Source organism: Nesoenas mayeri, assembly GCF_963082525.1.
Source record: "Nesoenas mayeri genome assembly, chromosome: 10".
NCBI lineage: Eukaryota > Metazoa > Chordata > Aves > Columbiformes > Columbidae > Nesoenas > Nesoenas mayeri.
Genome location: NC_137560.1, coordinates 22,697,577 through 22,827,057, shown reverse-complemented (window position 1 = coordinate 22,827,057; position 129,481 = coordinate 22,697,577). Strand labels below are relative to the sequence as shown.

Here is a 129,481-nt window from a genome sequence, read left to right as displayed (position 1 = left end):
CTGATTAACAAAGAAATAAGATCTCAAAGTGGGAACCTATGGAAGCTCTTTCATTTATGAACGTAGGAGGTTGTTTAAGATACTAGGAAAAAAAATCCATTGGTGTTGTTTGCTCAGATTTCATTGTTCTATTCTTATAATTTCTGGGTTTTACCCTTTATGAAAAATGATATGGAAACCTCAGGCTGGCGATAGAGCGTGCACGCCGGCAGACCCAATGCGTGCCGATGGCATCTCTCTGCAGATGGGAACAACCCTCTGGAGCTCCTGTCCCCCCTGCCAATGCCATCAAGGGCAGGGAACCATAAGGAAGAAGTGATATAATGTGCTTGGACTCAGTGTAGCCTGAGCTGGGTCCAAATGAGCTGGAATGCAGGTCCGTGTCCGGCCCCCAGGTGCCGCAGGATGGAAGGTTGATGTCAGTGTGAGCTGGAATGTTTGTGATGTGACGCTGGGACGGGTCCTGATTCACTATTCATCTCCTATTGTAATTTATCACCTTATAGTAATGTAAATATAACAGCGGATTTAAGCACCGTAGTGGCAGAACCCAGTGAGGACCGACAAGGGTCGTTTTGGTACAAGCTGAGAAGCCTGTAAATGAAATAAAAAGAAGTTTCAGCTTTCTGTGAAAGTGAAGCTTTCTGAGTTCAAGCAATTACACAACCAAACCATCCCGGCTTAGCAAACATTACCTAAAGGTAAGGACGTTTAGCAGCGTATTTTCTTTCAGGCCGTGGAAAGTGGGAACATGAGCCGCGTGTCTGATGCGATCTCTGCACCGACGGTTTGAAGCGCTGGCTCCGCTCTGAAACATCATTCCTTTTACCGTGGGCTTTTTTAAAAAAGTATATTATTGCTGCTAATATTATGTGTATGTATTTTAAAAGTAATTTCCCCGGACTCCAATAAAACGTTCCAACAGAGTTTTGTTCTCTAAACAATTTTAACCTGCGTTTCGCCTTTTGGGGGGTACTTTTGGCCCCCAGGCAATGCAGAAGAAAAATTGCTGGCTAAGTAACACCAGATGCAGGAGAGACTGCGGCCGCTAGAGAGCTCCCAGATGAGAAGGCCTTTCAGACTGAAATACAAATATGTTTTGTAATGAAAGCAGAAACCCCCTTTTGCTCTAAGACACAGGGGCCAGCCGTGAAACACAGAGGTTTCTTGCTCGTGCTTCAGCAAGAGATGTCATTATCCGTGATTACATTTTTCATACTTCATTTCAAAAGCCCCAAAGCCGCCTGCCCTCCAGAGCAAGGTTTGATAAATTATCCCAAACGTCGGCCTTGAAGTCAAGTCACAGAGCGGGGCTGGTCGGGTGGGCGAGGAGCCGCCGCAGCCCCGGGGACACGTCACCTGGAATTACAGCTCTGCGGTCAATCGGAGGCTCCTGCGCTGGGGAAAAAGGGCAGGGGGCACCTCTCCCCTCCCCCCACCATGCTCGGGCTCCTCTTTCACTGAGGCTGCTGCTTTTGGGGACAAAAAGTCACTTTTTGCATCACTGGGGTGTCGCTGGAGGGAACTGGCCAAGGCACGTGGGACGGTGCTTTGGGCATCACCTGGGCAGGAGGAGATGCTGATGCCGCCCCAGTGGGGCTGGCTGGGCTTTGTGTTGTTTGTGTGGGACTCAGAAGCCCTGGATTCATTCGAGGCTCTCGCAGAGCTCGCAAGGGAAGCCCCGACACGGGGTGCGGGGTGGGATGTATTGGCGTTGGAGCATGACTTGCAGGAGCCTCATGTTCGAGGTTGCCCTGAGCACTCTGTCACCAGTGATGGGGACCCATTCGGACTCCAGTGGGTGCACTGGGAAGGATGCGGGGGTTAAGTTGGGGTTAAGCGGGGACTAAGTGGGGCTGGGCAGTGGCTGGGCTCAGCACAGCGAGTGCTGGTGTGCCCAGGGCACCGCGATGCTCTGGGACGTGCCTCACGTTGTGCCAGGGAACGTTCAGACTGGATATTAGGAAAAAATTACTCACAGAAAGGGCTGTGGGGCATTGGAACAGGCTGCCCAGGGCAGTGCTGGAGTCACCATCTCTAGAGGGCTGGACAGACGGACATGAGGTTCTCACGGACATGGGGCAGTGCCAGGGCTGGGGGAACAGTTGGACTTGATGATCTTGAGGATTTCTTCCAACCACAATGATTCTGTGATTCTATGCTGGGTCTATGAGCAAACCCCCGCTGCAGCCTGGCCCTGCTACCTTCCCGCCAGCCCTGTGACACGCTCCTGTCCCTTATGTGTGGCCTGTCCTCCTGTGCACCCGTCCCTGTCCTCTACTGCCACCTCAGCCAGGCGAGAGGGCGCGTGTGACAGCAGCTCCGACCGACGGGTTTCATACCAAGCTGTGATTTCACGCCTAACAAGTGGTGTTTGAAGAAGGCTTTGCCAAATCCAGACCTATCTTAGTTTCCTGGGGGTCAGGAGCCCAAAATTTCCCATCTGCCACATCTGAACAGTCTACACGGGGCATGTGTGGTGAGTAAACGGGACAGCGAGCCCACAGCAGGGGACAGGGGACAGAAAGCAGCGCCTTGAAATGCTGAAAGCGTTTCCATCGCTCCGCAGTTGTGCAGCAGAGAAGAGGAACACGGAGCTCAGGGTGGACATCATCACGTAACTGTTTTACGCATCTTGCTGGAAATAGCAGCGTTTTGAGCTGCTCCCACCCTGTCCTGTGCATTGTGGTGGGGGGCTGGCACTGGCGCACAATGAGCTGGACACCCAGTAGGCTGCGAGGAGCACGCAGAGGCGCTTCTTCCCTCTGCTCTTGCACGAGCAAATGCCCTTTCATCTTGAGCTGGGCCACCAAGCCCTGTCCCCATCCCCAGGAACACCCTCTGGTCAGAGCAAGGAGAGGTGGGTGCCCAGGGACCGGCACGGCCAGGCAGGGCTGCCTGGGGGCTCCTGGCAGCGGCTCCAGGAGGTTTTAGGGCAGCTCTTGGTTTGTCCTCTTGCAGAAGCCATTTCCACCCCTGCAGTTTCCCAAGGGTTTGGTGAGAAAGGGAAAAACAAAAAAATGCTGTCAAAGGTTTTCCCCTTCCCAGGCATAAGCCCCAGGGTCTCCAGCGGGGATTTGGCAGCCACAGGAATGTGTGGGAATGCGGGAGGTTTCGGGACAGGGCTCGGGGGGTGTAAGTTGTTCAGAAGGAGAACTCACCCCCAAGTCTTGGAGCAAAACCACCCACACCGACCCCCTCCACGTCCCGGTTTGGCTCAGGTGCGTGTCCTCACCTTCGGCAGCCTGGCACAAGCGTGTGCCACCGTCCCCAGCCTGGCACAAGGGTTTGCCAATGTCCCCATCCTGGCACAAGGCTGTGCCAACATCCCCGGCCAGGTCCGAGCACCACGGCACAGCTGCCGATGCTTCACCTTCCAGGGCGTGAAGGAGTTAAAGTTTTCAGATGGAAAACGCACTGAAGATCAAACCAGCAGCCTGGTGACCTCCCGCTGCTGGGACATTGCAGCTCCCCAGCCCAGCCCGGCACTTCCATCCATCGGGCGGTCGGGGCGGCAGGAGCAGCAGCCGGTAGGTGCGAGGGGCGGCAGGGCTGGGGGCCCCGCGGGACCCCGGGGTGGCAGGGGCGATGGGGCGATGGTCGGGGGGATGGAGGTTGGGGAGGGTTGGCCCTGATCGGCTTTCGGAAAAGCGGTTGCTCAAACCAGCTGGTCCTGGTAACGCCGGGGAAGGGCGATTTCTCGCTTTGTGGGACGCGCAGCTCAGGGGTCCTGAGGCTTCGGGAGCAACATGGGTTAGTAACCAAACTCCTTGCACCCCACAAGGGATGATTTGTGGGTTTATTTCTCCCATATGATGCCCGTATTCTTTAATCCTGTCCCCTGATGACGGACAGATATTTACCAAAAAGTGCATAAACTTTTTGGTATGTCACTTTACAGTTTTGAAAGAACAAAAGGTCTTCTCGGTGTAAGTGGAAATTGGTGTGGGTTTTGTTTCTTTTTCTTCTTATTTCTTTTTCTTCTTTTTTTTTAATTGAGCTGAAATCATCATAGTCTGATTCTAAGCAATATCAGGTATAGGCTGCTGTGCTAAATCTGTGTTGTCTCCCTGGCTCTTTGGTTTATTGAGTGATAGCAACCACTCTCTGGTTCAAAGACACTGCGTCAGGGATTCGGGTGTTTATTTTGCAGTAATAAAGTGGTGTAGTCCTACCTAAGGATTTGCATAAACATTTACTTTATCATTTACGTTGTAAAATGTAATCATTTTACACGATATTAATAATTCCTCTGGTTCAGAAATCGAGGCTGAATCACAAGTTGTGATCATTTCTGGCAAGGAAACGAGGATTACAGTTAGTTCAAAGAAAAACAAGGAGAATCGCTTCCCTATAAAATTAAAGCTGAAGCAGCATATTGCTCCACTTGCCCCATGAATACCCTCAACCCTACATGATTTTCCTTAGAAAGAAACTAGAAAACATGTTTCCTTAAGATGTGGGACTCTTTTTTGAGTGGGGATGCCTGGGGCCGGTGTGCGCAGGAGGCAGTTCCTGACCCGCTGGATGGATTTGCAATCACCGTGTTTCTGAGTCGGAAAAGCTCAAATTGCTCTTTACTGGCCTTGCAGTCGCTACAACCTGATTCCCACAAGGTACTTTCTGGCCAGAGATGTGGCTCTTGATTGCAGAAATGCAGGTCTGCTAACTGCGCTTGATTTATTCTTCCTATTGCGGAGAACAAGTCAGTGTTATTCTTCGGAAGCGTGAACGCCTCCAAATGCTGATGTGTGTGGAGAAAGAAAACAGCGATTTTTACCGTGTTCTTAACAAGTCCCGCAGGAATGTGCTTTGCAGCGAGCGCAGCCTGCGAGTGCCTCTGCCCTGGCGCCCTCCCCAGGGGCTGCGCCACCGCCGGGGACCCCCCAGCACCCGAAAACCAGGCAGGAGAAGCAACAACAAGTGGGGCGAGAGGAGGCTGGGGGTGCGTTAAGAGAGGGGCTCCAAAAAGCCATTAGTGGGAATGCAGCGGGGAGCCCTGCTCATGGGCAGCCAGAGCCAGGCTGCTGCGGCTCGGCGAGGTGATGGGGACTTTGGGGACACCTCCTGGGGCCAGGGAGCATCTGATGGAGGTGACATCGATGGGTTGCTGGTGTTTCATCTCTTAGGACAGCTGGGAAGGGATGCTGGATGGCTTTTGCCGTGCGGCTGGTTGGCTCAACACCCGCATGTGACAGTGGGTTTGTCCCCGTCTGTCTGTCCCTCCTTGTCCATGACCAAGGTCGCAGGGAAAACACCCGTAGGCAGACGGTGACACATCCACAGAACCTGCCTGGGCTGGTGGCGTTTATTGAGCAGGGACTCAGTGCTACTCCCTTTCAAGTGGATAATTAAACTCCCACTGATGTTTCTCATTTACTTATGACTGTCTGTGGACTCTGGACGGCGGGTGCGGGGGGACACGGTGCAGAGGACTCTGCTGTATCCTGTTTTTGTCAAGGGCTTTTCCTCTTAGTGCTTGTAGTGAAAACAAACATGTGGGAGAACAATGGGACTGGTTTTTTCTGTTTTCCTCTACATTCTTCAATACAATAAAAAAGCCTATTAAAGAAAGCACGTTAACAAAAAAGGGATCCTTACATGTTAACGAGGAAAATCAGGGTAGCTATGCGAACATGCAATCAGAAAGGTCATTCACCTTCCTGATGTCAGCCCATATTTTTGCGGTTGAAAGGCTGTTCATCAAATCCCTTGTGGAAACAGGGCACTGGCGAAGCAGAACAATGCCCGTGCCATAAAGCTGTTATCGGCGCAACAGGAGGGGCAGCTTCACACCCAGAGGAGCTGCAGCCGCTGAGCCAGGGAGCGCAGGGCAGCCCGCAGGGTTTCCTTCCTTCACATAAACCTGGAGGTATTTCGTTTGTTGTGTCTAAAATACGTTGAAATAATAATTCCAGTTGCTGTAGAAAATGAAAGTAAGACGTTGATTCTTTTTAGGAGTAAAGCTTGGGATCTCTGTTCATAGGACAAATTGCCCCGGAGGGAAATGTGAGATCAGGGATGAGGTACGATGTGGTAGGTGGGACAGCCACCTTAAATTGCTCCTGTTTAAATTAGGGGTGTTGTAGAGAGACACTTGTTGATTTTTCCATGTGAGAGGCGGAGGATTTACCGCAGCGGGTGGGTGATCTGCCCAGGGGGTTGTGGAGTCTCCTTCTGTGCAGACATTCCAACCCGCCTGGACACCTTCCTGTGTAACCTCATCTGGGTGTTCCTGCTCCATGGGGGGATTGCACTGGATGAGCTTCCCAGGTCCCTTCCAACCCCTGACATTCTGTGATTCTATGATCCTACCTGCCGCAGCAGATGGATAAGGCCACAATGAGTTGTTCGCGGGGTCAAGTTGCTCCTGTCAGAAGGTCCATTTCCCCGCTCGCCGCCGCACGTGGTGCCAGCGGGTCCTGGTCCCCAGGGCGGGCGGACCCGTCGGTGCTGACCCGGCTCATCCCCGCGGGTGCTGCGGCCGGGACCACGTCTGGCCGGGACCTTCCCAGCAGGCTCCAAAGCACCAGGTGGGTTTCCCATCCTCCTCCCCCTGTTCTCATCGTGTTCCCTGAGCAATGCAGGGTTCCAACAGGTTTGCTGCTGGGGGGTGAAACTATTCGTGCCGCTCACACCGTCCAATATTCTTCTGATAGAGAAACTTGCACTATAACCAGAAAAATATAAACCAAAGTTCTCTTTTAAAATGCATCGCACCCATGGCTCTCCAGATATTACAGACTTAGCTTTGCTTTCTGATTATTTTGTTTCTGTTGAGATCAAAGTGCTTTGTGAAACCAATATGAATTTGAAGGGGTTATTTGAAGGGTGGGAGGAAAGAAATAAGGTGCAACAATGTCAAAATACTGCATCCAGCATTATTTGAGGTGTAACATTTCAGACTGATTTTGAAACAACATGTGCTTTCAAGAATTGGTTTTGCTTTTATTCTGTTCTAACACATAACACAAGTTGAAAGGAAAAGTTTTGAAGTGCCTGGAACTGAGGGGAGCAGCTTTTTACCATCCCGAGAACTGTACGCATTGGGATTTGGGCTCTGACTCAAAACGATGCTAAAGGTAAAAATCCTTTCAAAACAGGGCTCAACCTCTCCCCCAGCTCTCTTCATAAAAAGCTGAATGCTGAAGTGATAATATTCGGAACAAAGAACACTTAGTAAAAACATTTAATTTCTACTAAATAAATTACATTTAGTCTTCCAGTCCCGTTATTGGTGACAGCTCATGCGGCCTGAACCCTGCCCCTGTAATGCACCAGAACGAAGCAAATATACATTGTTGGGAAAAATGCCTTGTCTTTTGTCAAAGAGCCCAACTGCTGTCAGCAAACATATTGTGGGAATATGAAACTGGAAACAAACAGATCATTAGAGGGTGAGTTAAGGTTTTGTGATTTAATTCTAAACATGTTGAGTGAGGGAATCAGAGATGTGCGATGCCAGGAAAACTCTGCACCAGAAGGGGTTTTTGTTCTAATGTAAGTCGGTATTTTTATTGAAGACAAAGTGCTTTGGGTGACAAAGATGGTTACATATGGAAAATATGAAGTTCCGTTTGTTCTGAAGGATTATGAAGATCCCTTGATTAGAAGTAATGTTGGGCCAATGCAAGTTTTACGTTCTTTCCTTTCTGGAAATTAGTCATCCATTTACAGGGCTTTATTAACAAGGTACAATAATTTTCCACTGTCGAGAGCGTACACGGAGACCTCTCCTTGCACAGAACACGGTACTTGGGCTTGTGCGGTCATGTCTCTGGCTGGATTCATCTGTGCTTTGCCCTGTTGCAACTATAACGGGGTTGAGAAAACACAATGACTTTGTTGTTTAGAGCATCCTTGGTGGGAAGAGCCTGTGCTCCCGCTGGGGCTGAGGAGCATCGGGAAGCTAGAGGAGCTCTTTGGAGGGCTCCTGAGAGGACTTGGAAATCGTGTGTGGAGTCCTGAGAGGGCCGGGCCATTCCCAGCAGTGTAGAGAAACGCGGTGGGGGCAGCGCTGGGAGCCCCGGGGAGGGAGGGAGCCGGACCCTGTCCCCAACGCGAGATGCTGCATCCCCCGGGCTGGACCGAGCGCCTGCGACCGGGCTGGTGGCTCTTCTGGGCTTTCGCTCCTGTGCCGCGTCCCGCGGGTCCCTCCCCCGTGTGCATACACAGAACAGGGCACATGTCCCGGTGTGCCCCAGCCCCCGCTCTGCGGGGACAGTGACAGGGCAGGCGGGCTCCTTGTGTGTTTTGGCAGATGCTGGAGCTTTGCTCTCTCAGGGAGAAGTTGCTTTGGTCTCTCCCCTTCCTATAGCCAGGCAGCTACCGTCCTGGCCCCGTAGCTGTTCCGATGGCAGCCTGAGCTGCCCCGTTGTGCTGAAGAGCAGGTGAGGGAGCTGCAGGACATCTCCACCTCAGAGGGCGCCACCCAGCCCGCGGGGACATGGAGGTCTTGCAAGGCTGCTCCGCCGTCCATGGCCTCTCCTCAGAGGGCTTTGTTCAGGAAACAGCAGCTCTGGGCACCTCCACCGTTAGCGGTTTCCTGCGCAGTGCCACGTAACGAAAACTGAAAATCCCAAGATGGTCAACTGTGTCCCCTGCTGCCTCCCCTCCACCACAGCGCCAGCATGTCCTGCATTTCCCTAAAATCCAAGGATCTGCTTCCTGCGATGCTCTGAGCATCCCTCCTGCACCATTAACCCAAACACTAATAGGATATGAGAAGAGAGGGGAGAAAAACATTCATTTTCCAAAATCTTTGACAAGATAGCAGAACACTTCTCTTCCTCAGGAGCAAGAAGATGCTTTTATTGCAGCAAATGCCCCTGCAAAGCTGGTCCCAGCCCCACGAGCTGCCTGTGGCCGGGGAGACCCTCCCTGGGGAGACCACGGAGCTCAAACCTGGAGGGGGCTTCAGCCGCCCCGCTGCTCGTGGTCCCCTCGCTGCTACACGCCGGAGTCTTTCCCTGTGCCAAGAGCGCATCTTCCCTCACCCACCCTCCGCGGTGCCTTCGTGCTTCCACTTATTTCAATAGCGAGTTTTATATGCTGTTAATTTTACAGCGAGGCGGAGGTTGATCAACGCTTTCTGCTATTTTCTGCCTTCTCTCACAACCCTGGTTCAAATTGTTCTCAACAAACCCAGCCCCTCTCCCGACAGCCCAGCCCAGCGAGTCCAGCCCGACGCTTGGGGTGCTGGTGACAGGGGATGCACCGATGCTCAGCTCGGGGACACGGAGCAGCTTTTCCTGCCCTTCCTTTCTGCCCAGGGGAGGGCAGCAAGGCAGGAGGGGGCTGCGAGAGCACGGCAGCACCGTGTTGGGCTGTGGCGAGGAGACAGCAGGTGAGAGCATCAGAAAATCTGCCCGTCGGGATGCGAGGCTGCGTTCAGAAGTGGTAATGGCCGGGATAATGTGTTGTTTATTGCAAACAGGCATCTGCAGCGGCCTCGAAGGTCTGGATGTCCGACCGCCCTGCTACACACATCAAAACCCCTGTTATGAGTTTCGGCCCCAAATTCAGCCTCCGAAGCCAAACGGTGATGGTATCACATTCGCTTTTCATTTCTGCGTGGGCACCGTGCCCGTGCAGTTATAACACAGCTGATTCTGATTTTCATATAGTTCATTGTTTACTTATGACTTACTATAAAGTTGAGCATGTCTTATTTATGAGCAGCCATGTAGCTATGGGATTTCATCCACTGGGTGATGACTCATTCATTGGGTTGGACAGTTTAGCTCCTAATACGTGATGTATTTTGGACTATTGGATGAACAGTATTTCTGCGTGAGCCCAAATTAAACGCGGTGAATGGAAATAATTAGTTATTTGTTTTTAAAATCATGTTTATAGCTGGGTTTGTGCTGGTTCAGCTCCCGGGTCGCTCCGCCGATGTGCGTTAGGGCAGGACGCGTGGCCGTCCAGCGGCGGTGCAGAGGTGATGAGCAGCGTTTCAGGGTCAGATGTCTAAACACGTCAGGGGTGATTCTGCTTCGTTTCTCTTGCACAAGGAAAAGCTTTGCAGTGCTGGAGCATTCAATACTTTCTATGAACTTTAATGACTGCAACATTTCGCGTGCCTCTGCAAACAATTTGAGAAACTAATTTGTAAAATCACTCATAAAAATCTCATGTTCTTTTTGTAATAATAAAGCTCCTTGGCTGGAAAATGAAATGCAGATCTTCAGAGGGAGCAGCTCAGCAGGGGAGTGCTTTAGCTGCTCTTGTCTCAGGCATCGCTCCCCTCCCCGGGTGCGTCATGCCCAGTGAGTTCAGCAGGCAGGATTCATGCACAGTCAGAACTATCGCCCCGGGTAACGCTCAAATACATAATGAAAAGGTTTTGAACACCTTTCCCCCCTCAGCTCTCGCGGATGGGACAGGTACCCCGGGAAACATCGGAGTGACCGTCGCAGCGAGCGGTTGTTGAGTATTACAAGCTTTTAGCAGGCAGGACCCCCTCCAGCAGAAATTTCTGCCTCCATTTCACGGGGAGCGATGCTTCCCAGGGCTGGCGGCTGCTGGGAGGCAGTGGCAGGGCGCGGGGGGGACTCGCCATGACATAACCGCATTCCTGCGGCATTAGGAGATATTCCCAGGCCGCGGCAGGGGCAGCACATCCCCTTCCCTGTGAACTATGATCCCCTTTCCACGAACTGTTATTGCCTTCCCTACGAGCGACCATTCCCTTCGCTTCCCTGCCTCCCACCCAGCGCAGCTCTTGGGGCTTGGGGACTGTGAGCGAACCCTTTGCGTGCACCAGATTTACGTGATTTCCCTGCTGTGGCTTTGCGGGGTTCTTTTGTTCTTTCTTTTTACCAAAACATGTATTTTTATCAAGAGATGTTTTTATGAAGTTAAACGAACACCTCGTGTTGCCGGTGCCGCGCTGGCCGGGCGGTACCGCGGTGTCCCCGGCCGGGCGGGTGGCGGTAGGTGGCAGCATCGGCAAGTGTTTAACAGCGGGGGGGACGGGACCCTTCCCTGCCCCAGCCAGGCCCGGCTCACCCGGGGCCACCAAAGTGATCGGGGATGGAGCAGCTCTGCTATGGAAACAGGCTGAGAGAGTTGGGGTGTTCAGCTGGGGAAGAGAAGCTCCGGGGAGACCTTATTGCACCTTTCAGTGCTTAAAAGGGGCCAATAAGAAAGATGGGGACAGACCTTTTAGCAGGTCCTGTTGTGATAGGAGAAGGGGTGATGGTTTTAAACTAAAAGGGGAGATTCAGGCTGGACATAAGGAAGAAATTGTTGCCCTGAGGGTGGTGAGAGCCTGGCCCAGGTTGGCCAGAGAGGTGGTGGATGAACCATCCCTGGAGACATCCCAGGCCAGGCTGGACGAGGCTCTGAGCAACCTGAGCTGGTGAAGATGTCCCTGCTCATGGCAGGGGGGCACTGGGGGAGCTGGGAAGGTCCCTTCAACCCAACCTATTCCATGATTCTATGATATAGATACAGCAGCCTCAGGTAAGTGGCTTTATCTGTACAGCTGTGCTGATAACGTGGGTCGCAGCAGGTTGGAGGTGATCCAGCTGGGGCTGGATGCTACGTGGGAGCCCCAGGGGGCCTGGCAGTGGGAGCTCACCGGTGCTGGGCAGGGCTGCAGGAGCCTTGCAAAGCGCTGGTTGTCACCGCTGCCCTCCAGAGGCACTGGCTGCTGGAGGGGGCACAGCAGGGTGGCCTCCCCAGCACCTCCCATGGCCCTTGTTTGCTTTTGGCCTCTCTGAGGCTCGAGCCTGGGGAGGGAGGCGGCAGCAGCTCCTCTGGGCACCAGAAACCTGGTTTGCAACACACACCAGCAGGGCCAGGCGTCCCCACAAGGAGCCCCTTCTCCGGCTGTCCTCATGGCAATCGTCTTCTCTTTTTTGTCGAACTTTGTATGTAAAAGTTTTCCTCTGTTCTGCATGGACTTTGATCCTTTTGGCAGCAGCCATGGCTGGCTGGCAAGTTCCTGGTATGACTGTGTCTTAAAGCATCGAGCTAATTGGGGTGTGCGCCAGCACACCTGCGTTATCTCTGTCAATGGGAGCAGGAGCTGGGAAGAATCCACAGCAAGAGCCCTCGCTCCGGTGAGAAAAGCGCAAATCTGGCTGTTAACACACTGGTGCTACTGGGCTGGCACGGGTACGGTGATACTGGGAGCTCTGGCAGGCACAATAAGGTCTCTCTGGAGCTTCTCCAGCAGAACACCCCAACTCTCTCAGCCTGTCCCCACAGCAGAGCTGTTCCAGCCTCGGATCGTTTCTGTGGCCCTATATCTCAGTCTTCCTCTCCCTTCTCTAACAGCACCGTTGCAGCAATGGGGCAGCTGGGACTAAGGCATGGTGACCACCTTCAAGAAGGGTCTCAAGCCGTTCCTCAGCCCTGTTGTCCCATTACGTTTGGCTCTTGCTCACTCTGATTAGCAGAACTGGGCTTCATGGGGCTCCCTTTTTCCCCCTCTGTCAGACCAGCCTCTGTGCTGGTGTTTTACCTGCGGGAGCCACAACCTGTTGACAAAGACGAGGTTCCTTGCTGGGAGCTTTGCACCAGGTGGCTGACGCGAAGTACAGTGCCAGCTCTTGCACTGTGGCTGAATCGCCCTTTGAAATGCACTCTTCTTTGATTGAAAAGGATCTATTTTTACTTTTCAGTCCTTTTCAATCAGCCAGCGTGTGGCCGGGTTCATTCTTGATATTATCTGCCTTTTCGTGTCTCTGTCAGGCACACAAGCAGCAAATGGCACCAGCTGCCCAGGTGTCTCACCAGGAACACCCTTCCGATGCCATCTTCTCCCAGTAGCATACTGGTTATTGCTATTGTTTTTAAGCTGGTGATTTCGGAGCTGCTTCTCAAAATCCAGGAATCACTGCTGCGAGACAAGCAGGAACACGGGAATTACAAGTTTGGCCCTACAAGACAAGGGCAGAGCCAGAGCAGAGCAGGGGTCCCCATGAGCAAATCTCAGTTTTTAGGAAAAGTTCACACCCAGAAAAGCCCCTGGGAATAGGTGAGGCGCAGATGGTGCCGTGGCGATGGATGACCTGCTCAGCTTTCTTCCTGCCCTGTTTTCTCCCATCTAGGGGCTCCAGTTTCTCCTGTCAAACCCCGTGGAGATGTCCCTGGACACGCAGACTCCGTTGCTGCTGCCGGGACACACGGCCCAGGGTTTCCCGAGCTGCCACCCTGGGGTGGCGTCTCCCATTACTTTCTGGGACAGCAGTAACACCCTGTCCTTTACCCCGGCGGGTGCTTCTCGCACCCGCCTCTGCCTTTCCTCCCGGCGCGGTGTTGCTGGGCAGAGCTCAGCCGCGGGACATTGTTTATGTGGCAATATATTACCAGCAGAACTGACAACTGCGCGGGGGGGACGGTGCCTCGAGGCTGGTGACTGTTGGCCAGGTCCAAGTGCCTTTTTTCCACCCTTTATTATTCCTCATTCTCACTCAAATCAATGCGACGCTGCCCGCAGAGGCCTCTGCCATTCCTTCTGGCTCTGCAGCATGTTTGGAGGGTTAGCTCACTTTCCAGCAGAGAAATGCCCCCAAATATATGGCCTCACATATACAAGCTTTTATGGAGGAAGTTAAATGCTCCGATTGCTTGGCTGGATCAGGCCCAGGCTGCCAGCACCGGGCTGAGCAGCACAACAATGCACGGCCCTTGTCTCCTGTGCGCCAGCCAAGGCTTATCAGCCCGCAGAGGGGCTAATGACATTGATTGCAAAATGAGTCAGTGAAGGCTTCTTATGCAAGATTTCTGTCTGGGAATATTTTTGTGAGAAATGTTTAAAAAAAAAAAGAAAGGGGAGTGACTTCAGCCTTTTGCAGAAATCAAACCCATTTAAAGTGTTGGGGTGTTGGTTTTGGTGGATTATTCACCATCATGAGAATGCCGCAATGGGGACAGTGGGTGCGAGCGCTGCGCAGCATCGTGCTTTTCTCCTGAACTGGTGGGATGTGCGTGTTGTGACTTTGTGTGTGTTGTGACTCTGTGCATGTTGTTACTTTGTGTGTGTTGTCACTCTGTGCGTGTTGTCACTCTGTGTGTTGTCTCTCTGTGCCTGTTGTCCCTCTGTGCCTGTTGTCACTTGTGCATCAGCATTCACGTCCGCGCGGTCCAGCGACCTCCCCCTTTGGCTGCACGTAGGTCAACAGTTCTGTTTATGTCACGCAAAAGGGTTTTGGTTTGTTTGGAAAATACACTCTGGAAAGCGTTCCTTCCCATGGTTCGTGCAGCTGTCCCGAGGAGGAGCTTGGCCACCCCTCTGTGGTCAAACATGACTATTCATCTGCACCCCAGGTTAAAACAACCCCCAAGGAGTAACCAGGAACACCTGGGATTTCATGCAGCCCATGAGCTCTGGCAGATGTGAGATGTTTTATTCTGATTTCAGACCGCCACTCCGGCAAACCCCAACTCATGGAGTAAAAGCATAAGAAAAGAAGCTCAAACGCCGAGAAAAATGGGCACAGTGGTGTAGGAAGGGAGCCCTGGTTGCTCTGGATGCAAACACAAGCAGTAGGTAAAGCTGGAAGCGAGCAGAGCAAATGCCTCATGAGGCCCGTGCCTGCGGTATCTGATCGGGGCAGGAAGCCGCGATTAGCTGCACACTGGAGCATTGTGTGGCTTTGTGTCGGATCTGACTTCCCAGGTCGTGAAGTCAGATCCTGAGTTATTTTAAAAATGCCTTGCTATTTCAAATGATTTTTTAACTTCGCGTTTGATACGTCAAGTCATGTTTGTTCGGGCAAACCGCGTTTGGCCATCACCGCGGTGCTGGTGCCCCGTGCGGAGCGGGCGCTGCCGTGGGGGGGTCTGCACCGTTGGGCATCATCCGCACCGCCGCGCATCGTCCACAGGCACCCACACTACTTTTATGTGAATTTTGCAAAGAAAGAGGTGCCTATCCATGGTTGCGAGTGTACATTCCTCACTTAAAACCGTCTGCATGAACTAGATGTAAAATTAAACACCCCGCAGCTGTTTGTCAACCAGAAGAACACATGAACGTAGAAAAATAGGTGAACCTTGAAAAACAGATGAACTTTGCGGCATTTCCATAGGAACAAGCAGCGAGGGTATTCTGGGCAAAAAAACGAGGGGAATTCCTCGGAGTGCCCTGTCCTTGCTCCTCCAGGATGGATTCCTAAATGGGTTCCAGTTTGGTTGTCCTCCCCGATGTCAGCTGCCGCAGGACGGCAAACGGCAGGAGCAGCTTCGCTCTTGGGCCGTTTACAGCCCGTGTCAAAGCCTGAGCTTTACATTCCAGCTGCGAGTCCCTCCAGGATCCAAAGCAACAGCAGCACTGTGAGCTCTGGCGAAGCACGGTGTTTGCCAGATGGATGGCTGCTTCTGGCCCCGGTTTCGGCTTCTGGATACATACATAATACAGCAAGACATATATATACACATATATAATGCAGCAAGACCTCTATATACAGAAGAAAAATTATATTCTTCCAGACACAGACAGATGGAAAAAATGCCCCAGACACAACTGCAACTACAAGCAAATGTTGCCTAAATAGGCTTTTGAATGATAAATTTAAATACAAATTCCAGGACAGAGTCTTGTGTTTTTCAATGTATTTCAATGTATTTTTATGCCTAAAGACATCGCTCTGTCCAATTTGGACTGAGCTGCTGCTGCATGTTCTCGTATCACTGACTTCCCCAGACAACAGAGGTGGGAGGGAAAAGAAGGTGGAAAAACTCAGAACAAGTTGTATCAAACAACCTCGCCAATATTTGTGTCATGCAGAGCTCCTTTGCCTTCTATAGAGCTGCTGAATAAGGAAAACACAACCCATGACGCAATCCATTGAATTCATGCTTTGACTTGAACGACTTGTCTCGGTTTTGCTTCACTTGGTAGGGATCACGGTAGCGAAAGGAGGGGCTTAATGACTACTTGATCAAGCGAGAAGAAACGCTTCTATTGTCTTTTAAAACTCAACAAATAGTGTATCGGGAGAAGAAAATGTGCGATGTGTTTGGAAAGGTGACGTGGGAGAGCGAGTGCTGCTCCCGGCTGTGCCAGCATCGGTGCCGCCGGCTGCGCAGAAATGCCATTTATGGGCACTTAGTCATGGAATCCCAGCGAGTTACGGTGTCCGCAGCTTCTGAAAAACCAAACCTTTGCCTGCTTTGAGTCTCGGCTTCTTTGTCTGCACGTCCCCGGCTGAGTGCTGGATTAGCAGCCCAGTCTCCCCGCGGCGCTGCGGGGATTAGCATCTGCACAGTGTTTTCAATGTGCTATAATTTATTTTATGGCATTTGTTGCACACGGCTTTTGTTGCAGCGCATAATGCTGTCCTGTGTTTGGATAAGGCTATTACGTGCCAAAAACTTATAAATCTTTAAAATCTCCTGATAAATTTCTGACGCTGGCTGAGTGCTGTAGCCCATGCCCCAGTTACTCCCTTTCCAAGCCATTGCCCTGACAACTCCTCAGCTTCGATAACCCTGGGGTACGAACCCTCAGGTGCTGTGGCTTTGACAGAAGCTTTTGGGAAGGATGGAGGCATCGAGCTGGCTTTTCACCATCCATTTCTGCTGAGATATGGCGCATCTTTAAAGTCATTCGTGTGGGGTTAGTTGTAGTCTGGGAAAAAATCAGTGCTCCTCGTGTATTAGCAGCACCACTGAAATCTTTAAAGGATGACGTTTCCAGTTGTCCAGATCCTCAGAGAGGCAAGAAATGAACCACAATCTGCCAGTCGTAGAGAAACCTGTGAAGCCTCAGCCCTGAACGGCTGGTTCCTGCTCTAAGCAAACTGTGCAGATGTTGGATTAATGTTTGATATTCATGCAGATGTTGGATTAACATTTGATATTAATTCCAATTCTTCTGCATTCATGAAGAAAGAGAGCTGTTGCTGAATAACGCATCAAGCAGGGAACACGTACGGCGTCCCAAATGTCCTGGATCACTCATAAATAGCCCGTGATTCGAAGGAATCCAAGAACATATCATCACATGAGCCCCTGATAAAGCTGATTAGCCCGGACAGCCCTCAGCCTTCGTTAGTCACCGCGTCATGCGCTGCCTGGCCAGTGATGTCAGCGGGGGCCCGCGCCACCGCTCCCCACACCCGCCTGCTTTTGCAAGCCCGGCTTAACCAGACCTTTCCTGAGTGAAACGGCCGGTGGTCGGAGCTGCTCCTTCCCCTTACTGTGGGGATGCTCCAAAAAACTAATGGTGATGTCCACTGTTGCGCCGCACAGTGCGCTCCCAGGGCCACAAAAGGTGTAATAAGTAGCCTATGCTGAGGTTAAATTTCCATTAAAGATTATCACAGAGTCCGGCAAGAGCAGCAAGACCTGTAAAGACATTTACCTTTACAGTTTAAACTGTGCTCCTATTTTTTCTCCCACCTCCAAAGCAACTCCATGCAAATCCACAGAGCCTGATGCTGGTTTGAGAGACATTCTTCAATGTCTTCTTGCTAAAAACAACCCAGATGCCACTACCGTCCATTCCAGTTGTCAAATGCAAAATACTCTGAGCAGTTCTGTGATAGAACAGTAAGTATGTGGCAGGGGAAGACCTCTGCTGCTGAATAAACAGGGGCTTTTTAAGCCCAGCCTTGCAGTGAATTATCAAAAAGAGGGAGGAAGAGTATTTTTGAAACAGTGGAAGGAAAAAAATCAACGCTATTTTTGCAACTGCTCATAGAGAACCAAGAGAACATGACAGTGTTCTTCCTTCCCTATATCTGCGTCTAGTGAGCAGAGGAAGAGCTGGGATGGGAAGATCTTGGTCATACAGGACAATTCGAAAGATAAAAGTATCTGCCCCAGAGGGCAGTGCTGAAATCCCCCTCCCTCTCTGCACATATACATCCATCCACACAAACATCTACCCGTATAAATATACACATAAGGTATTTCTGGAAGGCATACATTAATTCATTTGTAATAATATACAGTACCAAGAATGTATGCCAGTGAGTACAGATCCACGAGTTAGCTTGTTTTTACTTCTCTGCCTCCCCATGAAACTTGAAACACATGTTCACTTGTGTTAAAGTGTCTTCCAACTTCAGTTCAAAGGAAAGCCAGTTTTTCAGGCCAAATGACCCCCAAAAGAATCCGGTCATGGAGCAGCACAGGGAGACTCTCTCATCGGTGGAGGAGGACAAGGTGTCAATGCCAGCGGAGCTGCCGGCACCGTGGTCACTGTCACAGCGGTAACTGTCACAGCGGTCACTGTCACAGACGGTGCCACCCTTGTGGCAGCTCCAGGGGACGAGGTCTCTCCTGATCTCAAACCCCCATGCACGAGATGGGGTGCACACAGGGGCTGACGGACAGATGGATGGATGGATAGATGGATGGATGGATGGATGAAGTGGTGCAAAACCACTCGCAGAAAGCACCGTCCTCACGCGCGCAGAGCATGTCTTTGCACAATACGTTGTTTGGATGAAAATTTTCTTGCCTGGGTCTATGGAAAAAATGACCTTTACTGAAAATTTTACCTAAATACTTGAGTTGTTAAAAACTAAGCTCCTGCCTTTTTCCTGTTTGATTTTTATTCCCTTATTTTTGCTATGGAAAAAAAAAATGTCTGAACCTTTAACTTTCAGTGTGGCAGGGGCACGAAACTATATTAAGGAGAGTGTGCGTTACTAGGTGCAGGAGTGGGAAGGGACTGAAATTAAAACGTTACAAGCCATCAGGCCAAAGTTGCCACTCCATAAGCATCTCTGCAAAGATGAAGAAGAGGACGGCGGGCTGAAGGCCCTGCGGGAAGGCTCAGCCCGTGTTTCCAGGCTGTGCCGATGCAGAGCTGCTCGCGGAGCCACAACCTGCCCACGGCACCTCCATGGCCTGGCACCGATTTGTTCTGTAAATACCATCCCTCAGTTCAAGCCAGTTTGTATTTGAATCCTTCTTGCTGCTGGGCTTAATAATTTGAGGAGAGGGCAGCGGCTGCTGTGCCATGATGCACCCCATCATTTCGGTATATTGAATCTGATCTCTGATTGCTTTGATTGTTCTAAAAAGGGACGTGACGCTGGTCGGGGAGCAATGGAAGTTTAGGCATAACTCCCACTTCACCTCACCTACATCTTTGCTTCTCTCTTATTTTCTTGTAGAGCAAATTTATCTAGTATAACTTAGATAGTCTAAGGGAAGGAGCTATTAGGTCACTGGACAGAACCCACAGTGCCACAGTTTACTAAAGTCATTAGAATAAAACCCTTGAAAGAAAATAATTTGATATCTGTATTTTAGTGGTGAGTGGCTGTGGTCATTTAATTAAATTAGACTTTATCGATTGTGTTTTAATGGATTTCTTTTCTCTGACAGACTCCCGCATCTTTCAGTGTGGCGGCATTGATGTAAATAGCTACGCAGGCGTACCCTGCAGCTGACATCGGTGGAGCAGCCCCGGGCAGCACAGCCCAGACTGTAAGTGTGCGCGGGACCAGCGCCGAGGGGAGGGCGAGCGGGTGGGCACCGGCTTCCCTCGGGACAGGGACACGCAGGGACACGCCGCTGCAGCTTTCACCGGCCTGGTAAGCATCATGAGATGTCTCGGCAACCCTCACAAAGTCGGCATGTAGCAACGGCAGCCGGGGTAGTTCTGTTGACTCTTTGCTGTCATCAAATGAGTCAGCGTCAAGTCACAGTCTAGTACATCGGCAGGGAGTGGCACGCCAGGAAATCAGTCACAGAGGTGGGGGGAGGAAAAAAGGAGAGAACCCCCCGAGAATTCACGCCTTACTTGACTGCTTTTTGAAGTTCCTATTTTTTTTGACACGGCTGATAAAATCGTGTGTTATCAGCATGGGGTGCTACCCCTTAGCGCTGTGCTGCATCTTGTACGAGCACAATCAGGCTCACGCGACTCCAGCTGTACTTTGCACAGTGCTCCTGATGGCTGCAGTATGTTACAGACGTGCAGCAATGAACCCTTCCCAGCCCAGAGAGATCAGGCTCCGCTGGGCTCTGCCGCAGCCATCTGCGCTGTGCCGGGCCCAGTGCTGGGTCACCCACCCACGGCTGCATGTACCCCCCTGCTCCCTGCCCGGGGGCGTTACCTCCACTACACACGGGTGCTGCGCTGCCCTGGGTGGGCACGAGTGCAATGGGGCCCGTGCTCCTGTTTGCACTGTGGGTTTCGGTTGTGTTGGTGGTGCAAGGGGCTGGCACCCCTGGCCCTGCACTAATGCCAGCTGAGTTGCACTAGTGCTGGGGGGTCTGCAGTGCAACGCACCCTGCGCTCCTGCCTGTGCCCTGGTGCCAGGTGAGTCATAGAACCATTGGGGTTGGAGGGACCTTCCCATCTCCCCAGTGCCCCCTCTGCCATGAGCAGGGACATCTTCACCAGCTCAGGGTGCTCAGAGCCCCGTCCAGCCTGGCCTGGGATGTCTCCAGGGATGGTTCAGCCACCACCTCTCTGGCCAACCTGGGCCAGGCTCTCACCACCCTCAGGGCAACAATTTCTTCCTGATGTCTGGCGTGAATCTCCCTCCTTTAGTTTAAACCATCACCCCTTGTCCTGTCTGTCCCCATCTTTCCTATAGGCCCCTTTCAAATGCTCCGGTGTGTGCAGCGGTGCCCCGGGGGCCGCTCCCCGGCCCCGCCCGGTGCTCCGGCCAGGTGAGGGTCGGTCCAGCGGGGCCTCCCGGGGGCACCGTCCATGCCGGGGAAGGGATCTCCGGGCGCGCTCCCAGTACAGTACAGTACAGCTCAGCCTAGCCCGGCCCAGCCCCGCAGCCCCCCCGCGGGCCGCCCCGGCGGGGCAGGGGAGGCTGATGCAGCCGAGGGCGGTGCCGCTCCCGGCGGATAAAGGCCGGGCGGCGGCGCGGGGCCGCGCACAGCCGGGAGCGCAGCAGCAGCGCGGGGCGGGCGGGCCGAGGCAGCGGGACCAGCGGCACCGGGCGCAGCAGCGGCACAACCACCGATCTCCGCGCTCCCTCCCCGCAGGCGGGCGCGGCCGGGCGGGGCGCGGGCGGAGCGGACCGCGGAGGAGGCGGCCGAGGGGGCGGAGCGGGGCCGCGCCATGAGCACGCAGGCGCGGGGCCAGGGCGGGCGCAGAGCGGCCGATGCGGACGGCGAGATGCCGGCGACCGAGAAGGACCTGGCGGAGGACGCGCCCTGGAAGCGGATCCAGCAGAACACCTTCACCCGCTGGTGCAACGAGCACCTGCGCTGCGTCAACAAGCGCATCGGCAACCTGCAGCACGACCTGAGCGATGGGCTGCGCCTCATCGCGCTCCTGGAGGTGCTCAGCCAGAAGCGCATGTACCGCAAGTACCACCAGCGGCCCACCTTCCGCCAGATGCAGCTGGAGAACGTCTCGGTAGCCCTTGAGTTCCTGGAGCGGGAGAGCATCAAGCTGGTCTCCATCGGTGAGTGCATCCCCAGAGGGTGGTTTTTGCCTTTTTTTTTCCTCTTCCTGCTCTTATTGTGCTTTTTCCCCGTGCGGGACGTTCTCTCCGCAGCGTGCGGGCGGGCTCGGGCGCTGCGCGGCCGCGCTCCCGGCGCTGCGGGCTCGGGAGCTGCGCGATTGCTGCTTTTTCTGTCTTTCAAGAGCGAGCTCTGGGGGTGCAGCACAGCACTGGTCTGGAGCTGCGTGTGTAGTGTCTGCCGTGGGGTTGTCCCGCAGCCCGGCTGTTGGGACTGGCAATGTTCTCCTACTTTCCTGAGCTTCTCCTTTAGTCAGTTTCATAGGTGAAGCTTTGCTTTCAGGTTTTTCCTGAAGACGCCCAGTGCCAGAGCACGCTCTCTCCCTGGGCAGCCCATTTCTCCAGGCACTGACCCCTCCAGCAGCCCTGGTGGGATGATGCTCACCCCAGAAGTGTCTGGCTGGGGGTACTGGGTGCTGGTGGGTGCTGGAGTCCGGCTCTCATGGGGTGAGCTGCAGGGAGATACACCCTATCATGTGTACTAGAGGAGTGTGAGCAGACTTTTCTTGCTCGTCAGAGCCCAGCAGAGGATGCCAGTGCTCGGATTAGCATGGGTGCTTGCCTAAATGCAGTTGCAGCTTTTGAACAGGATTGCACTTTCTCCTTAATCCTTCTGCTGTGGTATGTCCTGGGTAGAAAGTGTGCAAGGGTCACTGCTAACTCCAGGAGATATGTGGTTTGAGCTGGTGCCCGCCCTGGCTGGGACGAGGCTTGACTGTCCATGCTGTACCCGAGGGTGCAATTGCTGGATAACTGGTGGTCTGCTGGGGAAAGTAAAGCTGTTGGCATGCAAGTGAAATTGCAGATGATCCCTCAGGAATGCATGTGCTGACCATTTTGGGAATAGCTCAGGTGCGGCCACAATGCAGGCTGTGAAGCAATAATTTGAATGCCTGAGAGGTCTCTGGGAAGGAATGTGAATGCCTTTTCTAGCTCTTTGCCAGATAACTCTAATTACTGCCTCCTGATGACTCTGGCCTCAATGAATTGCACAGCTGAATTTGGGTGAGTGCAGCTCTGCTCGGTTGCCTCAAACTCTTGGCCAAGGTGAAAGCTGTTTTACTTTGGAGGCTTTAGCTACAATAGCAAGAAAATATAAACTTTGCAGTTTGGAGGAGACTGGGCCCTCTCTGGACACCTGTGGCTGGGTGGGGTAGGTGGATACCTCCTGTTTCTCACTACTAATGTGTAAAACCAGCTTTGGACAAGCGAGGACTGTTGAGTCCTGAGTGGCTGATTATCCTCTTGGGGGAAAACAGCTCTGCTACTTGCAGCTGAGAACGGAGCTGGTGCTAATTATTTACTCAGAGATACATTCCCTTTGCACACAGAGGGGTTGGAGTTGCAGCTGCCGACTCCTGGGCTGAGCTTGTTTTTGGGAACATCAGAGCTCACCTTTCCTCCTCAGCCACTGGAATAGCTCCTTGCCAGCCACAGCACGAACACCAGGCCGGTGCTTCCCTCCTGCTCTATTGTTTGCCATAGAAAAATGTTGCTGCTCCAGCTGCCTTCCTATTTGTTGGTGGGACTTCCCGAGGGCTGCGGGTTTGGGAGATCAAGGTTAGTCCGGTCAGGCCCGGCTTCCAGCAACTTCCTTTCTAAAAGTGCAGCAGCAGCAGCACAGCTCCCTTACGGGATTAGGCTGAGCTGCGGGGTGGCTGTAGTCATTTAAGACTTGTCTAGCTGTTGTGCAGTTTATTTGCGGTGTGTTGGCTATTAAAAAACAAACAAACCAACAACCAAACAAACCTCCAAAATGCAATTCCCCAAAAAACCAACCCTCCAAGCTCCTGTAGCTGAAGCTTTGGAGAACGCAATGGCTATGGTTCCTAGTGCCTTTGCCATTTCGCAGCCTCTGCATGAAGGGGTTTACAGCTCCAGCTGTGCTTTGCCACCAGAGCCAAGTGACAGCATAGGAGCTCTACTATACGTGCAGTCCCGGGTAAACTGAACCGCTCCTGAAAAAACATCCTGAACTCGCTTTCCAAAAATGATGTTCAAAGCAAGCCTGGCGGTTTTCTCCTGGGTTGGGCAGACACAGCATCACTGGGATCGCTGCCTTCCCCAGTGTGTTTCTCCCTGCGGGTTCTGAAGAACTTGGGGCTTGGTTTTATTTCTAGCTTTTTGTCCCTTCTCTGATGTTGCTGAACAACGCTGGGGCCAACAAGGGGTCTGGAGTATGCACCAGTAAAAGGTTTTAGGTAGAGAGCTTCTATGACTAAGTTGGTTTTTGGGGGCTGGGGTGTTTAGGGCCAGCTCTGAGCCAAATCAGCCAGGAAAAGCTGACAGCTGCAGCTGCTGGATTTCTGGCATTAGTAATGCCATCAGACCTCTGATAAGTGGATGCAGTGCCTGTTCCAGTTATTATTTAACTTCCAGGAACGTTTTAGAAGCCATGTATTATGGCTCAGCTACTGCTACTGTGCTACAACCACACTCAAATGTTTTCAGTAGCAAGCTTTTGGCATTCGGTTTTTGTCCATTTAAAATAAGTCAGCCTATACGCAGTTATAATTTATAGTGCTTGACCACAGCCCTTTCTAGATGCAGAGCTGAGTCCAACCTCTCCTGCTGCTGTTACCCCTTGTTTAGTCTCTGCTCAGAGCCTGTTGGTAGTTTCAAGATGCTTCTCTTCTGGGCATGAAGCGCCTTCAGTGCAGATGTGACCACTTGTGTGGTCTAATGTAAAAACGGGCATAAAGCACATAGGTGCTTTGCACCATGCGGCAAAGATGGGGTTGAAAGTTCTGCAAAGTAACGCTGTTAGGGCAGGTGACTTGAACACGAAGGAGTCTCCTGCTCCATGCGCGGTGGTTGCTGAGTGTTAACAAGCGTTAAGTCCAGCTTTTTTTTGGCCTGCTAGACTGAGATAATTGCAGATTCCTGGGTGCTGAGTGGCGTGCGGCGTGACAGGCGCTGCAGAGTAGGACGCCAGGAATGCGGAGCACAAGGGCTTTGCTCTTGGCTGAAGGCGCTGACCCACTCTGCAGATTACTTTGTGCCTTGGTAAAAGCCGTAGCAAGAGGCAGAGAAGGGGGGTTGAAGCTAATTTGGCACTGAGCTTGTCCCTAGAAACCCTGATACCGTGCAGCAGGAGTCAACAGATCCAGCTTGGAAACAGAGGGCTGCAGTGTCTGAAGCCTGGCAGGGCGTTTGGGGCTGTTCCCCGCCAAGCTGCTCCCAGTTTTTCTGCTGGCAGGTCCCAGGTGGGTGCTTTGGGGCTCCCTGGTGCCTGTTGGCCGTGTCCTCGTGGCCGCTGCTCGCCCAGTGTCCCCGTGTCGCCGGCAGGGGCGGGATGGGTGCCGAGCGGCCGGCCGGTTTGGTAAAACCGCAATCTTAGACTGCAGCAGTTCAGATTGATCAAACTGAAAACCATGTAGTTTCTCTTGGCCGCGTTGCACTGTGAGCAGATAAGCGGGCCGGTCTGGCGTGCCTCCCGGTGCAGGGTGTCACTGGGATCTGGTGTCACGGGGATCCAGTGCCAGCCCTGGCTGCGGGTGTGACATGGGTGTTAAGGTCTGTGGTGGTACCAAGTCCCACCGCGGTGTCTGGAGGGGGCTGAGCCGTGGCCAGAGCGGGACAGGTGAGGATGAGGTTGTAACCACGGTCTGTTGGTGCTTGTCTCGTGGAGACCTTGGCCTTGGGATGTCCCAGCTGCAGCAGCACTTGTGGGAGGGCTGTCTGTTTCTGAGTGAGCCTGACCTGTGTATCAGGTGGGGTTTTGGTTAATGACCAATTACTTAATGTGTGTGTGTGCTCCAAAGACAAAAGTATCTTGACCTGTGAATCCTCTGACTACCCCTTTGAAATCTCATTATATGAATATACTTGAAAACCAACTTCTGTCCCTAGGCTGTTGATACACTCACTGAAGGGTGACAAAGCTAATATTAAATTTTTGAAGGAAAATTCATCTTTTCTGAAATTTGGTAAATGTATTGTCTTGTAACACCTAGAGCAGGGTGCTTGAAAATTGGAAAAAAAATATAAAATAAAATGTATTTTCAGCCTGTATGCGCTTGGGGTCTCTCTGTCTCACTCCAGGTGCTATTAACACATCATAAGGAGGTAGTCAAAATACACTCGCGTTTTGTTTGCCACTTACCTGTGCCTTCCCCAGAGGCTGTTCTCTGGAAAATATCCAGTGTGTCTTGGAAGCAGCTTTTCTGCTTCTTGGAAATGCGACACTTAATCCTTCCCTTAGAAAATCATTTCTGATAGAGTGGCAGTGGGCCCCTCTGCTGGAGACTGGACGGGGCTCCAGTTCCTGAGGGTGGTTGGTCTCCTCAGGACCTTCTGTCTCAATAGCTGGACTGCTGGTCTGAAGCAAAAAACAGTGGTTTTGCGTGAGCTATTTGCTCCAAGTTACAGGAAACTTTAAGGTAGCTTACACAGACTGTTTTACATTCTTTTACATATGAGCGGAAACTTGTAAAGTGATCAAACTTCAGTAAAATTACTTGGGACCAGTTAGGCTAATGTGCTAAACAGCTTTTTCATTTAAGGCGCTGGACACTATGCCAGCTATTCAAGAAGGACTGAAGCCTTAACTGCTCCATATTCTAGCGCTATGGCCTGTATTGACTTACATGGGGATGTTTAAATCTAAATGTGTCAGGATAAGTCTTTTCCTAGCCTGCAACTGTAATCTAAGAACGTGGTTAGCCTCGTGTGTGGCCGTGCTTCTGCGCTGCCAGTATTGTTCAGTGTCTGCTCCAAGCGATGGGGCGTAAAACAATGATCTCTGAATCCCCCGAGCAGCGGAGGAGTTCTGTTTTGTCTCTGCCCCTCAGGAGCAGACTTTGTGCAGCCCATGTGGGACCTGGGCGAGGGCTGGCCAAGGCTGGACCGCTCGTGCACGCTGAGCGAGAGCCGAGCGGTGCCTTGCAGGTGATGCTGGTGTCGCCAGAGCTCTGTGGTGCTGTGACCCTCGCCAGGTCTCTGCCACCAGCACTGGGTGGACCTGCCTGTGGACCTGTCCCCTGCCTGGCGTGGTGCACAGCTCACGAGTAACAGCCCCTGACCTGTAAGTCATGACAGTAATGAACATGCAAACTCAGCGACCTGGGGTTTGGCTCTGTTAGCACCTGGTGCTGCTGCGCCTGAAGAGCCTGTCCCAGCAGCTGTTGCTTGCAGAGCATCAGCCCGTCTTTGGCTCTCAATGAGGTAGCCAGGCTTTCTGAGAGATTTTCTTGCCTTTTTTAGTTTGTGTTCTCTGTTTTGTGCTGTGGGTCCTGTTCCAGAGCACCCGCTTATGGACAGAGGGAGACATCTCCATGCAGCTGCACCGAGGTGGTGATGGGCACGCGTGGTAGGTGGAAGTAGGTGAGGATGTGTTGCTGGGATCTGCTTGGACTTGGCAATAAAACCAGAATTGGATATTCCAGGTGTGTCTCTGCCGGAAGAAGCAGAGGCTGCATAGCTAAGTGTTAACTGTTGGGAGAAGAGTCCAAACCAAAATATCTATAGTTTCTGCTAGAGCCTTCACCATATGGTGCTGCTCACAAGGCTTAGCTTGTTGCAGGCTGAATTAATGCAGACGGTGTGGGGGGAACAGATATGTGCCTTCACGTTGTGTTTGGAGAAATGCGACTAGCAGTTTCTGTGAAATTACTGTGGCTGTGAAGCCTGTGCTGTCTATTCCTGTATCTTATGGACTGCTCTGGCAGTGTGTGTGGTAGCAGGGGATACTCGCCCACCCTTCCTGCGAGCACTGCCTGGGGGGTGAGCGGGGCTGCCCTTGCTCTTCCTGGGAACTTGACCTTGGGTCCGGAGTTGAGTCAACTGAGATCCGAGGTTGTCTCTTCAATGAGATAAGCGAGTTCTGCCTGTTGATTTGAATTAATGCAACGAAGCTCGAGTGAGGGTTTTTCCATAGGTCTTGCTTCTGGGGACTTGATGGAGTTTGTTTTCTTTCCCCACAAGGCAGAAGTTTCTCTAACTGCTCCTGCCTGTTTGTTCCTCCCGAGGAGGGTCCAGTGCTCTGTAATCTAACAGGGAAAACACTTTCTTCCAAGTCATCATTAGGAGATAAACCCAACGTCCTGAACTCAAAAGCCTTGCAGTGAGTGTACATTGTAGCATGATCATATGGTTCTCTGGGCTCTGACAAGGTTTCCAACCTGTCTGTGAGCCTCGCTTGGTTTTCTGTCCCTCTTCAAACTAACCTTGAGTTTTGAAGGTGTCCACATAACATCTGGTACATCATAGTGAGGACTGAATTTGCTGTGATGGGCTTTGGCTGCAGCTAATAGATTGCAATTCCTTGTGTAAACACCGTTCTGCCATAAGCAGTGGATGTCTAACATCTGTAGCGAGATGTATGCAATGTCTGGTTCCTACTGTGCTAGTATATGGTAACCATAATATAAGCACTGCAAGAATAAACTGGCTATTTTTGCGTTTGCGAAGACAAGCTAGGCCACTTCAAACAGCAGCCAGACAAAGCTTTTGCCCAAGTTCCTGGGGAAGCAAGAGCTGCCCTGATCGTCCTCCCTTGTGCGGAGTGACAGAGCAGACACTGCCCCAGGGGTGGCAGAGGATGGAGCAGCTGGATCCCGCCTCCCCTGCTGTGTTGGGCTGGGTGCGTTTGGACCTCCTGCTTGTCCTGCCCTCGGAGGAAAGTGTCCACAGCTCCCTCATAAACCCCCTGGGAAGGGTGGCCACACATACAGCTGCACCGTCTGGTGGCCCATGTGGTGTTTCCTCTGGGTCGGGCGGTGGTCCTCTGCTGTTCCTCACGACTTGCAGAAGCAGAGAGCTAACCTAATGTGAAGGGACCGATAAATACTGAAGGCAATCTCTAAAGCATAAATTGAGTTGATAGTTTAGAGTTGTTTTCTCTGGGTCACTGAAATGCGTAGCAATTTTTAGTGATCACAGAATCCCAGAATGTCAGGGGCTGGAAGGGCCCTGGGAAGCTCATCCAGTGCAATCCCCCCATGGAGCAGGAACACCCAGATGAGGTTACACAGGAAGGTGTCCAGGCGGGTTGGAATGTCTGCACAGGAGGAGACTCCACAACCCCCTGGGCAGCCTGTAGGCTGTAGCCTTCAGGCTGTGAAGTTGTTGGTGGCAGAGCTTTGGATCCCTCTTTCAAAGGGACAAGCTGTTTTCACCCAACAGCAGCAGCACTTTGCATGAACCATCCTGCCAGTGTTACCCAGTAACAGCACAAAAATGGCTGTGGGCTGCAATGGCCCCATGGGCTGTGGCTCCTTCTCCCTCGCTGCAGGGCATGCTGTAAATCCTGACGTGTTTCTGTGTCAAAGCATTGAATTACTCCAGCATGAGCTGGCCAGGCTGCGTGAACACTGGGTCCTCTGAGGGTGAGTGTGGGCAGGGACAGACAGACTTCCATGCTAACACCCAGCCTGCTGCGAGGGCACGATTGGGCAAGGGCTGTTGCAGCAGCACGTCCTCGCGTTGCAGCCGGCGCTGCTCACGTGGTGCGGGCGCTGTGCTGAGCAACCCTCTGCTCTGGCCACGTTGCTGGGGAGGCTCTTGCTGTCTCCTGCAAGGCTGGGTGGGGTGCAGGCGTTTGCACCGCTGGCCACGGGCCGTCGCGGAGCCGCCCTTCCTGCTGGCCGCGGCTGGCGCGTTTCCACCCGCTCCTCGTGCTGAAATCTGGGGGGCACTTCAAAGCGTCCGCCTGCGAGATGAGCTCCGCGCCGAGCTGTTCGATGGTGCTCCGAAATGCCAGCTCCAGGCCGAGCAGGGGGTGGGATGCTGGTGGCCGGCTCTGCTCCACGGCTCGCAGCCCACCGTGATTTTGGGCTACTCGTGGCTGCCTGCTGGTTTTGATTAGTCTGTGGCTGCTCTTGTGAGGAGACAATGCATGTGTCTGTATTTCTGAGCCTATAGTAAAGGCCACCATCGTGGTTGGTGGGCCTAAAACCAGCTGTAGGTGGCAACTGCGTGTAAACAAGCTTTGGAAGCCTCCTTGGGAGCCCTGCAGCAGAGAGCACCGTGCACGGAGCTGCTCTGAGCAAACACACATGATAGGTGCATCTGAAGGTTATTCAAACACAGAAGAGGAAATACTGTTCCCCTTGGCTAGATACTAATGTGTGCTCTATCTGTGCTTCCTTTAATTGGTATAATTAACTGTTTTACATTCCCTTTTCTCACAACAGCCTTGCAGCAGTAGGTGTAGCAGCTTAACTGGACTTCCTGTAGGCAAATACTGGCAAGCCAGGTCTCAGAGCTAGTTTAGGGCTCAACGCTAAAACACCGAGTGCATGCCGGAGGTGACTTTTACCTTTGTGGAGATCCCCCTTTATTGTAAGGTGAGCGGCAGCAGCAGATCCCTCTGGGCTTGGACTATAGGAGTGAATGCTCAAGCTGGGAGATTTGTCCTGCAATTGTCTCTGTATTGCCCTGGCCAGGAACTGGCAGTATAGCAACTATACCTTGTATCTGTCATGGTGTGAGATACCCATCTTGAATTAATCTGCTTTTGATCCTCACTACAGAATGGGGAACATTGGCTTGCTAAACAAATTTGGTGTCTAACTGTCGTCTTGATGGTGCAAGATATGAAGCATTACTTCACCTTTGTAGCTAGATGGTGAATTTCTGGATGGTTTTCTTCTGTCTGCAAGACTCAGAGTAATTCTGCTGGTTGGTCGCCCAAACAACCCGGAGCCCAAGTGCCTTTGGAGCTGCTCCAGCACCTGGATGCTCCTGCAGAGCTGCTGTTTGCTGGTGTCACTGCCAGCCACGGTGACGCTCTGAGCAGTTGTCGCTTGCTCTGCCATGGCTTGTTATCGAATTCCCCTGTGGGGGAAGAGTTGGTGTCTGAGCAGACTTAACATAGCGGCTGTGGGAAGACTCTGGATGCTAATCGTGTTGTTTCAGCTTTGTTCCGGCTGTTGATTAACAGTGTGGCTGCATGCAAATATCTGATAGTTTATGTAACTGCTTGAACAAGATCAATGATCTAATTAAAAGTCAAATGGAAACAGCTTTAGTTGTCTCTGAGGATTATTTCTTTTGGTAACTCTTTAGGCTTGTGGTAAAAATGCATCTATGAAGAAACAGAAAAACTAGGCTGGTGACTGCCAGGAAAATTTGCGGTGGCTCTTGAGAGCGCGGTCACTTCCAGTGCCACAGCGCGGGCTCGGCAGTGCCAGATGCTGTGGCTGCCACATGTCAGGGCAAAGACATGGAGACTAAACTGGGACCACGGGACCCTCTGTAGTGGCATCACCTTGATGCTTTGTGATTTTTGTAGTCCCATGGTATCTAGTACTGGTTGAAGTGCGTTTGATACTCCTAATGGAGGATGCAGCGTGTGTGCTGGACAGCTGGACATCAAATAGGGGTGGCCAAAGCGAGGAGGGTGTCCCTTACCACAACCCAGCGCAGCTGCTATCTGAGAAGAACCCGCTGGCAGAGGTTGGCTGCACATTGATAAACCAGCTCCTGTACTGACAGCACTTCCCTGTCCTGAGCTGGATGGTGAGCAGGAGTGAGGGTTGCCAGCTCAATTGAGTCACCAAAGGCCAAGCGAGATGTCTACTTGAGGGGCCACAAAACAGGCTACTGAGGAGCATCTGCAGATCCCAGGGCTCCCCAGAGCCGTGCAGAAGCAGGCCTGGCTCACAGATAGCCAGTTATAGTTTTTGCACCAAAAAAAAATGTTGAAAAAGCCTGAGCTTGCCTTCTGGTGATTCAGATTCTCCCCCAAAATGTAGGGGCAAAGAAACTGTAATTAAAGCTCTGCATTCAGCTCGCTGCCACGGTCAAGCCGGGCGCTCATCCCTGCCCTTGGTGCTGTCACACCAGGTGATTAGTGGCTGCTAAGCGAGCATTACTGAGCACACTAATGACTTGCAGACATCTGCAGTTATAGAGATAGGATGTGGGACTCCCAGACAAGGGTATTGCAAAGACATAGTCCCAGAGAATTAATCCCATTGCTGCTGGGTTCCTCACTTGAGTATATCCCGATAAACTGCTTTCTGGGAGGGAACAGTCCGAGCTGCCCTACGGGGTTGACTCACAAGGGTGGTTTGCTTTGCTATGAGAGCACCGGGAACAGCAGGTTCCAGGGACAGGCTGCTAATCGAGCCCTGGAAACAGCAGAGACGTCTGTGGTTCTCGTAGCCTAGCTCTGAGTTCAGTGTTTAAACCTGAAGAAATAGCTTTCAGTTATTTAGCTGTATCAGAAAAGGTATGTACCTTTAAGAGGTTTTTAATTGCTAGCAGGAAGAATGAAGTGTTTCACATCAAGTGCTGCAACTATTGGTTGGAAACACTGCCTAAGGCAGAGGAAGCTTAAATATTTTAATTAACCAGCTTTATTACTTAGACATAGGCTTTAACAAGCTGCAGAATATTTCATGCTCTACCTGTAAGAAAAGTAGCTCAGGCTTCTCAAGCAGAACCTGGGCAGCAAAAGTGTTCAGGCTCAAATGTGGAAGCTAAAGTTGTCATCTAGGAGTAGGACAAACATCTTTGGCTTTTGTTCTGTCTGGATGGAGGTAATAGCATGTTACTAAGCATCTTTCATGGTGAAATGCAGGAACTGATCACAAATGAGGTGGCCTAATGCTGTACTGAACATGGGAGGGGTATGGGAGGTCGGCAGAGCTGTGTAGCTTCCAACGTGGCTGCAGCTATTCCAGCTCTAGCAAAATTGCCCCTAGAGCCAGTGCTTTTTTTTGTTTTCTGATGTGTTGTGTTAAAGATACGGAACACAATAGGCTTGCAAATGTGAACAATGTGAGACTGCAGATTAAAACTGAGATCTTGCAGCTGGTGGGGGTTTGGGTAGTTGCCTGCACCCCGCTCAGCCAGTGTATGTGCTGGAGAGCCCCTCCTGAGAGCCGTGGGCTTGGTGAGTTTGGAAAGACTGGTGGAAAGCCTTTAGATGGAAGATTCGAAGTCCAGCCTCCGGAGAGGGAAGGTGCTGTCCCCCCGAGCGCTGGCTGGCTTGGGAACGCCATTGGCAGCCAGAGCCTGGTGTGGCCCAGCAGCTCCCAACAAAGTTGGATTAGGCTGATGGTGTCAAATTAGCTAAGCTGCCCCTGCCTCTTGCTAGGCACAGCTTACAGTGGGAAGAGTCGGGGACAGCGCCCACGGGTGGCGCCGGACCCGCGATGTGGCAGAGCAGCTGGTGTGATCCAGGGTCCCACGGGATGCTCGGAGCAGTGCGGAACTCGCGCGTGCCGGGCGGCACTGTGCCGTGCGGTGAGCTTGGTGGGAGGAGCGGGCGTGCAGCCTGCACAGCATATGTCATGCAGCTGTGGCTGGTGTGTGCTCGAGCTTTACCATGAATCGCATATGCTCCCCTTTAAGGTGCCTGGAGACCACCCGTGCAGATGGTGCCTCTGCTCCGGTGGTGAAGGCTCCTCTGAAAAGACGTCTGTCCGATAGTGGCTGCCACCGTCGGATGAGTTACCTGGGCCTCAAGCCAAGTGTCTATTCCTTATGTTAGCAGCTTGTAGCTGAAGCCGTATAAACACCACACTGTCCTGTGTGGGATGTTAAACACACAGGGCTTAAATCTCAGCCATGCAGGGCCAAGCCTTGTGCTATGTCCAGATGGAAGTGTGTTTACTGCTGGGCTGCACAAGTATACAAAAATATGTTCAAACCACTTCACTGCTTCCTCCAGAAAGAGAGGAAAGCTTCTTCCTTCAAGAAGCAGCTGCACGACACTGAATATTTTATTATGTAAGGACTGATGTTCCAGGAGGAAAGTGGCCTTCTTCTTGGACAGCTGCTTTCCAGTGGAGGGGAGGATAGGTGTCTGTATGTGAAAGCTCAGGAAGAATTAACATCTCTCTGGCTTACACACAAAATCGTTAAGATGTCTTCATAGCGGCCATGGGAAAACAATGGTGTGTGCTGGGACTGCGGGGATGCACGTGTTTGTAGTGACTGTGCAACTGCCGTGAGCATCCTCGCTGCCTGTGCAGATGTGTCACCCCTTCTCAATGGGCACTTGTGTGACGTTGCTGTGGCGGTGACCGGAGCTCGGAGGCAGGACGACAACCGATTCCGGGTGTTTCGCACCATCACGGCGGTGCTGAACGGCCGTGGCCTGGTCGGACGCACTCTGGTGGCAGCGTGTGGGCGTAGGGCGGCTCTTGGTGCTGTGTGTTTATATTCGATGCCGTGTGTTTATATCGAGAGTGCGTACTTAAGTCTGAATGTCAAAATGATCTGCTGAAATGGCTCAGATGTTGGAGGGAGGTTTCCAAAGCAGCTGTTCCTATCTACAGCCTGGGTGCAATTGCGTGTTAGGGATTAATTACCTTTCCTATTGCTTCTCTGGGAAATGGTAGGGCAGAGATAGCTGAACTGCTGATAAATTCTTGAGTAACTTTGTCACTAAGCTACAGAGCATCTGTAACAGGATATCTGTGCTGTTAGGTGCTCAGAATCGGAGACTATCAAAACTGAGACAAACCACAAATCTTTTGCTTAGTTTAAGTGATGGGCAGGGTGTTTTTCTGATGTGTCACCGACCTTGGACCACAAAGGATGCTCCAGTCGAGCTCTGTGGTGCTGCAGCGCGGGCTGGAGATGGGCTGAGCCATGCAGAGCTGCATGAATGGGGATTTCCTTCGAGCCGCCCTGTGCGCAGTGAATCACAGTCAGTCCGGCGATTCTGGTTTCAGATGGAAAAATTGAATCTCGGTGTATGTTGTGGCCAAGGATTTCCCCAAAGAGTAATCACTTCTGATAATTTCCGATGTGTTGGTTTTGGCTTCAGAAACTCCATGCATTGCAGCTTTCGTGCCTGGCGTCTGCTGCACAGAAGATGTTAGACAGCCCTATCTGAATGGGCTCATTTATCTCGGCAGGATTTTACATGCTGTTTCTTATAACTCTCTTGACCTACCCCCAGTGTGAGTAAACACGCTCTCCAGTAATGCAGAGGTCACTCTGGTGCCTGGAAACCTCTGGATTACTTGTTGCTGTTCGACATTTAAGAAACCGCTTTTTTAAAAATTTATTTTCAGCCACATGTCTTGCACCTTTTCTACCTTCAGTGCATGTGGGTGCCTGAGCGTGGACCTTCCTGTTGGTCCCTGGAACTGAAGCCTGATAACCGTCCCCCAGTAATGCCGGATACAACAGTGCTAATGACTTGGCACCTAATGCCTCTGCCAGCCCCTGGGGGCTCTCTGCAGAACCCAGCCAGGTTTTTAACCTTGATGCAAGCCAAAGTGACCTGCTGAGATTTAGGATTACCTTAATCCTGCGGAGATGGTTACACCGCTCTCACGCTTCAGAGACAATTTGTAGTTTTGTTGTGTTACACTTGGAGAATTGTGACTCTACAGGCATTTTTATCAGTTCAGCCTTGCTGATCCAGGCCTGGCATTGGAGTTAAGCACATGATGTGTTGTGAGGGGACGCTTTTTTGTTTGCATGCATGAAAGAACAACCTCAGTCTTATCAGACTCATAGACAAGTGTTTTGTGCTAAGGTTAGACAACGTTGTGTTTGACTAAAACATTAATGCCCGTCTTAAAGTGAAACTTGTTTCCTGTGGGTTGGGTAGTGGTGTTACAGGCTTGGGCTTGGCTGCCCGCTGTGGTGGGAAGGCAAAGCGTTGCTGTGCTGTGGCAATAAGTGTGTTGACCCCTGGGGAGCAGGGACCTGGCAGAGGATCGTTCCCCTTTCGCTCCCTTGCTCAGAGGAGGGAGGGAGGTGCCGTTTGTGTTGTCACTGGGCTTCAAAAGCTGAGCCAAGCGTTTCCCAGCAGAGCGTGGCAAAGGCAGGAGGATGCCTTTCTTCCCTGCTCCATCATTTAACAGAAACCCACTTTCCAGCATACTCACTCCCCGCTGCAGGGACTTTCCTTCACTACTCATTCCCTAATGACTAATCAGCACTCGGCAGCGTGTGTTGCCCCATCCCCATGGCTTCCTGGTGCTTCCCAGTGCTGGCGTTTGACCCCGGGGCGGCGGGGGTGCGGTGCTGCCCACAGCCTCAGCCCGCACCGCTGGTTCCAGGGGCTTTGCCCTGCAGCCTGTGTCTGGAGCCGATGCAGCAGGTCCCTGGGGTGCTGCCAGCTGAGCCAGCCCTGAGCATGGCGGGGCTGCAGTGTCACCCCAAACTGGTGGAGAGCAGCAATGTCCTGAGTGGATTTGGGCTTCTTTTGCACAGCGACGCATAGAATCATTTAGGTTGGAAGAGACCCTCAAGATCATAGAGTCCAACCGTTACCCCACCCCTGGAACTGCCCCATGTCCCTGAGAACCTCATGTCCATCTGTCCAGCCCTCCAGGGATGGTGACTCCAGCACTGCCCTGGGCAGCCTGTTCCAATGCCCCACAGCCCTTTGGGGAAGAAATTGTTCCCATATCCAACCTCAACCTCCCCTGGCGCAACTTGAGGCCGTTTCCTCTCATCCTGTCGCTTGTTCCTTGGGAGAACAGACCAACACAAAGGGGTTGCAAGCCCATTCCTGCCCCTGCCACCCCACTTCCACTCGTTTCTCCCCCGAAACGCAGTCATTTGTAATGAGCTCTGACGGCAGCGTCGCGGGGCGCTTCATGGTCCCAGCAGAGGCGAGCGGAGCTGCCGTGTCCCGCACCGGAGGGGCGGTGGGATGAGCTCAGCAGCGGGGAATGCGCTTTGCTGGGCGCGAGGGGGCCGCGCTCACAGGGCCCATTGTCGGGCGGTTTTGGCAGCGATGTGGGGCCCGTGTGGCGGCAGGGCCCGCTCCTCCGTGGGCAGCGCATGGGGAGCGGCAGGTGGGGTTTACGGGAGCGGGGGGCGTCACGGCGCCTCCGCCCCACGGCTGCGGGGCCGGGCCGCGCCGGTTCCCCGGCGGCGCGGGTGTCGGGGTCAGCGCGGCGGTATCGGGCTGGCAGGCTGCCCCGCGGAGCTGCCGAGGGGCTCGCTCGCTGCGAACAAAGCCACACTCATGGAAAATCGCTGCTGCGCGGAGGCTGAGCATTCAGACCCCTTTGTGAGTGCTGGGTTTTGTGTGGTGGTTTTTTTTCTTTCTTTCCCGAAAGGGGTCTTGGATAATGAGCGTGGCGTTCCTGTGTGCGGCTCGGCTGGGGGTCTGCGCCGGGGACCGGCTGGGTCTGGAGCAGCTGCTGTGATGGCCAATGTCGCTCTGCGCTGCCCGTCCCGTCCCGCAGCCCGTGGGTGACGTGGGGCCCTCCTTGGAGACGCCCAGGCTGCCGCGGTCCATTGTGCTCCAACACCTCCTGCCTGGGGCTTTGCTTCAACACCACATCCAAACCTCCTCATACCCGTAACGTGGTATATGGCTCTTAAGGCAACAGAACCCCTAGGTGTGTTCAGACTGAAAGTATTAAGGAATTTGATCCTAAGCCATCTGCAGTTTTGACTTATTTTCCCTCACCCACCTGAACAGTTCCTGACTTTGAAATTCATGCCTTTTCCTTCCAGCCCCCTTGGGTTTCCACTTGCTCTTAGACGAGCTGGGTTGGTTGCTTTTGTTGTTGTACTGCTGATTTAAACTTGCTTCATGTTTCGGCTTTCTCTTCTGGATGTGAGACCTCAGTGGGCTCCAGATACCCATTAAGAAGTTGTGCAGAGCTATTTTAATATGTATTTTGCTCCTGTGAGCTCTACTAGTTTGATTCTTTTCACTCTTTGTATTAAAAGTCTGTATGATTCTTTTTTCTTGCCAAACCTACATGGAAAGGGCTGGATTTGACCTTATTTTTACAGTTTCTGTTCCACCTCATGACACATGCTTTCCAGAGGCTTAACGTGAACCAAGCAGACAGTACAAGGCAATGGGCACGATAGTGGCCTGAGGTTTTCTCACCGATCCGGATGGTTTCAAATGCATTTAAAGCAAAAACTCTTGAAAACCTTTGAATTGTGGTGTTCGATATCTCGAATCCCGAGACGAGTCGCCTAACGGAAGCTTTTGTTTGTTTGTTTGATAACCAGACACCCTGGTCAGCATAAAGGGAAATGGTTTCCATCCCCCTTGCAAAAACAAACAAAAAAACCCCAACAACCAAAGAAATCCCCAAACCTAACACGTTTTTGATCTGTGCTCAGCTCAGCCCTCTGTTCTTAGAACCTCGCAGGAGAAGCTGCAGGGTGGACCCGGGCTTAAGGGTCACTGGAGGGAATGGTTGCAGTATGTTCTCAAAGCACACAGGAGCCCGTGTAATTGATTTAAAGACATATTATCCCTCCAGAGGATGTCAGTAATGCCTTTAGCAGGCGCGGTAAGCCTGTGAACACATACTGTATGCTTCAGCAAAGCATTTCCTTAGCTTGCTCAGCCCCATCTCATCTGCATACTTGTGCTTGGCATGCTCGCCGTGCCGAGCTGGGCTTTGGAAGAGCTCCATTCTGTGTGGAGTTTGCACTGTTGCAGAAGATTAAGCCTTGATGAGCACTTGGTTTTTGTGTTCCCCAATTGCTATAGCTGTTTAATAATAGGTGAGAATAATTAGAGGGGGGAAAGTACTTGGAAACATCAAGATACCAGGATTTGAAATTCCTACAGTCTCTACATAGCAACCCGTATGATCCATAACTGAGTTGAACTTTGTTCGCTGGACAAAGTTCCTTCCATGTCTGAAATAGGGACTGAGGGCTTGTTAAGGCTCCTCCTTTGTTTTATATTAAGGAGCATGTATTTTGGGTTCTTCCATATAATGCATGAAACAATATTGTAAATGGGAAGACATCAAGACTGGAGAGGGTGACCACTCTTTAGAGAAGCTGGATGCCAAGACCAGTGCTAGTTGTGGCAGAACTTCAATGTGTGAAGACCAGCAGCAAAACTGAGATGCCTTTGCCCAGGCTGTGAACAAGTCATGTTCACTGCAGCCTCAGCCATGAAACTGGTTTGTGTTTTGTAAAAAATAATTTCACTGCTCAAAAGCTACTTTTTCAGTCCCTCATTTGCTTCCCAAGACTTCGCACAGTCTATATTACTCGCTCGGTGTGGTGAGGAAGCCGTCTGCTGCCCGTGCTTATCTTGTTTCCACTAATTGTCCCACAGAAAATGACTTGCAGCTCTGCTGCGGGGCAGAGTTCAGGGAGCGCTGCTGCAGTCCGGGTAGGATTTGTGCTTGATCCGATCGCAGAGCAGGCTTGCACATGAGCAGAAGACAAACTAGTTACAAACTTGTTTGTAACACTGGGGTTTTTTTTTAATTGTAGAATAATTTGGTTTTGAAGAGACTTAATGAAGGTCATGTAGTTCAAGCCATGTACTCATCAGGCCCGACTTGAGGTTGCTCAAGGCTGTGTCCAGTTGAATTTGAGTGTCTCAGGGGATGGAGACCTTATGGACTCTGGGCGTCTGTTCCGGTATGTGACAGCCATCAGGGAGAGGAGTTTTTCTCTTTTTCTCAAAAATCTGCTTGGAATTTTCCATGTTGCAACTCGAAAAGCCTTTTGAGCAGAGAAGCGAGGGCACTCCCAGGCTGCGAGGTCTTATTTTGAGTTCTTTTTTATTCCTTTGGAAACAGTGCTTGTTCCAGTATAGAGCTGACTGAAATAAAGGATGTTCCTGGGCTGGGAAGAAGCCCAAGAAGGACAAGTGAAGCTGTTCTGAAAGATGCATGAAGTCACAGGAATTTCTCTTGCAGCACTAGCTCTTGAAATCCGGTGATGATGGATTGTATGTCTAATAAATACTCCTGTAGCTTTGAAGATGCCCAGAATTAAATTGTGACATGCCCTAAATGCTTAGCTTAAAAGCAGATGATGCTGAGTTCACTTAGTTGTGGATATTGTGACTTAAAAGCTCTATTTAAAGAGCCAACAGCCAAGTGAGAGATGTTGGCATCCTGCTGGCGATGGCACAACACTCCAGGTGCGGTTTAGGATCTTTTGTGGACTAGATGGATTTGCAAGTCTCAGGTCAATGCCAGGTTTAGCTCTGGCGCTTGCTCCCAGTGCAGCTGCAAACACAAATACAGGGACCAAGCTCTGCAGCGCTGGCGCTTTTTCCACTCGGTAGGCTGGGTTTGGTTTTTCATGGCCCAAGCTGTAGAAGTGACACAGGCTTGTCTTGAGATGGTGGCGTTGCTGGCTCAGGCTGGGCGCTGTAATGTCCTGCTTTGTGCTTTAGGGAGTGTGGTATTACCAGTCCAAGCGTAACATATCGTATTAATATTTAGCATAGAGCAACAATTATAAATCAGCTTGAGCAGTTAAAACTTGGTTCCTTTTCAAGATTGAGACTGATGGTGAATACTGACGGCCTATGGAGTAGCCATAATCCATTTTTTGGGCTGGTTGCCACTTGGTTAATGGGATAATAAAAGGGTAAGAATTACAATCTAGACTCAGAGGTGTGATGGGGGAAGCACACGAGCTCTGGTTCAGACTGTTTTCCTCTTCACCCTACCAGTCAGCCACTTAAATCCTAATAGCTGGCTAAGGAGCAGGATACTCCTACATAAAATTTAATGTTGTAGGCTATATATAGCTCTTTATTTTTACCGAGGAGTGAGTGCTCGCTTGTTCGATGCTGGTGTTGATTCTGCAGAACAGCTTAAGTCCCGCTGGCAGGTTTTCCCCAGCCGTCCGTCTGCAGGTCCTGTCGAGCTGCGTCCCGATGCCGCAGATACAGCTGCTCTCTAGACATTGTATTGCCAGCCGGTACTTTGAGAGGAGGAAAACAACTTAGGGTTGGGGTAGCTGAAGTTAAAAATGCACATTGAATAGGGTAGGTGGAAATGAAGATTCCTGTTACAGCCAAACTCGAGTGTTTGTGCTTCTTGCTGGTTCAGGACCATGTGTTTCCCCATGATAACTTGCAGGCTGTCTAAAAATGGCTATTTGACAGCATTCACAAGCCTGGAGTCTGCAGCTGAGTGTCAGCGGGACTGGCAAAAATGGAGTTCTAATGGAAAAAAACAACAAACACAAACCCCAAACCCTCACCTTTGGGCTGTTCGAGATAGCAGCTCTGAAGGTGATTTTCTGTGTTTCCAGATGGACCAAAGTCCTTCTCAGTGCTGGTCTGAGACGGACAAGGTCCTGTGGGTTTCCAGCAGTGGATTCCTGCTTGGGGCCTGGGCCCTCCATAAAAATATGTCATTTTAAAGTACAAGTCCACTGGCCATCGGCGGGTACCCTGCTCTGCTCTGCTGTGTGTTACTCACCTCTGCAGGAGCTTTGATCTCCACAGCACGCATCTCCTACCGGGTCCACTGAACCGGTGTGCGAATGTGCTCTGGCATTACGTGCACCTTGCAGATGTTAATGTGGGCATTGTAACATGAATAAAGCAAATTATGCAGATGACCACACTTTCTCCAAAAATGGCTCCATTAACGCTGTCTGCAATGGTGCTGTCAAGAATTTCTTCAGCCCTGCTCTATTATCTTGGCGGATGGGATGCGGCAGCTCGTTTCCTCCACGCGTCGGGGCCCGGTGGCTGTCGCCTGCGTGGAGAGGGCTCCTTTAATCTGCGGAAACTCGCCTGGTGCCATGGAGTAAACACACACTTTCCATTTCAGCTAAAAGCAGACGATTTGTTCCCATCTACCTAATTCATCAACGCTGCATGCCAAACGCTGCGGCTCGCGCTGCCGGTGCTGGAGACGCATCCGCGAGGGACCGGGTGCTGTCCTTCTGGAGCGCCGACCACAAGTGTCGGCATCTCGGTGCTGTAAATTTGCTATAAGCATCGCAGGGGTGATAAAGGCACGCAGCTTGGAAGGCTCTGTAAAGCTTCAAAGCATAGATTGTGCGAGTAATAAGTATGCCTAAAATTAATGTTTGTAGTAGGAAAGCAATGCTGCAAGATCTGCTGTTCTTATAATCCATTTTCCAGCCTGGGAGGGCCAGAAAATGTCTTGAAGCAGAGCAGGGAATGGGGCGAATCCAGTGGAAAGGCGGCTGGGCTGGGGTACATGGCAGTGCCTGCGGTAATGATTACTAGTACTCATGTGTCATTGGAAACACTTTTAATGGTTCCAAAATGTTGACTGTGACACTGGCAGTGTGTACTTGGAACTGGTGGGGGATGCCTGCAAATTTGGTTGTACTAAGAGGGTTTTCAGGGTTTTCTGACCAACTGTGTGCTGCTTGTGCAGGACCTGTTAGCAGATACTTGTATGTTAATGCCCAGTAGACCTCATGGAGAATACGCTGAGTGTTTTCAGTCGGTTAAGTAAGAAGGCAGCACCAAAGTGGAGTCTCTTCTGGAGAGGCTGAATGCTCGGCTTGAGCTGAGCTTTACACCGACGCTTGGAAGCCAAGCCTGCTTTGAGCTGGACTCTGGTCTCTTCTTGAACCTGGAGGTTTCATATGGTGGTAGGTGATGAACTCAGGCTGGCCAGGGGCTGGTGGGACCCCCGGTGTCTGTGTGAAGGGTGCATGGGTGGCTCTGCTGGGTGCCAACAAGGTCTCCTGCCCCGCTGAGGAGTTCTCCCTCCCTCCTCCCGCCCCAAATGGAAGCAGACAAGCTCTCCTACAAGCAGGCTTGGAAAAAATGACATCACGAGGTGCCTGTGGCTGTCAGGAAGCCGGGAGGCTGTAAGAGCGCGCTGACTTTGCGAGCGAACGTGCAGTTGCAGGGATGGCACCAGCTCCGGCGGGAAAGAGCCATCCTGTTCCTGTGGTGACCTTTTCCTGTCACCGGGGCAGCGGCCCCCTGCCCGGCCTCTGGATGAGGCCGATAAGATGGGATATTCTTGCTCTCGATGTGAAGCTTTCTTGTGCACGGGTGCTTTTTCCCTGGGCCAAGGGCCACCACAAGCTGTGCCCTTGGAGATAGTGATGGGGCACTGGAAGAAGCTCTGAACACACAGCCTATTGCTGCACTAACCGCAGTGCATCCACATATAGACATTATTTATGTGCTATAAATATGAAACGGGCTGTTCTTTATCTCCAGTAACGTGTGCGTAGCAGCGTGCTCGAGGTGCCTCTGTCCCGCTGGCTTTCCTCCCCGGGAATGCTGGATGGCTTTCTGAAGCGAGTTTACTCGTAGCACACTAAATCATCGCTGTGCTCGCTCTAGTAAAAATGCCGATGTCAGTACAAATCCGGCACTGAAGCTCGGAGGCGTTCCTGGCGCGGGATGCGAGGGCCGGCGGCGCAGCGAGCGGGTGGTCCTGCCGCGGGGGACGGGACGGAGGTGCCGCAGGCACGGGGGGCTTGGACCGGCTGTTTGGTTTTCATGTGCCGCAGCCCTCCGTTCTGGCTTGCAGAGCTCAGGCACCGCGATGAATCAGGGCTCCGGGTCTCTCTTGTGTAAAACGCAGCTTTTGCATGTGCTCCGGTACGATTTCTTTCAAGAAAGCTTTGCCCAACAGATTGTCGGAGAGCATCTTCCCTCCACTGACCGGTTTGCAGCTCGAGGGGTGGAAATGTGTAACAGCTGGGACTGTTTAGTTGTTGCTAGGAGATGTGCTGCTTACGTGATACAGACTTTCACCTTGGAACCTGTAATTAAAACGCAGCGGGCCCTCAATCACCTCCTAGCTATCGGCTCAATCACCTCCTAGCTATCTATTGTATAATACATCTCAGCCTGGATGCGCGATCGGCAGTGAGCAGTCCAGCGGCAGACACTTATAATGCTGTGAGATTAGTCAAAACAGATGTTAATAAAGTCCAGTACAAATAAAATGTGGGTAGAAACCTGACATTAACTACCCAGAAAGCCCAAATGCCATTCAAGGTCTGAAGTCACAGCGTTATCTGTTCAGGACATACCGCCCTATTGTGAAACCATGTAAATATTAACCACTTTGCCTGAACATTAGGTTAAAGGGAACACCCCGGTGCTCACTGTTCTTGGTTGCTATTCTGTATAATCACTTTTTTGAAAGTCAGGAGATCTTTTTATGCTAATGAGATGACATGAGGTTGCTGCTGCGGTCTCTGCAGCTGAAGGGGAACACGTAAGGCCGGTGGACGTTGGGCATGGTGAGGCTTGGCTTGGAGGACTCTGCCTGTAGACACTAAATGGGAACTGGAGAAGGGCATCCAAGTACTGAACACTTTTCCTTGGCTAGCTGGGACTCATTAAGAGCCCTGTACAGTAATTTCAGCGGCACAGAAGTGAGTTTATAGTGCTGTAGTTGTCTTTGCTCCAGCATCTGCTCTGGGAGCTGGAGAGCAGATGGAACCTTCCTGGTTACTTATGACTTATGTTGACTAAAAAGGGATATTTTTTTTTTTGGTAGTTTTCATTGTGGTGGAGGAAAGAACAGAAAACTGCTCTGCTCTGATGCGTTACTGTGGATGAAAGGATCAGTCAGACTGAGAGCATCTTGGAACATTGCGGAACAACCCTGGCTTGGTTGAGCTCAGACGAACCGGAGCTGTTTCAAGTATAATGTGACCTGAGCAGCAACTACAAGCTCAAAGGAAGCTAAAACTTAAGTAGAGTTGCAAGAGCATTCACAAAATTGTAGAGGTCACTTCATAAGGCCAAACCGATGCAGGAAAACATCCTGCTCCTTGAGACAGCTTCTTACGACCATCCGATCTTAATTCCCAGCAGCCTTAAACTCAGCTGTATGGTGTGTCTTAAAGCAGACCTGCGCTGCCCGCTGCGGTGATAAACCTTTCCTAGGAGTGTGACATGGTTTTGCCAGAGCTGGCTTTTCGTTTCCTTCTAACTCTCAATTTATAGTGTCAAGGGGTGACTTTTTGTGCAGGCAGGAGTGTGATGGTGCAAAGGATGCCCCGTGGACCTCTGCTCCCCGCTTTGCTCTGTGTACTCGGGTCATGGTATAGCTGGACTTTGTTCTAATTCCAAACTTCGGCTCTACTGGACTTCATAATATAGCACTCCTTTTTATTTTTTTCCCCTATCATTTTTGATTTAAACTATTGATATGTGTGGGGAGGCACATTTCTGTATATAAATGCAGTTTTCTAAATGGTGCTTTAGGTATTCCCTGGAAGATTTTTCTCCTGTTGGGATGTTCTTGTGAGCATCACGGTGTGCTGTTTGGCTGCTTTGATAACATACAAATGCCATTAAAAATACCGGGTGGTAGTTATCATCCAAATGCAAAATACCAGGGATTTTAAACTGCCAGTTCTCCTAATCTTAGCGTTGTAGAGCTTCAGGGGCAAGTCACACCCTAGCTGGAGAGCATCGAGTCCTTGGACTCCTCTCTTTCCTCCCATCTAGTGCAGGGCATGAGGAGTGATGTCTCTGCCCGAGCAAGTGCCTGCAGTGGCCTGGGTTGGTTCTGTTGTCCTCAATTACCTGGGCATGAGTGCAGTATTTTAAAAACATGCCTCTTTCAGGTGGGAAATAATCAGATGTATGTCTTTTGTCTTCCAGATAGTAAAGCTATAGTTGATGGAAACTTGAAGTTGATCCTTGGCCTGATATGGACCCTTATCCTCCACTACTCCATTTCCATGCCAGTGTGGGAGGATGAAGGTGATGATGATGCGAAGAAGCAGACCCCGAAGCAGAGGCTGCTGGGCTGGATCCAGAACAAAATTCCTTACTTGCCAATCACAAACTTCAACCAAAACTGGCAGGATGGCAAAGCACTGGGGGCTCTTGTTGACAGCTGTGCCCCAGGTAAGTCCTTTGCTCGGATGGTGTTTCTTCGCTCGCTCTCCCGGTGGCTGCTCTGCTGTTCCTATGGGAAGAGCTTTTCATTGCCGAGCTGGAGATGGGAGGGAGGCTTTCAAGAGGCCAGCTGTGAGAAGCAGCGACTTGTAAACGACTTGGCCAAGAGAAACACCGGCCTAAAGCAGAGTGTGTGATTGCATTATTAGAGGCGCCACGTCTGAGCTTTGTATTGGGTGCGAGGGACAAAGGCGCAAATGCTGGCTCCTGAATGCAGGAGAGACTTGTTCCCACAGCAAGTGCCAACAACCTTTCAAGTTCAGGGCGCAGCAGGAGGCTTTATGTGTTCTCCTGAAATAGGATTGCGGAGGGAGCACCGAGCAGCTGCACACTACCTGAAACTTCAGTGTTTAGCAATCTAAGGCTGTGCTCCTTAGGGCGAGTAACGTGATGAAGTGTGAAACAGGCACAGTTTCCTCACCTTCTTGTAAAACAGCCTTGCTAGCGCGATTGCCGATGTTCATCTAAGGCAAGCTGGGGTGCTGTGGCAAGCAGCTGAAGTTTTATTTTCCAGAATTGCTGCGGAGAGCCAGTGAAACATAAAGCCTTGCTAGATGTGTTCATGCTAAATGTGGAGGGTGTCTCGCCCAGCTTAAATGTAAAGCAGTGCAGTTGTGTGGCTGACTGGAGAGCTATAGATCTTTCTTGTGGCCAGGCAAGGCGGGCACAAGTCCCTCTGAACTGGCTGTTACTGTTGGTGCCATAAGGGCCTGTGGAAATGCTGCTTGTTGTCTCCAAAGTGTTTTCAGCGAGCAGCAAGTGCTCATCTTTTGGTTACTTCTGCAAAGCTCAGAACGCCTTTCTGCATGGCAGCGTCTAATACAAGTGGCTGTGGAGTTTGTGGTTGGTTTCTTCAGCGAGGGAAGCTCTTTTGCAGATAACCCCTAACGACTGCAATGTGCTTGCAGGCCTGTGCCCTGACTGGGAGACCTGGGACCCGAAGAAGCCGGTGGACAACGCTCGGGAAGCCATGCAGCAGGCGGACGACTGGCTGGGGGTGCCGCAGGTGAGGCTTCGCGCTTGGGACCAGCTGGAGTTTGGGTTGAGGAAAGCAGGTGGAGTCGCTTGGGCACTTCTAGAAGTTACGGTTTACTCGTGTGGAATTGCCTGAGAAAGGGCAAATTGCGATGAAACATATGATGACATTTCAGAGCTCTGGCTGTAAGTGTCTCTGCTGAAGACAGTGGGTGTTGCAGCACGTGTGGTGGTGCCTGCTCTGTTAGCCCATGGAGTGAGTTTGTTTTGCTACACTGGATTCCGCAGAAGAAAACCCCACTGGCTTAGGAAATCACCTGCAAAGATGACTTTCAAACAGAGAACAATGTATTTGCAGAGCAGGTTGTTTTCATGCTGGTGAAGTTGAACAGAAGCGCTCAAGTCGCTGAAGCTGTTGGAGCAGCTTCTATAGTGGGAGCAGGAGAAGAAACTGGTCACAAATTTCACTTTGCAAGCGCTGCAGTTGGGGGCTGCAGCACACAGGGTTATGAATTGCTAATTCTTTCAGTTTCATTTATCCCCATGTTGCTTTTTTTGGGGGAAATGTAGTTACTGTTGTCTTGCCTTGGTACTGTGTAGTTGGTCACAGTCTCCTGAGAACCCCTAGTAATCAAGGCACAAAAAGCCTCCAAACCACATTGAGACCATAATGAGCTGCTTGATTTTCTTGCCATGAGATAATAAATGGTGTTGCGTGTATCAAAGAGAAAATAAATGTAAGAAATCACATTATTATGCGGGAGTTTTGAAATGTAAGACTGTGTCATAACTCTGTTTCTGTGTTGACATGCGGTAACCAAGCACTGGTAAAACACACTTTAATTGCGCTGTCTTTCAGGTTATTACCCCTGAAGAAATTATCCACCCTGATGTGGATGAGCACTCTGTAATGACTTACCTGTCCCAGTTCCCCAAAGCCAAGCTGAAACCAGGAGCTCCTCTAAAACCCAAACTGAATCCCAAGAAAGCGAGGGCTTATGGCAGAGGTAAGGGCTCGGTGAGCCGAGGCTGCACAGAGCATTTAACTCTTCAGAGAGCTGGGTGGGGTTTCTTGCCTATGTTGAACTCCAGACCTACTGTAACCGACTTCAAAGTTTCACTTGTGTACTCTTGGTGTGGTGCCTAGTTTCAGAAATACGTGGATCTAGTCCAAAAGACACTCCTAGTTCTAACATGTGAATTCCCCAAAGTCTCTGAACCTGTTTGGCAAGCCGGCCTCGCAGCCCACAGCTGGGAATAGAAGCACCAGATGGGGCTAAAACTACCTTGGTGTGAGATTTAAGCTAGCACTATTTATGCTCTTGGTCGTTGGTCTAGCAGTGAATGCATTTTGTGATGAAGCACTTTAAATTGGAAGAACTTCTTTACATCTGTGTGTGTGTCTCTGAGCAGGGTCCCCCGTTCCCAGGCTTGGTGGCGAATGTCTGTTGGGGTCGGGTAGTTCTCAATAAGGTATTTGAATTGATCAGTAGGTGTAAATACTTTGCATACACACAAAGGTGGGTTGGTAGCCCTTCAAACATTAAATAGTGCCGAACTTTTGGTGGGAAGGCTGCGTTGGCTCATTGGAAGGACTTATCCACGGATGTTTATGCAACTGTGGATCTACATAGGCATTTGGATTTCTGACTTACCTTTTAAATCCATAATTCCTGTAACTTCTGGTGTGGTTCTGCCCCAAATTGGAATACAATCACATCTAAATGAGTAACAGGTTTTTACCTTTAATGTGCTTGGTGTGTAGCAAGACGTTGCTTATGTGTTACGCTTTTTCTCTTCTATGTATTTTTTTCATATCTGAGGCCAGTCCTTCGGGATTTTTGAAAGCAGCGGGTTTAGAATTGGGTGCGCAAGAGTGTGATGGAAAGAAACAAAACTTTGTATATCTTTTTCTGTTGTTCTTGTTGATTTTTCAACTAGATTTTCCATTGAAACTTAACTAGTGGTGTGAATGGGCATGGGTACTATCTCTGCACTGATGAGCCATCGCTGTGGTCAGGAATGGGTTTAGCACTTACTCTCCTTCAGGTTTTGTCTTTTATTGGCTCCTTCCATAGCAAATAGCAATAAATAAGGTGCATTCATCAGATCCCAAAGATACAGACCACCTAGACTCCACTTACTGTGTAAATGACTGGTCCTCCTGCCTCAATCTGTCAAGTCTGGCTTTAGTCATGTTCTTATTCTTTCAAAAACTGGGATTATATTGTTGTCTATTTTGTGCACGCAGTGCTCTGGAGCCATTGTAATGGGCATTATAAAGGGCGAGCAGCTATTCTTGAAAGGTCAATGTATTCCCAATGTTAATTGCCAAGACAGAGTCACTGAATATAACAGACAATTGTGACTGCTAACGTGTGTCAGAACCAAAAGGTGACAGCAAGGGGCTCGCTGCCAACCTGGGCAGGGTGGTTTGGACAAATGAATAATGGGTCTTCATGCTTCCAGGTGGTTGTCAGGTGTGAAGCTGCTCAGTCTTAGCATTTTTTATTATTGTTTTTCCATGTACTACAGTGAGTTATTCACACCTCTCAACGTGCACGTGGGTTGTAGCGCATCACCCTGGACGTGCCGTGTGTCCTTCTCGGGCGCTGTGTGTAGACCTGGTGTGATGTGCTGTGGGTTCGCGTTCACCCAGCCAAAGCAGATCTCTGAGAAGAGAGTAAAATCTAGATTAAATGCAGGCTTAGTAAGTGCCGTGACTAACGCAGTCTCCTGAGGATAAGTGATCCCTCTCGTCGCGCTTGCGGAGCGAGGGACACTTAACTCGAATACCACATCCTAATGCTGTGGGGCGGACAGAAGATCCACAGAGTGAATTTATAGCTGTTTAAACTCAGAAGATCCACAGAGTGAATTTATAGCTGTTTAAACTAGATGATAATCTGGGGCTTAGTTTGAAAGAATGAATATGCCAATTGTTAACACCTTATCAGAATGTTCAGATTTCCTAGTAAAAACATGATCTTCCTTGCATTGCTCTCAAGTTATTGTTTTCTAAAGATAAACAAGTTCAGGAATTCTGTTGTTCACAACCACTTCCTTATAATCTATCAGACGTTGCACTTTCCACTAATTGTGCTACGGAGCAGTAGTGCCCACGGTTTTATGAATAAGCCGAGGAGTCATTCCCTTGGAAGGAAGGGTATAGATGTTTGGGCTCGTCTGGAACCGGCGGCTTTGGGAAGCTCTTCCACCCCCTCAGTCTGACAGCAGCGCGGCAGGTGTCGTGACCCGCGGCTGCGCGTGGGGACGTGACGCGCGCCCCGCGGTCCCTGCGTGCTGGAGCAGGCCCGCGCTGACGAGCGAGGAGTCTCGTTAAGTGCAAAATGAAAGTGGCACTGAATTGCGCGGGTTTCATGGTTTAGAGAGGTTCCTGCGTACCATTTGTATGGTGTTCATTCTGGCAAAGTGATTTGAGCAGATTTCAAAGAATAGGTCTGAGCGGTGTCTGTACAGCTGAGTTCTGAAAATGGGGTAAAATGGGGCAGTAGGGGTAATAACTTGCTTAAAAATAAGTCTTTCAACCCTTGCCTCTAGGGTAATGCCTTTACCAAAAGGCTTCCCAAAACTGCCAATGATTCAATCATTTTTTACAACAGCTTGTATTGTAACAGTGGGGGCTGCTAAGAGTGTGATGTTCTGGCCAGCTGGTGGCAACATGTCCCTCAGTGGCTTGGGGAAGCTACTGCTGGGGGCTCATGCGAAAGGACAAGCTGGAGAGCTTGTGCTTAGTCTGAACTACACCTGGGTCTTAACAGCTAATGTGCTGCTCTGCCTCGCAGGGATCGAGCCTCACGGGAACATGGTGAAGCAGCCGGCCATCTTCACGGTGGACACCATCAGTGCTGGGCAGGGAGACCTGATGGTCTTTGTAGAGGATCCAGAAGGAAACAGAGAGGAGGTGTGTTCATTAAATACTTTGTGTGGTAAAGTAAAGCTGGTCTGAACACCAAACTTTTTGCGGTAACCTTCATCTTTCACAACTGAGGTCTTACCAGATAAGTAATCTCAAAAGAAGTTGCAAAATACCATCTATCAAAAGTGTAAGCTTCAAGTTTTTCCTCATAATTGCTTTACTGGATGAACTTGAAAAAACTTCGGTATCTGTAACTAAGCAACACAACTCCAATGTCCAGTAGTTGCAGTGATTTAGCTTGACTGGCCAAGTACATTCTGACACTCTTTTAGATAACACATATCACTAAATCACTGTCTGCCCTTACTCATTCTGCAAGAATGGCCAAAGCAGCTATTTAGATGCCATGAATAATTCTGAGTTAAAATGCTGGTTTTAATGTTTATAGAAACTTCTCATCCAAGTGCTCCACTTGATCATGTTACAACATTCCACAAAAATACAGCTGTATGTTGGACTTAACATCTCAGTTTTGGCCTTAATAGAGCAATGAACAGCAAGGGAGAGGGCTGGGGTGGGAAACCAATGGGTTTTTTTGCATATGAGAAGAGGAGGTAGCCTGGATCCCTGCTCCCACAGCAACACATCTCTCACTCTAGAAATAGTTTGTATTATCAAGCACTAACCCAGAAAAGTCTTAGGCTGCCGTGTGTGGGCACAGCTCAACCGTGGACGTGTTTTCTCTCCTAGGCGAAGATAACACCATCCAGTGACAAAAACAAGACCTATTCAGTTCAGTATGTGCCGAAGGTTACTGGACCTCACAAGGTGGGTTGTGTGCCAATAACCCCTGTTCTCTGGCTAAACGAGCTGCTCTGCTGGTTGTCAGTGTGAGCTGCCTGTTTGCTGATGGCATCACAGCCACTCTGGGCATCTTGAAGAAAAGGGAGCCTGATGTGGCCTTAATTCTCCGTCTGGGGTGCTGGGCTGCCCCCTTCTCCAGTGGTGGGGAGCGTGTTTTGGGAGCAAGTGCATGAGTGTTTGGGTGTTGAGTACTGCAGCTGGCTCTCCTTTCACTTGGGGCTGCTTCTTGCAGCTCACAAAACCAGTTTTGTGGGTTGTCACAGAGGAAAGTACCAGGTTGTTTCTAGAAGGCATTTCTTTGATGATACTGTCCACCATAGGGGTTTTGCAGAGGTTTTCCCACCCAGCTCTTTCCCCAGGTGCCCGCAGAAGCACCTTTATGATGGGCGATCCCATTTCTTGGCACTTGCCAGAGCATGAAAAGCTAAATACAGCTTCTCCTGTCACTTTACTGGGTGATGATCTGCCTCGCGCTGGTGCATCCGGGTGCGCACATCCCGCTGGTGTGGCTGGCCCTGGGGTCGGTAGCACTTTGAGGCCAGGATGAAGGTTGGGGGATGGATGGTCTCCCTCACCCCGAGGTGTGGACTCTCCATGCCAGAAACGCAGGCGCTTGACCCTGTGCTTGGCTCCGTGACGGTGACGCTGGTCTCTGGCTCTGCCCGGTGTCTGTCTGTAGGTTTCGGTCCTGTTTGCTGGGCAGCACATCTCCAAGAGCCCCTTTGAAGTGAACATTGACAAAGCCCAGGGAGACGCGAGCAAAGTCACAGCAAAGGGTCCGGGGCTGGAGGCGACAGGGAACATTGCCAACAAACCTACCTACTTTGACCTCTACACAGCAGGTAAGTGGCATGAATGAGTGTTGAAATCCTTCAACTCCCTCAAATTTGAGGAGAATCTCACCCTTGGAGGAATAAACAAACTGAAAAGGGGGTGAGGACTTGCAGCCACATCAAGTTCAGGCTGCTCTGGAGGGTCAGGCTGTGTATGAAGTGGTTGAAATTTGGAGCAGAGCTGGGCCAGGAAGGTGCTGAGCATCACCCAGAAATTTACCATGAACTTGCTGAATGGCAGCAGGCGAATTCCTGTCTGATTTCTTCCCCCAACTCAGTTTGAACAGCCACGTGAAATGCCCACCTCTGAAGGATGAACTGGGAGTAACTGTCAGTGCTTAATGTGTTCAGTATTTAGCTTTGCAGAAAGCTTCTGCCACAGTGCTACTTTGAGTTCATACATCAATGACGAACTGGTTTCAACCTCTTTTGCAATTATTAAAGGGCTCCCATCTTCATTAGAGCATCTCCATCACGTGGCTTGTTGCTTGCTATTAGGCCAATGCTGTAGCCTAGAGGAATGAGTCAATAAGATGCTACAAATGCTAATTCATTTAGAACAATGCAAAACTACTCAGGGCAGTTACTTGAAGTATTTAAGCACTGAAGTATGCTGAGTAGCGTATTTTAATTTGCCTTCTGCCTGAGGGTGCTTAGAAGTAAAATTAAATGTGGTTATAGCGAGGGGAAGTGTTACATTCAGCCTCTAATTGGGAGAGGGAGTGGTCTGAATCATGTAAAGACATGTCTGGCCTCTGAAAGTGTGTGGAAAACTGTTTTTGTTGCGTGATGAGTTGGATAAAATGTGAAAGGAGCAAGTGTCTGAACAAAAGGGAATATGTATAGTCTGGCAGAGAAGGATGCTTGTCCAGATCAGCACGCACATTGTCCGAGCTCTTAACCAAAACCACTTCAAAGCTTGAGAGGTTGAGCGCTGTGAATGAAGCAGCAGAGCCCTGTTAGTGTGGTGACTTCATGGAGATGCCACTACCTTGTCTTGCCCCTTCGCCTCTTTAATGTCTGGTTGCTGTCAGCAGAAGCTGAACGTTTAGGCTGTGCCTGGACCTGGCTGTGGTCCCAAACGCGATGCGTGTTGCTGTGGGGAAGCTGAGCTCAGCTGGGCCCGTTGCCTTTGCAGGTGCTGGTGTGGGTGATGTCAACGTGGAAGTGGAGGATCCTCAGGGGAGAAGCCTGGCTGAAGTTGCAGTAGAAGACAAAGGCAACCAAGTCTACCGTTGCACCTACAAACCCATTCAAGCTGGTCCTCACATCGTCAGAGTGACTTTTGCTGGGGAGTCAATTCCTAAAACTCCTTGCACTGTTCTCGTCGGAGAGGGTATGCTTGCTAAAATCATACTTAAATGTAGATGGCCACTTTTCACCTTGGATATGGTCCCAGAATATGCTTGAATCTTGCCTTGGATGTGTTCTGTACCTTTCAACATCTTAGCCCTGATTCACTGGGCCACCTGGGTACTCACAGGGTAAACCAGTGCTCTCTAACAGCAATATGGCTTTTGTTGCTAGAGTTTCCTTTCTGCCTAGACCTCTGAACATTAAACTGCCCTTTGTATTTTTTTGAAGTTTTATGCAGCTATGCAACGTCTTGCTGTTTCCCACCTTTGTTCCTCAAATGACTATATTTACTGGTTTCCTCCTTAACTGACACCTAACTTGCTTTCTGTTCCATCCTTACGTGCTCCTACGCTTGTAGATCTCTGCTCATCTCTCCTGAGCTACCCTCCATTTGTGGAATTTTGGACTTCACTGCTAATGGCTTCATAGTTGGTAAGAGGTGTGTAGGATGCTCTGTCACGTTTGCTTTGTGTAAGCTTCTCGCCTGCAGCTTGACCTGGCCAGAAGGGGTTTTGGTTTTGTGTTGGGGTTGGGGAAGAAAGTTGCAAGCGAAGTGAAGCGGCGTATGACCCAGTGAGTGAAACTGGCTTAACCACAAGCTGCCTGACTCAGTTTTGGAAGGACTCAGCTGTTCACCCGTCACGTTGGGCACGGTCCTGCACGTTCCCACCGAGCTTTCAGAGCTGGCAGATGGCATGTGATGATGTTCCCTGACACGGTCCGGTGTGGGATGCGGAGTGGTGCTGGCTGCCGCAGGGCCATGGGTAGGACTTGTAAGCTATTGAAACAAGTCAAACCCGAACGAGCTGCTTGGCAGACCTGTGCTCCCGCTCTAAGCACGGCGTATTTTGGGGAAATGCATGTTGGGATCACGCCACTGGGAAGCCGTGATTATTTGTGAGTCTCTTCAAACCCTTCAGGTCTCTGGAGTTGAAGACCACGTGATAGCTGGGATTGTGTAACAAAAATTGTTCCTAAGTGCACATTAGCTTATTTGTGGAGCCATTCTACGGGCCTGGAGAAGTGCCGGGAGTAAAAGGGTCGAGTGTAAGCTTAAGCTCAGCCGTGTGTAACCTCCTGCCCACAGCTGCATTGGTCTGCAGGGGCTCCATGGCTTTGGACTGTGAGCAGGGGGTTCTGACATGATGTGTCTTAACAAAGCATGTGCAGAACTCATCTCTGCTAATAGCAATTATTCCAGTCATGTGCCTCTGAAATAACAGCACAATAATACCGTTCACTGGGGCTTATCTGCAAAGGGAAACTTCACCCCGCGCTGCAGTGTGCCTCTGTATGCGAAAGGCATCAAGAAGATTGTGCCTAGTGTGGTGAATATCTGTATCTGATATCTTCTGGCATCAAATTGCAAAGCAATAGGGCTTCAGCGTTTGCTTTAATTCTAAAAACCAGCCATTATTAAGCAGCCTGGCTGCGCCAAATGCTATTGCCCAAAAGCCCTGGGATGCAGACCAGGGCTGTGCAGGCTCCGTGTCTGTCTGCCTTAACGCTATGGTGTTAAAACTTGTGCGGAAAGCTAAGCCGTGGTTGCCTTGAGTCAACATTTAACTGAAGGTTGTTCCAAGCTGGCTGAGCGACGTGGATGTTGAGTATCAAAGGCGGTATTGATGTCTGGAATTCCCCTGCAGCCTGCAACCCCAACGCCTGCCGCGCCACCGGCAGAGGCCTGCAGCCCAAGGGCGTCCGCATGAGGGAGACCGCCGACTTCAAGGTTGACACGAGGGCAGCGGGGAGCGGAGACCTCGGGGTCTCTGTGAAGGGACCGAGTAAGTGTCGGGGTGAATCTGTGCTCTGGATGTGTTTTGGAGAATGGGGGGCGGGACATGGAGACTGTGAAAAGGGAGAGCAGTAAGGAGATGGTGGCCTGATGGAGGTGATGGGGTTTGTATGAAGGACAGGGAACTGCTGGAGAGAGTCCAGCGCAGGGCAACGAAGATGCTGGAGGGAGTGGAGCATCTCCCGTGTGAGGAAAGGCTGAGGGAGCTGGGGCTCTGGAGCTGGACAAGAGGACACTGAGGGGCGACTCATTAATGTTCACAGATATCTAAAGGGTGAGTGTCAGGAGGATGGAGCCAGGCTCTTCTGGGTGACAACCAGTGATAGGACAAGGGGCAATGGGTACAAACTGGAACACAGGAGCTTCCATTTAAATTTGAAAAGAAGCTTCTTCCTGGTGAGGGTGGCAGAGCCTGGCCCAGGCTGCCCAGGGGGTTGTGGAGTCTCCTTCTGTGCAGACATTCCAACCCGCCTGGACACCTTCCTGTGTAACCTCATCTGGGTGTTCCTGCTCCATGGGGGGATTGCACTGGATGAGCTTCCCAGGTCCCTTCCAATCCTTGACAATCTCTGATTCTGTGTATCACCATAAAAAGCCAAATTTCCAAAGAGTGTTCTGGTACTTTGCGTATAATGTGAAGGTTACAATGTGCAGGACTGGGTAAGTTTGCACCTGGTTTTAAGTCTCTCCATTTTGCTGCATATTGCTTAGCAAAACTGAGAAAATCCTGCCTGTGGGATCCAAGCTTTATGGGTTTGCATCACATCTTCGTCTTCTCTGTGGGAGCAAGTTGTGCTCCAGGGTCTCTGGCGGGGTGGCAATCCTGCTCTCAGAGCAGCACTCGGGGTGCTCGGGCACCCGAGCAGGGGGACGAGGGGACCTACAGGCTGACAAGGGATCTTCTGCCGGGACACATCCCCGGGTCCTGTGCTGTGTCCTGAGCTCGGGACGTGGCCCTTGGCCTGGGGGCTCCGGCAGCGCCGGCCCGGCTGCTGCGGGACCCGCTGTGCTCGTGGGCCCATCACCCCCCCGGCCCAGGCGGCATTAAAAGGTGCATTGTGTTGCCTTCACCTCCTCCACAGGCACAGTGCTCCCACTGTGTGGCTCAGCACCCTTAGAGGGGGGAGAAAAAGCAACAGATGTATCAATGTAAATTTTAGTGCGTTAAGCTTTTCTCCCTTAAATTCTTCATCTTGAAGAAAATGAGAAGTAGGCATTCCCCGCATACTTGTGGTCGCAAAGTCTGACAAATGTTAAGCTTTTTTGTTTTAACATATGACATGCATCATACTGCAGACTAAGAAAATAAAACACAAGGGAATCTATTAAGTCTGGTAACTTTAAAATACTTTCTGCTGTATTTCTTCTGGAAGTGTTTGCTGTCTTTGTCCTAGAGGGCAACTAGAACTAACTTCCCTTATAACCTGACCTTTTTTTCCTCTGGTGGAAGAAATTTATTCTTGCAAGCTAAAATAAATACTAGAAAGCATGAACTTGTCTGAGTAATTGAAGGCAGGATGGAAGCCGTTAAGTTTAATGCTGAACTGATCTTTCAACAGAGGGCTTGGAGGAGCTGGTGAAACAAAAAGGCTTTATGGATGGCGTATACGCATTTGAATATTATCCAGCTACCCCGGGGAAGTACGTTGTCACGATTACGTGGGGTGGGCACAACATTCCAAAAAGGTGAGTGAGAAGTAGCTTTCTCGGCGTTTTTGTGCCCTTTGGGTTGTGTGGTTGGTGGGCTTTTAAAGCAACGCCGGCCTTCAAATAAACTCTGACAGCGTTAACAGCGAGCAGTTGTGTGACGGGTTGTCTGCAGCCTGTCTTAGGGCTGTGGTGGTTTATACTGAGAAAGCTTTGACAGGTGATTCCCATCAGTCTTGCTAAACCCAAAATGATGAATACAAAAAGTCATAAAACTTGGGCTTTGCTGTGAGTTTTTGGAGGATCTGCTGTTTCAGTGTCCAGGGCTACAGCAAGCAGCGCAAGCCTAATATTTGATAGTCAGGATTTATGGGTGCAAGATGCCTTGATGGGTTAGGTGACTTGTGTGCTGGGCACTGTGCCACCACGATAGCTTCTGTTAATTTGGGAAATCCAATGTAAAGCCTCATTAAAATGCTTGGGGAAAAAAACATGGATGCTGTATTTGTCCTCGTTCCTAATCCTGTGCTTTGCTTTTCTCTTGTAGCCCCTTTGAAGTTCAAGTGGGTCATGAAGCAGGTCCTCAAAAAGTGCGAGCCTGGGGGCCGGGGCTGCATGAGGGGATTGTGGGCAAATCGGCTGACTTTGTGGTAGAGTCCATTGGCACGGAAGTCGGCTCTCTTGGTATGTTACTTTACTTAGTTTGCCTGAAATATTTCTTCCATACAATGCTAGCAGTGATCTCCTGAGAAACAATAGCTTTCCCAACAGTAAAAGAAACATGTCTGTAAGACGTTCTGGTCTAAACTTAAACGTACATCAAAGTATCCAAGGCAAGTCCTAGAGACAGGCATGTATGTGATGGGAAGTGTTAATCTGTGGGTTTGTGGGATGAGATCCAGAAGGGAACGATGGATTATCTCCTATATTGTTAAAGAAGGGTGATAGGGAGCACCAGGTATGATTATGGCTAATTAAATGTAGTTTGGGGAAGCAATGTTAAATTAGCAGCCACCACAAACCTAACATGAGAAAACCTCCTTGTTCCTTTTTCAGGCTTTGCAATAGAAGGCCCTTCTCAGGCTAAAATTGAGTGTGACGACAAGAATGATGGCTCGTGCGATGTGAAGTATTGGCCCAAAGAGCCTGGTGAATACGCTGTGCACATCATGTGTGACGACGAGGACATAAAAGACAGCCCGTACATGGCCTTCATCCGACCCGCTTCGGGAGACTTCAACCCGGATAAGGTGGGTATGGGAGCTCGGCCATGGCATTGCACATCTTAGATACCTACAGCCGAGATGTTTCTGAGGGCTTCTGCTAACAGACGTGACTCTTAAGCTGCCTCTACTTAAAGCTCTGAATTGACCATGTTCCAGCCAGGTATTACTCAGCTTTTTCTAATAATGCTGTTCTGGTTTGGATTTAATGTAATGAAAACTTGCTCAATTAGTCCAAATTCTCAACTTTCACACTAGCCTCTACTTGTATCCCGTGCTTCACGGGTATTGTGGGAAGCGGAAAGTCTTTAGAAACAAATCACGTAGTTTTCCTTCTCTTTCTGAACTGCAAGCTAAGAATTTTGGGGTGTTTATTTTAGGTGAAGGCTTATGGGCCAGGCTTGGAGAGGACTGGGTGTATAGTGAACAATCCTGCTGAGTTCACAGTTGAAACCAAGGAAGCTGGGAAAGCACCTCTGAAGATGTACGCACAGGTAAAAAGCCAAAGGCAGCTATGGGAAATTCAGCAAAAGGGCTTTAATGCTGTTGAGAAAAATGCCTTAAGTATTTCTGCTCGCTTACACACCACTTAATTCTGGGCATATGTAATTCTTCCCGTGCTTTGATCTGGGTAATGTAGTCAGGCAGCAAACCTAACGCAAGAGAAGGTGACTTCTCCCTGGCGTATGAAATACAGGGCTCTGCTTCTTCACTTGGAGCCTCCTCAGCAGAGGAAGCCATAATTTCCTGGAGCTGTCATTTGGAAGCAGCCGGAGTGTCTGTGAGCCTGTGAATCTCAGGCGAGCCTGTTCAAATACGTCTTGTGGGATGATGTTGGGGATGAGCAGCTGTTAGATGAGGAAGACTTACAGGGGTGTCATTTGCATCTTGCTGCAGTATTTCTGAGCTGCAGTTCTGGAAAAAGAACTCGCCCTTTGAAACAATCTTGGGCTGTTCAAGCTATACAAACATTTTTCAAGTGCCTGAACCCTCTGCTTGTCCTTACTGCTTTTTAGGATGGAGAAGGAAACCCTATTGATATCCAGATAAAAAGCAAGCCTGATGGTGTGTTTGCCTGTTCCTATGTGCCAGTTAAACCAATCAAACACACAATTTCTGTTGTCTGGGGAGGAGCCAACGTACCCAATAGCCCATTTAGGGTAAGTACAGACATGGATATTACTAGTTCTAGCTCCAATGGGACATTGATGCTCACAACTACTTGTCATTGCAACTAGGATAATAAAATGCTTCTGTGAATTTCAAGAAAGGGTGTCCTTCTGCTGCTTTTTTTTTAGGAATCTATCTGCTTGAGAAAAGCTTTCTGCTTTTACAGGCTCACATGTTGGAGGTCTCCTATCAGTCCAGCTGCAGCCAGGGGGAGTTGGGGTGATTAATTAATTAATACTGTTTTCCTGTAGCCTCTGTCCAAGCAAGGCTCTGGCTTGGCTGTGATCTCAGGTGTGACACAGATGTGTGATTCTGACCCTTGTGAATCCGTGTAGGTCCTTATCGGTCAGGGCAGTCATCCTCAGAAAGTGAAGGTGTTCGGACCCGGCGTGGAGAGAACCGGCCTGAAGGCGAACGAGCCGACCCACTTCACTGTGGACTGCACGGACGCAGGAGAAGGTAAAGGCCGGCTGGGCTGTTGCTGTGGTATCGGAACCACAGGTCCTGCCTGTGGGATTACGTACTGTTTTTTTATGCTGGTTTGCCTTGTTTCATGGTAAAACCTTGGGAAGCAGAACATCGCAGTGAATTGTGGTGTGATCTGTTACATCAATTAACCAGGTGACTTGAGCGGGAACGTGCTGGCTGTTTGTCCAGCAACGTCTGTACTGTTTGGTAGCAAAACCACCACTTGCTTTTCCTAGGTGATGTCAGCGTTGGGATTAAGTGTGATGCCCGTGTGGTCAGCGATGAAGAAGAAGACATCGACTTCGACATCATCCACAATGCTAATGATACGTTCACGGTGAAATACGCACCACCTGCCGCTGGGCGCTACACTATTAAAGTGCTTTTTGCAGGAGAGGTTCGTAATCTTCATTTCACAGCCTGATGTTTCTAGTGCCTGCTTATCTGTTCGTTGATCGTGGAGCACGTGCCGCTCCACAGCTGGCTGTGGTGGCTCCCAGCTGGCCCCTGTTGCAGCTCACGTCCACCTTGTCCGGTCACTGCTTCTGAAAACACTTTTGTAGAATTTGAAGGCACACAAATGAGGGGCTGGCTGGAGACACTCAGGTTTGAGTATGTGATGTGTTGGCCTGGCATAAAGAGTTGGTCTCAGTGATGGGGCAAAGCTACTTTCTAAAGGGTAGAAAACCTAAGTGACTCTCCAAGGAACATGGGAATAAAAATGAGTGTTTCTTAAAGAAAAAAGGGGGAGAAGCTACTACAAACCATCCAGCTGTGAGCTTTGCCCTAGGCTTTGAATGCCAGCACTCGGCAAGGCAGAGCAGAGTGTTTAAGTGGGGTGAAATTTTACTCAAGATAGAATTAAAGCAGAAGTATCTTAAAATTATTATCTGTCTAGTTTGGGTTAGCAAAGAGGGACCTGGTTATGTTTAGAGCTGTGCTTCTGTTGCAGGAAATACCTGCCAGCCCCTTCAGAGTGAAAGTGGAGCCCTCGCATGATGCCAGCAAAGTGAAAGCTGAAGGACCTGGGCTGAGCAAAACTGGTGAGACCCGGGTGGAGCTGGTGAGGCCAGTGCTGGGCCGTGAGGGGCTGTTGTGGCTGAGCATCGCTGGGACGCAGCAGTGTGCTGCTGAAGCCAGCTGGGTGGGTGCCAGGCAACTGGAAACGATGCAGGTTGCCTTGGCATTGTGCTTGAGCAGGCTTTATAGGTACCAAATGCTGCTTGGGAAGAGTTTGTGTGTGTGAGCTCTGCATGAATTAGAATTAACATTTTTCTTCAGGCGTGGAAAATGGCAAACCAACGCATTTCACCGTGTTCACCAAGGGAGCTGGGAAAGCGCCGCTGGATGTGCAGTTCAGCAGCCCGGTGCCAGGGGAGGCAGTGGCAGATCTGGATATCATTGACAACTATGACTATTCCCACACTGTTAGGTACACTCCGGTACAACAGGTACGTCCAGCTCCTCTAGGAATACGAGCAGGAATGCCTCACATTGCTGTAGTGCTGTGATGTCCCTCTCTGGTACTCGTGGATAGAGGAACAAGCTGATAAACCTTGCCAGGGTGTCCTGTTCTCTGAGGTCCCTAAAGCCTGCAGGACAATTGGGATTGGAAAGCAGCAATGCAGTTTTCTAGTGTAGTTATTGATAGCTCATCTCTGGGAACAAGGGAGATATTGCAGCAGTAGCGCACAGTTTATGTTGTCATTCCATACCTTATCAAAGAGAAAAGGCAGCAAACCTTCCTGAGGTCTGAAACGGAGCTGGATGCTGCACCAGCTGCTCGTGGCTCTGCGGTTCTGGATGTCACCGCTCCGCAAGCTGCTGGTGTCAAAGGAACTCTAATGTGACCCAGAACAGGGACAAAAAGCACCAAGTTTGGGTGATGGTGCAGCAGCTCCTCAGTAGGAAAGCGAAGGAGTCAGTGCTGAGGAATTGAAGCTGGGCTGCAGATTAAGTGCGTCAAAGGTTCTGTCTGTATTTTGAGGTTTGCCCTTGGGTTGGAAACAAATTCAGTCATAACTCATTTTGGTTCACGGACAAGGTGCTTCCTAGCAACACCATTAAAGAGCTGAAAGTGGAAGCTGCTAATGACTAGAAGTATTTTTCCTTATGCTGTGCTTGCATGTTTGTAAAGGGCCATTAAATGCCAGAATGTACGGATCTCATGTATTTCTGAAGATGTGGGTGCTGTAGTGCTGAGATGAAAGTGTGTTGCTGCTCCTGTTCTGCTGAACAAACACATCAGTTACTTGGTCATCTGTACCAGCTTCCTTGAACGTCGCTGTATGAAAGTGGACTGATATGGAGGACTGCAACATTATTTATCTCATGATGCTGGATTAGCATTCTTGGAAGAGCCATAGAGCTAGCGTTTGCTTTTGGATAAAGCAGTTGCATGATCTCAGGATGTGGCTGGCCTGCCTTTTGCTTGTTCAGTCAGGGTTGGTATGCAGGAGGCAGCAAAGACGTCTGAACTCTGTGTGTGTGTGAGCAGAACCAAATTGCTGTTCCACAGGAAAAGCCGTGGGGAAACAAGCCAGGGTGCTCAAACCAGGTCTTGCACTTGGGTCTCCCATCTGGAGGAGCACCTTTGGGTCATGGAGGAGCTGTGGGCTTAGAGGAGATGCTCGCAGGTAGCCCTACCAGGAAAGCAATGGTTGAAAAGAGGGCATGAAAATAGACTGCGCAGTAATCAGGGCAACCTTGTTGTCCCTCCCGGCCATGAGCACGTAGGTCGTTCCTGGACCCTGTGTTTCTCAGGTTCATGAGCAGTAGCTTATGAATGAGACTCTGGACTCTTCAGCGTGGGGCAGGGATGGACTAGGTAGTTAAATTCCTGAGGGGCCGCGTCAGCAGCCGAGGAGCCTTGGTTTAATGCTGTTTACTCAGCCTTATCTATCTCACTTGCGGTGTTGCTACAGCTACCCGTGTGTGTGTTGTCTAAAAACAACCAAGAATAATCATGGAAAGCTATTCACTAACTTGCGTGAAACATCCATGATTATTTCACTTGGGAGCTGAATTGGCCAAGAACGAAAAGTAAGCAAACAGTGAATATAGTTAAAATATGGACTGTGGTAGGAGGGAATAAAAGGAGCACACATCATGGGCTGGAGCTTGCCATGGCTCTGCGGTATTCCAGCCAAAATACACAAGAGCATTAATCTTTCTGACTTGTACAGCTTAAAACCCTGGTATTTCAAATGCTGTAATAACACAGGCTCTTTGCAGGCTCGGCTTTGGCCCGGCCTGGGTGCGGTGGAAGGGGACACCTGGGCTGGGGCGCTGGGACAGTCGTTCAGCTGTCGGGTCCGGGCGCCGGGAGGGGGAACCAGCCTGAGCCGGGGGGTTTGCCAGGCAGCTTGAATATGGTCTAATTCAATGTTGGAGAGTATTCTCTTCTTCTTTCTTCCTGCATTAAATAAAAAGCATTTAATGCTTTGAAAGGCTACAGTAGGGTGAGAGCTTGAGAGGCCACAAACTGGTACGCTTATGTACTGCTTGGATATTGGTGCGTCTGTATGGCATGAGGAGTGGAGCTAACTTGTAAACTCTTCTACTAGGGTCCAATGAAGGTTGTGGTGACTTATGGTGGTGATCCTATCCCTAAAAGCCCTTTCACTGTGGGCGTTGCTGCTCCGCTAGACCTCAGCAAAGTTAAAGTCAATGGACTTGAAAACAGTAAGTAGCTCTGGGCTGTGGAAGCCCCGTAGCCACCCTCTAATGTGTCTCCTGAAGCTGTGGTACCTGACATGTCCCGCTGGAACACAAGTGGGCAAAACAATCTTTTCTTCTTCAACTCGCTGCAGTTGGGCATCAGCCAGCTCCAACTTTATAGCTTGACCGCTCTGACTCAGCTGGTCCTCTTGAGGACTCAATTTCAATTTAGATATGGTTTTTTGCAAAGATGACAGAGCAGTGTGACCCAAGCATGTATTGGGGTTTAGCCCATTGTGGTGACCCTTCACCAGGCTGGGTACCTGCTGATGAGATCTGGTTTGGTTTCCTTGGGCCTGGATGGCTGTTTGTTCAAATATAGGTAACTGCTGCAGTGCAGAATGTCATTCATACGATCTCTTTGTTTTCTAAAAGCGGGACAACTTAGAGCTGTGAAATAATGTTGTGTTCCTGAAATGAGCCTCTGATACTGTCAGGTCATGTCTTGCAGGCTTGTTTAGCGCTGCAGCTTTGTAGCTCCAATTAACCAAAGCCCTTGTTCATTTTTTCGGTTGGTTTGGCAGGTGTTTTTGCATGCAGAGGGATGCAGACTGAGCAGGGATCTGCCAGTTCTTGCTCCCTCGGTGGTTTGTGCGGGAGAGATTCCTTGGAGCACCGTCTGATATTGAATGCTTAACGTGGTAATATGGGTTTTACCTTTTTCCAGGAGTGGAAGTAGGGAAGGATCAGGAATTCGTGATTGACACCAAAGGAGCTGGTGGGCAAGGTAAACTGGAGGTTAATATTTCCAGTCCTATGAGGAAAGCTGTGCCGTGCCTAGTGGAGCCAGTCCTGGGGAAGGAGTGCAGTACTGCGAAATACATCCCAAGGGACGAGGGGCTGTACATGGTGGATGTGAGTTACGATGGCAATCCCATCCCAGGGAGCCCCTACACGGTGGAGGCCACGCTGCCCCCAGACCCCTCCAAGGTAAGTGGATGGTTTAGGGCTATAACAGCAGCTGAGACCTGAACACTGAGTTTGTGTAATCGTGTGAGACTTGGCTTGGTTTTGGTCAAACGAGACCCACGAACGTCCTTACTCAGAGTGCTGAGCTGTTAACTTTGCAGGCTCTGTGACTCATGGAAGTCATTCCTATAATGCTGCATTTGAAAAAGCATTGAACTCATTAAGAATACTGCAAGCATCCTGTGGAGTGTGACAAATCCAAGTATTGCTCCTAGTTTAATAGAATTTGTCCTCACAAGCACCTCTACTGTGTTAGTTGAAATGCTTCTTTCTAAGCAAATAGATTTCAAGAAAAACATGTATACAGCCATTAGATATTTTAGTGTTTCTACCTTTTATTTCCTGTGGCTATTAAACAGCTATGGTGAGAGTATGAATATCCTTGCCTAGAAACCTCTTTGGAGGAGATATACCAACTTCACAGTAAAACTGGGAGAAGTGCCAGAGGAGTTGTTGCTTTCTGTATATTTTTAAGAGATTGTCGCTTAAGTCCCACACACAGAGGGGTCTAACTAGGCAGTCCGTGCTGGCAGTAACATGAAACAATTAATTTAGCTCAACTGCTTATTCTCTTCTAGGTAAAAGCTCATGGTCCAGGTCTTCGAGGGGGCCTTGTTGGAAAACCAGCCCAGTTCACGATAGATACCAAAGGGGCAGGAACTGGAGGTTTGGGTTTGACAGTAGAAGGCCCTTGTGAAGCTAAAATTGAATGTTCAGACAATGGCGATGGGACCTGCTCAGTCTCCTACCTGCCTACAAAGCCTGGAGAGTATTTTGTCAACATCCTCTTCGAAGAGGTTCACATTCCTGGTTCGCCGTTTAAGGCAGACATAGAAATGCCGTTTGACGTCTCTAAAGTCATTGCCACGGGCCCAGGTCTCGAACGTGGTAAAGTAGGTGAGGCTGGGCTGCTGAACATCGACTGCACAGAAGCCGGTCCCGGGGACCTGCGGGTGGACATTGTGTCGGATGCTGGTTCCAAAGCCGAGATCCAGATTGATGACAACAAAGATGGGACCTATGTGGTGACATATGTACCACTCTCGGCTGGCATGTACACAATCAAGATGAGATACGGAGGAGAGCAAGTGCCGAAATTCCCAGCCCGGGTCAAAGTGGAGCCAGCTGTGGACACCAGCAGAGTCAAAGTGTTTGGGCCAGGAGTGGAAGGAAAAGGTGAGAATAACTGTTGTTATCAGAGTTGGTCAAGCTTGTGGTCCTTTATCCCACACATTCTTCTGAGCATTAAAAGTTGTAAGTCTCTTGTGTTCCCATGGTGACCCTCAGGCGGGGGTGGTTCGTTATGTTCCCAAATGAGTTGTTTATCGTGCTGGTTCACGAAATGTTTTATTGTGGGAAATACATGTGATTCTTCAAGTGACTCTTCAAGGCGTATCCTGCAGATGTCTTCCGAGAAGCTACGGCCGAGTTCACTGTGGATGCTCGACCTCTAACGAAGGCTGGTGGTGACCACATCAGGACGCAGGTCACGAGCCCATCCGGCTCCCCCGCGGACTGTCTCATCCATGACAACGCCGATGGAACGTATTCAGTAGAGTACACGCCGTTTGAAAAGGGTAACCTTTGTTTTATGTTTTGTTTTGGGTTTTTTAACTTGAGAGGGGAAAACCGAGAGCAAGCAGCTCTTCTGACGCTTTGGCAAACTGCTGAGCTCTGCCAGTAACTTGTTGGCATCTTAGCAAGATTTTTCGCCAGCGGAGGAGCTAATTCTGCAAGAATTATCTCTATTTTAATTCAAAGAGCTGACTTCTATGGTAACTTGGCTTTGGAAGAACAGCGCATAGATGGCGCCTTGGTTATGAAACGCTAGTGAAGCCTTGTGAAATGCAGGGGGAAGCTCTTACCCGTTTACTGACATTTAAGTCTGTAGCATCTTGTAGAAGTGATGTTAAGTGATGAGAATATTGAGGGGACCCAGGACGTGTCTTTCTCCTCTCGCAGGTCCGCACACAGTCAGTGTCACCTATGATGGCGTTCCTGTGCCCAACAGCCCCTTCCGAGTGAGTGTGACAGAGGGCTGCCATCCCTCACGTGTCAAGGCACAAGGGCCTGGGCTCAAAGAAGCTTTCACAAATCAGCCAAACGCCTTTTCGGTTGTCACCAGGTAACGGGGCCTGCTTGATCCATAGGGTATATCTGAGAGAGGGAGGAGTGTCGTGGGCTCTGCAATGCAGGATGCTAAAGTATAGAAGATATTTATAAAAAGACTGAGCTGTGCCGGTTTGATTACTGCGTGCGCTACCTCATCGCATGCTGAGCGCTCTGCTCTGCAGAGATTAAGAGTTGATAGTGGTTATAGGAAAATGCGAGTGCTGAATGCTTTGTGTGCCAGAGCAGGCTGGGCATCACAAGTCAGGTTACTGCATCTCCAGTCAGGGTAAAAATGCAGCCAGAGCACGTGAAGGCTATGAAGCCGCTCTTAGAAGTGGGTAATTCTAACAATGTGTGTTTGTCTTGCAGAGGGGCAGGAATTGGTGGCCTTGGAATCACTGTTGAAGGACCTTCAGAGTCTAAAATTAGCTGTAAAGATAACAAGGATGGGAGCTGCAGCGCCGAGTATGTTCCTTACGTTCCAGGAGATTACGATGTTAACATCACATACGGGGGAGAGCATATTCCTGGTAAGGGCTCTTGCTTGGTGGCTTTCAGAAGAAGGGAGGTGCTGAGCTAAGGACTCGGTAGCTTGGTGACATCTCACTCATGCTGGGGGATGTTGAGGGTTTTCTTCTGCTTTTCCTGGGAATTCAGGTGGAAATGGCAGTGGTGTTTGTTCCTCACAGCTGGCAGGGAAGTGCGGTGTGCTTTGTGTTGTTCTGCCGTCGTTTTGAGGAAGGGCTGCAGCCTCTTCTCGTTTCTGAAACGGCCTCTTTGAGTCTATAGCACCATCTGGGGCAAACAAAAGAGTGGGGACAGATGAATGGGACTGGGAAAGGGACATCAGCCCTTGACAAACAGCCAGTATTATTCACAAGTGGTGTATAATACGTTGGTCGGGAGTATAGCCCTTTTGGTATGTGCATCCTTCTGCAGCAAGATGGTCTAATGGTGGGCTGGTCATGGGGATTATATTAAACACTGCAAGTTTTGGTCACTGCAGAAAGGGTAGTAACTGTTTCCTAAACCAGATATTTACCTGTGTGTACGTTTGCACTGGATGTTAAGCTCAAATGAAGCATGTTTAAGGAATGCTCCAGGTACGCCTGACATCCAGCAGTTCACTTATTAAAAGGAGAATATTTTGCTTGATACCAAGAATTAAATGCTCCTAAATGTCAGACACATTTTGCTGCAATGTTGGAGTTGTGTGCTGTCATAGAGCATACACTTAGATATTCTTTCCTAGACACTGAGAGTGAGCTGATCCTTTCCCATTAGTCCCTTTTTATTTGTCAACATACTGAGCTTGGTAAAATATGAAGGAAAGAAGTGGCTGCGTGACGCTTTGTCTGCAGTTCTGGTTTCTCTTGTGCATTTTTTTTCGGAGGTGTGAGAAGCAGATGGATCACAACTGAACTGTTGCATAGGCAGTGAAAATGTAGAAGCACCTTCATTACATTTCTGGCTTTTGCAGAAGCGCAGAAGTCGTGTGTGTGCTGTGAGGTTGTCATTCCTGCCTGAGGTTGAGGGATAGTAATAAAGAAAACCGAAGGAAAAGTAGGGACAAATCCTTTGGTTTCCTGGACCTGTTAACGCTGTGGTGTCTAACACTTGCTGCATTCACTTCCAGGCAGTCCTTTCAAGGTTCCTGTGAAGGATGTTGTGGATCCCAGCAAGGTGAAGATTGCAGGACCGGGTCTGGGAACGGCTGTTCGAGCCAAAATCCCACAGTCTTTCACTGTGGACACCAGCAAGGCAGGAGTAGCGCCCCTTGAGGTGGTGGTGGCAGGACCCAGAGGTAAGAACCAACGTGCTCCATCCAGCTGTGCCCCCATCTCTGCGCTCGGGGGGTGACACGGTCCTGGCGCTGCTTGCAAAGGTGGTGATACCACTTGGATGAGAATTTCCCTCTGTTCCTGTCCATCTGGCATGTGCACCTTGACAGCTGTAAAAGGAGAATGGTGTCCTGGGTAGGGCTGCTTTGGGCAGTGTCTGAGAGCTTTATCTTCAGCGCTGGGAGAAGTGGCATGAGTAACCATCACTGGTGAACAATTGTGGCTTAGATTTAGACACCAAAAAGTCAATCCAGAGTCTCACATGTGAATGGTAACTTGGGAAGCTTGTGTTGCTGGGTGGCAGGAGTCTCTGAAATGTGGTGGAACCCCTCAGAGAGCAGCGAGGCCCTCAAATGAAGGCGTTAACGATGTGTTAACCTAGGAAGCTGTGTGGTGGTGGCACGTTATCTTGGCAGCAAATACCTTTGGGCTGCAAGCCTTGCCTTGCTGGGAAGCAAGAGCTGCTTCCCCACCCCAGTGCCAGGTCGCGCGGGTGTAGGTGCCCTCCGGGTAACCCTTCTCTAATTTTAGTGGATGAGACGGATTCCCAGGGATGGCGCTCCCCACTGAAAGCGATTTCGGATTTCTCTAAGGGTGATCCAAAGGGTAACACTGAGACAGGTTTGAACCTTCACGAACTACTGGCAGTTTTGGCTCTCGGAAATCCAATTGGCAACAGCAGGAATCATCTGGAGGAGGGAGTGGGAACCAACGATGTCGCTTTTAGGCTTTGCATGACAACTATGCGTTTCACTTGTGGGTGCTTTACTGCTAATCCTTCCTGTGTTTTAAAGCCAACTTGTAATTGTAGGCTGCTTTGTGTTGATCAGCACTGATATGTCACGTAATCTGCTGTAGATTTGCTTAATGCAAATTGAAATAATTGATCCTGCTTGCTTAGGACCGTGGCAGCTTGCAGGGCTCTCCTGCCTTTGCGAATACCTGGTTGTGAAAGACTCGCATCGGTGGATGCTCCACACTAAGTGGCTTGAGGGCTCAATTCCGTGCAGTGAATCCCAGTAGCAGTATGTAATCTTGTAAATGAGGCTCAGGCAATTATAAGCATTACTCATTTTCTTTCTCGAAAGATCTTCAGTGTATTTTGAGCAGTTGCTCTTCACCTGGACTTGAACAGAAAGGCAGAGTTTTCTGTAGTGTTTTCATGCAAACTTTTGTTTACAGCGAGAAGATGGGAGCCCAGTGGGTGGCAGATAACAAATTTATCTCAAGTCGATGGCTTTTGAATACACAATAAGGGAAACTGATCATTGATTCCATTTATTAAAAAAAAAATAAAATAAAATTAGCTTGTTGCAAACTGTGAATCAGCAGCAAATTGGGGCTTTGCGCAGCAAATGGCTGATGAAGAACCGAATTCCAATAGCACAGCTGAGAAAATTCTCCTTTGCTTTTTAGGGATTGTGGAGCCCGTTAACGTCGTGGACAACGGGGACGGCACCCACACCGTGGTGTACACCGCCACGCAGGAGGGACCCTACATGATCTCTGTCAAATATGCCGATGAAGAGATCCCTCGCAGGTAAGGTGATGAAGATACGCTTAGATGGACTGAAGATCTAGTTGCCTGGGTGTGCTCTCCCAGCACAAGCACTATTCAAGGGCCAACTGTGGTCCTTTTGACTTGACCAGGGCAGCTCCCCATGACTTTGGGGCTCAGCGGTGGTTTGAAGCTGCTGCACCCACAGCAGAGACGCCGTTGGGGTGGTGGATCCAACCTCGGCGTGTCCTGCAGTGACTATAGACTCGGGAGGAGGGGACAATAACGTGTTTCCCTTTAAGTCCCTTCAAGGTGAAGGTCCTTCCTACATATGATGCCAGCAAAGTGACGGCGAGCGGCCCAGGTCTCAGCTCCTACGGCATCCCCGCCAGCCTGCCCGTGGAGTTCGCTGTGGATGCGAAGGACGCCGGGCAGGGACTTCTGGCTGTGCAGATCACTGTAAGTAACCACATCGCTAAGCCGGAGCAGAAACATGTTGTTGTACACACGTTGTGTGTGCACAGCTGTACCATGACAGCCCCACGGCCTGGAGACGGGGCTGCTGGTGGGTCCTGAAGCTGTGGCACAGGAAGGTCTTGCACTCTGTGTTTGAGAAGCTCTTGGGGCTGCTTTATGAGACTGCTGTCTTAAAGTCATCACCCAGGCTATATTTGGCTCTTGGTTAACCTTGCACTCTGTAAATGCCGCGAATGAGATGAATACTTTTTTTGTAAGATGATGAAAATGCTGGAATTTGAAATGGAGACAGCCTTCTAGCAGTTTAGTTCAGCAAGGCCATGAGATAACATCCACACTGAACATTATGTGATGATAAATCAACAAACAAGCCTCCCTCAAGGTTTGCAGAAGTCATAACCTACTCTGAAAGATACTACAGGAATGTTTTTATTTGCCTTTGTTATTGTTCTTCCCAAAACTTTCGGTGCCTGGACTGCGTGGCCTCAGCAGAAAGGTCTCTGGTTAGTGGGCCATAAAGCACATTCTCAGCTCTGGCATGCCGGGGTCACGCCATGGCCGGCTGGACTTGCCCTTCTGCATTCTTGCTGTCCCGCTGTCCGCTCAGGTGCAGCAGAGCAATTGCCCTTTTTCTGGCATGCAAGCATGCTCTTAAAGGATCCAAAATGCTTATCAGAGCCCCCAGCTTGGATGTGGCTTTGAAGATCGAGTTCCACAAGTCCTGCGTGGTGGGAGCGCGTAGGCGTCCTCCTCGTGGCGTTTGTTTGCATCTTGTTCTGATCTGTTGAATGTCAAAGCTTTGATGAGCCTTCCTGAAAGGAGTAGGCTCTTCTGTGCAATACTGGAAGTCTCAGATCCTTTACAGATTGTACTGTACCCCAGGCGGTGTTAAGTCATAAAATACAGAATGGGGTCACCGCACTGTTCTCTATGAGCAAGCCTGACAGACTTCATAGAAACACAGATAAAATCATAGATCGTTCCTAAAATGCTTCACACTTTGCAGCTGATGGGTGGCACTGAAAGCTGTAGGTGGGAGTAGCTTTGTTGTAAACATTATGCACAACACTGATCTTGAGTTTAGATATGAAAACTTGATGCTGAAGCTCAGATCTGCATTGTTAATGCATCTCTTTAATTGCTATATTCAGTGTAGAAGTGGTAGCTGAAGGACCTGCTTTTGTCTATGGACCTTGCAGCATGTCGGGAGCTGGATGCCTCATTGGGAGGGTTGATAACAGACTCGATGATGCTTCCCCCGACCTCAAACCTCTCAGGTAGCAGCTGCCCAAAGCCACCCAGTGCTTTGTCAGGCCAGAGCTGTGCAGTCTGGCTCCCAGTCTGTGCCTCGAGGACCTGGGAATTGTTCTTGGTTTCCAGCAGCGATATGACAATGAAGCCTAAAACATCTTACAGTGAATATAAAGTTCATGAAAACGGCTTGCTGCATCTCATAAACATTCTCATATCAAACAAAGGGTAGTTAATGAAAGCCCTGATTGTTTTATGGTGGTCTGATACCTTTTTGTTCACAGTAGTTCCTGGTACTAGTCCTTGAGTGAAATATTTAACCCTTGAAAAGCTGCAGTTCTGAGTCTGTTTGAGACTCATTAAGGTTTTAACAGAATCGCTGCCCTGCAAAAGGAGTCAGTGCCTCAGTCTTCTGGTTTGCATTCCTCAGGACCAAGAGGGCAAACCCAAGAGAGTGGACATCCATGACAACAAGGACGGCACATACACAGTCACCTATGTCCCCGACAAAACGGGCCGCTACACGATCGGGGTGAAGTACGGTGGAGATGATATCCCGTCCTCTCCCTATCGCATCCGGGCATCTCCAGCCGGGGATGCCAGCAAGTGTTTGGCAACAGGTGAGCGCTGGCTCCTCTCTCTTGCTGTTGCTTGTACTTCTGAGCATGGTATGGTTGATGTAATGGGTGTAGAAGACATTAAAGACTTGTGTAAACTGGCTGCTCTTACAAGAGGGGTTTTCCTAAAGATAAAGTAGCATCCTCCTCTGTGGATGAGCAGGAATCTCTTACAGTCTCTAGCAAAACCTCCATCTGCCTGGCTTGTTATAAATAGGCAGATGCAACCAAAGTCTGATGCTTATTTTGGCCTAGAATAATCCTGCTGAGAGCTGCAGTGGGGTTGATTTAAAAAGAACATATCTGTGCATGTTCACTGCATCGTGCTTCTTGCGCTGGGAGCATTGCAAGAAGCTTTTTGTTCTGAGCAAGAACAGAATGAATTCTGATCGTGTAAATAGCTGACAGCGTGCTTGCACACTAGCAAAGCCTGCTCAGGCTGGGTGTTATTGGTGGAGGTTTCTGCTGCTTTCCAGTCTAGCGAAGGTTGGCCAGGATCTGAACGGAACCTAAAGATAAGATGTTACTACAAGTCAAAAAAATCATCGCTATAGCAAGGCACTGATTCTTGAGATGGAGAGGGACTCCAAATTTGTTACCGTAGGAGCGCATTTATAGCTTCAACCTATGGTTGGACTCAATGATCTTAAGCGTCTCTTCCAACCAAAATGATTCCATGACCCGTACCTGTTCTCAGGATGGGTAGTCATCGTGCAACTTTGGGCTGGTTGTCACCCTGCCACCCCCAGCCAGCCCGAGGCTGTGGTGGGAGAAGAAGGGATGGGAGCTCAGTCCAAGGATGCCACTGATTTAAAAATAAATTAATTGGGCAAGGCCAAATTGAACAGGGAGAGTTAATCTGTGGTTGGTGGCCTGTGAGAGTGTCTGGGCGTTGTGCTGACCAGTGTTGTGCAATCAGAGTGAACCGCGCAGCAGCCAGGTGCTTTCAAACCTGCTTAAACAGAACTGTATTCTTGGCACAATGGAAAACACAGGGCCACGGGTATCCCCTTTGCTTCCAAGTTTGTTTAAAAGAGCCCTTAATGGCTGAATCTGATACTCTTCTAAGTAACTCAGGTCGCTAACTATTCAAAATAACGATATTGGAGATTACTCTCAGATGCCAGCTTAAATTTCCCCTTTCCAAGAAGTGCCTCTGACTCTGTTGTAAAGCTGAAATACAATCGCTGTAGGAGTAGATGCTGGAATTCTGTCAAGGTATTAAACCAGCAGGTTCATTGCCACTTGAGAACAAGCCATTTACCTGGTAAAATGTCCCGGTCAAAAGCAGGAGTATTAAATATGTACTGCAAATGAGACTTAATAGTTCTCATTTGAACGCAGCATTCTTCGGGCTGGATCTGATTGCTACAATTTGGGCATTGTTTCATGATGTTCTTTTCTTGGGATGTGTGGCAGAGCGGTGGAAAATGATTTGTGGGTAATGTAGGAGGAAACGTGGCCGTGGCTGCTGCTGTGCCCTTTTGTAGCTGCTTACACGGGGATTATGTTAAAGCAGTGGCAGCAGAATCGCTGGCCGGGGCAAACGATTGTGCCTTTGGCTCTGCACAAAGGAGTATGACAATAAGAGGATGGATTAAGGCATTGCTTTCTTCAAATTTAGCTATTTTCTCCTGCTCTGTTCTCATCCAGCCTCTCCGCAGAGGAGGAGGAAAGCTGGTGGCCAGCTCTTGCGTGCGGCTGTGCTGACACCACCAGTGTCCCTTGTTGTCCATCTCCTCCCAAAACCACATCTGTGTGTCCCTGGAGGTGGTGTTTGGTGCCGTGCTCCCTAGGCGGCCTGCCTGGGAAAACCGTCCTCTGAACGCCGCGTGTCGTGCAAATTGCCTCGTAGGTCCTGGAATTGCACCCACTGTGAAGACTGGTGAGGAGGTTGGTTTTGTGGTCGACGCCAAATCAGCAGGGAAGGGAAAAGTGACGTGCACCGTCCTGACGCCAGATGGGACAGAAGCTGAAGCAGATGTTATTGAAAACGAGGACGGGACTTACGATATCTTCTACACGGCCGCCAAACCAGGAACCTACGTGATTTACGTCCGCTTTGGTGGGGTGGACATTCCCAACAGTCCTTTCACTGTCATGGTAAGCCAGCTCTGCTCCAAAAATACCTCCCACTCAGATTCCTGCTTCCATGTTTTATTTAGTGCTAGGTTAACTCTGTGTGTAAATGTTTTTTTAGGCATTTATTAGACTAGTGGGAGCTAATGAATCCTTGTTACTTGCAAAGCTTATTTTGAGCAGGCAAAACAGTTAAGTGAAGAGGGATAGAAGCCATCGGAGGATGAAGACTTGGCTTCTCTAAACAAATTCGTTTTTCATTTCCTGACCATGTAGTTCTTTTTCTAAATGATGTGTAAGGGTCGTTGTAATCGGCTTCTACAGCTAATTACTGCAACTGTTGTCAGATATGGAGCTCTGACTTGTCTGTTTCTCACTCTTTACAATGTTGACCCAAAAATAAGGCATGGTCTGCTGACAGATCCCAGGGAAGCAGGCTGTTAGCTCACACTTTAAAGTGATTTGCAAATGCTAGTTCAACTGTTACCACCAAATCCTCCGTCTTCTAATTACGTTCCTTCCGACGCAGACCACTGTAGCATGTTGAGGTTTAACAAGCAAACAGAGCGCAGCCTGCGTGAGGGGCAGAGCAGGCGCCTCCCAGGGCTCGCAGGAGCCCTTGACGTGAAGAACAGCTCTCAGTGTTGGCAGAACAGGTCTTGGTCTTGTAAACTCAGCCAAGGCAGCCCCTGACACATCTCAGTCCAGGAGACCCTGTGGCCGAACTTGTGCTGAATTCTCGGGGCTGGGCATGCCGGCTCTTCCTACCTGCCACCAGGCAGCTTGCTGTCAGCATCTCTGGAGATTTCCACGAGAAGAAATGAGTGCCTTGGTCACAGCTCAAAGCTCAGTGCAGGAAATGCCTCTGGAGGTCAGGGAGCCTGTTCCTGACCAGCCAGAATTCCCAATTCCCAACTGACTGATGCCGAATGTGTTTGACTTGGGTGTCTTCATTGGGGTTGGAGAACAGGGAAACAGCAATATTTCTGCATTGCGTTGGTTTTCTGCAGTGCAGTCTTTCCACGCAGAAGTTTCCGTGCAGAAGGGTTGTTTTATTGGGGTGGTTTGCAATGGTGTTCATAGGCAGAGGAGCTGGGGTGGCCAAGCCCCGGGGGTGGATGGGTGGGAGCCCTGGCTGCTCTGGGTGCCTTAAGTGGGGGGGACAGGAATGTGCAAGTCATCCTTGGCATGTCTGGTGGGAAGGGAGGCTGTGCCCAGGGAAAGCACACTTGGTGTCTTGACAATGCTGTCCTAGCGATGAATCAGGAAAACAGCTTTGCAGCGATGGCTGGACATGGGCTGGGGCTGGGTCGTTCACCCAAAGGCAGGAGCCAGGAGCTGCCGTCCCACGGTGGTCACGCGCTGTCCTGTCCCCAGCTCACACGGTGCTCGGGGACTTGCATCTTGGGTTTAAACCTCTCACTTCTCTTCCATGGCAATCCCATAAAAAAGCAACTCTGAAATTCAGTTCCACCAGTGTTTAGATGCTGCTTTCCAGCAGTTTTAAAGTAAAGGAGGGAGATTCAGGCTGGACATGAGGAAGAAATTGTTGCCCCGAGGGTGGTGAGAGCCTGGCCCAGGTTGGCCAGAGAGGGGGTGGATGAACCATCCCTGCAGACATCCCAGGCCAGGCTGGACGGGGCTCTGAGCAACCTGAGCTGGTGCAGATGTCCCTGCTCATGGCAGGGGGGGCACTGGGGGTGCTGGGAAGGTCCCTTCAACCCAAACTGTTCTGTGATTCCCTCCCAAGTTCCCAACAATGGCACATTCTGCCTTTGTCCCATGGCCGTGCCACTGGTGACCTGTGCCTGGGGACACAGGCAGTTCCCAGCCCCCCAAGCTGGATCCAGGTCCTCATGTTGGTGGGAGGGCAGGGGGTGCTGCGCGGGGGAGGATGTGCTGAGCAGCTGGAAGGAGATGCGTGTTCTGTACTGGGAAAGGTGGGAACGCCTCCACACCAGAATAACACCTAAACCTGCCTTTACCCTGCCCAGGCTGTAGATGCGGATGATGCCGCCGTGCGGTCGCAAGAGCCACTGGGCGCCTCCCCCCCCGGATTCCGCCCTTGGGTACACAATTTTTACATTTTTTCAGCTGTTTTCCTCCCATCTGTGTTCCATTTCAGATGACAGCCTGCTTCTTGGGACTGCTTGAATCGCTCTGGTCATTGTGTTCATTCTTTCTGTTTGATCAATTGTTCTTGAGATCCAGACCTTGTTTTTTTTCTTTGCTGCTTGAAGGCAGTCTCCAAATTAATTCTCATTTAAACATGAAGAGGATCATTACACCTACAGCTTTTACTTCTGCAATGTCTACTGCTGGCAAAAGCAACTTGAGTGCACCGCTTTGTTTTCCCAGTAAAATAGCGCAGTGTCTTGAGTCCAGAGTCGCATTGTGAATCTCGTTTCTTTTGTCCATTTTGTGTTGCAATCACTCTGCCCCATTCAAGAATCACTTTCTCTTCCAGGCCTTAAGCAACTAAATCCTTTCAGACGGAGCCACTTTGGGTCTTGTGTGCGCTACATTGTCTTCCATCCCTTTGTGTTCCATTTTTATCTCTTTTTTAAACTTTTTTCCAGCATGTCTTCTGTTGGCACCATGTTTGATTCGCTCTGCTCTGCGGTGTGGTGGTGTTAGGAAGGAGTTGAGCCCAGTCCTTGGCCGGCTGCGATAATCACCCCACGCTCCTCGCTGCTTCTGCTCACCATGGAGTTGCTCGGTGCTCCTTTGGGTCTTACCATGTCTTTTTGATCTGTCCCATCCTTTTGCTTCCTTTAGGTCACAGAAGAAGCTTATGTCCCAGTTGGAGACATGAACGGCATGGGATTCCGGCCCTTTGATATGGTTATCCCTTTTGCCGTGAGGAAAGGAGAAATAACAGGTACCTGGAGCATGCGTGGCCTCTCGGGGAGGTTTTGCTTTTTGTTAGCGTGTTTATCCATTTGAAGCGAAGAGCCTGGGTGGTCTGGACCACAGTGTGTGTGGGAGTATTGTATCCTGCCAGCAACTTAGTTGTTTAATTTCACATCAAGTGGCACCCGCTGAGGATGAGCAGGATACGCCCCGCTGATGCTTGGAGTTAAATGAGGCAATTCTTGGTCCTTAGCGCTAAGCTGGGAGCTGTTGCACTGCAAGAACCATTGGTTCTTCCCCTCTCAGCAGCTGCGTGCATCCTTGATAAGCTCCATTATTTATTTTGTGCAGATGCTGCAACACAGTTTAATCCCCCGGTAACACCGCGGTGGCATCAAGCACACACGTGTCCCCTCCTGCCCCCAGCTCAGCAGTCCCACCCCAGCCCTGCTCAGGCCCTGCTGAAGGCTCAGTTGACTTTTCCTTTAGCAAAGAGCCGCAGGAGAGGACGCATCCTGCAGGGAGGTAGATCGGTGCCTTTCCTGGGCCTTGCTGTGGGAATCGCGGTGGCTGCAGCAAACAGCTCTGCCTGCAGAGTTTGTAAGGGCGCAGGACTGTTTGCCAGATGTCTCCCACCCCCTTGCATTCATGTAGCTTAAGCAGAAAAGACGTCTGGTTAGTGTTCCCGTTCGTCTCCTATTTGTGCCTGTGGGTAAGGAATTTAACAATTTAAAAGGGCTAGACGATTCTTTGTGGGTGGGAGAGGGGAAGCAGGCGGCTTCTCCTTCTGTAACTCCCACGGCGCCTTTTTGTAGGTGAAGTACACATGCCCTCTGGGAAGACGGATACGCCTGATATTGTGGATAACAAAGACGGCACGGTAACAGTGAGATACGCTCCTACTGAGGTCGGGCTGCATGAAATGCACATAAAATACATGGGAAAGCACATCCCAGGTGAGTCTGACAAAGCAGGCGACGCGAATCGGAGCGTAGTGTCCTGCTGCCGCATCTGCTCCCTGTTCAGGTTCCTATAGCTTGGTTCTATACGCTGCAGTAAGAACTGCCCAGGCTGTCTTGCTGCTCAGCAGCGGTTCATCTGCATGCGGTCAGAGAGAAACTAAAGCAAAAGGAGTAAGTGCCAGCACATGTGAGCTTCCATTGTGGTTTAATAGTACCAGCCAGGCTTAAAATGGATTTTGGTTTTGGAAACCAGCTTTTGTGGCGTTTTATTATGAAGAAGAAACATACAATTTTCAAACTACCATTTTTTTTCAGGTTGACATTTACTGCCATGGTGCTCAACAAAACTAGTGGTTACGGTATATGTTTATCCTTAAAACTGCATTGGCATAAAACCTTCGATCTGTGGGGAGGATGAGGTGGCTAAAACACTATAGTTACTCTTTCCATCTTGTTGCAATAAAACAAAACACATGCACACTATGCTGTAATCTTTCTTTCCTCCTGGCTGCTTCTTAACAAACAGAAACCATGGCCTTTAATCCTTTTCCTTCTCTTCCTCTTCTCTGCACTGGGGCAAAAAAAGCCCCACTACTTCAGTGTCTTCAGCATTTTCTTTGGCTCCAGCACTTCTAGTGCCAAACTGTTGGATATGTTGGTTCAGCAAGACCGTTCCCCTGCACCTGGACAGAAGGATGATGTGCTTTAATATTTCCTTTTTGAAGGCTATCATGAAGCAAACTTGCTACTGTCTCAGCTGGAAGATCTGGCTTTGGACTTAATTGCTCTCTGTGCCTTTTTTTGAAACCATTATTGGCCGTTGGTGACTGTACTTTTTGTTCTTGTGCACCAGTTTAGCTAATCTGAGGCTGGCAAATATGGTTTTGGATACCCTTCAAGTCTGCTGCTTCGTGTTCATCGAGTCAGACAATGTGCTGTGCTATTTCCTAATTCTGAGCTACCAAAATTCGGGCTCTGTGCCTGAACCGAAAGCCTGCTTCTGAGTCATGTTCTGGTTTGGTGTGCTAAATATAAACTTGTAATGAATAAGACCCTTTACAACATCATTGAAGCTTATCTCTGGTAATTTGAGTAACGCTTTGTCATGACTGAATATGGAGCAAATTGCAGAGAAGTATCTTTTGAAGATGAAAGGGGAGGCTTATTCGTTTTTTTAAGTGCATTAGAAGTTCTTCAGATATCAAGTAGTGAGAATGGCACTGGAGAAGGCATAGGAGTAAGATCCCATTGGGCTGGAGCAGCTTGATGTCTGTTTTGTTCTTGCAATCCAGGCCACTTATCCTTAAAAGTGCCTTTTATTTTTGTCTTCCTGTTTAGAGAGCCCTCTGCAGTTCTATGTGAATTACCCGAACAGCGGCAGTGTGTCTGCTTACGGGCCCGGCCTCATTTATGGGGTTGCCAATAAACCAGCAACTTTCACCATCGTCACAGAAGATGCAGGAGAGGGTAAGTCTGTTCTTTAAACCCACCCTAACCCTAAACTAGGATCTTCTTGTGAGTGTAATGCGCATTGGCATTAGTTTGCATTCGTCTATCCAACCATGAATCTCTGGTGTGATAACTTGCAGTAAAAATGGTTTAATTACCTTTTCCTGAGAGCAGTAGATGTGTCTTGTAGTATGGGGTGCAAATGATTTAATTAAAAATAAACTGAAGGCAGCTTAGATCCTAGTGGGTGATGACTGCACATGGAATCACTGTTCAGTAAATCTAACAGACTGAAGAGAGTTCAAGTCTTAATGGATTGGGCTGAGCTCTTTTTGCTGCTGTCCTTTGAGAAAATGGCATCTAAGCTGCGTTTTCAGTACTAAGTACTGGATCTTCCACTTTGGACTTGGTGTGCACAAAGATTCACAGAAGTGCTGTTCTCCTGCTTTCCCAGGTGGGCTGGACTTGGCTATCGAAGGACCTTCTAAAGCAGAGATCAGCTGCATTGATAACAAAGACGGGACGTGCACGGTCACGTACCTGCCTACTCTGCCTGGGAACTACAGCATCCTGGTGAAGTACAACGACAAGCACATTCCGGGCAGCCCCTTCACGGCCAAGATCACAGGTATGAAGTTCAGACTTCTGGAAGCACTTCATAATGAAAAGTAACCTCTAATGGCATGGAGGACCTGCTTTGTGGCAGGAACATGAAGTGCTTAGACTTAACCCTGTAGTATTTTCTGGCTCATTTCTCTTTATATATATATAGATGATAACAGAAGGCGGTCCCAGGTTAAGCTTGGTTCAGCTGCTGACTTTTTGTTGGACATCAACGAGACTGATCTCAGCCTCCTTACCGCCAGCATTAAAGCCCCATCGGGTCGCGATGAGCCCTGTCTCCTGAAGAGGCTGCCCAATAACCACATTGGTAAGCTCTGATACCCTTGATCCCACAGAGGAGCGTCTTCTCCAGTCTGCTTTGCCGTATAAAATGCCTGACTTCTCTGCCCCACCCCAGAGAAGCATCATCAAACCAAGTGGTTCATATTGTTTGATGCTGTTGGCCAAAGACAGAGGAGTATGAATGATCTCTTGTGTTTTCATGTGATGTCCCAGGCTGTGATTGAAGTGCATTTTGTCAGCGTACGTGAATAGCTTTGTGTCCTGTTTGAGAGCAACAGTTCAACGTGCTCTTTCCATATGTAATTTCTCAGTGTGGTTAAGGCTTTTTAATCAAGTGTAGCATGCGTGAAAAGTGAATAAGTTTGCCACGTTTCCCTGCTTTGTAGGCATCTCATTCATTCCACGGGAAGTAGGAGAACATCTGGTTAGCATCAAGAAAAATGGGAGCCACGTACCAAACAGCCCTGTGACAATCATGGTGGTCCAGTCGGAGATAGGAGATGCCAGACGAGCCCGAGTTTTTGGACGTGGCTTGGTAGAAGGACGAACCTTCGAAATGTGTGACTTCATTGTAGACACCAGAGATGCAGGTTAGCTCCATTGCAATGGGGCGGGGAGAGGCTGTGGGCTCTGTATCCTCTCTAAATGAAAGCCTTGTCTTCCTTTGCGTGTGACTACCAGGCCGTAAGTTGCAAAGCAGCGGGTACAAATAGTGTATTAAATATGCACGGTCATTATTGTCAGTTATTAACCACAGACGTTGCTATTAACTTTTCAACATTCATGAAGAAAAAGGGATATGGTCAGAGTGTTTAAGGAGCTGAATGCCTGCTGTGCCTTAAATATGTGACTGATTAGGATTACGAAAATGTCATTAAGGGATCGTGCTACTCCCATGTGCCCATTCTGATAGAAACCTACCAACTTGCTGCTGCTATGGGTTTGGACTATTTTATATCACATTTATAACAGCACTCTGGAAATCTGAGGCTAATTTAGCTGTATTGCAGGTTATGGTGGGATCTCACTGGCAGTTGAAGGACCCAGCAAGGTTGATATCCAAACTGAAGACCTAGAAGACGGAACTTGCAAAGTGTCCTATTTTCCAACTGTACCTGGCGTGTACATTGTGTCCACTAAATTTGCAGATGAACATATTCCAGGTAAGAAGGAATGTTTGTCACCTTTCTGGGTAGTACAGCAAGTCTTACTCATCTGGCCAGTGCACTGAAACCCTGTGCGGGCTGTGTAATCGGGCTCATACTGTGAGTCCCAAAGATTCAAAGAGGTCCTACCTACCTACCTCAAGTTGCACCAGGGGAGGTTGAGGTTGGATCTGGGGAACAATTTCTTCCCCAAAGGGCTGTGGGGCATTGGAACAGGCTGCCCAGGGCAGTACTGGAGTCACCATCCCTGGAGGGCTGGACAGACGGAGATGAGGTTCTCAGGGACATGGGGTAGTGCTGGGGTTGGGGTAACGGTTGGACACGATGATCTTGAGGGTCTCTTCCAACCAAAGTGCATAGTGAGCAGAGGAGGAATGACTCGCTGTGCTCCCTACAGGCAGCCCATTCACTGTGAAGATAAGTGGTGAAGGAAGAGTTAAGGAGAGCATCACACGAACAAGACGGGCTCCCTCCGTTGCAACCGTAGGCAGTATCTGTGATCTGAACCTAAAAATTCCAGGTAAGGAACGTCCTTATCCCGGTAACCGTAACTCGTGCTTGTGTTTTGTGGATGTGCCTGAAGCACTGGAAATAGAAACTTCAGTGTTAGGACTTTCTCATATTAAGAGAGTTTAGGGAAGAAACACTGGTAATGTGGTCTCTTTGAACAGTTAAAAATAAGCAAAACCATGATCAACATATGGAGAAATAAATACCAGAGAGGCCTGAATCTGTTCTGTGTGCAGCAGGCTGGAGAACGGGCGGCACAGCTCACCCTGTCTCTGGGGTTTTGAGATCATCATGTTGGCTGTTATATGTTTGTCCTGCTGTCTGACAAACGTGAATCATGTTAGGCCAGTCTTAGTGGGCTGCGCTTATCCAGTCTCTTCATGTGCCTCCATAGCACCTGGTGAGCTGTACCTGGCCGGGTTTGCTGCTGGGCAGCACGTTCCCAGCCTGGCGCCTACATGGGCTTACACAGTCTTTTGTACTGTGTAAGCACTCGAGCTCAGGTCCTGCTTCCAAAAACAAAATACCAAACCCCTTTGTACTTTCTAATAAGCATTTTTTTTTTATTCTCTTCTCGTTAGAAATCGATTGTGGCGATATGACAGCCCAAGTGACTAGTCCCTCCGGAAGAATCTTTGATGCAGAAATCGTAGAAGCCGACAAAAACACCTATTGCGTGCGCTTTGTGCCACAAGAAATGGGGGTGCACACTGTGGATGTCAAATACAGAGGGCAGCCGGTGCCGGGCAGCCCCTTCCAGTTCACCGTGGGGCCGCTGGGCGAGGGAGGAGCCCACAAAGTGAGAGCTGGAGGCCCAGGGCTGGAGCGCGGAGAGACGGGCGTCCCAGGTGAGTGCTCTGCCCTGGCGAGGCTCTGGTGCCCGCTGGGCACAGCTCCCCAGCGCAGTGCTCTCATTTCTGTTGGCTTCTCCTCCTATGAGCTGGAGCAGAGGTTGATGGAACACTGTAGGGTCACCCCGAGCCAGGGGAACAGTCAGTGGAGAAACATGGAGAAATAATATTGATGCATCATGTGGATGGGGAAGTCTGGAAATGCACATTTTGGAAAGCGGATGCTCTACAAAGGTTGTAAGGTGTGCTGTGCAGGGCTGATCGCTAACTTAAGGCTAATGGAAGGGGCGAGGAATGATCCCTCATACACACAAGTATGGGATGCTGCATTGTCTGTTAGGAAGAGGCTGAAACCCAGCAACAGCAAACTTACATTGTGTGTGCTCTCATGTGCTTCAACAGCCGAGTTCAGTATATGGACACGGGAAGCTGGAGCTGGAGGACTGTCTATTGCTGTAGAAGGCCCGAGTAAAGCAGAAATTGCCTTTGAGGACCATAAAGATGGATCTTGTGGTGTATCATATATAGTTCAAGAGCCAGGTAGGTACCAACACCAAAATGTGCTGGAATAACACTGAGTGTGGCTTTCAAAGATACTAAGGACACTCACTGCTTCTTTTTTCCCCCCAGGCAACTATGAGGTGTCCATAAAGTTCAATGACGAGCACATTCCTGAAAGCCCCTACCTGGTTCCCGTCATCGCCCCCTCCGACGATGCTCGCAGGCTCACTGTCACGAGCCTTCAGGTGAGACATAAGGAAACATCTCCACAGCTTGCCACACAGACTGATTTCGTCCTTGTTCTCTGAGACCAAAGTGGTTGTCTCTTCTTAGTCGTAGCCTTGCCATGGTTGGTTCTTGTTCTCCAGCTCAGCTTGCAGCCATAGAGAGGTTTTTGGCAGCTGGCCCCTTGGTAACTCGGCCAGGAGAGCTGGCCCAGCTCCGGGTAGCCAGACCTTGAAGGCAGAAGGCTCACTCGAGTGTATTGCAGGTGGTAACGCCTGGGAATTAAGAATAAGAAAGAGGCTCTGGAAATAATGCTGAGGAGCTAAAACTTGCCGTGGGCGGATGGAGGGGGCCCTGCCGTGAGGTCAGAGCACAGATTTGCTCTGGCTGATGCCACAAAACCACAAAGTCGCGCCTCAGATTGTTCATAAACGGCAGCAAGTCTCAGGGTGAATCCCAGCTTTGTAGTTGGTCTGGGCTCATCTGTTAACCTCACCATATTATTTTGTGTGTGTGCGGTTACGTGTATTAAAGTACAAGTAACATTAAAGGCCTGACTTAAACCTCCAAAGCCAGAAACTTGGACGTGAGACTGAGAATCCCTGTCTAATTATACTGTACCTCAGTCCTCATCAAGTGGCGATAAGCAATTAGTACTTGAGTTGAGGCTTTTTTTCTGGAGGTGTCCCAGCCGTGGTCCCCAGGAGTTTGCCTGGGCTGCAGATCTCCTCCACCTTGGCTGTGCAAATGAATTGCGACAGCCTGAGCCGATAGTATCTCTTCTAACCAGGAGTTACAAGGGCGTAAATGAGTCGCTGTGGTATGGATGTTTCTCTTGTGTTTCATTTAAAGACTCTTTGACAGGAATACTCGCTTCAGTTAAGTTCTGGAGAGGCAGATAAAGCTGAGTATTCGGTAACGGAGCACAGTGTGCAGCATCAGCCTCCGCTAAACCTGCATCAGGGTCTTGCTTTATACATTGTACCTCAATTTTACTCAGTTGCATTTATTTCCCTCTTCAGGATTTAATTGAAAATGAAATCAGGTAAAGTATGTTCGGTGTGGGACGGGTGCCACGTGGTTGCCGAGCTGCCTCGCCTTCTCCCGATGGCCCGACAGCGCGGCAGCATCTGGTTTTGTGTTTTAAATGGTTTCCTCATCCTAAGACGTCTTGTGGTGACATTCTAAATGCAGCCTCTTGTGGCAAATGTAAACAGGCGCATTGCTCTTTCAGACAACTGCATTATCAGGGGCTTTTCCCCTGGATGAATCTGGAATGAATGAATGAATGAGCCAGGCTGAAAATGGAGCTCTAACTTAAACATACTTTAAATCAAGTGTCTGAATATTGGGGGGCTGACCTCAGTGATAACAGGTCGCTGATCTTATAAACCTGCCTCTGCCTGATTTGGCAATCACCTGGATTCTGAAAATGGTCTATTGCCATGGGAGAAATCAGCCTGGCGACTCCTAAATCGCCCACTCCCTCAGAGCGAGAGCGCGTCTGATTTGAAATTAGTGCAACTTGCAACTTTAGGCCTTTTGTTGAGATCTTTAAAAAGAAAAAAATGCCGAAGTGGTTATTTCCCTGCCACAAACCTTGTGCTGTCTGAAATGAGAAGTTTAAATTTGATAATCTGACTGTTGCATTCTCAGGAGTCGGGATTAAAAGTTAATCAGCCAGCATCCTTTGCTATAAGGCTGAACGGGGCAAAGGGCAAGATCGATGCTAAGGTCCACAGCCCCTCCGGAGCGGTAGAAGAATGCCACGTGTCCGAGCTGGAGCCAGGTGAGCACGGCTTGACCTCGGTCACAACAAACCGAGGGAACCCCAAAACGCGCCCGCTGCCCCATAGCAAGGGGGTTTAGTCCCTTTGGCTTGTGACCAGTGTGCCCGAGGGACAAGCACCTTGCTTGGAGAGTGACTTCTTGGTGTCAAGACTTGTTGGGTCAGGTTTACATCCACGCTTTTCCTCGATAGCCCATGAAATAACTGAGCCCTATGTAGGATACAGAGATTTCAGTCTTGGCTTGCCCATGAAGGTACAGTGATATTAGTCAAAAATGAAATATGATGTGGCTGTTGAATTTAAATGGGGGAGAAGTTTATTTTTCAAAGCTATGCTACCCTCTTTGAGTAATAGTTTATTTTTAACTCTCACTCACTCTTTCATACCAAATGTCAAAGAAGCTGGATATAAGCAAACACTACAGAAAGCTCAGCACCTGTTTCGGCAACAAGCTTTTCTGTTTCACTTGAGTCTGAAGGAGTTCTGGTCTGTACTATGGGCAGACAGCAGCTGTCCAGCTGGGGACGATCAGTCCCTCCTCTGGGTTAATGTGCCATCAGAAATGTTAAATACCGGCAAATTGCTGGCATAGTTTATTAAGTAAAGGGGCAGTGTCTGTGGTGTCGGAGCAGCGTGCTCGTGCTCAGCCCTCTGGTAAGATCAGACTTGTTCCTACCAGCTGCTTTTCTTCTCTGCACTGCTCCTTCGGCTGCCGACAGGTTGGGCTGTGACTAAGTTGTCATGTTGAGTGCACATGTGAGGAAAACAACCCTAAAACTCACCCTGCAGACTAGATGACAATTGAGATCAGGTCCTGTAGACAAGGTGAAAACGCAACCCGTGACACCTCCTGTGATAAATAAGGTGTTTTCCTACTTAAATATGAGCTTAGCAGCTTGTGTGGCTGAATTTGCCTAAGCTGGGACTAAAATAAGTTGAAACGTTACAGAAGCCTTGCTAGGGCTGCTAACCGGCCCCACGTTGGGTTTAGTTGCTGTTTTATCGTTCTGATACACCAGCTAAGCCTCTTCTTCCTTGCAGACAAGTACGCCGTGCGGTTCATCCCCCACGAGAACGGGATCCACTCGATCGACGTGAAGTTCAACGGCAGCCACGTGGTGGGCAGCCCGTTCCGCGTGCGCGTCGGCGAGCCCGGCCAGGCCGGCAACCCCGCGCTGGTCACAGCCTACGGCTCCGGGCTGGAGAGCGGCACCACGGGTAACCCTCCTCGAGCTCCCGCGCCGCCCTGCGCGCGCTTCGGCTCTCCGAGCGCCCGGGGCTGCTCCTGGGGGTATTTTTACACGACTTCTCCTGCTAAGGCAGCTGAACTAACCCCCATTCTCTGCCCACCTGGGCGCAAGCTAATTTTTGCTTTCTCGCATGCTCCTCGAGTCTTATAACCATCAATTAGCGAGTCTGCAGGCTGTACTGAGCCCTGACGCACTGGAAGCCTCTGTAGAGCAGGACTGCAGCAGGTTCGTTGCACAGGGTGGCGGGGCTGCGGCGCTGCCCGTAGCTCAGCTCCATGCCGGTGGTCCCGGGCGCTCCGGAGATGCTCCGGCTCCCTCCCACGGGTGAACGTGACGTCTGTAACACCCGGAGGCTTTTGTGAGCGAAGGCAGTTGGCTGGCTAGTTGAAGGAGTCGTAACTTGTATCCCCCTATTAATTAAATGGGTGCAAGGGTGTGTACCCAGTTCCCTTTTCTTGGGTGCTCGCACCTCTGAGCAATTCCAGGTTAAACGTAAAATGCCGTGTAAACCCGAGGGAGTCGGGGGGTGGTTCGGTTCGTAGTGTGCTGAACGTGCTTCCGATGCAGCGGGAACACTGACGCTTCTTGGAAATCTGACACCTGGTTATCTGCTGTGGTTGCCCCATCTGATAGTTCTCAACTCCAGAATGTAGGGTTTGCATTTTTTTGGGTTTTTTTTTTTTTTTCATTTATATGATTTATGGCCTTTGTAAGAAAATATGATAACATTCCAGGATATGCACTTTGATTTATTTAATTGTGTGCTTTCTCAGGCCACACACACAGGGGAATAGCAGAGTAAAACTCTTTTTTTTCTGTTTTTTTCCTTTTGATACACAAAGCAATAGCTATTTTCCTTTATTCTATTTACTGCTGTCTTGTGGGGGTTCCATTTTATACCTGTATTTTTTTTTCCTTCCTTGGAAAAAAAATCCTGCAGTTATTCATTCAAAGCTTCTGCTGTTCTCGAGAAACCAAGCAGTTGGTTTTGGAAGCATGTGGCTACACTATGTAAAATAAAGATATTACAGCCTGTGCTGCTTTAATAGGTGGAAACAAAAGCACTCGTTAATAGTGGCCACTGATGCATAAGGGACAGGGGAGTTTTTCTCCATCTATAAAGGCGCTTGGGGTTGTTTTTAGTCTAAACAGACTGTTGAAGTTCAGTGTGGTTATTCTGTGCGCCGCTGTTGGGTGCTGGGAGAGGTACTTTCCCATAACCGTCCTGGTTTTGATTGAGCTCAGGCACTTTATTCTTCCTCAGAAGTATCTGATACAACAGCCCAAAGATCATAAATATCTGAAGCCAGAGTTTGACAGTAAATTATTTGGGGAGCTGAAAGCCTTGCTTCATTTTTTTTCCCTTGTGTTGCTGGCATGGTGTCATTGGCTTAGCACTAGCAGCAGTAATTCGGCTATGTTAACCAGATGCTGCAATTAAACAAGCTTTTGTTTCCACAAACTGCTTGCAGCGCCATTGCCGAGCAGTTCAAACACCCATCTCTTCCAAGAGATCTCCTGCCCCTCGTTTCTTCTGCTTTTTTGTGGGCTCTTTGCTGCTGATTTACACCCCGGCAGTGAGAGGCTGGAGCGGAGGCTGCGCTGGCGCGGGCTGGGACATCCAGCAGGAAAGCTCTTGTGAAAGCTCTTGTTCTAAGAGTTTTCTCCCTAAGCCAGTTTTTTTTTGATGCTGAATTATTCCCACTTTGGTCTTGAAGGGTTCTCATGACCCGCACAGCGATGTGAGCGGAGGAGGGAGCCGGGGTGTCAATGGGGACATTGCCGGGGTGCAGAGCCCCTGGTCCGTGTAAGGATGCTGGGGGGGTGTGCACTGTCCCTCCCCGCGTCCAGCCTTGTCTTGCACCGAATTACCTGTTCCTGTTTAATATCTGAGGCTGCTTGTGTGGGGAAGAGTGTGTCTTACTGTGCTACATCTTTCTAGGATTGCAGTCGGAGTTTTTCATTAACACGACCAAGGCTGGTCCAGGTACCCTCTCTGTTACAATTGAAGGGCCATCAAAGGTGAAAATGGACTGCCAGGAAACTCCAGAAGGTTACAAAGTCATGTACACACCCATGGCTCCAGGCAACTATTTAATTGGAGTTAAATATGGTGGACCTAACCACATAGTGGGCAGCCCCTTCAAGGCAAAGGTTACAGGTAAAAAGCTAACTGGTTTTTACTGTGTGCCTGAAGTAGTTTGTGCCATTCAGCAAATATGTCCTTCGAGATAATGCGGCGCTCAGGTTTAGATACCCAAAAACATGAGAAGCCAAGCATTTCTCCCCATCACCTCCACAGCCCAGATGAGGGATCTCAGGAGAGGCCACAGGAGCATTAGTCACTGAGCTTGGCTCAGCGCAGTGCTGCGGAACCGCTTCACGGGGGAACGTTATTAGTAAACCCTGACCTAGCACTAGGGTTGTTGCCTCGACCGTGGGGAAGTATGACTTATTTTCCCGCTTTTCCCCTCGCAAAGCCTTCAGGCAGCATAATCGATGCCCCTCTTGGACTCATTTGGGTGCAGCTGCCACCTAAGCGAAGGTCAGTGATGTCTGGGAGGCTTTTAGGTGCAGGGCAGGCTGGTTTAGGAAGCTCTGTCTCTCTCCAGCGCTGTGTTTAAGCACAGGCTGGAGTTCATCTCTCCTGCTGCCCTGAGCTAGTGACCCTTTCCTGGTGCCCGGGGTGTTCTTGGGGGCGGACGGCAGGGGCTGCGCGCCCGGGGCTGGAACACGCTCTGCTTTCAGAACGGGTTATTGCAAAATTGCACCTGCTTTTCTGCCAACTCGAGTTGTTTTGGGCATTTGGTGGTTGGAGCACAATTAACTCTTCTTTAAGCAGCCAGCTTTGCTTAATGAATCCTGAAGTTCCTGTGGTCCTTCAAACCACACAAGGGCTCTGGGATGGGATTGCCGCCAGCATTGCTGGAAGGTGTCAGCTTAAAAACTGAAGCGGGGAATTGCGCCTCTCCGAAGATGCATTTTTGGATGCAGAATGCATGCTAGTCATTGGGAGGGTTTCAAAACCTCCTTGTAAATCCCTTTCAGACAGGGTGACTCTGAATGTCAGGCGTCTTTTCTGTTTCCAGGGCAGCGACTGGTGAGCCCAGGCAGCGCCAACGAAACTTCTTCCATCCTGGTAGAGTCGGTGACGAGGTCGTCGACTGAAACTTGCTACAGCGCCATCCCCAAATCCACCTCGGATGCCAGCAAAGTGGTTTCCCGGGGAGCAGGACTCTCAAAGGCTTTTGTGGGTCAGAAAAGCTCCTTCTCCGTGGACTGCAGCAAAGCAGGTATGGGTGCAGGAACCAGCTGGGCACCAGGGTGGTTTACCCAGAGTTCTTTTTGCACTAAACCAATCAGCAAAGTTAAATTTCAGAGCTTGAGCTTCTGGTCTTAAAGAAAATCCCTCAATGCTACATGGTGTTCACCAAATTGATCCTGTAAGGATGCCAGCTCCTCTGCAAGCGGTTTTATTACATCTGAGCCAGGTGCACCTGAAAGAAACCACAGGGTTATGGCACGAGAACAAACAGGTTGCGGAGCTGAAGCCTCCCTCACGGTGCGTTGTGGCATCAGCTCACGGGGTTGCAGTGAGCCTGGGGTGCCGATCGGCATCGCTGGGAGCTCTGCGGTGGCTGGATGCCAGGCCAGCAGCGTTCATTAGTCTGCTATTAACTTCTAACGAAGTCCCTGCAAGGCAGTGCCTGCTCGCTGTCAGCGGCAGCGTTCGTCTGCTGTGCTCCGGCCTGCCAGGACTGGCAAATGCACAAATAATAAACCCCTTGCCTCTGTGAGGTTGAAGGTGTGTTTTGTTTTTAAATAAAATTCCCTCTGATACCAAATTAACTTAGTCAAACTACCCCTCCATGAATTCAAATAACAAAATCCTTGTGATACGGAGCTAATATATTACGGTACAACTCTGCTTGTTGATTTAAGCTTAGGAATGCTAACAGTCTGCTCTTTCGCTGTAGGTTCCAATATGTTGTTAGTTGGCGTCCACGGGCCCACAATACCGTGCGAAGAGGTGTCCATCAAGCACTTGGGCAGCCACCAGTACAACGTCACGTATGTCGTCAAGGAAAGGGGTGACTACGTGCTGGCGGTGAAATGGGGTGACGAGCACATCCCCGGGAGCCCCTTCCACGTCACCGTCCCTTAAACTCGTCCAGCGTCACAGTCGACGTTCGCGTTTGCGGTTCAGACGTTGAGTTGTTCTGGGTGCAGTCCTGTCGCAAAATGCAGTTTCTAGATACACACGGCTCACATTTCAATACAGTCAGAAATAAACTCTGTAACTTTGTTGTTTTTTACAAGCATTTCACTTCTATCCTACTTACCAACCTAATGTCGATCTATTTAACGTCCTCCTCAGATTGTACCTTTGCAGTACTGTCCGGGTCACTGTTAACGTTTGGAGAATCACATGGATAACTAGACACTAAATTCCCGTGCGGATGTTAAAGACTTTAGATGTTAATTGAAAACTGGAATTTGTCTTTGTAATTGGGTATCTTAACTACTGATTTTATTTGACTGGAGACTTTACGTTTTAGTTATGGAATATGACTTGGGCTGTCCCCAGTTCAAATTCTTTTCTGTAAAGAAATGAGGTAAAACTGGTACTATAATAGGTGCCTTTGTATACTTGATCAATTTTAACACTTAACATTATAAAAAGCTACTCTAAGTGGCTTTACCACTCAAATTTGAAATGGTTTGGAAAATGCTTTGCTAATGGTTTACATTTAGGAAACATTTCTCTTTTATAGCAAACCAAAAGCAGACTGAAAACGACTTCCTGGAAGCGTTCAGCCTTTCTGTGTTCACGCTTTGTAAGTCTAGACAGGTAGCTTTGTGGCCATGGTGCTCGCAGTGCAGTTTTTAATTAGCTTGGGATTCCGGTGACATTTCTGTAACTTTGCAGGTAACTCCGTGATTGATTTTATGAACAACCCCTGGTTTGGCTGGTTAAATAAAGCCCTTAAACTTGGCGAGCCAGGTGTCGCTCCCGCCTGTGTGACCCAAAATTCAAGCAGGTGAGATGGTGCAAAACCAGCCTGGGGATGAGGTCTCCCATCCGTGGTTGGGTTTAGTGGGGGTGTGCAAATCCACCAATAATAGCAATATGAACCAACAAACCCGTGTTTGCAAGCTGGTTTGTTATATCTCAGCCCACGGCCGTGCCTGGAGCGCGCTCCTGGCTCCCGAAATCCAATTCGTGCTGCAAAAGGCGTTTCTGCTGAGGGTCAGACTTCATCACACCCTGTCTGTGTGTCCTGGGTTACTCTGTGCTCCTTCCCCACTGCGGATCTGAGTTGCCTCAGCTGCAGGGGCTTTACTAAACTCTCCATTGAGCTTTAACTCTGCCATTAGGAGGAGGTGGGATGTGTTGGAAACCCGTTGAAATGTCACTGTCCCTAGGGAGAAGTTGACACTTACAGTCGGCAGTTCTGTATGGATGCGCCACCCTCCGGCACCGTCACTGGGGAAACAGAGGAAGGTTGGGATTTATTTTTTACTGTGCTTTTTTTTTTCGTGCCTTAATGTGAAATGCTCACTACATTGTAAACTAGGAAGTAAAAACGAAATAAACTGGAAATAAAATGCAGGATTGTAAAATTGTATCTTATAACTTATTAAATAGAAATGTTTGCTTCATTAAAATGTGCATGTTAAAAACAACACCGGATTCTTTTCATATGTAGTCAGTGAAGTTCAGGGTGAAACTACAGCACGCAGAATGAATAACCCTGGACCGTGGTAGCCGTGGAAAGCTTTTCTTGAACCTGGCAAAGGTTTGACTGTGGCACAACCGCACTGGGCGGTGGTGGCCGAGTGTGAATGGGACGCGGTTTGTTTGTGTTCTATCAGCTCAGGAAGCATAAATACACTTGTGTTAGAGAAAACACCTGCTCCTGTAAGCCAGGAAGCCAGGGAAATGTGGTCGTCTGCAAAGCATATGGCAGGGGAAAATAAAACAACCAAACCAAAACCACCACCAACCCTGGAAATATGGTGTTTTATTCTCTCCCAGAGACAAATTAAACAGTATTCCCTGAAAATAAAGTTTCAGAACAAAGATGAGGCCTTGATACTTATTTTAAAATTGTTCTTTAAGCTCCAGTGGTTGTTTGCTGCTCCCCTTATGCTGAATAAAGCTATAGCTAAATGGGAAGTTCAATGTCTTCCTGAGGTGTTCATGTTGGGTTCTGACCGGGAGAAGGATGCAGGAGAAATAGAAACGATAGCAATGCTTTCCTGAATAAAATACAATTACTCTGAAGTTCCCTGCGATGAGTTGTTAACTCATGTCAAAGTACTGGGTGGAATTAACAGAAGGGGCAGGTGGGAGGTGTCTGTGCCCATCATGGGGAGGTTGGACTAGATCTGTTGTAGTCCCTTCCCACCCAAACGGTTCCACGATTCCACCTGACCCTGTGGCAGTGACACTGGGGACATTGTGGCTTCTCGGGGCTCCCGGGTTGTTTGCAGAAGGTGGTTCCCGGCCATGGAAACCAGATGTTTTCCCAAGCGCCGCTCCCGCTGGAAGCTCCGGTGAAACCCGAGACGCGGCAGCTGCCAAGGACTTTCCTGCCCCAGGTCTGTCAGCTTATTTCCTTTTTATAGGTAGCTGTGTTTCATTAGCTTCATGCCATGGGAGCTTGGAGCCTTCTATTTAATGTTTTTAAACAAGACAGGGCACAAAAACCTGGATGCAGCTGTTGGGTTGAGTAAACCTGAGAGCCTCACACCTCTGGGTTGCCCAGTAAACATCTTTGCTCCTTCCAGTATCGGTGTAAGTGATTAATAAGTTAAAGATAGATATATCATATTTATTATTAAAAGCAAATATAGATATTATTTTAATAATTTAAATTGTTAAATCTAAATCATTTCAAATTTTAAATTAATGTTTGGTTTCTTTTAAGTGTATTTATACTACATAGATATCTTTAACATACTGAAGATTATCCAGTACGCTTAATTTTTCTGGACTCTGGTTTTGGTCAGGTTATGCGACGCCTGTGATGAGCTTTCCCTGCGATTGTCTGTGGAAAGCAACAATTCCCCCTTTTCTTCCCCCTTTTCTTCCCCCTTTTCTTCCCCCTTTTCTTCCCCCTTTTCTTCCCCCTTTTCTTCCCCCTTTTCTTCCCCCTTTTCTTCCCCCTTTTCTTCCCCCTTTTCTTCCCCCTTTTCTTCCCCCTTTTCTTCCCCCTTTTCTTCCCCCTTTTCTTCCCCCTTTTCTTCCCCATTTTCTCTCCCCATTTTCTCTCCCCTTTTCCCTCCCTTTTTTTCTCCCTTTTTCCTTCTTTTTGCTTTTTCCCTTCTTTTCCCTTTCTTCTTTTATCTTCCTCTTTCTTTTTTCCCCTGTTATACTGTATGGTATTGCACACATCCCCGGTCCGCACACACAGCAGACAGGAGCGCCCAAAGTTCTCCCGCTGTCAGTGGCAGCGCAAGACATTCCACCGGAGCTGCTGAACTGCCTGGTACCCCACACCTTCCAGCACCCAACGCCCCAACTCTCGTAAGCCAATACTTATTTAAAACCATTTAAAATCTCTGCGTTACAGTAACTTAGAGATGTTCCCATCCAGGCGCCACAGCTCCATCCGAGCTGGAGAGGAGGCAGCACGATGGGCCACAGCGACTTTCCTTTATTTCCTGCAGGGGGAATGACCTGTTGGAGAGTAGAATAGGGGAAAGGGACCTGGGCGTCCTGGGGACAGCAGGGTGACCATGAGCCAGCACTGGGCCCTTGTGGCCAGGAAGCCAATGGGACCTGGGGTGGGTTAGAAGGGGGTGGTCAGTAGGTCACAGAGGTTCTCCTGCCCCTCTGCTCTGCCCTGGGGAGACCACACCTGGAATCTTGTGTCCAGTTGTGGCCCCTCAGTTCCAGCAGGACAGGGAACTGCTGCAGAGAGTCCAGCGCAGCCACCAAGATGCTGAAGGGAGTGGAGCATCTCCCGTATGAGGAAAGGCTGAGGGAGCTGGGGCTCTGGAGCTGGACAAGAGGACACTGAGGGGGGACTCATTAATGTTTACAGATATCTAAAGGGTGAGTGTCAGGGGGATGGAGCCAGGCTCTTCTCAGTGACAACCAATAGTAGGATAAGGGGCAATGGGTACAAACTGGAACACAAGAGGTTCCACTTAAATTTGAGAAGAAACTTGTTTGGGGTGAGGGTGGCAGAGCCTGGCCCAGGCTGCCCAGAGGGTTTTGGAGTCTCCTGTGCAGACATTCCAACCCGCCTGGACACCTTCCTGTGTAACCTCATCTGGGTGTTCCTGCTCCATGGGGGGATTGCACTGGGTGAGCTTTCCAGGTCCCTTCAACCCCTGACATCCTGTGATCCAGCAGGTCCCCGTGTCAGAGGTTGTTCAGACAGCCCCTGCCTGCGCTGCCTCCTCGGGGCTGTTTGCCCAAGGCCTCCTGGGAAAACGCTTTTAAATGGCTTCTCAGAATTTCTCAGCCTTTCGCAGTTAATTTTCATAGTTGTTAATTTATATCGTGCACTTAGGGAAAAAAAACCACCATCACTAAATCAGGCTGGATTTATAGCTTGTGTCGCTATGAATTTGACCAGGATTTAAAGCACATTCTTTATATAACATGAATAAAAGGGTAATGCATGGGATTTAAAAAAGAAGGGGTGTTTGACAGCTCTTTCCTGCCTTTCTGCAGGGCCTCGGTGCTGCGAATGTTCCCAGCCGTGCTCAGCTGGGTGCCTGCGCGTCCTTCCTGCCCCATAGGAGCTGCCCCTGCTGGGGAGGGTGTTTCTTCCTGACAACGACATCCTAATGGGGTATTTTGGGGGCGAGGGGTGGGATTTTGCGTCTGGCCTCAGTGAAAATGTCTGGGCTCAGGTGTTATTCCTGCACAGAAAGTGTTCACGGCTCAAACAGCAGCATCCGCAGAGCTTTTCGGGGAAGGTTTCTGGTTCCTTTGCCAATATGGAATTAATTCCCATAAATCAGTCTCTCATAACTAACAGAAAATACCCTGCAAATACCGATATTTATTTAAAATGCCACATGAAGTATTTAACCTTGTTTTTCACACCAGCTAGAAAACCGGAGTGCACAGAAAGGGTGTTCATGGTTTTATACCGGGTGATAGCGGAGAGGGTGCGCTGCTCATCCCTTGGGATGGTGGAAAGGAACGTGGACTAAACCCGGCGTGGGGGTTGCAGGAACACCCCAATCCGAACTGCTGTTTTCTTTGGTGCTGGAAAAGGGGTTCGGCAGCATCTGCCACAGGCGGGCGCAGCGGAGGGACTGGTGGCGCCAGTCCCCAGGCGGTGTCACAACCCTCCCAAAAACGGGTACAAACCACCGAAGGGCAGAAGCAGAGTCTGTGATCACTGCTGGACCAAACCAGCCACCCCGATGCTCCTGGTGCAGGTGTGACAAGCGACACTGAGGAGTCCCCTGAGCGGGTGGACATGAGGAAGAAATTGTTGTCCCTGAGGGTGGTGAGAGCCTGGCCCAGGTTGGCCAGAGAGGGGGTGGATGAACCATCCCTGGAGACATCCCAGGCCAGGCTGGACGGGGCTCTGAGCACCCTGAGCTGGTGAAGATGTCCCTGCTCATGGCAGGGGGGGCACTGGGGGAAGGTCCCTTCAACCCAAACTGTTCTGTGATCCTATTATATGCCCCATAACCTGCCAGCACCTGTAAGTGGGACAGACGGGAAAGGTTATCTCAGCATGTTTCCTAGTTAAATAACTGCGGGCAATGAATAAACAGGCCAGGAGCCAAACCCCGTGCTATATTTTTGCTCCAAAACTCATTTACAAGCACAGTAAGACCAGAGACACTTTGGTGTCAGCTGCGGACGAGCCCTCAGCAGCGACAGAGAAGTTCTGTTTACAGACACGTCCGGGGATGCGGATCTGTGAGCTCCAGCTGAGGTGAAATCGCGTTCCTGCGCCCCAGCCGGTTGCCGGCTGTGCTGGGGTATCTCGGTGTGAACACCGCGGGACCCCCGACGCTGGGGTTCCTGGTGGCGGCACCGGGATTTCTGCGGTGCCACCAGAGGGTGCCCCAGCCACACTCAAGGCTGTTCCGGCGGCGCCTCACGGGGCAGCCAGAGCCCCGCAAAGGGACAAACCGCTGATCCTGGGCACGGGTGACAGTGCTTGTGGGAACACTTTTAGTGACACATAAGCGGGGGGGGGGGGGGGGGGAGACTTTTCAAATTGCCTTTCCTTTCCTTTCCTTTCCTTTCCTTTCCTTTCCTTTCCTTTCCTTTCCTTTCCTTTCCTTTCCTTTCCTTTCCTTTCCTTTCCTTTTTTTCTCCTTTCTTTTCTTTTCATTTTCTTTTCCTTTTCTTTTTCCTTTTCTTTTTCCTTTCTTTTTCCTTTTTCTTTCCTTTCTTTTTCTTTTTTCTTTCCTTTCTTTTTCCCTTTTCTTTCCTTTGATTTTCCTTTCCTTGGCTTGCTCCACAGAGAAACCCCCCCAGGCCCCACTGTGTTGCAGGGACACGGGAATCAAGGTCCCCTGGGTGGGTTGGGAGCTCTGTGCTGCTCTCGGTCCTTTACCATAGCAGATGCTCCATCAGCCAGTGGCCAAGTCCAGCCTGGGGCATTGAGCTGAGCTCCCACAGCCAGGCTGGGACCCCCGGCTGCTTTCGATGGTCCCACGCGGGTGGGCTCTTCAATGTTTCTGCCTTTGATGTTGCTATTGTGCTGCCAGCCCTGCTGTGCAGTAGCTCAGTTGCTCGCTGCACATCTGTATGTGACTGCACATCTGTACACGTGGACATCTGTATGTCCAGGCTCGGGATGCATGCAGGTCCTGGCTCAAACCCCATCAGTGGTGGCTTTGGCACCTGCTTCTGCAGAGCTGAGAAAACAGATCACTGCACTACTATATTAAATAATCATCATTAAAGTCTGGTTCACTGGAGAACCTCAGGCTGCCACAGTGGGTTTTGTGGGGGGGATGCAGCTCACTTCCATGTCAGGAAGCTGAAATCAGACTTTAATGTATATTTTGCCCACGTTCTCTGTTTGAAACATTGTCACCTGGCATCTGCAGGACTTCTCATCCGAGGTTTGCAAGCAGGGTGAGAAGCACCAGCGGTCTGTCCTGCTGTTCCTGCCTAGATCAGGGCAGAAAAGGGTTTCTCACTGCCTGTCCCTCTGCCTTTTCTTTCTGTCTTTCCCCAAACCCTCCACGCTGTGAGCAGTTTTGAACCCACACTGAGCAAAGACTCCAAGTTCAGTAATGTTTTACATTGCGAATCAGCAGGTACAGACCTGTGCCTCCCCATTGCGGCTCTGAAGCGTCCACACACATACACGTAATGCAGAAAAGTCCTTTTAATCCTTCCGCCCCCGCAGAGGAATGGCAGAGCTGCAGCGCCCGCGTGAACACGTGGAGATCGCTGCCCCTTGGGTCTCACAGGTAAAGCACACAAGAGAATTTCACCCTTGCGGTCGCTCCTGGCACTTGCGATCAGTGCTCTAAGCACAGTTACGCTGCTTCTAGCTGATCTAGTTTTGTACACAACGGGGAAAATAACCCGAAGGTTTAATTTGCCTTCTTACCCAAAATATTAGTATTTGAACAAAACGTTTGTTTGTTTGTTTTCCACTAAATATTGCACTTGCTTTGAGTATATGTACACTGGGTCTTCTGCAACATGTGTTGGCATCTGCGCATTTCCACGCCACGTGGCAGGACTCGGCTCACGAGCTCGAGCGGCGTCTTGCTCTGGGTCTCCTCTTCCTGGAAAACTTTGATTTCAGCCAGTTGAAGAAGCCGCCTTTTGCTTTTAGCTCAAACTCGACTGGGAAGTGGTCGCTCACCCCCAGCGCCTGCAAGACGAGGGCACAGAGGGGTTGGGAACCTGTCCAAGCCCTTGCCAAACCAGCCCCAGGGGTCTCACTGTGGTGGGGGGGAGGTGGACGAGCAGTGGTGGGTGTGGGAGGTGCAGCACGAGCTTTGGGAGGTTGTAATGGTTTTATGGCCAAGACCATGCTCAAAACTGCCTGGCTAGTCTTGGCTTTGTGCTCCTGAGTCCAGCCCCTCGCCCCGCTGCCGCAGAGCCTGAGCCGGGCTTACCTGCTCCTCGCTGAGCTGGAAGTCGTTCTGAAAGTCAAATATGTTGGCAGAGTGGGGCACAACGGCATCGATGAGCTTCTGCCCACTGACCACGATCCTGCGAGGAGCAAGAGAAGGAGGTGCTGTCCTGGGGTGCCCAACCATCCACAGCCACACGGCACCGAGTCGGTGGCCAGAGAGGTGACCTTGGTGGAGCCACAGCTGCGTAAGGTTTGTCTGTACCCATGGGCAGCCTGCTCAGAGATGCCAGCACCTGCTTTCTGCTGAGTTTGGCTGAGTTCCTTGGCAGCGAGTCACCATCTCGGTGCGCCTTGGAAGCCAGCACTGAATGACTTGTATTTAAACCCACCCCAACAGTGCTGCAAAGCTCAAAGCCGTACTTTGGGTAGAAAAATCATAGGACACCGATGACTGTAGTCGCAGTAAAGTCCTGCTTTGATCCAGAAGCTCATTCTGCAAGAGGTTTAAGTCTTGACTCACTCTGGGCTCTGGGAAGCTGATGTATCACCGTCCCTGCCCAGGGAGCTGCAGGCGGCAGGACACGCTGTGTGCCCAGGGGACAGTGGGGTGTCCCACCCCCTGAGCAGAGCCAAACTTTGCATTTGTTAACCCAAACTGCAAATGCAAGAGCAAAACCCAGGGTGCAAAGCCAGCAGGGTGGGGGCAGCAGCACCTCCTGCTGGGTGTCCGCAGGGCTCCCGGCAGGGCAGGAATGACTCGTAATGGCCTGGCGTTCATCTGCACCTCAGCCACAGGTTCTTGCGTGCAATCATGCCCTTTCTGCAAAACTGCTTGCCAACTATCCTGCAAAGTGCTTTGTACTCCTGACTAGAACTACTGAGATCTCATTTCCCCCCAAACGCTGGTTTATCTGCACATTTATCTGCGCAGACGCTGCACATTCACTTTATCTGACAGTCACTGACACGTCTCCATAGCTGCTGCTGTTTGTTTTTTTCTCCTTTCTCTCAAAGAATCATGAACGGGGAGCGGTTTGGCACTGAACCCTTTACCTGTCATAGGGGCAGCTTGTGCTTGCTTTCACCGTTGTGTCATTTTTGTCGCCGATTAGCCAGACGAATTCGGAGTGAGTCCTCAGCCGGATGTTCTTCCACTGCTTCTGGGGAACGTAGCTACACCCAGCGTTAAAGTCCCCCATGAAGACAAAGTTCTGGAAGGTAAGAGGGTTTTCAAAAGTAATCCTGAGGACAGGTCTTCAAAAGAAGACTGGCAATGACTTTCAGGCTTCCAATAGCCGTTACAGCAAGTGCTCATTGAGTGCCACGGGGCTTTCTGCTGGCTGCGCTGCCAAGGCACACTGATAAAACAACAGGTTAGTCGGGAGATCAAGTTTATTGCTTTGAATGTGGAGAACTCAATGAAAATACATCCAAGAGATACTAAAAATCAAGGTACTGTAAATGGTTTGAAGGTTGTCAGGCTGTGAACAGTGAGCAGTGTGCTGGGCGACCCAGCACCAAAGCCGCTGTTAGTAACGGAGATGTGGCCGCTCACCTCGGTTCTCCAGCGCTGCTTTACATCTAAATACACGTCATAGAGCTCATCAATCTCCCGGACCGCTGTCTCCGGCGTGGTGTGCAGAGGGATTATAGCAAACTCTTTGACAGCTTCAAAACAAGGCGAAAGGACAGGAAAAAATGTAACGGTTAAACACGCAACGAATCACAAAGAAACAGAAGATTTTTCTGAAGAAGAACCAGCTTCTGTTCTGGCTGCGGATCAGAGGCGATTGCTGGGTGATTAACTGCACGGTGCTCCCCACCGAGGCGCTGAGGGGCTGTGTTATGGCAAAACCTGCTCCCGCATCCCCCAAACCACCGCCCGGGGCAGCGGCAGAACCTTCGTGGGGCTGCGATATGTGCTGAGCTATGGGCGATGCCGGAGGCAGCACCCCCAAGGGCAAAACGCTGCTTTTGTAGGGAAATGTGCTCTCTTTCACCTGCCCCCACTGCACGCCTGGGTCCAGCTGGTGCCGCCTTGCTCCGTAAGTGGAAGAATGGTTTGTTTCTGAAATGTCTCACCAGTTTTTGGAGACTGGAACCAGACAGCGAAGGGTTCTCTGGAGAAGGCGTCCTCGTCCCCAGGCTGGGTGTCCGGGTACTGGTAGGTTTGTTTCACTGATACCAGATGTTGCCTGCAGCAGAATAAACAGGACAGGGGATGGAATCATAGAATTAGAGAATCATTTAGGTTGGAATAGACCCTCAACATCATCGAGTCCAAGAGTTAACGCACCCCTGGCACTGCCCCATGTCCCTGAGAACCTCGTGTCCGTCTGTCCAACCCTCCAGGGATGGTGACTCCAGCACTGCCCTGGGCAGCCTGTTCAATGCCCCACAGCCCTTTGGGGAAGAAATTGTTCCCCAGATCCAACCTCACCCTCCCCTGGCGCAACTTGAGGCCGTTTCCTCTGCTCCTGGCGCTTGTTCCTGGGGAGCAGAGCCCGACCCCCCTGGCTCCAAGCTCCTTTCAGGCAGTTCAGAGATCAGAAGGTCTCCCCTCAGCTCCTGCTCTCCAGCTGAACACCCCAGGTCCCTCAGCCGCTCCATTACACTTGAGCTCCAGCCCCCCACCAGCTCCGTTCCCTTCTGTGTCACTCTGGTTGCTCAATGGGACATGTCTAACACCAGCTCCCTGCTCTGACCCGGACCCTGGGCCATGGTCTGGGATGGATCCAGCCAGGCTGGTGGCCTGGGATGGTCCCCACATCCTGGCACAGTCCATCCCAGCACCTCTCCAGCTCCCTCGGAGCGAAGCCACCACCATGTCCAGCCCATCTCCGAGCCGGGATGGCAGGGTGAGGGGCTGGCTCACCTGTAGATGAAGACATACTGCTCCTTGTAGCTCTTTCTTCCCAGCCTCTCGCTGACCACGCAGCTATATCCCTCCTTCGGCCCCGTCAGGTGCCTGCAAGGGAAGCGGTGCCTCTGAGTTTATTTCTGCATTCACAGGGGGCTGACGAGGAGATAATTTTGCCTGTGCCCAGCGCTATGGGACATTGTCTGACCTCAGAGGTGGGTGGTACAGACAATAAACCCTTCTCAGGTCTTGCAGTCTGAACCTGCCTCCATCACTGGCTCTTCCACCCCTCCCTGCTTATTGCACCCTTCATTTTCAGCTGGATCTCATGTGCAGACAGGTGGACGCTGCTCTTTCCTTCGGAATGTGGGTCCAGGCAGGCAATCCCCTATCTAAAGCAATTCCGAACCTCGCAGAAAGGCAGCCGCCCTGCAGCCTGGGCCTGCCTCCATCTCTTTTCTTAAGATAATTAATCTTTACCAAACTGAGTCTTTTTTAAAAAATGTATTTAAAAGTCCATGTTCTACAGCGATCTGGAGCTGGCCTTGCCCCTGGTCCATCCCCAGTGGCTGGGACAGAGCCCCGGTGGTGCAGAGCAGAGCTCAGGCTCTCCCCAAGCACCTTGCCCAGTATTTCTGTTTGCCCACGGCCACCCTACCTGGCGAGCTGCTCCACCAGCAGGGGACAAACCCGGTTCTTGTTCTCCTTTATTTCCATCAGCAACATGATGTCGCAGCGGGAAATGATCTGCAGGAGGAAGGAGCAGAAGGAAGTTTGCGTGCGGTGGGTTTTTGGAGGATTAGAAAGGCGTTAGGAAGAAGCGGTGACTGGTGTGGGGAAGTCCTTGGTGGAAGAAGCGGCGCCCAGACCGGCGTCACGGGAGGGGGGACAGTGACCACAGCAAAGTCCTTCTCCTTTCAGAGAGAAGCAGGAGCTGGGAGAGGGAACAGAGTGGTATCAAGTTTGTTGAAAATCTTCTGTGCCTGCCCTGGAGAAGGAAATGTGGGGGGAAGGGGCAGTGAGAGCCACTGCTGGGGTGCTGTTGCCCCACCTAAGGTCGGTCACACTTTTCTCTCCTCCCTGCCCCTTGCCACGTGGGTTTTCTCCTCTGCTTCAGATTATCGCTGCACACAAGCATCCCAACTTTCTTCCCGGTTGGAGGTGGCAGGAGGTTTTGGGGGCAGCGAGGGGAGCCAGTTGGGGGTCTATCATCACCCCACTGCCATGGCTTTCATCCTTTCTCTGCTGCGTGCACCCCCAGGGCCCCAGGGCTCTGCCGCCCCTTCCCAAAGCTGCAGCATTCACTTGTCCCCGTCACCTGTCACAGACCCCTCTGAAATAGCTCGTGGAGCCCAAAGCAACCCCCAGGCTGAAAGCAGGGTCCTGGCACCCATGGATGTGTGTTGGGGGGATGCCCCAGCTGCTCAGCACCCACAGCACCATGGGAACCTCCAGCACCATCAGGGGCTTCCTTCTGCCCCTGCGTTTGTTCTCTTCAAACTTCGTGGGTGATATTAGTGGGAAAAAAGTGCCTCTTTTCGCCCCCCTGAAAGTTGTAAAAATTTAATACATTGTCCATCATTTAGTCCATATTGTGCTGACAGTAAAGGAAGAACGATCCAGAAATGCAACCCCCTGACTGTTTGCAAGGGAAGGATTAAAGCCCAGCTAAGCAACTGCTGGCTGCCACGGTTCGGTATATGCAGCCATCCTGCCGGCACCGAGCACCGCGGCACCGGCACCGCGGCACGGCACGCACAGCCATCCTGCTGGAACTGAGCACCACGTCGCTGGCACCGCGGCACAGCACACACAGCCATCCTGCCGGCACCGAGCACCGCATCGCTGGCACCGCAGCATGGCACACACAGCCATCCCAGTGGCACTGAGCACCGCGTTGCCGGCACCGTGGCACCAGGGAGGGCACTTGCAAACGCTGTTATGTCCAAACCACTGTTATTTTATAAAGCTGAGTTATTTTCAGCTGTGCAGAGGAAACCTGGTGGTGAGGGTGTATTTACATAAATTAGCAATCAGGCTTTCAGTTTTGTACCACACTCTAACGTGAAACTCTCTGCTGTCCTGAGAATAGGTTTAATTAGACAAAAATCTTTCCGAATAATGAGGGGGGTAAATAATGTATCGCAAAACAAATCTCTGTGAAAATTATTTTTACGAATCATAGAGGTTTTCCTCCTGTATTTCTAAAGGGAACAGTAAACATTGCTTCTGTTATATTCCCATGCAGGCTAAAATATCAGCAAACATCCTCCTCAACCACAGTCTGATTTTTATTTTAAGAGTATAAATCATTTAAATTATTGACTCATATTTTTTTGCTTGAAATTAAACCATGAAAAGATAAATGAAGTGCAAGATTGTACATCTTAGAAATCCTTAGAAAGCTCGGTGTCTGTCTCATCCAGGCAAATGAACGTACCTTTACCACGGCATCGACGACTTCAGCTCTGGCTATTTTAGCTTCTCCAAAAGACCTCACATTGAAGGAGCAGATTCTGAGGCTCAGAGATGTGTTGAAATTGAAGAGCGAAAGCAAGATGAAGAGCAACATCTTCGGGGACTTGGACAAAATGAGTTGCTGTGAGTGTGTCTATAAATATATATGTGTGTGTGTTTGTGCATCTGTCCCCCTGTGGCCGGCGGGGAGGTCACACGGAGCCGCCAGCTGTGTTGAGCACAAACACGAACAGGAATCACCGTTTCCTCCTTTCCCTCACGTCCATCTCCTGGTGCAAAGCAGAACAGAGGCTTTGGAGTTCTCCCTGGGGTCAACCGGCTCTTCCAAACCAACCTCCCCACCCTGGAGGAGCAACTGCTCCACCAGACCCCAGCGTCCCTCTCTACGGGGAGACACGCAACGTGGGATGCTGCCATGCAGCATCTTAGAGACATCGTTTAGTGTTTAAAGACATGGTTTAGTGCTAGAGTTAGGTTATGGTTGGACTCGATGATCTTGAGGGTCTCTTCCAGCCAAAATGATTCTATGATACTATGAGTTTGGCCAAGACGACACTTGAGTGAGGACACTGCAGGTGGGATGGCTTGGCCACACCAGGGTGGCTTTTGCAGGGAAACCATCTCCCTGCCCTCCTTTACTGCTCCACCACCTGTCAGCCCTCGGCTGGGGATGCATTTGTCGGCCCCTGACCAGTTATAGCGGTGGGAGGTACAACGAGAAGTCAGGCTACATGGCTTCTTTAAGCATCTTGGAAAAATTTCTTCCCCAAAGGGCTGTGGGGCATTGGAACAGGCTGCCCAGGGCAGTGCTGGAGTCACCATCCCTGGAGGGGTTGAGCAGATGCGAAGATGAGGTTCCCAGGGACATGGGGCAGGGCCAGGGGTGGGGGAACACTTGGACTTCATGATCTTAAGGATTTCTTCCAACCAAAATGATTCTCTGATTCTATGAAATAATAGAGGTTTTACAGTGCTTTCTCCCTGCTGGGACTCTACCGAGCCAGGCTTGGGCAGGACAGGCTCTGGAGGAAACTAATAAAGAGGAAGGGAAAGCAACAGCTTTCAGGGTTGTAAATCTCCCCCTGCCCTTGCTGACAGTGCAGCGTGAGCTCAGGGCTGTGACAGCGGCTGCATCCTTGGGGTCAGAATCATCAAAAGCTGGAGCTCACCCCCAAACCAGGCTCAGTTTGGCTACCCTGGCATCAAAAAATGAATGTTTGTGGTGGTGCCTGCAAGGGCTTTAACCCTGAACCATGAGGACCCATCTTCAATGCTGCTGTGTTTGTCCCCAGGACCGCTCACTTATCAGCCTCCCCTTTCCCCCCCATCCCAGGCGTTATCAGCGGCACAGGCAGGGCCACCCTCCACGGGGACAGCCAGCAGTGAGGTGACCTGTGTAGGGGACACAGGGAGCTCATGCTCCTTTCTGCACTGCTTTATCTCTCTGTTTACTGCACTTTAGAGCAATGTGCTCTTTGCTCCTTATCAGGCCATAAAACATGCCTGGTGCAGGCTGGCGAACCCTGACAGTTCAGGGCTGTGCTGGTCTTGCACAAGAGGGTGGAACCAGCCTGGGGTGGGATTTTGCCCCTGCTCTGGATGATGCTGGGTGAGGGACACCACCTGCAGCTCAGCAGCACCTGTGGGACGTTGTCCCTGATAAAGCCCCTCCTCAGCCTCCCCAGGGGGCAAGCTGCAGGTGATGCCAATGTCAGCTTGGGCAGGAGCTTAGAACAGTGAGTGCTGCCAGCCCTTCCTGCTCCTCCTGATGGTCCTTCAGCCAAGCTGTGGCTGTGGCTGTGGCTGTGGCTGTGGCTGTGGCTGTGGCTGTGGCTGTGGCTGTGGCTGTGGCTGTGGCTGTGGCTGTGGCTGTGGCTGTGGCTGTGTTTGGTGTGGTGATGTTTCCAGAACAGCAATTCAGCCTTCTCATCTTCCCACTTCCAGGAAGGTGCTGAGGGATGAATGGGATGGGATGTGTTGTGTTGGGATGTGTCCCCATACTGAGAGACTTCAGAGAAGGGAATGGAACTGGTGAGGGGCTGGAGCACAAGTGTGATGGAGCAGCTGAGGGACCTGGGGGGTTCAGCTGGAGAACAGGAGCTGAGGGGAGACCTGATCTCTGAACTGCCTGAAAGGAGCTTGGAGCCAGGGGTGTCGGGCTCTGCTCCCCAGGAACAAGCGCCAGGAGCAGAGGAAACGGCCTCAAGTTGCGCCAGGGGAGGTTGAGGTTGGATGTGGGGAACAATTTCTTCCCCAAAGGGCTGTGGGGCATTGGAACAGGCTGCCCAGGGCAGTGCTGGAGTCACCATCCCTGGAGGGTTGGACAGACGGACATGAGGTTCTCAGGACGTGGGGCAGTGCCGGGGTGGTGTAATGGTTGGACTCACTGATCTTGAGGGTCTTGTCCAACCAAAATGACTCATGATTGCATGCCTGCTCCTGGTCCCCATGTAACCCAGGGGCGTGAGCGTCTGGACGTGGAGGTTTCCCCTCGTACGTCAGGCACAGCCGCTTCCTGCCACTCGCAGGGCAGCCGCAGGTTTGTTTTTGCTGGCAGGGATGGACCAAGACGATCTGGGACGTTTCCTGTGGCTGCAGGTGAGTCTGCATCCCCTCGGCTCTGCGCTTGCAGGGCGCTGTGACACGTGGGGTCACCCTGGGGCTCTACTTAGCACCCAAAAATAACCCTGAAGCTTTATTTCTCCTCCCATGGGCAAACCACGGTGGCTGTGTGCAGGTTGGGGTTCAGCACTGCTGGGGACACCGGCACAGACGGGCACCTTCTGTAAAGGGGAATTTTTTTGGGCAAGAGCCCCATGCACTCGCCTTTCCACGTGCCAGGCTTTAAGGTGTTGGGTGTTTCTTAATTTTTCTCATTTTTACCTGAATTGCGGCTCTGTCAACATCCTCTGTGGGAGAAGTAGGAAGGGCCAGACCCGACGTCACCCATGTCACCATAAAAGTAAGTTCCTTTGGGCAAATGAAGTGACCTTTAGGCTCTCAATGACCTTACCACAGCCATCTGGCAGGCTATTTTATTGCGGTCTCCTGGAACTTCAAGTTAATAAGTAGCGAAACCCAGGCCATTCCATGTTGCTAAAGTTCACAGTTGGGCTGCGGGCAGACCAAATATGGTCATTTGTGAAGTGACTTCAGTGACAATCTAATGGCGATAAGTGCCCTGGTGTGACCCTCTGGAAATGATAATAGTCGAAGGTGAAAGTATGTGGTGTGCAAGATACATGGTATTCTTTGAATCAATAGGTTATTTTTCTTTTGATACTTTATTTATAATTCTGGAAGGTACATGTTCTGCTTAATGAATTACTGTCAGGGCATCACTGCTCAACAGGACTCTGATAGGCTTTTCTTTTTCAACTTGAAGCATCGATATTGTTCGAGTAGCGGTTTAAAGCGTGAACGCTTCCCCGCTGCAGCGGTTCAAGGGAAAATGCATCGTCATGTTTTCAGTGGCTTGAACGAGGCCATTGAATGGAGACACGGGAGAGCACGAGGTGATCTGCAGTCAAGGCTCTGACGCAGGACGGTTAAACAAGGCTTTGAGGTTACCCCTCCATAACGATATTGCAGCCACCAAATGAGGAGGTTTTTGTGGTGATAAGTATACCCTTATTGTTAGCAGTTAAAGGTGTAATTAAAACACATGTAATATATGCCTTGACTTGGAGTACAGTTAGGAAAGTATTATTTAAAGGCAGCGAGGCTTTCACATGAACTGCCTTGTTTTCCATAGCAAGGTAGAAGCTCAGCTGGATCCAGGCTGGGGAAGCTGTGGAAAACCGAAGCTCCAAGCCCACCAAGCTGAGGAGCAGTTTTGCTCCACCAGATGAAAGACTTTCGTGTTACGTTCTGCTGCTGGGTGACAAATTCCCAGGGAATGTGTTGGGATCGTTTGCAGCCGTAACAAGTGACGGCACGCCAGTTGGGTGAAGTGAATCATCTTCCCCAGGGTGACTCGTCCCCGTCTCTTTTTCCTCGCTCAGTGCTGGCGCTGTGGTACGATGCCATGAGCCATCCCAGGGACCATGGCGTGGGAGAGCACCGGGGACGGTGGGTGTCCCAAAAACCCAGCATGGCCCCACAGCCCACCCATAGAATCACAGAACAGTTTGTGTTGAAGGGATGTCCAAAGCCCCCCCTGCCATGAGCAGGGACATCTGCACCAGCTCAGGGTGCTCAGAGCCCCATCCAGCCTGGCCTGGGATGTCTCCAGGGATGGTTCATCCACCACCTCTCTGGCCACCCTGGGCCAGGCTCTCACCACCCTCAGGGCAACAATTTCACCAAAGGAGACACTCGATGACTCTTCTCCATAATTACACGCAGAGATTGCGAGAGCAGGTTCCTGGTGAGCTCATGCTGTGTTTCAACACAAAACCACCGCAGGTCTCTGCTTCAGCTTCTCGTTTGCTTATGACTCTTTCCAGAGGCGTTCCCACCAAGTGGCCCAGAATAACAACGCAGTGGGAAACCCATCCCCAGTGTGAGCCGGTGCTGCCCTGCACGTGTCCCCCGGGAGCCTGGGGCTGTGCACGGGAAAGCTGAACAAACAAATACAACTGCAAACATCATTTGAAGGCTTATGAAACACCTTCCGTGTCTGCTTAGGTCATCTTAGTGGAAGCTCCTCTTTGCTTTGCCTAGCATGACTGTGGAGCTCTTCAAAGATAAACACCAAAAAGCTGCACAAAGCTGTGCCTTGCCTTCACCGGGCCACCTAAAAACCTCCGTTTTGATTATAAATCTCTTCCAACAGCTCATCTTAACAAAAGCTTTTGGTCGTTGTAGTAAACTCTGTTCTGGAAAGCCCTTTATGCTGCTTCTTCTCTCTGCTCTGCCCGCCAGACCGAAGGGACATCCTTTACCAGAGCATGGATGCGGTGAGGATTTGACCCAATTTGCTTGCACTTACTCAGGAATTGATCTCATTTCCAATTTAATTGAGTTCTCTCATCTTTTGGGGCATATCTTAAAGGTACATGCAAAGCTGATAAGTGACCCGGGGGATTGAAAGTAAAATTGCTCGTAGCGAAAGGATTTGGGTAGAAGTTTTAAGACAAATCAGAGCAGATTTTAAATGCAGCTTTAAATGCAGCTCTTGAGATTAAACAGTGTCATCTGTTGGGACTTAAATGGCAGGCTTAAAAATCCTATTTCAGGCATAAAAGTACCAGTAGGATGCTCTAATTTCAACCTTTGAGACTTTTCCATGGGAAATGTGGCAGAGCTCTGTGCTCCCTGATTGCGGCCCCATCCCTGGGAAAGGGACCGACGTCCCCCACCCCCAAGCTTGTCCCCAGGCCTCATGCAAGGGGCTGTGTGCTGTGCGGGGTGCAGCGCTGCATCCCCCTTGGTAGCTCCGTGGCAGCTGTATTGCATCCCCTTGGCATCCCTGTTGTAACCCCTGTTGTATCCACCGTTGTAGCTCCTTGTCATAACCCCATTGCAGCTATAGCACTTTCCTTTTTTTATTCCTCTTGCATCCCCATGGTAACCCCATTGTACAACTTCTGTAGCCTTATTGCCTCCTTCTTGTATCCCTGCTGTGTCTCCTTAGCATATCCCCTTGCTTTCCTTTTGTATCCCTCTTGCATCCCTGTTGTATCCACACCCCCATTGCAGTGCCACTATGTCCAACTTGCAAGCTCATGGAAACCCCATTATATCCCCCAACTTTACCCGTTACACCCCCTTGTACTCCTGCTGCAGCCCTATTGCATCCCTCCCTTGCACCCTCACTGAAGTCCTGTCACATTCCCCTGTTGCTGCTCCACTGTATTCCCCTGCACCCCATCACGGCCCCCTCTTTCATCCCTGTTTTACCCCTCCTTTTACCCTCATGAAAACCTCATTATGTCCACCCCTTGCGCCCCCCCTGCAGTCCCATTGCAGCCCCCCCCTTTCACCCCTGTTGTACCCCCCTCGTACCCCTATGGAAGCTCCATTATACCCCCTCCTGCACCCCTATTGCACTGCTTCTTTGCACCTGCACTGAAGTCCCATTACATCCCCCCATTGTAGTCACCTTGTAGCCCTTTGCACCCCTGTTATTCTCCCACTGCACCCCTATAGCACCCCCTTTTGCACCTCCATTGGAGTCTCATTACATCTTCCCATTCTAGCCGACTTGTAGCCCCTTTGCACCCCTGTTATACCCCCCCACTGCACCCCATGTTACCCTCCCTTTACACCTCCACTGAAGTCTCATTACATCCCCCATTGTAGTCACCTGGTAGCCCCTTTGCACCCCCGAGGCAGCCCTATTGTATCCTCCATTACACCGCCCCCTTCCACCCCTGTTGTATCCCCGTTGCACCCCCATGGAAGCTCTATTATGCCCCTTCCTGCACCTCCACTGAAGTCCCACTACATCCCCCCATTTTATCCCCCTTGTAGCCCCTTTGCACTCCCGTTATTCTCCCCTTATACCCCTATTGCACCCTACTTTACACCTCCACTGAAGTCCCATTACATCCCCCTATTTTAGCTGCCTCGTAGCCTCTTTGCACCCCCCTTATACCCCACTCGCACACACACTGCACCCCTTTTGCACCCCCCTTTGCACCTCCATTGGACTCCCATTGCATCTCCCCATTCTAGCTGACTTGTAGCCCCATTCCACCCATTATACCCCCCACTGCACCCCTTTTGCACCTCCATTGCAGTCCCATTACATCCCCCCATTTTAGTCGCCTTGTAGCCCCTTTGCACCTCCATTATACCCCTTCTTGCACTCCCCCTTTGCACCTCCTTTGAAGTCCTATTACATCCCCCTATTCTAGCTGCCTTGTGGCCCCTTTGTACCCCTCTTATACCCCCCACTGCACCCCTATGTCAGCTCCCCCTTTGCACCTCTATTGAAGCCCACTGCATCCCCCCATTTTATCCACCTTGTAGCCCCTTTGCACCCCCACTACGCCCCTATGGCACCCGCTTTGCACCTCCACTGAAGTCCCACTACATCCCCCCATTTTAGCTGCCTCGTAGCCTCTTTGCACCCCCGTTATACCCCCCTCGCACCCACACTGCACCCCTTTTGCACCCCTCTTTGCACCTCCATTGGACTCCCATTACATCTCCCTATTCTAGCTGACTTGTAGCCCCTTTCCACACGTTATACCCCCCACTGCACCCCTTTTGCACCTCCATTGCAGTCCCACTGCATCCCCCCATTTTAGCGGCCTTGTAGCCCCTTTGCACCCCCGTTATACCCCCTCTTGCACTCCCCCTTTGCACCTCCATTGAAGTCCTATTACATCTCCCTATTTTAGCTGCCTTGTAGCCCCTTTGCACCCCTATTATACCCCCCACTGCACCCCTATGTCACCTCCCCCTTTGCACCTCTATTGAAGTCCCACTACATCCCCCCATTTTATCCACCTTGTAGCCCCTTTCCACCCGTTATACTCCCCACTGCACCCCCTTTGCACCTCCACTGCAGTCCCACTACATCCCCCTATTTTAGTTGCCTCGTAGCCCCTTTGCACCCCTCTTATACCTCCGTCGCACCCACACTGTACCCCTTTTGCACCCCACTTTGCACCTCCAATGGACTCCCACTACATCCCCTCATTTTAGCCGCCTTGTAGCCCCTTTGCACCCCCGTTATACCCCCCCATTGCACCCCACCCTCACTCCTATTGCACCCCCTTTCCTCCCCCCTTTCCACCCACCCACACCCCCTCTACACCCCGTCTTTCTCCCCCCATTCCGCTCCGCGCCGCATCCCCGCCTCGCTCCGCTGCGCCCCCGCGGAGCCGCCCCGGCAACCGGCGCGCAGGGAGGGAGGGAGCGGAGGGGAGGGCGCAACGGAGCCGCCTCGTTCCGCCGCTCAGCGCTGCCATTGCGGCCCGGCCCGGCTCGGATCGGCACGGTGAGAGGCGAGGGGGGGGATGCGGGGGTGATGAGAGCAATGCCAAGCCCGGGGGGGACCGGGGGGGGGGGCCCCGGACGCCGGAACGGCGTCCGGGGCCCCCCTCCTCGGTCCCCCCCGGCTCACAACCGTAGCATCGCTGGAGGTGGGGAGAATTTAAATGTATATATTTTTTAGGATTTAATTAACTCACCCCCCCAAATAATCAGAAAAAGGGGGGCAAAAGGCGGGAGAGCGGCGCCGCATCCCGGCCGCTGCTATTTGTAGGATGCCGTCATATTGCTGGAGGAGGATGCTCGGAGCGGGGGGGGAACTGGGGGCTGTGTGCTGGCAAGAGGAGACCTGGAGGTGGCCCCTTGTACCCCAAATCTTTCCCAACCCCCTCCCCGCCACCCCCAGGGCTGAATCCGGGCGCACTCGTGACATCAGATGCGCCGGTGCATCCTCCGCTGCGTGCGTGTGCGGCACGATGGGGATGGCGACGGGGTCCGGAAGGAGGATGAGCACGTTATCAATTCCTAAACCAGCGGCTGGCTGGCAGCACAACCCACCCCGGTCCTGCTTTCCAACCTCTTTGTCCCCAGGCCGGCTGGCGGTGACACTGACGCCTTGTCCCTGCGTGTTCCCAGCCCTGGGTGCAGCAGTGGGGCTGGGGGCCAAGCCCAAACTCTCCCGCTCATATTTAAAGAGCCGTGTTGCACAAATACAAATGGGTCAGAGGGAGATGTTTTGTGAAACGGCACCACAGAAATAATGATCTCATTTCTGCCATCTATAAATAAATTAAGGTGAAAGGGCACATTTCCTACTTCCAGCCCTCTGGAGGTTGGATTAAGATTGAGAGCTGGCTGGCTGATGGACAGAGATCTTTCAAATATTAATAGATCTTAAATTATCATTCCACTGTGGCTGGCACCTGGAAGATCACGCTGCAAAATAGGCATCTGAGGAATCCTGATGTTAGTTATGTTGTCATTTATGGTCAGTGTTATTTTTCTGGCTGCTGAGGGTGCTGGGGGGGGGCAGTTTCCAAGGAAAATGGCTCACTTGCATGTTTTGGGTTTTTCTTCTTGCACGGTCAGTGGTGTGAGTCAGGTTTTCTGGGGATCCCACCTCAGCTGCTGAGGCCTGTCAAGCCCCCCTGTTTCTCCAGGGGGCTCTTAAAATTGGTCAATGTTTCTTCTTTTTGAGCTCTTAAAAAATGTAAAGTATGCTGCTTAGCTTTCAGCCGTTTGGAGTTTCAAAATCTGTTGTTGGTCAACCACGGGCTGGTTCCGCAGCCCAGTCCCGATGGGCGCAGTTTGGTACGACCTTTGTGCTTGAATTTTGGCACACATGTGTGACTCCTGCGGTGGGAAAAGCTCCCCTGGCCTTGCACGGGGCTGCCCAGCGCCTTGGCTGCTGCTCTCCCCTTCGCACCCGAACCCCCATACCTTGTGAAGGATTTTGTGCTGTAGCCCCCAAAGTGCCCCCCGGGTACCCCTTGCGAGCTCTTGCCCTGTCAGCGAGGTTGGCTCCCAGACCTGCTCTGCGAGAGATGCTGATGCTGCTGAAGAGCCTCCTGTCTCCCTGGGTAACAATCCCAGATGCTTTCACATTTCTAGGATGGCTTTTTTTTTTTCTTGGAGCTAAATGCATTTTCTTGATCCCACACACTGGGCTGTGCTGCTGCTTGATCTTATGTGGGGCCTGGAAAAAATCAATATATACACCTGAGCTGCACTGTTGGGTCTTCTCCAGCCTTTCTGGTTTGACCACCTGAGCTTGAAAGAGGAAAAAATCCCAGTGCAGGTTCAAACCTTGCTCACAGTAATTTGTTGTCCTTTGGCCAATAACTGGGGACTGTCATCAGCATGTTGTCCTCTATAGCAACCCACAGCCTCTCCCTGCCTCTAGGCACCTCTTTGCAGGTGATGAGGCTCCTGCTTGGATTTGGCACCGGGGAGGAAGGAGGAGACAAGCGGGGACACGCTGGGCTGCCGGCGTGGGAACCGGTGCTCCTGGTTTGGCATCCCGTGCCCGCCGTGTCCCGCTGCCGTGATCACACGGCGTTTATCACACTTGCCTAACTGATGTTTGAGAGTTAATTTATGAGGTACTTGGAGATGCTTCCAAGAAGCAGTAGCAACGCTTGGGGCCGTTTGCTGTGACTCTTGGTCACAGGGCACCTCCAAGTGATGGATGAGCTGTGGTCTGAAGATTTAGAGCTGTTACTGCAGGGCTTGCTTTTTATTTTTAAGCCCACAATGTCTGTAGCTGGTAGCACAGGGCTGTACCCTGGCTGGGGCCACACGGCATGGTACCGATGCTGTGGGGAGGGTGACGATCCCTGTGGCAAAGCACCATGGCAGGGGGTGGCGCTGCGGTTGGTTTTGGGGGGCTGGTGTCCCCACAGCGCTGCTGCCAGCAGGGGTGGCTTTACCAGCCTGGGGTACTGGGGACAGGGGGTGACATTGGTTGTTCCTGACCATGGAGCTGGGCCTGCTGGCGCCTTCCTTCCCCTCGCCTCCATCGTGGGTAACCATGGAAACCGGTGGTGATGCTCTGCCCACGCAGAAGGAGGCCAGGCCGCACCCCGGGGCTCCCCGAGCGTCCTCCCCCCGGCACCCACGGCCGGCGGGGGCCCCAGGAGGGGTTGCTGGGTGCGTGTGGCCGGCATTGGGCGCCGGGGCTCACGTGGTGAGCGGCGGCTGCCATGGCTCTGCCGAAACGCGCCGGCACAACGGGGACGGGAGCCCCCCCGGGCACCTGCGTGGGATCTCTCGGGGATTCTGTGGCTTGAAGCAGCCCCCAGTGCTCATGGCGGGGGTTCCAGTGCTCCTGCTGAACCTCCAGCATGAATTTCGGTAGTTCCCATGGCTAAAAGCTGCTGGTGAGTTCAGGCCGGTGTTTTCCTGCCTCGCCAGTGATTTCCTGCTGTGCTACGGCTTCAGCGCGGGGACGGCCCGGGGGGGCCCTGACAGCGCTTGGAAAATTACATGTAAGACGAAGAGGAAGGGGATGGGAAGCAGCTTAGCTGGCTTTCTTCTAATAGCTGTAATCACCCACAGCGCAGCCCTGAGCCCCCGTTTCGCGGGGTGCCGTGGCGGGGGCCGCTGGCACCGGCTCTCCCCGCCGCGCTGGCTCACGCGCCATCTCAGATGGCAGCTTGCACTTTGCTCCTGCTTGGAACAAGTGCCCTCCTTTGGCTTTACTGTACAAAACACCATATTTACGCAAACAGGGGAGAGGTTGGTCAGAAAGAATAGTTGAGACATCTTGAAGGGAAGCTTGTGGCTTAAATACCCCAAACTCACCATTTTGCCCAGCTACCGATTCTGAAAGGAGAAAAAGAAGTGCAAATTTAATTTTTTATTCTTTTTTTCCTCTTCCAACAGTGTTTTCAGGCGCTGCCACTACCCACAACCAGCAGGACCCGTGTGGAGAGGAGGAGGAGATCTCTGCAGAGTAAGCTGAGCTTTTTAAAGGCTTTCTCCTCCTTGTTTTGCTTTCCAAGAGCGGCGGAGGCGGCGGAGGTGGAGGTGGTGACCCCGTGTTCTCTTGTTACGGGTCACCAACGGGGATGATGGTGATTTTCTGTGCTTAATTGCTTCATTGTTTTAGTGACATAGCAAAGTGCTCTCAAGTGGGCTCCCGTGCAGCCCTCCTCTCACCTACAAGGTTTATCTGTTGCATAAAGTGTTTACCTACAAACGAGCCACGCAGAGATCAAAAATCTTCCTGCAAAATGTTAATTAAATGAATAACGGTGTGTTGTTGAGGCTTGAAGAAGGAAATGGAGTTTAGCTTTGTTCAGGAGGTGCTTGGTGGAAATATTTGCAGTATTCCTCAAATTTCTGTTTTCCCTGGGGGAAGAGGGCAAACCTGGCTGTTGCTGCAGAGGTTCTGTAAACCGTTTTTGTTGGTCGTGTGTAATGTGGTGGTTTGATGTGATCCAGCGCGATGGCGTCGGGGAGGATGCGACCGTGGTGATTCAGTTCCTGCTTCCCGGCACAACATACAACGTACCCCACACCGCCATGGGTCTTGCAGGGAACAGCAATGAATCTGCCTGTCCTGGCGCAGGTTGATGTGGTGGTGATGGGGGGGACGGCTGATGGGAGAGCAGGTGTTGGAAACATCTCGCTTTAGAAACGTGTGACCAAAAAAAACCAGCGCTGAGGAAAGGGCGAGACATATGTTGGTGAGCAAGGAGAATTAGAGGAGATGTGTGTGTGACAGGTTTAATCTCTTAATGAGAAAAATATCTCCCGGCTGCTCATGGTGGGGAGAGTCCAGAGACGAGCATGGCGGTGCGTGAGGGCTCGTCCTGGTGCCCGGTGTCCTCCGTCTCTGCCCCTGGGATGTGTCTGAAGGATGCTCAGGAGCCGGATGGGGACCTGGGATCCACAACCAGGGCAAAACGCTTGTGGGGCAGGAGCAAGGACATGGGGGCGGGGGTGAGTTTGTCTCAGATAAGGGCTGGTGGCCAAAGAGCACCCTGCCAGGTTGTTTCCTTTGATTCCCAAGCCCATTAATAGGCTCTGCTGCCTTGATTAGTTGGTGCCTGTGCGGAGCGGTAATGAGAGCCAGGCTCAAGCCATCAATTCTAGGTCAGTGGTTGTATACTGGGGATTTGGGATCGGGCAGGGGGAGGGGAGCCCGAGCTGGACGGCTGCCTCCGAAAAGCAACGCGGAGTCTGCTTTAAGCCATCCCTGCCTGCGCCCATTGGGGGAAAGGCTGCCCGCACCCATGGGTGCTGTGCTCGCTGCGACTGTGGGCTGCCCCGAGGGCTGTGTCCTAGAATCACAGAATTGCTTTGGTTGGAAGAGACCAACTGATCATTGAGCCCAACCCTGGCACTAACCCATGTCCCTGAGAACCTCATCTACCTGTTTTTTAAATGCGTCCAGTCACCCCAGACATGGTCCATGCCTGTTAGGAGGCTCATTGCCAAAAATCAAGTTATAAAACTGAAAGAGACATTGCTGCACTCCCAAGCTGCATCCCTTAACTCTCGCAGAGCCGCTTCCCCCTCCCCCTGGCAGCAGAGATCTCATTTAGCCTTGACTTGTCATCATTTCTGGTATTTAATCTCTGATCCTTCCCTTACCGTGGGCAGGTGAGGCTGGGCAGGGACGCGCAGGATGGACCCTGACGTGCTGAACATGTTTGTGATCGCCGGCGGCACCCTGGCCATCCCCATCCTGGCCTTCGTCGCCTCCTTCCTCCTCTGGCCCTCGGCGCTCATCCGCATCTACTACTGGTGAGTTCATTAGCCCAGCTGCTCTCCTGTTAGCCCAGGGGTGGAATTGCTGCTGGTCCCTGGAAGGTCCCAGCACACATGGGCTTGTTGCAAAAAGCCCAAGTTGTCATGGATGGAGGTGGGCGATCCTGCGCGTGATGGTGACGGGAGGAGGTAAGGTGGAGTTTTCCGTGGTCGCACCATCTGTGTGTAGCTTTAAGCATCTCTGGGAGAAGAAAATGGCATTTTCTGATTGCTTTATTACTGCTGAGGCTTCTGTCTGTCAGGGCAGCCTCAGCTGGGCTGCAGGATGTCTCTGAGCCTTTCTGGGATGTGTCCCCCAAGGATGGGACTGTGGCTGGGAAAAGTGTCACCATTGCTGGCTGTCCCCAGCCTGACAGCCCCGGTGGGCTGGTGACCTCCCACCTTGTCTCTGCAGCCATCGCTGCGGGTGTCCCTGGCTCTGCTGTGACTGCTCGGCTCACACAGTCCCTCCTGGTTAACAACCTGCTCGGTGGGCAGGGGCTTTTCTCTCGCTGCTAGTTAGGGACGGGGCTCTTCTCATTCTCCCCACTCGGGGCTGGAGTGCTGGATGGAGTGATGCTTTTCCTTACCCACATGCATCTTGTCCTTTCTGATGCTGGCGCTGCATCCTTCAGCCTTCATCTGTCCCTGGAAATGGGTGATAAGCATGCTGGCAGCTTTCCTGGCTGGATTTGTTGCAGGGGAAGGCTGTAATAACGCTGCCTTCAGAAGCCGGGGCAGCGTCTCCTCGCCCGACATGGGCAGGAGCAGCACAGCAGGCAGGAGCAGGCAGCACAGCAGGCAGGAGCAGGCAGCACAGCAGGCAGGAGCAGGCAGCACAGCAGGCTGCCCTCACATGCTGCTGGCAGATGGTGGCTCCTGCAGTTTTGCTCAGGGGGTGTTTCCAAATCAAAGTGACCTCCTGCGTGAGGAGGGAGGGAGCCCGTCCGGCGCTCAGGCGCAGCAGCGCGATGGAGCCCGTTTCTAACAGCATGTTAATTAGCAGCCTTTTAATGACAGCGTCTGGGGGCTGAGGGAGGATGGGATGAAAACCCCAGCGACTGGATCGGCATGGGGAGAATTTCATCCCGTTGTGCATCGCGTGGGGAGCTGCGAGGCCAAACGTTGCTCTGCAAAGGCGAGCAGGCAGCAGGTCCAGATGGTACCAGCTTCATCAGGCAAATTACTTTTCTTTCTTCTTGGATATAGGAGCAGCTGGTGGAAGGCGGGGAGGACCCTGCAGGGCTCAGGTTCAGTGGGGAACCACTGGAGAAACGCTGCTGCATGCGGGGGCAGGACAGGGAGAAGGAGGCGCAAGGACTGATGCCAGGAGCTCTATGGAGCTGGGTTGAGAAGGCGGCAGAGGAGATGATGCTGCTGTGTCCTTCAGGGCTGTGAAGCGATAGGACAAGAGGAAATGGCCTCAAGTTGTGCCAGGAGAGGTTTAGATTAGATATTAGGAAAAAATTCTTCCCAGAAAGGGCTGTGGGGCACTGGAACAGGCTGCCCAGGGCAGTGCTGGAGTCACCATCCCTGGAGGGGTTTAAAAGGCGTTTAGACAAGGTTCTTATTTACATGGTTTAGTGCTAGAGTTAGGTTAGGTTATGGTTGGACTCGATATCCTGAGGGTCTCTTCCAACTGAAATGATTCTATGATTCAGGGGCCAGGTGAAGATGCACCGTGGGTGGGTCGGTGTGTGTTCGGGTGAGGAGGGACTGTGTGAGCAGAGATCACCAGGACTCTGTTCTTGGGGAGGGTAAGTGCTCCCATCTCTCTCGTAGCTTTTCTGGCAGCGCTGGCATTTTGCAGGAGTCACTGTGATGCTCTGTTTCATGGGCACCTCTTTCTTAGGGACAATAGGCGAGAAAAGGGAGTTTGCTCTTTACTCATCCTTCCCTATTTGCCTCCGAGTCAACTTTTTTGGGTAAAATCACTGTGTTTCCCCACATCCCAGGAGATGCTTCTCCCTTCTCTCGCTGCCCCGTTCCTCCTGCTCGCTGCCGCTCTGCGTGTCCTCAGCCAGCACGGTGCGGGGTCACACCGGGTCCCGGTCACCGATGGCCTCGCTCCCTCCTGGGGCGCTAATGCCGGGTGTGACACCCAGGGCTGCTCCGCTGACCCCTGCCCTGCCTGTCTGCCTACCAGGGGTTAATCAGTTTAGCCGCTGCCACTAAGCGCGTTAACACCTTGCGAGGGATCAGTTCAGCTTTGCACAGATTATTTTGCCTTCTGCTGAATTGATCCATCAGGATCAGTTGCTAAAAATGTTATCATCTTGCCCATCGGTAGTTTACACCGGTGCCTTTCAGGCGAGGACTCTTAAGACACTTATTCAGGGAGAAATTCACCTCTCCTTGGAGGACCAGCAGAGAGCCGAGATGCTGCTTAAGTCCTACTAACTCCTTCCAAAAAGAGATTATGCTAAAAGAGGATTGCACTATTCATAAGCTTTGAGTGGGCAGAGAGCTAGGACAGCCCAGCAGTGCTGGTGACCTTGCTCTTGTGTCTCAAATAAATTCTGCTATTGTGTATAAAAATATTTGCCGGTATCTTGGCCATCGGGAGTAGCCTGGTGGCTGTCTTGGCAGGGGATGTGTTGAGCAGAGGGGAAATGCAGCGACAGCATCCCTGCTCCTCCATCTGGGGCTGCACGTACACATCATGTGTCCCAAGTGTCACCGATAATCTCTGTGCAGGTCCCCTCTGGCCGGCGGTTTCGCTGCATGCTTCTCGAGCAGGCTGGCAGGAGCCGTCTGCCGCTGCTTGCAGATGAATAACCTGGGGTTATCCTGCTATCTTCTGGGGTGTTTGACCCATAAAGATGGCTCCTTACGGTCCTTCGTGTGTGTATAAATAAGCGTTTAAAGATCATCTAGTTGATGTATGGGGAATGGGTTTGTGCGGCGCTCTGGCTGACGCGGTTGGTTTGGTTGGGACCCGAGATGCTTGTCCGGGGTGTGACGTTGTCCCATGGCTGCGAGGTTGTGCCCCAACAACCCCACTTGGACCAAGCACCTCCCTTGCACGCTACCGTTCTCTTGGGCCTCTCTCCTCATACCAACCTTTGGGTGTTTTCCATGTTAGGATTGTTACTTTTGGCCCATTTCCATTGCCTTGAGGGAATTTTGCAAATCAGTTATTTTGGGTAGTTAGAGTTTTTACCAAACAAACAGGGTGTGTCCCCAAGCCATCTGCAGGCCCGCCGCAAACAGCCAGCGGCCGCTCCAACACCAGAAAGGGATCCCTTGTGAGCACAAGGTCTGGTCCAGGGACCAGATGCTCAGAGCTGGTCCCAGTTAGGCCATGACAGCACTGATGTGAGCCCGACCTAACTGGTCTTAGCAAACCGGCAGATCCGTGGCAGAGTTTGGACTTGTCACCTGGCTTATCTTGCCGCTGGGCTCTGGTCTTGCCTCACTCACTGGTGGTGTTTTCTCCTTGTTTCCAGGTACTGGCGCCGAGCCCTGGGTATGCAGGTTAGATACGCATACTACGATGACTATCAGTTTTGTTATTCCTATAGAGGGAGACCTGGGTACCGACCGTCCATCCTGATGTTACACGGCTTCTCAGCCCACAAAGACATGTGGTTGTCCATAGTCAAGGTGGGATTCCATTTCTGTCATGTTGCTGCTTAGTAAGAGCTGATGGTGCTGGGCTTGAGGGTGATGTGGGGACCCAACGGTTGCATGCGTGGGACGTGATGAGTGTTGTAACCTCTTAGAAATACCCTCCTTAGCTCTGTGCTGGTTGATTGTTGAATCCCTGTCATCCCTATGACAAGAAGAAGGGAAAAGCAGTATATACCTGCCTTCTCTGTGGGAAGTAAGTCTTGCCTATAAGAAAGATGGGAACAGACTTTTTAGCAGGTCCTGTTGTGATAGGACAAGGGGTGATGGTTTTAAACTAAAGGAGGGAGATTCAGACTGGACATGAGAAAGAAATTGTTGGCCTGAGGGTGGTGAGAGCCTGGCCCAGGTTGGCCAGAGAGGTGGTGGATGAACCATCCCTGGAGACATTCCAGGCCAGGCTGGACGGGGCTCTGAGCACCCTGAGCTGGTGAAGATGTCCCTGCTCATGGCAGGGGTGGGACTTTGAAGGTCCCTTCCAACCTAAACTATTCTATGGTTCTCATCATGTCATCCTTGGTACACAAGCTAATTTATTCTGGTGCACAAGTAACCGGTGGTTTCTAGGAGGAGAGCAATGCCCCTACTCTCACCTGTGGTCACTCCCTGGGCTTCACAGCAGTTCCCCTGTGCTGTAACCACCCCTGTTATTTTTTCTGCAGTTTCTGCCAAAGAACCTGCACTTGGTGTGTGTGGACATGCCTGGGCACGAGGGCACGACCCGCTCGGACCTGGACGATTACTCCATCAGCGGGCAGGCTCAGAGAATCCACCAGGTAATGGCCCAGCATCACATCACCTCTGCAGATGGATGCAGGGATGTGCCGGGATGTGGGGACAAGAGGGATGTGCCAGGATGTGGGGACAAGAGGGATGCTAAGCCCTGTGAGCCCTGCCTTGTGGAGCCCCGCACCCTCCCTTCCCAGGCAGCCAGAGCCACCGACCTCAAGCTTTTGAGTTTAATTTCTCTAATGACCCCAGGCCGCTGCTTCCTCTCCCCTAACAATGCTCCTTCTGCTCTCCTGCCAGTTCGTGGAGTGCATCAGGCTGAACAGAAGGCCCTTTCATCTGGTTGGCACTTCCATGGGGGGAAACGTTGCCGGCGTTTACGCTGCTCAGTACCCAGAAGACATTTGCAGCCTGACCCTCATCTGTCCCGCAGGTGGGCAAGGCAGAGGGGCGAGGAGAGGGCGAGCAGGAGCCGGTGCACAAGCCCACAGCAGTGCTGGTGGCAATACAGGCTTTTAGTACGAAGCATTTTGAAACGATTTGTATGTACCGTCTGAAAAGCTCTAGCCGGGCATGCTTCCAGGGCACGGGAGGAAATCACAGCCTTGTCCTGATTCCTTTTCTCCAGGGCTTTGGATCTGCCCCACTGAGCTGTGGTTAGAGCTGGGATTAGGGCAAACGGGACAAGTCTTGCTCTGGAGGAAAACCTGTTTCCTGTGGGTGGCAGCTGTTTTACATGGCACGTCCGAACCAGCAGCGGTGGGAAGTCTCCCCAGTCTGGCCACTCAAGAGCCACAGTGTGCCTGAGGACTGGGGCTCGGAGGCCGGTGAACTTGCTGCTGGCACCTTTGGGTGCTCCAAGTGGGAGGAGCACTTTGGGATGGGGTGCAGGGCAGCAGGGTGTCTCTGTGCCCATGCAGCATCCCTCCATCCCGCCGTCCCCTTGGCCGGGGGGCTCAGGGGAGCCTGGCCATGACGTGCTGCAGGTTTGGCAGGGAGCTCCTCTGCCGGGAGGGCTTTGCTGCATCCTTATTGTTATAGCAGCTCCTTCTGCACAAGGAAAGAGGCTTCTGGTAAGAAGTAATTAGTGAAGCAAAGCACAGGGTCACCAAGCTACAGGCAAGGCTCTTGGGGAGCTTTCGGCCAACAATCTCCATTTCTGGGTGTGAAACCCCTGTGTGGGGCTGCAGAGGGGTGTGGGGTAACGCTGCTGGGGGATGGGGTGCGTGTGGTTGGAGCTTCTGGAATTGTCTGTCTGACCCTTTGCTGTAGCAGGCTGGGCACAGGCGTTAGTATTTGCATCCACTGTCTACATAAAAATACACACTACGTTTTTTGCCAAATTATTTGTGTCTCCAAGGAATACACCTTGTGTTGCGTCAGCCCATGGGGCTCGGTGGTGTCAGCCCTGGAGCAGGGGGACGCTGGGGTACCCTGGGTTCCTATTAACGTTGCTGTGTGTACAGATTTTATTTTCCCCCTCTATTTTTTCTTTTAATGATTAAGCAAGGGGAAAGGCAGAGCCAGGGATGGTGGAGGTCAGCACAGTGCTGCTGTCACTGGGGCTGGTAGGGTCTCGTCCGGGTTTTCAGCTTGTGCCCCCCTTCTCGTTGGACCCAGGCCTGCCAAGTACCACCGACAGCAAGTTCATCAAACAGCTCCGGGAGCTGCAAGAGTCTAAAAGCATCGACAGGATCCCTCTAATTCCCTCCACTCCTGAGGAGATGTCGGATATGCTGAAGCTTTGCTCCTACGTTCGCTTCAAGGTGCCGCAGCAGGTGAGGAGCTGGGCTGGCTGTGGTGTCCGGGACAGGGGGGCAGGTTTGCTTATAGGATCACAGAATCATTTTGCTTGGAAGAGACCCTCAAGATGATGGAATCCAACCATTCCCCCACCCCTGGCACTGCCCCATGTCCTGAGAACCTCATGTCCGTCTGTCCAGCCCTCCAGGGCTGGTGACTCCAGCACTGCCCTGGGCAGCCTGTTCCAATGCCCCACAGCCCTTTGGGGAAGAAATTGTTCCCCAGATCCAACCTCAACCTCCCCTGGCGCAACTTGAGGCCATTTCCTCTCATTCCATCACTTGCTACTTGGGAGAAGCCATATTATCCCCAAATAAATCGTGCTTTTCAGCATCCTTTCTTCAAGATGAGAGGTCATACATCCTTAGAGTCCAATTCACCAACTCCCCAACTTTCAGTGGTGTTTTCTGTTATGATTTTTCTGCTTGTTTGCCTCTCCCAAGCCTGATGCTCGTCACCCCACAGGCCACCCCAGCTCTGCTCCCAACACCCTTCCAGCACTTTCCCTTCAAATTGCTTTTCCCACCTCCCTCCAGCAACACCCGCTGAAATTCCTGCTCCAGCAGAGTCTTGGCAGTGGGCTGGGATGTCAAGGGGCTTCTTAGTAAATACAGCAGTCAGGAAGTGTTAAATAACTAAAGCGGCTGTTGTCGGGCCTGGAGGAGGATTGTTTGTTGCTTTTTAAGGAAAAGGGATGGAAATGTTAATCTCCTCATTGTCAGGCGGGAGGAACTTGGCGAGGGCCTGGCCATTAAGCTGGTTTTCCTTAGGAAGCCTGGGATGAGTAGATTGGAGATTAAGGAAAAAAAATGTAAGGTAACGCCAAGACTGTTTTATTTTTGACAAAAGATTAAAAAGAAGGAAGAAATGCACAGTCGTGGCTGAGGCTGGCTGTGGATAGCTGGCCTGGGGGAGAAATTGGGATCCACATCATAAAATAGACAGTAATTGTTGCTGAAATAGGTGCATTTAAGTACGGGCGGAGGTGCCTGGGCTGGTGTGGGTGCGGGGCTGCATGGGGCAGGGGGGCTGGCGAGGATGAGCTCTGGCCCCCAGCAGCTCCCTGTGCTCTCCCTGCAGATCCTCCAGGGCCTCGTGGACGTTCGCATCCCACACAATGATTTTTATCGGAAACGTAAGTTTTGCCCCCTCCCCAGACCTTCTAGCCGGACCCCCGGGGGTGGGGACAGGCTGGTCCCATGTCCCCTGCTGCCATCTGTTCCCTGAGGCGCCGAAATGACCTTCTGAGTTGTGTGCCCAAGTTTCTGTTATCTAGTTCACCCAAGGATGCACCCAAGGATTATTATCTTTGCAAGGCGTCAGCGAACTCCTGTTTCTCATACAACAAGTTACACAAAGCTAAGCAAGGCTAGGCAATAGTGATGTGGCTTAAAGGGTTAGCTCTATGTTAGCTCTTCAAGTGTTAGTTCTTTAAGTGTTAATTAGTTAATTGTTAATTCCCGGTATCACCCCTGCACCCCCATGCTGCCTTGGTGAGGGTGGGAAGGGGCAACGTCATTAAGAGATTTGGGGATGCACCTCAGTCGCTGGTAGCAAACGGTGGGTGGTGGGGTCGCTGCTTTGCCCTCATGTGTGTTAATTAGTGCTAATATCTAGGAGGAGGGGGGCTGGGAGGAGGATCTCTCTGCGGGGCGGCTCGGTGGCGGTGCAGGACTCAGCCCTTGCAGGGACAGCCCCTGGGGGGTCTCTCCATCACCCCCCGGGTGTCCCACCGAGGGGACACTGGCAGGGCTGGCGTGCAGGGACCCCTGTGAGGTGGGGCAGCAAAGCATCCCCTTGTAGCACTGACTCTCTCCTCTTTCCCCCACTAGTGTTTTTAGAAATCGTGAATGAGAAGTCCAGGCACTCCCTCCACGAGAACATGAGCAAGATCAAAGTGCCCACGCAGGTCATCTGGGGCAAGCAGGACCAGGTACCGGGGACACGCGGGCTGCGCGGCCAGGCTGTGGCTGCTCTGCGGCCAGCGGGCACACGAGTGGCCCCGTTCCCATGGGTTTGGCCAGGGGGGCTCGGCGGGGTGATGGACAGAAAGCTGCAAAACAGCGAGAAGCAGGGCTGGGGGGGCGAGGGGACAGATGGGGGGCAGGTGCTGGACACAAAGTGCCAGCGAAGAGGCTTGTCCTGACAGCTGGGGAGGAATCTGCAGTTTGTGGGCAAAATGTGGGGCTCCACAGGGCTGGCTGTGGAGGGAGGAGTGGGCGGGGGAAGGTGGTGAGCTGCAGGCAGGTAAAGGCGCAAGTGGTGCTTGCAATGATGCCTTTGCCAAAAAGCATCCAAGAGAGTTTCCTGCAGCATACTGAGACCAGCGCTGTGCAGCACCCCTGCCCTGTCCCCAGGCACGGGTACCATGGGATGGGGCTGGCACCATAGAATCACAGAATGGTTTGTTTTGGAGGGATCTTCCCAGTGTCCCCCTGCCATGAGCAGGGACATCTGCACCAGCTCAGGGTGCTCAGAGCCCCGTCCAGCCTGGCCTGGGATGTCTCCAGGGATGGTTCATCCACCACCTCTCTGGCCAACCTGGGCCAGGCTCTCACCACCCTCAGGGACAACAATTTCTTCCTCATGTCCAGCCTGAATCTCCCTCCTTTAGTTTAAAACCATCATCCCTTGTCCTATCACAACAGGCCCTGCTAAAAGTCTGTTCTCAGTGCCCACATCCCTGCTCGGCATCTTACTTGGACTCACAAAAGCAGCTCAAATGGGGTTTCTTTCTACGGTGTCAACCAAAACCCAGCTCTACCCATGGGAGTGACTGTTTTTCTTCCCCCACCACCCAGGTCCTGGATGTTTCTGGTGCCAACCTTTTAGCGAGCGCCATCCCGGACTGCCACGTGTACATCCTGGAGAACTGCGGGCACTCGGTGGTGGTGGAGCGGCCCCGCAAGACGGCCAACCTCATCCTGGAGTTCCTGGCGCTGCTGCACAGCCCCTACTACATGAAGAAGCAGGCGTGAGCGCGGCGAGGGGCCGAGCGCCCGCGCCGGCTCTGTTGAACTGTAAAGCCCTGCAGCTTCGAGAAGTTCTCAGGGATCTCATTTGCGAATTGAGGTGAATGTGCCAAAGTCCCTGAGGAAGGCAGAATCACTGATACCTAAACCTATAGCACCGCCGGCACAGCAACCTAGGGGTCATTGAGCAACCTCCATAGATACCGGAACGGAAACAGAAATTCTTCCTTTTCTAGAGATAAAGTAGAAACGAGCTGAAATCACCAAGCGTTAGCCATGCCGTATGCTGAAGCTCCTTACGCAGCCACCCATCTTACCCGAGTTACCGGCACATAGTTGTTAATGACATTTATCTAAACTATATAAGAAGCGTAGGAAGGAAGAAGCGTCCTGAACTGAGACTTAACAATATTTCTACTACTTAGAGTCCATCGCGTTGCATGCTGCTGTGCTGTCAGAGAACCCCCGTGCTCCAGGCTCGAGTGCTCTTTGTGTAGCTCCTTAACTCGTGATTTATGCAGAAAACAACCAGAAACTTGATGCGTGGAAGTCCGATGACTGTATGTGTGAAAATGTTTACACTTTGAGTGGGTTTTTTTCAAACGCCCGAACAGCTCCTGTGTATATGTGATGCCTTAACATTGCCCAGGGGACGGCGTCCGGCACAGCCCGCCCTGTCCAGGGGTGAAATAGCGAGTGAAAACTCGGGGTGCAGACAGCAGCTTCACCGCCGGTGCGTGAACCGGAGGGATGGAAACTACCCGGGTGATCCAGTCCCCGAGCCCCAGCCAGCAATAAACCCATGGACAGGGTGCGAGGCAGCAAATTCGGGCAAATTTATCTCAGCTCCTCTATCACGTCGCGCTGCTGAACACGTTGATGTAAATACGATTTTTCTTAATGAATTCCGTGAATTCTGTGAATGCTGACATCACCGAAAGCAGGCGCGAGGGCGGGAGCGGGTGTGTATGGGGGTTAGGGGGTGTCTCGGTGGGGACGGCTCGCCTGCGGCGCCGTGGAGCGCCACGGTGTGCTTGTGTGTCCTCTCCACGAGTGTAACTCCCGAGCGAGTGGAATTAGAGGTAGAAATGGGCAATGCGGACAAGCTGCGCTCTGCAGGCTGCGGGGCGATGTAGGGATGCATCCTGCACCCCCCCAGTGCTGTCCCTCGCTGCGGGTCCTGGGGGGATGGAGCTGGTCCTGGTTTTGAGTGGGACCCTTGGATGTGGGAGGGCAGGGCGGTGCGTGGGCCTGGGAAGGCGAAGCGAGGTGACCGTCACCCCTCGGTCACCCCTGCGCTCCTCGGGGGGTGACAGTGGGTGCTAAGAGCCCCCCGCAGATGGGGCACCCACCGTTGGGGTGCTGACAGCCATCGTCTCGCCGTCCTTCTGAGGGACCCCCACCTGTACATAGATGTGAAACTCCCCGTCAGCTTCTCTGCTCTTTTCCAGAGAAGAAACGCTGTTCTTTTAGAAAATTAGGAGTTTGCTGTTAATTGCTTGGTTGTTGTTTCTACTACAGGAGTTGGTTTAAAAAATAAAATAAAAGAAGGTGATAGTTTTATGTGGTAAAAGCCAGAAAAAGTTGTTGGGTATCTATATGGTTTCTCATACGCCGCAGATTGCTGTATGCAAAAGATTTATATGGCTATTAAAATCTAGTGATTTAAGGAGTCCGCTGTGCAATGGTTACTTTGGGGAAGAAGGGGCTGTGCTGGGGGGGATGCCTGGCGCAGGGACTGGCTCTGCTGCTTCTTTCCTCCCCACATTTCCAGGAGATGCAGGTTTTGCCTCGAGGAATGTTTGACAATGTGAAGAGAGACTGCGAAGACCAGGAAGGCTCAAGTTGCATCTCTTCAAGACAACGTGAATTTTGCTTTTGCCTTTTAATTAAGAGGACGTGGCCCTAAACACTTGAGAAGCGAAATAAAACCTCGGGGGACAGGGGAGTTAGGTTTTGAGTGCCAAGATACCTCTTCAAAGTGCGTTAAATGCCAATTTCAGATGTAATTACAAGTCTTACTGAGTTCATACAGTACACAAGGGATAGCAGTACATCAATACCCAGGCACAAACATCTGCATTTCTGCTTTCTCCAGGAGGCTGCTGGGGCCCAGCTCTGTGTGCTTGGGCAGAGGAGCTGAGGGAGGGCTGGGGAGCATCATCCCGGCCCCCCAGCCCCTGCCCGCAGACACAGATCGAGTTGACGGTGGCTGCAGGTTTTAAACTATAAAAGGGGAGATTCAGGCTGGACATGAGGAAGGAATTGTTGCCCTGAGGGTGGTGAGAGCCTGGCCCAGGTTGGCCAGAGAGGTGGTGGATGAACCATCCCTGGAGACATCCCAGGCCAGGCTGGACGGGGCTCTGAGCACCCTGAGCTGGTGAAGATGTCCCTGCTCATGGCAGGGGGGGCACTGGGGGAGCTGGGAAGGTCCCTTCAACCCAAACCATTCTGTGATTCTATGCTTAATTCCATCAGCACAGGGGGTGTGAGGGGGTTGCCAGGTGGCTCAGGGTGTCCGCATCACCCATTGCAGCCTGACATGGTTTGGCTGTAAAATCCCCTGGTCTATTTGGGGGGAGATGTCTGGGTGCTGAACCACACCTCACTGTGGCTGCTGCTGGTTCCAGCTGTGCCGCTGGTTCCAGCTGTGCTGGTGCCTGAGCTGGTCCTGTGGCAGCAGCTGGGCCCAGGGACAGAGGCAGGAGGGAAATTGCCTGCAGCTGGGAGCACACCTGATAACACCATTGCTGATCTCCATAACCCTCATTTCCTGCTGGGGGCCAGAAAAGCCCCAGGCCATGCAGTGGCTGCTTCTTGCTTGGCGCTAAGCCCTGTCTCCCCAGGTAAGGCTGCGTTCTGGGCTGCGTGTGGGGGTCGGCAAGGGGCAGAGGCTCCTGCTCCTCCCCTGGGATTTGGGCATCTTGTGGGCAGAGCTGGGGGAACCATAAGGAAGCTGTTGGAACCTAGTTGTATCAATCCTGAGTACAAGGAACCTGACGTATGAGCATCCTGGCATGGCAGGAGGAAAGAGTTTGCGATTTGGTTTGTTGCTCTGTGTTTAGTGTTGCTTTCCTTATGTGAATAAAGAAGGTCTGGGCTGGGTGGGACGGCTCATGAAGGTAGAGGCTCGTATAAAAGCTGAGCAAGGAGTCAGCCCTTGGTTGTTATGGGTCTTGCTAAGGCTGATTCTCTGTATCCTGAGGAGAAGTTGCAAAACACAACAGGGCTGGCTTGCTGATCAACCTAATGATGCCTCCAAGCAAACTGTTCTGCTGCTGAGCATCCAGGTCTGTGGTGGTGCCCGTCACCCCGTTCCTGGGGTGTTGGTGGGAACAGGAGGGACGAGCTGGTGGCACTGCTCTGGGGCACTTGCCGTGTCCCCAGCTGCCGCTGCTGGGGACAATGTGGTGCCTTGAAACATGGGTTGGGTCCGGCTCCACACAGCTGCAGCTAGATGTTTGCTTGCAGTGCGGAAGCATCTTTCTCCTTTTCTCCATCGGCTGCCTTGGGGTGGGTTTCACGCAGAGCATCCCCTGACAGGTGAAGGGATGCTCGGGGTGTCTGGCACTGTGGTTTGGGTGCTGCCATGGGTGTCCCCCACCCTGGCCGCCCCCCATCCAGCCAACCCCCCCCCACCC

At 51.0% G+C, this 129,481-nt stretch overlaps 3 protein-coding genes across 5 annotated transcripts; 2 read left to right on the top strand and 1 right to left on the bottom strand.

Annotated features, from left to right (window-relative positions):
- Window positions 1-21,001: 21,001 nt before the first annotated feature.
- Window positions 21,002-91,914, top strand: FLNB (filamin B; the record flags this gene model as incomplete). 3 transcript variants are annotated; one of them, XM_080350647.1, is made up of 47 exons in its annotated part: window positions 21,002-21,350; window positions 44,650-44,898; window positions 45,858-45,955; window positions 46,784-46,931; window positions 49,731-49,849; window positions 50,555-50,632; window positions 51,348-51,510; window positions 52,640-52,837; window positions 54,504-54,641; window positions 56,212-56,338; window positions 56,847-56,983; window positions 57,356-57,549; window positions 57,903-58,016; window positions 58,539-58,682; window positions 59,028-59,151; window positions 59,397-59,557; window positions 60,113-60,203; window positions 60,442-60,611; window positions 62,727-62,844; window positions 63,548-63,810; window positions 64,428-65,025; window positions 65,253-65,426; window positions 65,812-65,974; window positions 66,331-66,491; window positions 67,598-67,765; window positions 68,334-68,423; window positions 69,219-69,342; window positions 69,603-69,759; window positions 71,459-71,648; window positions 73,501-73,748; window positions 75,719-75,793; window positions 76,503-76,605; window positions 77,393-77,533; window positions 78,878-79,006; window positions 79,443-79,616; window positions 79,761-79,919; window positions 80,281-80,484; window positions 80,905-81,057; window positions 81,458-81,580; window positions 82,152-82,418; window positions 82,824-82,961; window positions 83,052-83,167; window positions 84,804-84,936; window positions 85,979-86,155; window positions 88,130-88,348; window positions 89,277-89,480; window positions 90,165-91,914. In XM_080350647.1, the coding sequence occupies 47 exons, from the start codon at window positions 21,002-21,004 to the stop codon at window positions 90,350-90,352; spliced, it is 7,959 nt and encodes a 2,652-aa protein (XP_080206773.1). In that variant the 3' UTR covers window positions 90,353-91,914. The 3 variants fall into 3 exon arrangements, with proteins under 3 accessions (XP_080206773.1, XP_080206774.1, XP_080206775.1); XM_080350648.1 differs by lacking the exon at window positions 68,334-68,423; XM_080350649.1 differs by lacking the exons at window positions 68,334-68,423; window positions 75,719-75,793.
- A 5,975-nt stretch (window positions 91,915-97,889) lies between these two features.
- DNASE1L3 (deoxyribonuclease 1L3) lies at window positions 97,890-103,657 on the bottom strand (the record flags this gene model as incomplete). The annotated part of the gene is made up of 8 exons (XM_080350447.1): window positions 97,890-98,018; window positions 98,266-98,362; window positions 99,279-99,436; window positions 99,781-99,893; window positions 100,308-100,420; window positions 101,101-101,193; window positions 101,744-101,832; window positions 103,526-103,657. The coding sequence occupies 8 exons, from the start codon at window positions 103,655-103,657 to the stop codon at window positions 97,890-97,892; spliced, it is 924 nt and encodes a 307-aa protein (XP_080206573.1).
- Window positions 103,658-116,584: 12,927 nt separating this feature from the next.
- Window positions 116,585-125,846, top strand: ABHD6 (abhydrolase domain containing 6, acylglycerol lipase; the record flags this gene model as incomplete). The annotated part of the gene is made up of 8 exons (XM_080350239.1): window positions 116,585-116,703; window positions 120,156-120,312; window positions 120,999-121,112; window positions 121,366-121,498; window positions 122,686-122,843; window positions 123,949-124,003; window positions 124,701-124,801; window positions 125,670-125,846. The coding sequence occupies 8 exons, from the start codon at window positions 116,585-116,587 to the stop codon at window positions 125,844-125,846; spliced, it is 1,014 nt and encodes a 337-aa protein (XP_080206365.1).
- Between the last annotated feature and the right edge of the window lie 3,635 nt (window positions 125,847-129,481).